Source organism: Chiroxiphia lanceolata, chromosome 4, assembly GCF_009829145.1.
Source record: "Chiroxiphia lanceolata isolate bChiLan1 chromosome 4, bChiLan1.pri, whole genome shotgun sequence".
Classification (NCBI taxonomy): Eukaryota; Metazoa; Chordata; class Aves; order Passeriformes; family Pipridae; genus Chiroxiphia; species Chiroxiphia lanceolata.
Window position 1 is genome coordinate 32,421,842 of NC_045640.1, and position 144,179 is coordinate 32,566,020.

Here is a 144,179-nt window from a genome sequence, read left to right on the forward strand (position 1 = left end):
CTTTGAGTCTGTCTAAAGAAAGAACAGACAACATGTTTTCATCCTAATCTGGTCTAATTAAAGATAACATGAAGCACTTTTTTCAGTAGTAACTTACTATTTCAGGAAATGAGGATGGGGTAGTTTGTTTACTATATTTTACTTTTCTGCTGAAATGAGCATGTAAAGAAAATGTTGTCTATTTGAAAACATTTCACATTTAAAGGAGATGAAATGAAAAATTCATTATATTGGCCAAATAAAATGGTAAAAGTGGCATACTACAACAGGAAAAGCCTGACAACTGACAGCCCTGAACTATTCTGTCTGTTCTGCATTGGTTTAAACATACAGCTTGTAGATGAAAGGAAGATAGGCCATGTAGGAGATATAAAGGGTAAAAATTCCTCATCACAAGAAAATCAAGAGAACTAAGGAAATATTTTAGTTCATATCTGCGAACAGTAGAAAGGGAGGTTTGGAACATTTAATCAGAAAGCTTGATGTAACTAAAGATGTAAGCTATTCTCTATGTTTTCAGAATTCCCACTGACTTTGATAGGAACATCACACGAGCAAGGAATGCAAGTTAAGGCATGAATTTACATGCTTAGGGTAAACACAAGACTGTGGGAAAGCTTCTGTTGTTCCTTGGGAGGCAAAGAAGCCAGTGAGTCAGTTCTCACATTTGCAGTGAGCCTCCTCCCTATGGTTAAGATAAGAATCAATTTACTCTGAAAGAAGGGTTTGGACATTGCTGCATTTCCCCTGTCTCAGACCACCAATTTGACCCAATGAGGAAGGACACCACATCTTTATCTATTCCAATTCATTTGTAATATGTGGTGAAATGAGTACAATATTCAATGAGTAATATAACTTCTCATGACTCCCTTTTCTTCTACATTATTTTGCAGAATCACTATGTGAATACAAACTTAAAGTTATGGACTCTAATAAGCAATTTTAATAAAATGATAATCACTATTATAAAATGTGTGGTTAGCAAAGCTTTATCTGCATATATTATATCAGTTCTGAAAACCGGTGTAAAACACATTATCTTTAATTCTTTCATCTGTAATAATCTTGGATGGGATAAAATGTCACATAAAGGAATAAACCATTCATTCCTTTTTCCATCTAGATTACCTCTCCAAAGGTTCTTGAGAGCTGCTATTTTTGATGTATTCTTCCAAAAATTAAATGGAAGATGTTCCAAACAGATCAAATGCAAATAATATATATATCTATATATATTATCTGATGTATAATTCTCTCCTTGAGGAAATTAAAATAGTTTTTCCCAGAGGGGAAAATTCCTATGCCTTCCATATTCATACTGTGCCATTTGTTATAAGTATTCTGGGATCCACAAACTATAGGAAATATAATTCCTTTGCACTCTCTAATATTATATTTAAAATACTACATTCACTAATGGGAAGATAAATATATCTGTGTCTTCATGTATTCATGTTTGGTTCCTTTTTTCCCCCCTTCTGATGGGGAGGCTTTGTTTTGTTTATGGCTCTGCTGTTTAGTTAAATTATTCTTGTAGCCAACTCCCTGGCTTTACCATGTTTTGACTCCAGTTGACTTAGTCTCAGCATTACTTTTTCACACAGCTCACCTATTAGATCAGTCCAGCTGAAAACATCTACCAGTTTGGGTTGTGGCCAACTTGCTGAGTTATCTACCAAACCTTTTCCAAAAGATCATACTAAATTTGGTTAGACAGAAAAAATTATTGTGAAAGTGTTGTGATATAATTTGTTATTTGGTTGTAATCTGCTAATTTATTAAATTTTCTTAAAGAAAAAAGATTTCCGTCCTTCAAAGAAAACTTTGTGCAGAGAAAGACTGAAGTTTTAAATGCAAAGAGGACATCAGAATAACAGAGGTACTGAGTGATATTATGTGTGTATCTAAGATAAAAACAAATTGCTTTTTTATGAACAAGGGCTAGTAAATAAAGGTGTAATCAAATACTTTTTTAAAGATTCTGATTGCAGACTAGTTGGCTGGAGCTTGGTTTGATGCTACCCTGGTGCAGAACAGTTTGAAGAGAAAATATTCTGCATGATTCACACAAGTAAGGTGAGATCCAGTCAAAGTTGCAAAACGCGGAGACCACAGCTGGGCCAGCAGCGTGTCACTTGTAAGAGCTAAAGCCTCCCTGGAGCTGGCTGCTTCAGCCAGGGACTTTGTGCTACTTGGCTAACACTGAATAAACCAATAAAGGCCAAAAATGGGCTGGTAGCTATGCTCATTAATGTTCCCTGACACTTTTCATTATAAAATGCTGATTTTAGTACTTTTCAATTTGCCAGTTGGTAGACATTTGGGCTCAAATGTTCCTTAGCTCTGCTCAGAGGTAGTTAAAATATATGTTAGAATGCTTTTTTTGCCAAAACAATCCAGTTATTTCTGAGAATGAGGGGAAAATATGTTGTTTCACTAATGACAATAAATAAAAAAGGAAGGGGGAGGGAGGAAGATGATAAGGGAAGAAGTTATTTAAATAATTAATATAATTTGAAGTTGCAGACTGATATTTGGCAGCTGGGGTTTACAACACTGGAAGAAAATTGAAATTTGGCTTGCATTGCAGCTTTAAATTATAAGGTTTGGAAAAAAATATTCAGGCTCAGCAGAAATTTCTTATGTCTTAAGCAAAGAATATTAGTTAGGGAAGGAGTGGAGGGGTCCCACTTACGGCTATGTAACATTTTTCTTATATATGCAGCTCTGTGATATTTTAAAACCAGAGGCACAAGAAGAGGAAGTAAAAAGGATCTACTGAGTTCAGTAGCATTAACACCTATTTCAGCCATGTAGGGGCAAAGGACGGAAATGCACAGAGTAGCTGAAGTGAGAAACAATATCAAAGGGATCAGGCACTGGAACACTGAAACTCTATCACATAAAAAGAAGGTAAAAAGTGAGATTTGTATTGGGGAATGCATCAGGAATTGAAGGAATAAGATGGTAATTGATGTGATGTAGAAAATGTGGCCTAGATGAGAACCCAAGTCTTTGGAAGATGATAAGATCAGCAGGTAAAGTCTTTCAAGAATTGGCAGGACAATCTGTGAAAATAAAAACATAGTGTCTCCTTGAACTTGGAAAGGATCCCAGCACTACTGAACTGCTCCATTACTATATTAGCTTCAGTTATTGGTAGTCTGTATAATGATTCAGTATTTCCATTTATGGATATCAGTATTCTTAATAAATGTGTGGATGACTCTTCTGGTGGCATATTGCAATTAGTCATGGTATAAATCCAAATTTGGTAATACTTGAGTAAAAGTTGCTTGAGCAATTTTAATTGCGCAATCGCTACGAGCATACACTAAGGAAAAAAAATTATTGCATAATAACATGCTGTTTTTCTTTCAGGAAGCATACCTCATTCAGTACCTGAGATGGGATGTTTCTGGGACCAAAACAAGGTTGTACAGTAGAAAGGCTTGCTGTGGCCTGGATCTCACATTTATAGCAGAAATTGAAATATGAACAGTGGTTGAAGGAAAGACTTTAGAGGTGGGAGTGGTGGAAAGAATGGTTTAATTAGTTCCATCAATGCCACCTTGGAGAACAGAGTAACACTCTGCTAACTGTTCCTAGATGGTCACAAGCTGTGTGTTCCCAGGTTTCTAATTGTCTGGCTTGAGACTGTGATCTGCTTTGCAGAAGTATTTTGAAACTCACTCAGTGGTAGCTGAAGGTAGTAGAAGATATTTGAATATAGCAGGAGCTGTGCAATGCCAATTTTTGTAAAAAATATACCTTGCTTATTTTAGAAAAGGACAACTGAAACCTCAGTCTTAAAGAAGACTCTCAGTCCACCAGTCCTTTTCCTATTTGTACTGTGCTCATAGAGGTTACAGGAGTAATTTAATTTTATAAGTGTGAGGAACTTAAAAGTCTGTAGAGTTTCTGTACTATCATTACCTAAAGAACATCAAATAAAGTGGGTAAAATACATCCAGTTTTCTTCTTTCACCTTCCTCCTAGAAGAAGAAATGTCTGAGGTGTTTTATTTAAATTTTAAACACGATTGAATGTTCTCGTATGTGTTTATTTGCTTCAGAGAAGACAATTTTGAATAGCAGAAAGGGGGGAGCTAGAAGTGATTTTGCATTCTTCAAGTTGTACGCAGTCTTACACTGAGCTTAGGACAAGTCTGCCCCGGTACAAAGAAGCTTCTGTTCTCTACAGAGAATGGACTCAATTTGAAGTAGTAATATTTCACATCCTGTCCATATCTTCACCTAGAACTTCATGGTCTATTTTATCGGAACACTGTGTATGGTGGTGTGCATCCTCTTTGTTCTCAATTAGAGTACCATAGGTCTTACATTGTCGCATTTCTTTCACGTGTAAATTTTAGCACTACAAAGGGAAGGATACTCAGCTTGATGCTGAAAGGAAATTAGTTTAGCAATCTACTCTACTGAAGAGATGCACTGCAAGGATCTAGACATTTGAAAATCCCAAATGCTACAGACTCTGAGGCCATATAAAGGCCATTACTACAGTTCAACTGGAACAGAAAGAAGACAAATATTCCAGGACAGGGAAAATACTCAACTAGGTGATCTTGAGTTATTTTCTTCAGGATTAAGAAAAAAAATAGAAGAAATTGAGACAAAGGAACAGAGATCAATGGATAACTCTGGAAGCTGGTGTTAGAAGGAAAGTTTAGACAAATTTGTCATTTGGAGAATATTCTATTGGTGGATTGGTTTCCCTGTTGGTATAAATTTTCTGTAGTTATAGTCAACGCAGGTGATAACAGGATCATGAGACAAAAAAGCATTGAGAATTTTGGAGTAATGAGTTACAGCATCCATCATTTGTAGAGTTTTAAATAAGGTACCTAAAAAATTGGATAAGGTTAATGAGAATGCAAAAAATGGATAAAGAAACACTGGAGAGCATAAAGAAAAAAGAAGAGAAAAAATGAGAAAAATGTTACTCACTCCTAAAAAAACCCTGACCAAACATTTTCCAACTAATTAATTGAGTCAATTAATTATGATGAATAGAAATGAAAGCTGTTGTCAAATAGTTAAAAGTTAATTTTTTTACAAATAAATTATTGGATATCTCTAGAAACAAGAGAAATATATAAATTCCAGGATAAGAAATGCAAACAATGTGAGGAAATGTACAATACTGATGTAGAGTATCAAGCTGGATAGCAAAGAATAAAGAGAATATAGAGAAAAAGAAAACACTAGAGGCACATGAGCTCTCTAGAGCAGGCAGCTTTGTCACACAGAAATAAGAGTAAGGCTGTGAGAGCAGTGTGTACCTTTAGAATGTGATAGCCTTAAAGATGTAAGCGGGAACAGCATAGATGAAGTGTCACATTGATCTTTTAAAAAGATGGAAACATATTACATGCATTGGAGGGGAAAGGGTAAAACAGTGAATGGGGTCCACTATAGAATAGCAAGCTCATATTTACATACAGAAAGACATCAGGAAATACTACCAGAAACTCTGTCACTAGGAGTGATTTGAACTTCCCAAATTTGTACTGCAGAACAAATGCTAAAAAGAAATTAGGGTTTGTATTGTCTTGGACTCAGTAACCAACAAATTTATATGCCAGATAGAAGTATACTTTGTTTTTGCAGACTTTGGTGACTAAAAAACACATTGCATAAAAAAAGTAGCTGTAGAAAATAATCATGGGAAGAACAATAATGACAGAATTCATTTTACATTAAATAGAAGAAAAACTGCAAACTAGTCTTTAAAGCTTCTATTTCAAACTGAAGACTTCAATAAAATAATTTTCTCTTAAGTCAAGCTAAGCAGAATGCAAAACTTAGTTTCTCATTCATGGTTCACTATAGAAAGAACCTAAACACTGAAAAACCACAAAGTTGCAGAAATAAATTAAAATAAATATGAGTGAATGTACAAATAAATAAATAAATAATGACTGGGAATAATCAAAGAAGAATGGAAAGCCTAAAGGAATTGAAAATGAAGCTGATTAGAAAATTATCATTTAAACTTAATACTTCTGGGATAAGGAAGAATTTTCTAAAGTAAAAGTGAGATAGATTTTTATTTTAATTGTACATATTTATACCTCTATAAATAAAAAAGAACTGGGGTGAAGTGAAAACATTGTATAAAGATTAAGAAAAGTCCATGCTGAAGTTCAATTTTCAGTGAGGTTACAGGGATGATATGGGACACAAATGACCATTTGAAATGGAAAAAGCTTTCAGTGCTTCATGTATAAAAACTGAGAGGAATCGTCACTGTCCCAGAATCATGAGTACTGGTACAGTAATGTAGCTCCTCTGGCAGAGGACTGAAATCCATCAAGCTTCAGTAAACACACAAAAGAGAAAAAAATATTGAATGTTACGCATATTTAAGACACTAAAATAGGGTGACCCTTACAACTGTGACTCTGTCTATGTTTTACAATAAGAAGGAATGAAGGCACGGAGGCACAGGGAAAATGTGATAAAACGCAGCTTGGGTTTGACAAAGACAAATTGTGCCAGACTAACCCGATATCCTTGGGGAGATAATTGCTTCTCTAGACAATGGAAATAGGTCTAATCTAGATTTAATCTACTTGCAAGCCAGGAAAACATTTGATGCTTAATAGGAAATTATTACTTAAACTAGAGAAGATTATGACTGGGATAAGAACTGAGAAGTGGATAAATAAGAAACTGACAACAGTGCAGCACAGAGGAGCCACAGTGAAACGCATGATCAGTCCTGATACCAGTATTTTCAGCTGTGATCTTGGCTTAAAAATAAAAAATACTGATGAAATCCCCTAACGGCATGAGTCTGAGAAGCTTCATGAGTCCCAAAGAACAAATGGTCTCAGGTACAAAAGGGTATTTCAAGAGGAATTTTAGAAAGAGATTCAGAGATCTAAACAATTATCTCTGCTGAAACCCACAACGATTTTACTGTTCTGCCTGTATGAATATGTACATTTTACATTGGTCATCCCCACTAACATTGATAAAATTACACCTATAGAAGCTAATTACAGAGTAGCAGAAGTGTAATTTTTATTGCAGACATTGCCATAAAATAGCTCAGTGTAGACATTAGCAATTGCACTTCAGTCCAATTCAGTTTAATTAGGTGCTCTCTGCGTTTTGAACTGTTGTTTTTGCAGTACGAAATTTTCTACTTTATTGGAGGGACTGTTTTACTGTAAGAAATAACTTCCCTTCCCCTTTTCTTGTTTTTAATCTATATTTGAATTGACACCATTTCTTCAACCAAGAGGGCAGGCCAATAGCTAATTCAAAAGGAGAAAAGAGTAAATGGCCTATAAGAAGCGTAACATGATGCTAATAAAAAAATGCAATAGCTAGGCATACTCTTTCAATTTGATTTTATCCCCATTCTTTTGGCAGTACACAAAGTGTCCCACTGGGAGGGAAGCAGGAGGCTGTGGTTTGCTTGAAACAGGAACATAATTCCACCGGAAGAAACTTCACAGTTCCAGGAGCCAGCTGACTAGTTTCAACTGGCCAGCTATTTAATTTTATCCCATATATAATTTTTAGATGGTTTCTATTTCATTTTTCTTTGCATATGAGATGAGTTTAAATAACTGACTTACTTGCATGTGGTCACTTCCTGGGTTTTCTTGTTGTTAGTAATAATATTTTTTATACAATTCTGTTGACTATATGAAGGTTTCATAGTAGCAATACTGTCATTATAAAATCATAATCCATAATCAGTCATCTTGGGAAATAATGTTATGATTCAAGACTAATTTAAATAAAATGAAGCTTACTATTGAAATTATCCTGTGCACATAAATATTTTATCTAACCAGGTGTTACATTTATTTTGATCTATCTCATAATTCAGAACCCCTATAAATGACAATATTGTCTTTCTGTTCCTAAATTGTTTTAAAATTTCTTATCCCTAGCTTCCAAAGATTTTTAATATTTCTAATCCCATAAAATACTTATAGTTAACAGTCATATTTTTAACTATAAACATATGAATGAAACTACTGCTAAGATTAAAATCAAAGGTACTCTAACAAGTGACATATGGAATTAATCAACATAGTTCACTAATTTGTTTTAATATTAAAAAATATGTATAAACAACTCTAGCTCATGTAACTCATCATATATATATATATGTATATATAGTTTTAATATACCACAACGTCTATAGGAAATGCTTGAGCATTTCCACGATTTGTCAGTCACAGTTCAAGGAACTTTTTGAAACTAAGGGCTACCAGCTGAAAACTTTCTCAAACAGTGTATAGATTAATGTAGATGTAGATGTAGGTGTAGGTGTAGATACAAATATAAATAAGGATATCAAAGACTCCTTGCTGAGATAGAAAAATGATAACATATCAGGTAATTTAAGGATTGAATTATTTTAACAACACGGTGATATAGTTCTCATTACAAATAAATTCTAAATATTTAAGAACATTTCTTAAAATAAGTAAATTAAAAAGTGTTAAGTGGACAAAAAAGTTTTTGTGTAAATCAGTTTTGCTCAATTCTATGATAAGTTCTTTGGTGTATCCATCTGTCTTTTTAAATTAGAGAATATTTTTCTGCAGAAAAATGGCCATTGTCAAGTAATACAGTCTAAAGAATTTGATATAGAAGATAGGACACATGGTCACAGATTCATGGATCTCTAATATATCTGAGTGTCATAAACAGGTCACTCATTTATATTAATTGTAGTAGTGACTTCCAAAGCACCCTAGTAAAGCTAGTTGCCCAGTTAATTTTAATGAGTATTAGGCTTCCAGCTCCCTTAGGCAGCTTTCAAAATGTCAGCCTATAATTACAAACAGCTTGGACCAAAGCCCGTTGAATCTAATGGAAAGTCTCCCATTGATTTCAATGAGCTTTTGGATCATTGGCTTTAGTCTTTGCACCAATATTTCTAAAGGATTTGGATAGTAAATACCACATACTTTAGCAACACTACATTGCAAAGAATATCTTCACTTTTCACTATGTTGAACTGCTTGCAAAGTATAAAATAGAACAACAACTATGAGAAGCCACTGTTATAAAATTTTGTGGGAAATTTAACATTAAAAATAAAGAGAAGCAATTACACTTCTGAGCTGTTTTACAGAATTGTTTAAGCTGACAAAACGAATGAAACTAGAGACTTTTGCAAGGAATGGCTGACTTTGGGGAATGTAACTTGTTAAGGAATGTTTTTTAAGGTTCTGAAACTGTAAGAATAGTTCCTTTCAACATTTTCTAAGTAGCAAATATTTGGTTTCTTCTACTTGGAACTATATTCTAATTATAGAAACACAGGTTATTAAAAAGAGATTTTTTTAAATTATTGAAAGTGCAAAAAAATATCTGGCCCAAAAGAAAGACATCTCTGGTTTCCTAGTTGACCACAAAGTGTAAAGCTTAACTTTGCATAATAGAAGAAGTTTCCCTACATAACACTCTTCAAAAGTTCACCTGTCTCTATCTATTACTAAACTGTATTTTAACAGCTTACACATCTATCTTTCCATCCCTAGATATTCAGGTGTCATTTTTCTACAGGTACACTAAAAGCCTTAGGCATGAATTGTTGGCAAAATCACAAACAATACAAACAAAGGTTATTATACTGTGGAGCTTCTCATGAGACAGCAATCCAAGCAGGTGGCTCAGCCCCAGGAACACAAAATGAGTGCATGACACCTGGTTTATCATCATGCTATAATAAAATGCAGGTAGCCAAATGCAGAGTCCCAAACAGGGCATTCACATGCAAGAGCAGAGAGGGGAAAAGAGAAAGGAGAAAAAAAAAAAAGCAGAACATGGAGTGAAAACACCACAAGTAATAGTTAAATACAATTAATATAGAAATAAACTGTAGAAGATGAGTAACAAATTTCATATAGTCACTGCGAAAAATCACTCAGAAACTAGCTTTTATCAGGAAACATAGTACATAGTAGTGGGAGAGAGGTAAGGAGAGAAAATCTTCTATCTCCCCTTGAAACTGGTAATTCTGAGAGCAGATAATCTTGTAAAAACAGTAACCGACAAATGTCAACATTGCTTCAAAAACTCAGCCTTCTAAGTAGCTCTGCCTTACAATTACCTGGTACAAACACGTACACACACATGCACACACACACATGCAGCACACACAGATGAAACTGCGTGAAAACAAAATTATTGCAATGAAGCAAGTTAAACAATCAAGCCTCAGGGATTTAACCAGTGACTGTCACTTAATATAGCTGTGAGAAACTATAGTTCTACCCTACACAAAATGAAATACAGATCTACTAAGATGCTGAAACCATGGGCTACAATCATATTTTGAAGAGAGGATAGAAGTAAGATATTAAAAAAAAAAAAAAAAAGGAAAGGTGTATTAAATAATAATTTGCTCTTAGGGTGTCTCTGAAACCAAACATGACCTTGACTGCTCAGAATGAATGGGACTAAGTGAAGCCTAAATATTGATGTATTTGTAACTCAGAGGACAAGTCTTGTCATAGCAGGTTTCTCTTACAAATTATGAAATTGTTTGAAAAAAATCAGATGAGATGTTTCCTTCAAGCTGTGCCTAACATAGTATCCCTTATTTGTTTGTTTTATAAATAAAACATCTTAACTGGAACACCCAACAAATGTCCGAAATTCTGTGAAATTTGAGTTCAAAGGCCGGTGAAGATAAACTTCAAGATTTTGACAGTCCTCTTCAGGTTTTAACTTGTTACCATTTTTGAGAAACAGAATCAAAAAAAGGAAAATATATTTTTTAGATTTTTTTATTGTTCAAACCGATTTAGTTTTGATTCACAAGATAAATAAATGTTCCTTTAAGAAAATGAAGAAATCACCTTTTTGAAAAAGTTATTGCTAACTAAAAAGGCATTTTTATGAAGTGATGGATGCATAAGAAACTCCCTTTCTCAAACCAAATGAAACCAAACTAAATGAAAAAAAAAACAAACATTTTTCCCATAAGGAAAGCATAAATAAAACTCAACAAGCAGAGCTGCAATCCACACTAGTGATAAATTTTAACAGTTCAGAGCAGTGAACTGCATCTTTTCTGCTAGCCAGTCAGAAAACTATAAGGATATTTTTTGTTTGTGACTTCTTGAAATTACCTCAGGACAAACAACGCATACTAACAATGAATTCAAAGCTAGTGGTGTGCTAAAGGATCATTAGATGGAGGATAGCAGTAAGAAGCTTTCATGGTCACTCAGTAAAATACAATCTCATTGCAATCTTGGTGCTCCCACAAGGAACAGTATTGGTATTTTGAAGTAAAGCTCCTCATTTCTCCCCACATATGGCACTTTGCTGTGCGTTGTGGAGCACTCTGGCAGTACAGGAGCAGATAAAGCTGAACCAAAGGTTGTGCACAAGGAGTTTGAACTGCAAGTGGCCGTTCAGTCCTTGTGAGCAGGAAGAGAGCCGTGCAAAACCCACCAAAACATAGGCAACAAGACACCTGGTTCTCCACCAGCTATTTCAGTCTCCAGATCAGCTCCTGTTATGTCACTCTAATGTGTTCATAATGGCTTTGCATCAAGAACAATAAAATGGCAAGAAATAGCCTACTCTTACGCTGTTGCATTTTACTGTTCACTTAAAATAAATGAATGAAAAATTAACTCTCAACATTTAGGCAGTTAAAATACAAATTAATTGAATTTTGAATATTCCTCTTATTTGATAATCTAAGTATTGATCCTGTTGTTTGTCTCTTCCAGCTCTAAAACAAAAATTACTTTGACCATACTGTGTATGTGTGTGTGTGTTTATGAGAGAGAAAGTGCAAGAGTAGTTTTCCAAGTGATTATTTTCCATTCTTTAGGCAAAGACAGGGGAAACACCTAAATTATTATCTCAGATCTATTTTGTGGTATGTTCACTTTTATTATTCAGTCAAGATTATTTTCCCTAAATACAGCAGATTTTTATATAATAAAAAATTGTTAAGGAAAACAAGTATAAAATCACCATGACAGATTTGAAAAGCTTCCTTCTAGATAAATGAAGATAGTTTATCAGAGACTATTTTTCTTTCAAGATAGAAAGTTGTATGTTCACATAATTACATCTTTGCAGTAAAGTGTCAATTTTGACATATTTTTGTTAATAAAATCTGAATAGTATAAAATCAGTTTCCAAACATCATAAAATGATGTTTTTCTATTTCAATTGAGAGACTCTTTCAAAATTTATTGCAGATATTAATAAAATAAGTAAAATACACAAATCAGTGATGAAATTTTATTTTATTTGACATAAAAATTTACATATTGATACTTAAAAGATATTTTTCTCCCAAATAATTCATTAGTAGAAATTTTTTATTTTTATGCCTGATCAGAATGAAACTATATATAACTGAATTTTCTACAGTGCAGAAATGCCAAATTCCTTCAGGCATATATTTTAATTGCTCTCCATTTAAGAATACATTGTTTTGAAATACTTATGTGAGAATTTTTTCTGTGCCTCATTATTTTTTAAGGTTTATGTATCAGCATATTAGTTCTAGATAAAAAATTGCAGCTGTTGATTGTGGCTTCTATTAAATTCATTTGTTCTAAATTATTTCCGTTCATTTTGGTCACAGACAGTTAGCTAGTGCATAGTGTCTTTTTGCACCAATTTTCATGTTACTAAATTCTTTTCCACCCACTGATGACCTACTCTGCCCAATTAATGATTAATATTTTCATGAAATAGAAATGATTACACTGGACAGACACAAGCTGTGGACTAACAGTCCATACGGATTACACAATGTAATCAAGTGAGTCAACATCTCATCTTTCCTGGCTCTTGATATAGATAGGTAAAATCAAGTGGAATCACAAAGTCATACATATTATGTTGAATCTACCAGTCTTACGAAATGTTAGTTTAATTGATATTGTCATTTAAATCAAGTTATTCAGTTTATGCAACTTTTTCTTTCCCCTCTCATTTATAGAAAGACATGTATTCATTTGGTCCTCATCCTGCTCCTTATTTTACATGTCGTTCTCAAATGTGATTTTGGTTTTGTTATTCTGTGTTGACTTTTGCTGATTTTTTAATGCCTGAGGCCTTATTTGCATAAGGACACAAGAAACTTTTCAAAGTTGCATCATGAATAATTTTAATTAGCCATATCTCTTCTCAGTTCTCCGCATGTAGAATTTGCTTCAGAAAGATAAAAATCCACTTTTTAAAGTCTAAAAAGATAAAATGACACCCTGAAGTTTAAAGGCAGAACACTAGCTAGAAAATGTGGAGGTAGGCATTATAATAATTAATCAATTAAAATATGTTACCTGCAAATATGATAAAAAATCAGATTTCTCTCTTATTTAAAATCTTCAGGCATTGGGTTTGCATTTTATGTTATACCAATTCTTTATTCATAAAATTCGTAACCTATCCCCCAGTTACCTAGACCATATGTTTCTTACTAATGTCAAACTAACTAGAGTTAACTATTTTTTATTTCTTATGAGCTCTCTCTGTTTCCTAGGTCTTTGTAGTTCATTGTCTTTACTTATCTGTCTATTAATAACTCATCAATGAAGATATAATTACGTGCAACTTAGAGAGGGGGAAAAGACCACAATGTATCTAATTGTTTACTCTTAGTGTTCAGGGTCACAAAGAAAAAAATTTTTTAATATATGTCAAGTAAATACCAGTAACAAGGGAAAGATAATTATTTCTTTCTCACTGCAACTTCACTGGTGGAAATTTTATGTTTACTCATTAAGTTACAGCAGAGAATTCAGGCAGAACAGTGGCATATAAAAGAAAACTAGTGGCATAGTACAACAACTGAATGTATCACCAAAACATCACCATTTCATGACTGAACTAGTTCCTGAACTATTCTTCAAATCCAACATTTGATTTAGAACTTATTTTTACTCTAGTTTTGTATATTAAATAAACCTTACATCATTTGTTTGATGACAACTGTATGCATACAGTGTTGTCATTATTTTTGAGAATACTGCCTTCTATAAATGTATTCAGCACCAAATACTGCTATTTTTCCACCAGATCTGGGGGAGGGGGGAAGGGGGGAAAGCACTTTGGTTTAGGAACTAAGTTCCCAGCCCAAAATAAATGAAAAATAATCACAATCAAGCTCCAAGGCATGACATCTGCTAACAACCTAGATTCTGCACCACCGAGCTACAAGGACAGATAAGGGGTAGAAGTCATACTGTATTATGACCATGATGGCAACAGATATAAACAACCATTCAATGCCCTGTACAAACTTAGTTTAATAGGCCTATTAAATCAGTGGTTTCCTATAGTGAGAATAATGAAATTTCACCATGTAGTTTGCAATTCTTCATATACCATGTTATCTAAATGCTAGTGAGGATTTAGAGATCCCATCCCACACGAGAAAATCTGGGAAAATTGATGATTTTGTCCAGCCCACATTCAGAAGGAAGTGAGAACCTGGGAATATTGATGTCACTGCACTCCCACCTTTTAGTCACACAGTGGTGGTGTGACATATTAAGGGGGTAACCTACACTAACCTCATAGGTCACAGATTTAGTTTAAGTAAATCCAAGTGATCCTGGACACATGCAAATCTGAAGCAGTGAGGAGAAGGGGAAGTTAGGTATGACATCGATTTTTCATCAGAAGTATTTAATATCTTACTTGTCAAAATAGAGTTCTGTCTTGAAGCTTGCATAAATGCATCTGCTGAGCATATACCACTTAATAAAGCCAACTAATCTGTCCATGGGGATTTAGTAAGTTCTACTTTTAGCAGTGAAGTTCGTCCTTCAGACAGAGCTTTGGAGACACTTTGTCTCATTTCAAAGGGGTAGGAAGGCAAGTTTGTAATTAAGATACAAGCTTTTGCATTGAAGTTGATTTGAGATTGTATTGAGATATGTGAGACACATATTCTAGTCTAGTAATTCTTTTGAGCCTTACTGGTGTTTAGTAGTGGCGAAACTTTACGTGGCACTTGTGGGTCAGCTGAACTTTCAGAGAGTCTATCTATCAAAACCTTTAGATTTAACAATGCAACAATTAAGTGTCCTGCACTTGACTGGAGCCAAAACAAGTCTCTATACACACTGCTTAGGAATGGAGGAGAGCTATATTCAGTTCAGCAATGAGAAGAGACTGTTTTCAGTCCATAGACTGCTGGAGAGCCCAGCACTTGTTAGAGCCAGATTCCTCAGCCTGCTTCAGGTAGACGTGGAGGACTAGACAATGAGATCTCCAAGACAACTGGCTAGGCAATGCAGCACCATCTGAGACCACTGTACACATGACTCGAAAAAGAAATGTAAATGCATTGGCAATTTTAAGAATGCTCCTGTAACTACTAGTACAGTGCTTTACATTCTGAAAATTCACATTGTGAGGGCAGAAACCTTTACAAAACTTGTCTGATAAGCCTCAGAAATTTGAACAATCCAAATATATATAACAGAAAGTTAATAAATAATGTAAGCTGCAATGTCTCCTCTTTTGATTGCAGCTATATGCCAGGCAGAGTGTTAAAGAGAGAAAAAACTCTCAGAAAAGCCTGTAACCCAGCTGATGATTGTTCCCAACAGGTTGGAAGTCCAGGGTCAGCCTACACTCCTGAGCGTTTGGATTTAAAAGAGCTATCTTATTTGGCACTCACTCAGAGATGATTTAAGAGAAAAGGCCAGCTCTGCTCTCAGTTATGAAACTGAAGAACAGCCCTGAGGTAGTCTAACATGAGCCAACTAATGCCAAATCCTTGGATTTATTTTTGGATTTATCTGAGGAGCTTTTTGAAGACTAGGAGAAATCAGTTTCATAATAATGTAGCAGATATCCTGTGAAATGTAGTTAATTTCCAGTTCCCTCATTAAAATATTAATGGTTAATTAATTAGTGGTTAGAAAAATGCCTGTTGATATATCAAGGTTCCAGTTCAGTGCAAAAACATGACTTCAGCTTTATTTTCAGTTTGACTCCGTTGGGAATAATGCAATGAACAAAATATGTGTTTAAGTATCTTCCTGGGCTTCAGTTTGGGCCAAAAGTCATTAAAAGGAATTGGAACTTTTTCACTGAGGTAAAAGAGATTTTGAACCAGAATCCATAAGCATTGTATCCATTAAGCAAAAGGTAAAGTTGGCATGTACTAAAGGCACTTAAAAGTCAAATCTTCAAGTCGCCTGTCCACCTGCACTTTGAACTGAATATTAAGAAAAGATTCATCACTAAGAGGGTGGTTAAGCACTGCTACAAGGTCCATAGAGAAGTAGTTGTGGCATTAAGCTTGTTAGCAGTCAAGAGCTCACTGCTCTTAGACATACGGTTTAACTTTTAGGTTGCTCTGTGTGAAGTCAGGAATTAGACTCAATGTTCATTCCAACTTAGATATTATATGATTTTATGAACTGATTTTCAAAATAGTTAAAGTAATAGTATATTTTGCAGAACTGAAATCAGCTTCTTTGCAGATATGTTTGTGGTTTTGGTTTTGTTTGTGGTTTTGGTTTTGTTTGTTTGTGGTGTTGTGTTTGTTCGTTTTAAAGAATATTTTTTTTATTTCTGTTATTTTTTGTTGGTTGACAAATCAGATAACCAAAATCTTTGTCAGGCTGATGATCAGCTTTTATAAAGGTTGATATTCCATAACAATGTGCCTAGTGTTTCAAAATAAAAGACAGCTAGAAAATTAGTAGTCTTGTAGCATGGAGTCAGCATTCTCTAAGACAAACTAATATTTCAGTTGCTAAGGTTAACGCAATCACTCTTTATACTTTGTTTTGGATACTGATAAAGTGCCTTAGGCCTGGAATATCTGACAGTAAAAGGAAAGAAGGTACAGAGTAACTATTTAACCAGATGGAATATCATTTAATCATTTCTTCCTCACAGGAACAGTCAGAGGCAAAAGAAAATCTTGTCACTAGACAAAGCGAACACTGTATTTTTGTTTTCAGAGCAATGTACTTACCACTATAAACAACAGGGCAGGGGTCACTTTTTTAAAAAATCTTCTGTTTCAGAGTTGGTTATAAACTGGACCTTTTTTAGAGCTAAATTTATTGAACAGAGGAAAAATTTCAGACATACCAGTCTTTGAAGTTCTTAGTCTGGTCTGTAGTTACAGTGTTCATTTTGTGAATGAATCATTTTGTTATCTAAGGCCCAATAGTCTGTTATATACTGGATCAAATATCACTGGTATTTATTGTAGAATACCTGCTCAGCCTGCTGAATATGACTTTATTCTTCTCACAAACATACTATTGTGTGACACCTGCTGAATTGTTGCAGAGACTAGAGGTACTGCCGTGTTTCCATCTGCTTTCCCACAAACACTGATATTTACAAAATAGACTGCAGACTGCAGATTATGTAGCCGACAGGGAATTTTCAGATATCTGTAAGTGCACTCTATTCCTTTTGTCAGAACCAGTAAATGAATTAAAGTGGCCTTGAAGTACAAATCATACAAGAACAGATGGGTACCATTTTTATTGTTTTCTTACACAGAAGAAAGCACTCAGATACCGATGAAAACTACTGTGTTAATAGGGATTTGATAAATGGTTATGATATAGATTTTCATATTTGCATGAGCTGAAATTCACACATTGACAATTTACGTTGAAAAGAGAAGCCTTTTCCAGGATGTATAGGGCTCATGGAGAATAAACACAAGCACACAGCAATCTGTAATGGATATGATTTACAGTGGCAGCTTCTCATAGAAAATATCATCTGTCTACTGGGACTTATGCCATTTTATTGCTCAGACTATTCTCATATCATATAACTTCTGCAAAAAGAAATAAGATTTTCTCCAGGGGAGAGATATGCTGAGACATTCACTTCTTTTATTTTATTGGCACTGTATCCATACATTTTGTCAATAGGAAACTGTAAGACATTATTTTTTAAAGATGGTGTTAAACTAGATAGCATGTGTCATCTGCTAACAACCTCTGCTCTTTCCCTCACGCTGATTATTTACAACTAAGCCATTTCTTACCTCAATGAACATCCTTCTAAGAATTTTCTATGTCTTGATTTTTTGTAAGCATAATTCTAGAATTTTTCAAACTGTGTAAACATAACAACAAAAATTGTGGATACTGCATTTATTATTTGAGAGAGTAGTGAATTTTTATATCCAGACTGCTTTTAATGGACAATTATGGAATTTAGAATATTTTCAGAATTTTTTTAATATGTGATTGGGTAAAGATGACTTGATATTACAGGCACTCATGATTTCAATTTCATAACCATAGAATACTAAAAGCTAGAATGTAATACAACTATATGGATACACTGCAATAATTACAAGGCATACATTTCTTATTTACATTATTTTGGTTGTTACATATATAATGGAATCATGTACCTAATAATAGTTCTAAGTCCATTTTATCCTTGGACAGTTATTGTCCTCACGCCTGTGAAGGACATTATTGACCTCAATTGTTCTACTTGCATGGGAACCTATCTACTGGGACATCATTATGAAACTTGTGCCATAAACTTCCTGAATAGATGCCACTAACTAATTATTAACTAGTCATTAACAAGCAAATGACATTATTAGATGTTATTAACTAGTTCCATTAACAGCCTGAATGATTCCATGAGACACAATTTACTACGACATTTTGGTAGAATAATGATGACCTATGGGCTCTATAAATTAGAATTATTTTATAGTTATCCATTAAGAAATTATGGTGTTAATCAAATCTATAGTCATTATCACACCCATAAAAAAATGACCCAAGACCATCACTGGTAAAGAAGTCTAGTGCTTGTCCAGAAATCTTGTATCTATACCTAACAAAATTCACTAGTGAATAGAAAGATATAAAACTATTAGTGCTGTCAAAAAGGAGAAGGTGTGTCAATAGCAAAGAACTGCAGTGCTTCAGAAACTGGGCAAACATTAGCTAATAAAGGCTTAGGGTAAAATTAATTTGCAAGTCTGGGCCAGCGTTTTGTGTTGGTTGCAATAAACTCCAGATTAAAACTAGAAAATGTTCTTAATATTTCTTTAAAGATTTGGTAACATTAAATAGAACTTTGTGACATGAATTCCTAAATGATTAGGGTTACCTGCGATTTCTGTTATTTTGTTACATCAGTGAAATGGCACCTTTTTATAGTTTTGGTTTTAAATATGATGACTGCTGAGTATAAGAGAGGCAAGAGACACTTGGTAATGAAATGAGAAGTGTTTAAAAGAGTAAATTCCTTGTAGACAGAAACTGCAGGACAGTTTGAACGACAAAAATGTAACCAGAAATCAAAACATTTCTTAATTGTTTATTTATGATTCAAATGTTAATTACTTTGTGCCTTACATGAACTGTACAATAGGACAGGTTAATTGGGCTGGTAAATAGCTATCTCTGAAGGTGCAAGCTCAGAATAACTAAAATTCCTGCATCATCTTAACAGAACTATCCTATCATTTGGGCTCAAAGGATACTGTTTTGCATTTTCTTTTCTTTTTCCTTCTGTAAAATAGTATGTGATTTCTACCATAAATGAAGAAATCCAAAGCTTTGGCTGACTACAGATATCATGTGAGACAGATTTTCATGTGGATTTGAATGCATTGTGGGGAATGAAAGGAAGGACTCCATCAGTCTGGATGACTTACAGTGATCCTTTCAAAACTTTATTTGCATCTGCCAGTACTAAACTAAACAGCAGGAGCCCTTAATACTGCCAGGAAATAAAGTGGCCTCTAATTGCTTATATGTTGATTGCAAGCTTTTCAGAAACAAATCCATCACATAAAATATCTCCTAGGTTGCTGAGCAGTACAATGGTCACATGCCTTCTTTTAAGAAGGTCAGTCAAAGAGAAAGATGAGGGTTTACAGGGGTAGCTAGGCAGTAAAAAAAATAATTTTAAAAGTGGAATCTTATTCTTACTGATCCTTATTCACACCAAGGTGGTTTTCAGCACACCAGCAGCATAAAAAAGTATGAAGTAGGTGTAAATTACAATTATAACTATAGTATGGCAATACAGTAGTGTCAAAGCAGCATAAAAGACCTTTATTGCAGGCAAGGATTTAATGCCTGCTGTTCTCATAGTTGCATCCGAGCACCGCTGAAATCATCTGCAGCAAAACAGAGCTCAAGGAGGCTAACACTGGCCGCTTACCAGGCAACACTTTACTAGTCCTTTGTAATAACTCACCTCCTACTTATCCTGGCAAGTTTGTTCAAAACCAATAGAAGCTGCATTGCATAAGCTCTAATCAATGTTTTTTTCCAAAAGTGGGGTTGCTCTCACTGTGTACTTAATTGACCAAGTCCAATAAGTGACAAAAAATTTTTGAGCTGAAGAGGCACGAGGAAGAAACTTGAACAGAACATTAGTTTGGGATCAAAAAATAAAGAGTTAAAAAAAGAAGTGAATCCCTAAAGAAGTGAAATAATGTTCTTGTGAGGAAGAACTATGGATGAGTTGACTGTTTCACATAGGACTCTATCCCTAATGGGATTCATTCACCTTGATTGACATGGGGGTGCCTCTAGTTCTCTGGACATTTCACTCTCTCAGAGTCTGAATGGAAACACCTTCAAGAAATAAGCTGGCATAAGGAATTAAGTAAGAAAATTTTAAACCTTTCCTGTATGATTTTTGCACAAGACAAAGCATTCTATTCTGGTTGAACGTAAACCAAAAAATAAATTCATTCTGGAAAGGACAGAGAGCAAAGGCAGATTTATATGTGGCTGAGAAAACTACATTTTCTATCATCATGTTAAGACTCATGGCTAGGCTTCGCGAACGAAGGTTTGGGTATGTTAAGACTAAGACAAACTTATTGTGTTCACAGGTTTTTGTTCTTCCTGATACTGAAGGACACAGTTACATATAATTTTATGCTTCATTTTGTTAATTAGCTGACTGTTTTCCAGATTTCTTCTCAAAACATGAAATATTGTGAGGAAACATTGCATCCAGTGTACACTTTTGTAAATAGTAATAACCCATACACAACACTCTGTGTTTCCTGATTTGATTTCTTGGTTGTATACAGAATAATAACTTTCTTGGATTTATGTTCACTTGTGTTACTGGGCTTAGAAATGGAGATCATGTTAAAGTATTTTCATTTGCAACTTTTGATTAAATTAGGTTTCTGGTAGGTGTAAGAGCTCTTCCTGGACCATGTTCTTAGTATAAATAATCTCATGATTGTTCAAAGCTTATAATTATGTTATGCAAATAGGTTCAAGAACAAAATGAAGAGAGTAAGCCCCAGACATCCCCTCAGCTCCTAACTCAGTAAAAATGAGAGAGAAGTTACATGTCTTCTTCATCAGTTTACAAAGGCCAAGATTTCTCTTTTGCATTCATGTACAGTTTTGCTGAATCACCTTCTTCAGGTGTGTTCATTACTGAGATGGTTTTGAACTTCCCCTACTATCATCATTCAGATTAGAGAAGATCTCTTTCTCTTTCGTTTGCTTAGTTCCGCAGAGAGTAATTCTCTTCACATGAAAATCAAAACATGGGAAAATTTGCTGTTTGACTGAATATTTGCAGCACAGCATTGTGATCAAACTAGTGTTTTTACTTTTGGAAACACTAATACTCTCTACAGGTGGATCCTAAAAGTAGAATCAGGTAGCACTGGCAAATTTAAGTAAGAAATATCAATATTGAAGTTCTGGGACTTGTAGGTGGCTCCTCTTCTACTCAATTTTCAATTTGGAATCAAAACTTTTTCTGCACATACCTGTGGTCACTGGGAGGTTTTAGTAGAAAGGTAGGTATTTTATGTACATTTTCAATGTACCATACAATTCCTTTCTGTTTATACTAGTCAGTTAGACAGACTCCATTTACTATTCAGCATTGCAGCAGCTACAAACTTCTGTCTTTGTAGCTGGGAGGTGTGAGCTACTCATTTCCTAGGAAGCCCCAGACAGTCTATTAAAGAAATAGCATAGATGGTGACTTCAAATCATATTGACATACAGATATTCCATAAAAGCATAGGTTTCTGTGGACAGTCTAATTCCTCTGGAATTAGGTCTAATTCCAGGGGAAAAGAATTGCTTCCTTATGAAAAGGATAGCTGAAAGACTCATCTAACCTTTTGAAGGGGATTCTATCCTGATAAAAAATTATCATGTCATTTTTTTACCTTACTACTGGTTTTGCATTTTTAGTTATTCTGCAATCAAGCAGAAAATCTCTTTGATTCTTGGGTACATTTTTTTCCACACACCTGGATATCTGTGTGGTACAACTTAGCTGTTCACCATTTAGCTACTTTTAACCCATACTTCCTAGCATAGAGTAACCTAGAGCAGGGAATGTCTCTCTTACCCACTCAAGGGTATAAGAAAGGGAAAAAAAGGTGATTATTTCAAGAAAAAATCCTTAAGAATAGAATTTAAATGCAGAATACTGCATTTTGTCACTTTCAAAATAATGCTGAGGGCTTTTCCTGTTTATTTCATATCAGTACCTATTTCTAAAATAAGGTGCAAAGTGATTTATTTACTATGTGTATAAAAGTAAAATTAGAAATCCTAAATTAGAACTGTAACAGAACATTTCAAATAGATATAAATCCTGACTTATAAAGTATTAATAGACCCCATTTTTTGCATACTGTCACAGAAACAAGATAATATTGCAGAATTTAGAGAACCGAATGGCAAGATCTTGATATGGAATTTCTTCCGTATCACCCCCTCAGCAGGTATACTCTCTTACTAGGAAAATCCACACTGTGCTCTGGATTTCTGAAGTAGTTGCTTAAAGGTACCTGTGTGAGATTTCACTGGATTTGCAACTTGTCTTGCTTCAATGCAGTCAGCTATGGAAATGAATTATACATTTGCTTCAAGAAACTTATTACTTAATATTTTGTTCCAGTGAATCTAAGTGAATAATCTGCATGGAAAGCCCCTGACTTCTGCTGTCACATCCCTGTTCCATGGTTTTTCATGTTGTGCAGCAGACAGAAAAAGAGCAGAAATAAATTCTGTGATTTCTCAGCACTGGTAACATTAATTAACACTTCACTGTGTGAACTATAGTGTGTCCCCACACATGTAGTCATGCCTCATTATTTCTATTATCTAGCATTAATTTCGGCTTCACAACATAGCGTACAAAGATTAGCGTGCTAATTTTAAAATGAAACCCAAAGGCAAGTTTAATTTTAAACAGCATTAATTTTCATGGTGAAAGACTTCGGTGGCTCATATTATGCAAGGATGTTGATATTAAATTTGCTGTTTAATAAAAACTGATGAACAAATGGAGAGAAGTTTGTCAATGAGGATTTGACAGTTTCACTTCCTTTCCTCACAAGTTAATGACATTTGCTTCATAGACCGTCCCCGATGATGCAAAGGCGATCTGGCATTGCCCAAGTAGCTGTTGCTGTCTTAGTTCAGCAGTATTAGGCATTCATACAAGTGTGGCACATTAGCAAGAGATAAGCAAGATTTACTGAACTAAAATACAAAGTCGGCAATCTGTTAAATAAAATTAAAATATGTCTATGTGCAATTTTTTTGTTCATTTGTTTGTTTGGTTTTGGGATTTTTTGTTTGTTTTTGCTGTGATGAGTCACACTTTAGGAAAGGTTGTGCATTTCAGAGACAGAATAAAAAACTCCAAAAGGAACAACGCTGAAACAAAGTGTTCCATATCAGCTGAACATGAGACATTACAAAGGGTGTTAAAGCCTCTCCTTTTCCAATTACAATAGCCCCAAAAATACATATTTTAGATTAAAATCACAGAGTCATGAAAAAAGCCTTTGGCTTATTTGTTTTAGGCCTTTGACAAGATCAATGATAAAAAGACTTTACTGAGTTAAGTTTGCTTTAGCTAGGCCAAAAAAACCCTCCAATCATATCTAGGTGCTATATCCAAAAGGAAAAGGAACGTGTTTGCTTATTTACTCTCACTCTGTATTCCTCCAAATCAACCATCAGCAGGGAAAAAAATGGATAATTGTTCTCATGTGAACTTATTCCTAGACAGTTGAGATCTATAGGAGTTTATTCATTGGGTATGTCCAGTTTTGGCCATAACTCCTTAAGGAATGATTCAGAATCTATTGTACTCTCAAATACAGACTAAAACTATATCTCTAATATCTCTTGGGACAGATTGAAATCTTACTTTGGAACTCAATTGATTGAATTTCAATAAATCTAATATTCTGCCTGTATGTACTATACATATTTTGATTTACATTACTTTCCTCTGGGTAGGTAAGATAAGAAGATATCACAGAAAACCTTTGAATTAAAAACATTTTGGAAGTAACTCGTATTAGCTCAGCTATTGTGTCAGGAGGGCCTACTAAACACCACATCTAGTAGTAGACCCATTGTTGTGGTTAAACTCCAGACAGCAACTAAGCACCACACAGCCACTCACTCACTCCCCTCCAGTGGGATGGGGAGACAACTGGAAGAGTAAAAGTGGGAAAACCTGTGGGTTGAGATAAAGCCAGTTTAATAGGGGAAGCAAAAGCTGTGCATACAAGCAAAGGAAAACAAAGAGTTTATTCACTGCTTCCCATTGGCAGGCAGGTGTTCAGCCATGCCCAGGAAAGCAGAGCCCCATCACTCATACCAATGACTTAGGAAGACAAATAGCATCACTCTGAATGTTCCTCCCTCCCCTTCTTCCTTCTTCCCCATCTTTATATGCTGAATATGACACCACATGATATGTAATATCCATTGGTCAGTGGTGGTCAGCTGTCCCAGCTGTGGACCCTCCCAGCTTCATGTGCACCCCCAGCCTCCTTACCAGCAAGATGGGATGAGTAGCAGAAAAGCCCTTGACACTGTGTAAGCGTTGCTCAACAATAATAAAAACATGCATGTGTTGTCAACACTGTTTTCAGCACAAATACAAAACACAGCCCCACACCAGCTACTGTGAAGAAAATTAACCCTACCCCAGCCAAATCTAGCACAGATGGCAAAGTATTCCAAGCACTTCAAGTGGCATTACAAGATCAGATTCAGCCCTTAAAAAGTAAGTTTCCCACAGACAGATGGCTGAAATTTCAACAATGAGAGTGGGAATTACTCACTGAAATTGTTGCCTGGAATGTGGTTGATTGCTAACATAATATTTGCTTTCCAGAAATGAAGGGGATATTACAATTTTTCCTATCAAGGTTTACTATACACTGGCTGCTTATTTTTGATAACTTAACTTGATTACTCTAATAATTTAGACTGCTCCCGTAATGCTTTTTTTTCTATAATTTCTTTAAAGAGACAGTCACTAGTTAAACTCAGACACCCTATAAATAAGTTGAAATATGACAGTTTCCTTCTGTTAGGGTGTTTATGATCACATCATAAAATCAGAATAAACTAAACCTCTCATCTGAAATGACACAAATGTTGATGCTTGTTTTCCAACCCTTAATTATATTACACATAGTAAACTCAATTCAGCTATTACGTGATATGCTAACTGTTTTCAGACACTTACAGAATGAAAACATTCAAGTAATTAAGGAGAAAATAGATTGATTTAACCTTGTTTAGACTGTTCTCATGCTACTGGAACCCCATACATTTTCTGAATGTGAGATAGGTAGGGCACATGAGCTTCAGATAGTGGCTGCGTGCTAGAAGTCTGGAAAGAGAACAACACTTTAGCTCTTGGGTGGCAGAGATAATACCCAGACAGGTCTCATACAATGTATATAAGATAAAATGTCACAGGACTGTTGCACAACTTCTGAATAATAGGACATTAAGGTATGCAGATACCTTGCATAAAGAAAGAAAGATAGATGAAAGGAAGTTTAAAAATAGGAAATCCGATTTTTTTTTTCTTCCTGTATGAAAGGAAAGCTCCCTGATGCTGAGGTTATTCATTACACCAGGACAGAGGCAATTTATTCAACTGTAGCTCAGGTAGTGTCAGCAGTTTCATTAAATCCACTTCTAAGAGGTCCAAAGCCTGACTGTAATAATTTTTTCAGGCTTGAAACATTTCCTTAAAGGTTTCTCCCTGTACACCAAAAGGAATCATAGACTTATGTGTATTTCTCTCATTTTCTATTTTAAAAAATTCAATTTTAATGATAGCACTTTGCAGCATCTAGAAAGTTTCTTTCACTCGTTCTTTTAAACTTGTTTCAGCTGACACAAGTTTTTCCTTACTGGGTTTCCCATTGGCTTTATATTTCAAGAAGTATGAAGGCTTGAAACTTGTAAGGGGCAGCTGAACTATTCTCTATCTTGCTTTTCTCTCTCCCTCCTTCTCCACACAAGTTTTCATTCTTGTAAGCAGGTAGCTTACAATGACTTTTTACCTCTGTGATATGTGTGGCCACTCAGCACCTGTTTCTAACAATTCATAAGAATCCGAGTTAATTTTTGGTAATAGCCTGTAGTTTTCTGAGGTTAATATTCAAAGTTTTGTTTGCAAAACTCTCAGTATATTTTGCCATGCCACAGTATCTAAGATAGTAGAGTCTGGCAGTATAGGCTGAAATGTTATTCTACATGTTAACATTTAGAGCTTTTAACAATTTTTTTCCTTGACTATCTTTGTGGATTTAATGTAGAATTCTGTACATCTAGAAAAGTTGACAGATATTATTTCTCAGCTTCTTATATGTTACCTTTCTTCATTCTACAGCTTTTTCTAAAGTCTTTCCCAGGCAATTTTGTAAATTAAGTTTGTCTCATGTTTAAAGAAACATCACACACAGTTTTAACATCCTCTCAGGTAACTGTGTGGTCCACGGATATCAGCAGGTAACATAATGATTTTCAAGTGAGGAAAATTTATGCATATATTCTATTTTTCTTTCCTTTGCTCAAAAGCAAGCATAATACAGTATGCAATTTCACAGAACAATAGCAAAAAGGATGCAACAGTATAGAGACTAGTCCATAAAAAGTTCTGTCAGCATAGCAGCTCAGTGGACTCATGCTTTATCCTGTTATAGTTGCTGTGACAACCGAGTCTGAATTATATTATTGCCAATTAATTCTCCTGCAATACATATTCCATTTCTAGTGAGTTCTTCCTCTTTTTCGGCTTTACATACTTCCTTTCTATTTTCATACTTATGTCAGCTAATGGAAATTGAGATTATGTGCATTAATGGGACACATAGTTTGGCAATGTTAAAAGTGTAGGTATTGCTTTCTGGAACTTTAAATTAAATTTTTTCTGCAGCAATTACTTTCAGCAGATTATTACTCTAACCTGTATAGCAGTTAAACAGATTTAAACATAATTAGTTCCCAAGCAGCTCAGAAATTAATGTGGGATTTTTCAGTCAATGAGGTAAAATGGCAAAGTAACATGATCTATTTAAGCAGAGACATTCTAGCTAAAGTTATTTAAGTTATGGAACCACTCAGTATCACTTGATGGTATACAACAGCAGAACACTTTGTGCACTTTTCCACAGAAATGTTAACATTAAAATGAATTTAATCTCTACAAATGGTCTATGGAGAAATAATTGGTCATTAGCATCTTTTCATAGCATTGGACAGTACAGAATGCTAGAGAAAAACTTCAGATTATTTACCACAGGACTTCTATTTGAAATTAGTATTGCATGATGCAATTTGTTCCTTCCTCTAACAGCCACAAAATAGCAGCAAGTTGAACTGTAACACCAGACATATTGAGAGAGAACGCACTGCAGTATCTTCTGAAAATGCTGACTCCAAAATACTTTTTCAATGAATTAGACCTCACTTTTCTTTGTTTCAAACTCCCTGAGGCCAACATACCTCTCAAAAATTAGTTTCCTTGCTTTGAAAACTGATTTTCTTCCAAAAGGTCATTAAAAAGCAATGTTTTTCCTCCTTCTGCAGTTCATAAAAATCTTATTCTGTGCCTCAGAAGCATAGCAAAACTTGTGAGTAATTAAATTCCCCCTCCCTGTTTTTAATTGATGGCATTTTAAAATGAAACTCCAGAGGCATGAACTGTGTCAGTTGCTGATGCATTGAAGGGTTTGGCTGGTGTGCAGATTACCTCCACTACATTAAACTCCCTTAGCACTGCCAAGTATAGCATTAGAAAATTCCAGTGTGGGATCAGATTGGGATTCCTGTCTTGTCCTGTCTGGGAGCTAAAGGCCAGGTGCCTTTTTTTGTTTGTTTGTTTGTTTGCTTATTTCCATAAATGACAGCTCTTATGGGTTGTTACAAAACCACAGCTGACATATTTCTGTGATTTTCTGGGTGCTTTTAAGCAGCTACCCAGCTAACAGTAGAAAAGTGGTGTAGTTACTCGGTAAAGTGAGTACAAATGTTTTTGTGCATTTCAGAGAGTTGAAATTCTGCAGATTTCACTGATTTTCACTTCCCTGCTGGACTGGGAACCTGTTCTGCAGTCTCCATCCATGGAGGGACTTCCCCTTGGAGTTAGCTGGTTTTAGTGGCACAAAACATACAGTTGAAGTGACTGCCTCTCATCTGCTTTGTATATCGAAAACTTGCAAAGCTGTGAATGTCAGGTGGTTTTGAAATACTATCTCAGGCTCAGATTCAGTGAATATGATCTGGGATTCAAGCTTACCAGAGAGCACAGAGGAGTCTGATTGCTTCAACTGTGCATACAACTGTGTGCAGACATTGGACTAGATTCACCGTATCAGTTATTTCTGCCAGCGAGTCCTAGTGGTAACCATGTACCTGGTTTCTTCAGGTTATGTCATATTTCCTCTCGGAAAATTTTTAACTCCTTTAACTCCTTGCTCAGAGGCAGTTCTACTTGCTTTAACACATTCTCATGGAGCCAATAGCAAATATCATTTAGCTTGGAGTGTTGACTTATTTTTTACAAGGCAGAAGAGAGACTAGTGATTGCTGATCATTACACTTGAAGGAAGAAAGGCTGTGAGTGTTGCCAAATTTTTATCACATTAGAACATTTTGTCACACTGGAACATTTTATCATCTTATCCATGGTGAACTTTCCATTGCCATACAAGTGCAATCCCAGTATGCTGAATACATGAGAGTGACAATGGTTTACTGAAATACCTTTCAGATTACTCCCTCTGTCTCTTTCTGTGAGAGTTATCTCATTGTCTGAGTTCATTATAGGAAAGGACATTTGTGTCTCTATGAGACAGTGGCATTCATCTTAATAGCTTAATTATTTATTTTAGTCTGATTTTTTTTATTTTAATAAAAATAAAACATATGCCTAAGATAGAGAAGAAAAAAAATCTGTGTCATCATCTGTTAACATAAGAAAAGGGACTTCTGCAATTTATAATCCAACATACTCTGACTAATAGTAACTCAGAGAATAGGAAGGATCAACTGAAAGTCACTATTTTCATTTCTACCTCTTGTAACTGTCTACAACTGTACATGAATCACAGATTTGGCATTCCTTCAGTTATTTCTCTTTCTCAGTTCCATTGTCTCTTTTTAGCCTGCCATTCTGTCAATAGCTTTTACTAAACAAACTCTAGAGAAAGAGCACATTAATTTAAAGTAGTCAAGAGCTGGGTAGCAATAGGTAACAATATTGCAGAGAAGAACTACAAAATGAAGATTATTACGCATCTTGAGATGGAGATGTATCAAAAATTGCCTTTACAAGTGAATACCATTATCTTATTCGTTTATATAAACTTACTTTTTAGAAAATATTCTGCTTTTTTGCAACATACGGAAGACTGATAGATGTCTGCATAGCCTTGGGTGATGCAAAGAGGCAAGAGGGGAGAAAATTCTTGAAAAACATGATGTACATGAACAATAATATTTTTACAAGGGTCTTATTTAGTCAAAGAAGACTAAGAAGGATGTAACAAAACTTGAAGACTTAAAGACTGCTGCTGATCAACCATCCGCTCTACCTGTCTATGATGGGGGACAACAATAGCTTCAAAACAATACTTGGAGATCTTTTCAACACAAAGTGAAGGAAGCTTAACTTCATTGTCTGGGAGAGCTGCAGAATCAGTATTACTGAGTATGAAAAAGCCTCAAGAAGGTTTTGGAAGTTAAGACAAGAGTCTGCCAGGAAATAGAGGAAAGCAATTGCTCTCCACAGACAGATCAACGAAACGATCTCTAGTCTTCCTTCCCCTCTGCCAACACTGTTATGCCTCTATTTTGCACTGGTCATTAAAAATGTGTGTTCAAAATCCTGCTTAATATGTAAGGTACTTTAGGGTCTTTGCTAACTTCTCAGCATGTGAGAACAAGTGTTTGCATTCTCCTGCCTCATGGCTGAGAAACTCTCAGCAAGCTCCTCAGAGACTTGGTCCTTCCTGCTTCTGGCAAAAGCTTCCCCTTCTTTCTCACCATGTCCTGTCTGGATCTCATCCTTCTTCTATGAATATGGGATTTTTTGTATGTCTCAGGAGAACCGTTCTTTCAGCTTTAAACTGGGGTTCCTGTTTCTTGGTACTGGTGATGTGCTAAAGCATGTTAAGAAGCATTTTCTCCCTTACAGTATAACACTTATTAGCTATATGGCAGTATTAGTGAAAGAATTGAAACTAGTTCACTCCCAATAATCAACGAAGCCTAAGTATAATCAATGCAATGTAAATGAAATTAAGTGACTGATAATTCAGAAGTACAGGTTGCCTGGATTGGATGACATTTTCCTCATATTAGTTTTAATGAACATGAGACACTACAGAGAGAGCAGTTGCCATTAATATGCACGGTGTCCTCTGTGTGCCTATATATTGCTAATTCTTCCCTATGTTGTTATTAAGCCAGCCTTGTTATTTTCTGTCCTGCAACAAATGATGACAGTTTTCCTACTGTGGTGGCATATCAGTATTGAGATTCACAAACCACTGAAAATAAGTAATTAGATTTTCATAAAACATTAGTTTGGTTTAAACTACACATAAATTATTTAAAAACACATAATTATCACTATTTACCTGTTGAGTTTGAGATTTGCTTTGCCATCATTCATGGGATCAGTTTTCAAACTTTTTTTTTTGTAAAAGAAAAATCTTTCTAATGAAGGCTGGGATTTATGTCTAATCCCAAATTTGTAGGAGCACAGACTTTAAAAGAAATATCCCAAAACAAGTAACTATCAAAAAGTTTGAAGATGTGTGACTTTTTTTCCATTAAAAATAGTACAATGTAGAGAATTCCCCTAAACAAGAATCTGTGTTGGCTGAAGTTGGCATTTTTTTCACATATTCAAGCCACATGAATCTGATTATCATCTGTACTTAAGACCCTTTTTAGATCTCTTGAGAAGCGTGTAGGAGGGCCGATATGTGAACAGAGATTTATTTTATGACCAGTTTAATATTTCTTTTCTCTGTCAGGATGAGATAAAGAGCTTAAAAGGGGAACTTCAATTCCCAAAGAAGGAAATAAACTATTCTTAGTACTAACATTAACCTTTAGCTGCTCCAGTGGCTTGGCGAAAATGTGGAAAGGAATCTGTGGGACTTCCCTGCTAGTTTTGCCTTCCAGAGATGGCTTGTCCTGAGTGGTTTTCTGAGATATTTTTTTCTTTTTTATTTGTTTGTTTGTGACCCAAAAGAAAAAAACAAATAAAGATTTAGCCAAATATAGCTGAGATGACTTTCCTTTTCCCTAGGATTCTCTGTATCTTCTTTGCATAGGGCTTTTGGGTTTTTTGTTTTGTGGGAGCTTTCAGTGTTGGGGTTTTTTTCCAAATATGGATTAATTCCTGCTCTTTCTCAAAATTTTCTTGTCTGTCATACTATTTTATAAATCATATGTTGTAAAACACATATATTGTTTGGACATCTGAAGCACCATATCTGCTTTCTTATTTTTCAGTTTTCCATAGGGACCGAAAAAAAATTGCATACCATATTAATAAGTAAAAGTGACAAACGTGACATTTAGAATGTTTTTTCTCATGGTACATGCTTTCATTTTATACCTTATTTTAATTCGATTCTACTTCTGCTTTTACAGCAGAATAAGTAAATTCTCTGGATTAAATGCTTAGTAACTGTTAGTTTAAACTTAGTGATGGTATCCAAAATATTTGCAGACATTAAGAAAGGATTTATAATTAGTACATATTTTCTTTTGCTTCAGTTTATATTGACAGAAGTTATTGTATCCAGTACTGGAAAATTATAATTAGTTACAGTTTTGTCTCTTGTAAAGTTAATACTTCTAGTTTCCCAGGTTTACCTAAGCACTTTAAATTGTATTCACCATTCCATTTATAAATGTGTAAGTGTTGCAAAACAATGAAACACATCCCTCTTCTGGCTTTTGCAAAGGAGTTTAGAGTCCATGACACTGTGATGACTGCAGAGCTGCTCTGTCAAAGAGAGATGACAAATTGTGTTAATTATAACAAACGTCAGTTGTTGAAATGATTTATTGCAAGAACAATGATTGGTTGGTTATGCGCTGTAGAGTGGAGGCCATGCAAGCCTGTTTCGTAAGTATGCAAGCACACTCTATTCACAATCCCAGAAAGAGCCAGCTATAATAGCTTTGTACATCAACTGGTATAGTAGTACAGGCAACTCATTAAGGTACTGCTATTGTGAGTATCATATTTAGGTAACGTAAGTGGGGATCAGAGTGACATGGTACTGTAACCATAAATTTTAGGGAAGATTTCAGCTTTTAAATACATATGATTACTGTGCTTCATTCAAGTGCAAGAAATTGACATTTAGTACATTGTGCATATTTTAAAAGGTACATATGTATACAAAGTATAAAACTGTACTTAAAAATCAATGACAACGTATTTGAGTCCTTTTTTTTTTCCTTAAGCTGAGGAGTTCTTTCAAATGGAAAACAACTTGTTAGACAGGCTTTTAAATGTTACTAATAAGCCATTATTTCCTTTTACTTGGAAAAAAGCTATTAAAAGTGTGTTTGAAGCTCTTGTCTTTACTTGTTTGAGATTAACCTTATTTTCTTGAAGACAGGACATGATAAAATTGCATAAAGAAAAGAAAAATAAAGATGCACCTGGGTTGTTTTAGGGATTTGGGTAGGAGTGTTTCTTTGGTGGGTTTTGTTGGGGTTTTTTTTTACTGACTTACCATACAGCCTTGCTACTGAAGAAAAAGAGAATTTAAACATTGTCAAAGCATAACAACTTCTCAAAGGCCTGTACCAACATTAGGTTTCCTAAGTTATTGTTTTTAGTTACCTTTTAACTCTGAATCTCTCAGAGATGCTGCAAAGGTGAGGTATTAGCTATGCAATAGTTATTTCTAACAGAAGGTAAGGAAGGTAAAGATTAGAGAAAAAAAGGAAAAGTGAGAAACAAAAAGTTACAGCCAGACGGATATTAGTGGCCCATGAGATGTAGGGCATGAAAACTAAAATGTTTCATCTTTTGAAACATTTGAAACAATTGTTTCACGTCTTTTGAACTTTCGGTATGAATATCATATTGTGAACATCAAGATGTGAGATCTCTTCTATTTTTTTATGGTCAAACAGTGTAATTTACAGCTACTAGTGCCCACCTTAACATCAGGTTCCAGGACGTACGTTATGCCATGGTAAAATATGTATTTATCCAGCTGATTCTCAAGAAAGACATTGATTTTCTGCAGGTCCTGTATCAAATCATGCAAGATGGAAACATCAGATACATTTCATCCCTGGAACAGGTAACAGATGATCAGTATTTCTGTGAACTATTTTAAGAGTACAAAAAGAGGCAAATATGATAAATAAGCTTGAAATTTATTCACAGACTTTAATAAACTGAAGCTGATTAATGTCTCAGTTCATACAAGTGTAAAGGTGCAGTTTGGATGGATCTGGATGACATTAAATATGACTTTTCGTCTTTTCTTAATCTTAGAGAAATCTCTTCAAACACCATTTTGGGAGAGGAAATTGACAGAAAAGAACAGAAAAAAGAGAAATCTATCTCATCGACAGCCTGAAAGGTAGAAAATGTGTTGTAGTCTCACCAGTTGTGCCCTCTTTTCTTTGTGGATATTGGAGTAGACAAAGAGGGGAGGACAGAAGCTTTTAGGGTTACTAGATAGATTACTTACAGTTAGTATTCATTCTCCGCTGAAAATAGTTTAACCAGAGGAAGCTTAGACCTTAAAATTTCTTTTAATAAGTATTTGCTGAATGTTGTTGGAAATTAAAATGATCCTCATTTTTGTAGGGTTCAAGATAACATAGGTATATGATCTGGTTTTTCTTCTTTTTTTTTTTTCCTACATTGTCAGGAATTGTTAGAATAAAGAAGCAGCAAAAATTGTCTCTCCAACATTCAAATTCCCAGTCACCTTTTGTTTTACAAAATGGTTTTAGATAGCCATTAGCATCATAAAACTCACCTTCTCCGCTGAGATAATTTATTTCTTGTTGGGATGGTAGCTCACATAATTAAGATAAGTTGTTTCTAATTAATTGGAACCTGGCATTTGTAGACTGAATTGTAAATGTCTGCAAAGAGCACAGGAATCAGAGTCAGATAAATGGTATTGATCTTGTAAATGTCTGATTTAAATTCCTGGATATGCATTACTCATATGCACGTCTATGTAAAATGGTCTCAGAAATCCAGCAGTAAGTGAAGAAGTCAATTACTAACTATTAGTGTGGTTGAAAACTAGGGTTAGTGGAACTAAACACACTAAAAATTACTATCAGTTATGTAAACATGCTTTATTAAAGCTCATTTTCAGTCAAAGTTGGCCATTTATTTGACTGTAAGAGGGTGGAGACAGCTACTGCCACATACAGAAAAAAGTCACAATAAATGGATGGAGCTCATGCTGAAATAACCTCTTCCTATCTTTCCTTTGACCATTTGAAGCCTAATGTGGTATTTCAAGCTGATGAACATGTTTTATGGTCTGTCAGAGAGGTCTATTTTAACTCCATTTGATCCAAGTAATATTAGCTCTCTGTCATGGAATTAAGATTCACAAATCCCAACCCCTAAAATCAACACTGTTCAGGTCAGGGCCTGGGGACTCATCTTCTTGTTCAGAAAATAATGGCTAATCATAATTTACCTTGCACATATCATTGTGACAACAAAAGGATGTACACTCTTTCACATTCTGCGGCTCATTTTTTTTCAAACCATGAGATGGCATAGTAGGGAAAGAGGATGTCTTAGGGCTACTATTTTTCTCACTAGGCAAAGTAGAGACAGGAATTAATCAGCAACATGCCTGTTAACTTATTCACTTTCAAAAGCAGGAAAATAAACAATAAATGCTTAGCAACCAAAGTCACGCACAGTGAGACACTGACTCATGAAAATATGTACCACAGCCATAGTCTTCACTGTTTTCCTCCCACTGTTAATTTTAGTAACCCATATCACGTTTTTTTTCAGGAATGCCTTCAGCACTACAACACTGCCATCATAGATGAGTCTAGAAATACTCTTTATATGATTATAGTAACCTAGATAACAAATGGTAGATTATTACCATTTGTTAAGATAAAACACCTTACAGTGGCACTCATCACCTCTTTATCTGTATTTCTTACTACCTGTACTCCTAGCTGACCTGGTGAGCTAAATCCATTAACCTGTGTCAGCTCTCCAATAATTCAGATTGATAGGGCTAAGCAAGCACAAGGGAAAAGTGAGCCTGGATTGGAAAAAGCAGCCTGAATTTTCTTTTCTGAAGTGAAGAGTTAAAGAAAAGCATTTGCCTGCCTGGGACACAGTTCCCTCTCTGGGTCCCTCCCCAGGCACACACGAACAGCTGAATCCATGATGATATTTAAGTTGTCTTTGAACTCAGCCTCAAGACTGTAAATGCCATTTCTCTGCTTCAGTGCCTACTTTTTTAACCTGTCAGCAGTCTCTACCATCCCTAGAGAGTACTGAGGTTGCCAAATTGACCCTTCATGCAATGAGCTCCCAAGCATGTTCTATGTTTGAGAATATCCCCTGACTTGCACTCCTCAAGCAAAGGCAGCTGTCTGGGGGCATTGTCCAGGGTGACAGGTCCTCCCTTGCCTTCTTCTCTGCTTCTCCCAGGTAGACAGGAGGCAGAGAACATGTAAAAACTTCAAAGAAGGGCCCTAGTTCCCACAGCACAAGGGAACATCATGTAGTACCGTGACTGCTTTGGGGGTGGCTTTTGAGTGGGTTTCAGGTTGCAGCTTAGGCAGGGGAAGGGTTACTCATGAGAACAGCAGTGATGTCAAGAAATGAAATAAAAAATTTAACTCCATCTATTTCCTAAGGAAATGGTGGGTTTGTTGATACAATTCATGAATTAGTAGGAACATGTTCTTTTTGAAAAGAAGGGGGGGATTGATTTTGTGGGTCTGAGTTTTTTTTTGTTATAGAGGTTTCGGGAAAGGATAAAACCATGATCTACTTCATCCACTTCAAATGAAGCTGAGCTCATGATAGCACTTAGTCTGCTGAGCTCAGTACACAGCACATGGGTTTCTTCTTTTTCTCTTCTCTAAAGTGTTTCTTTTTCCAGGAATATGCTGTAGAGTCACTTGTTTGGCCAAGGTCAATTCAGCTCTTTCACTTTTGTAGAAGGTTGATTTCTTAGAAAGCCACAAAGAACCAATTCTTTTATAAGTTAGATAAGCATGAAGAAGAGAAACTAACAAAATCCCTGACTGAATAGTGATGTACAGTGTTTTAAGCTGTTGCAACAGCTTAAAATATAGCTCAGTCATTCTGGTAGTTAACGTCCATTCAGATGACTTTCAAAAAGACCTACACTTGTTTATAGCAGTAGCCTTGTAATCCTTCTGTGAACAAAATATTAAAGAAAGATTGCCTAAATTGTGACTCCAGCATCTAATCTCTTATTTTAAATAGCAAAATCAAACACTACAAAGGCACACAATGCACAATGATTCTCTAAACATATGACAGATAAATAAATTATCCAAAGCAAATCTGAAGGCTTCTTATACTCATAGCTAGGGATTATAATTCAACCATTTGTACCATAAGATATTTATTACAACATGGAACAAATACATATTTATTTCAGACACCAATTTATACAAAGGAGATAAATATGGACAGAATAAGATTTTATTTTGCCAAGATACAATTCACCATGAACTGAGGTATTCCATAAAACAAATACAAAATCAGTGTCCCAAATCAAAGAAATAAAGGAATGTCACTAATATCTCATCCTGAATATGCTGTAAATATTTCATCTCATAGCACAGAAGTGTTCCTCTTTCTGTTACAGAGCACATTAAAAAAAAAAAAGAAAACAAACAGACAAAACCCACAAAATCAACTTCCACTCTTCTTTTTTCTGGACAAATTAACTATTTCTTCTGTGGTTTGTTTGGTTTTACTTTTTAACTCAAGAGTGGAAATTATGGACTCCCAGTGAAACGAAAGCCCATTAAAACAGACTAATCCACTTAAAGATCAATTCAGGTTTTCTGGAGTCTATTGCAAGAGCGGCAAACACTGCAGCCTGTTAAAAGAAATTTATGTGAGAAACAGTAGAAAATGTGAATCTGAAGTACATTTTTTGCATCAACTATGCATAGGATTCATTCAGTTAGTCAGTAATGAACTATCAGATGACCTCATGCAGGGGTATAAGAGATTGCATGCCTCCCATTACACCCTTGGGGTTCTTTTCTGTGGTGAGTAACTCCCATTTTTGAAGATGACAAAATAGTTGCTCTTCCTTTGGTGTTCAGGGTTCTATTAAAAAACCCTCAAAACTACAAAAATAACAAATCAAAAGAGCAATTTACAGAACTAAAACAAGGCATTTAAAATTTTTATGCATTCAAAGAAAGAGTATACCTTTACATTAATAGTTCAAGAAACTGGAGTGCCTGTAGTCAGGCCCAAGTACAACTGCAATTTCCCCACTTACAGGATGCAGCTGGAGAGATTCCTTGGGGTCATTTGCTATCGGTACCTCAGAAAGAGCAGTAACATCAAAGGAAATTTGTGGCCCTCCTGCAGCCTTTGTGTCCCAGTCAACTGAGTGTCTGCAGGTTGAAGAGATTGCTTTGCGGAGGTGGCATAAGAGCATCAGTCCTGAGAGAGCCTGAAGGTTCTTGTCACATGCATGGGAGGCCCAGTTTTGAGTTGTTGTCATGAGTTTGAATCAACATTGGTCAAATCCTGAGTCTTTAGAAATTTTCTGTAATTTTGTTGTAATCTTAAACTACTCACTGGAGCATTTAGTAAGTGAAATATAACAAAAATATTGTGCTGGTGCTTGAAATGCAGTAATGTAATTTTTTATTTTTTAAAAAAGGTAAAATAATCTTATTAATTTAAAACTATGTTTTTCCTTTAGTAGACTTTCAAACTCCATAATGTTAAATCCATGTTTTAAGCTATTGTGTAGCATGAATGAATATTTTGTTTAAAATAAGCATATATTTTTAAATGATATTTTAAATCTGCATAGCAAATATGAACTACAGAAAAGATCTAAGCTTCTACTATTTTCAGTTACTCCAAAGAATATTTTCCTGCAAGTGAACTACCAGTGAAATAAGTAGTTGCTTAAAATAGAACATGGAAGTACCATTTAGTCTGAGAAATTACTGCTGTGAAAAAAACCTCCCCTTCTTAGATACGATCTAAATTATTTCTTCCTACTATGTCTTAAATCAGTAAAAAGTAGAGGAAAAATTCTAACCCGAGCCTAAGGGGAACAAAACAATTATCGAAACATTAGGTTTCTTGTTTCCTGAGGTGTCATAATCTAATTTTAATTTTAAAAATTTCAGCATTTCTTCTAAATATCAATTTTATCTTCACCCTTTTTTGTTATTCAAATGTCATGCAAATCTGGGTTTTACACAACATTTTACTAGAGTAAAACACACATAATTGATAGCTCAATTCTAAAATGCTGAAGACGTAGATACCACAAGTCAGTAGAGTGTATGACTTAAAACTCTGTAAGAAACCATTTTTTAAATGCCTTTCTACCTCATAAGAGTACAAACAGTGTCTGAGAGCTTGGAATGTGTCAAACTACAACTCTTCCTCAGAGGATTACATTTCTGGCATTTCTATAATAATATATTAATAAAAATATGTACTATACATATATTAATCTTGATGCTATCTAATTATGAGGATTCTGAACACAATTTTGTGTCATTATTGGGGTTTGTTCCTTTTTGAATGAATCCAAGGAATATGAAAGTTGCAATGTTCACAGACCTGAAAATGACACAGGGTTTTCAAATTAGCTACGGTCACTTGGCACATCTTTAGAGGTGACTTGCTATTTTCAGTACTCAGGTGCCTGGCAGTAAACGATGAACAAAAGCAAGCAGTGCCTAGAAAACATTTATCATTATAACCCAGTACTGAGACATCATTTCTAAAGGTATACTTTTATTAATGGAGAGTCAAGGCAATGAAGAATAGTCAGAAATAAAATCAGCAGGTGCTAAAATAGAAGCCAAAATCTGTTCATTATTTATTAAAATTTAATTTTTAAGGTCACTTTGTGAAAAACAAAATAAAAGGCACCTCAAGAGAGTAGCCATTCAGTAATTCTTTTTTTTCTTACAATCAGAAGTGAAATAGTGTTCCACTTTCTCAAAAAATTACTGTTTTGCCTCTTTTTCATAAACAAAGCTGATGGCTTAGTTCCAAGGAAACCTTTTAGGCCTCAGTCTAGGAAGGATGATTGTCCTCCTAGACTTCAAAAGTTATGGGGATTTGGGGTATTCTTGTGAAGAGTTCTTGTGAATAGGCATGCCTTTTTTCTCACTAGAATTGCTATCTCCAGAAAACTCTACATTTCAGAGGGGCAAAAGGCATGTAACATTCATGTTGCCCATTCTCATCATAAAAGTAACAAGCATCAGCAGTATCAAGTATCAAGTATCAGCAGAATTAATTCAGATGCTTCACTTCCGTTCCTAGTGTAGGATTACTCGCAGTAAAACTGCCAGAAACACCTCTCACTATTTGTGGGATGGTGCCTTAGAGGATAACAAGGGATAGTTTTATTTTATATCTTTTTCTTTTACATCCAACAGAAACTGGACCTAGAAACAAAAAACACACAAAAGGTATGTACAGTATACATATCTATATATATGTATTTAACTTGTTTTAAATGTAGGTCTGGTATGGGAAACTATGGGAAACTTTGGCAGCTCTCGAGTGAAATATTCTAGTGCTATCACTAGGTCGTCAACTGTTTTAAAATGTCAGTAACCTATTCCTGTGCTCAATCCACCAAGAACATGTTGCTATTTTGATCCAACTAATATTTAATGTCCCAGCTGTACATCCCAGCTGTACATATGTGTGTATATTAAAATCATTGGTATACTTTAAAATATACATTAATCCTTGATTTTTCTGTAACTGGGCAAGTGCTGTATTTTTTCAAAGAATAAAGCAATTCTTTTGAATACATTTTAAATGACAATGTTAATATTTTTCCTCCAAGAAGACTGTTGTATATTTTTAAAATATTTTTTATTTATTATAAATCTGTTTTTCAACTGAGAGGAAAATAATCACTGACATGATTGCTGTTATATAATTGCTTTTCTGTATTTTTAATATAATATACATAGGGTGATAGCAGAAAGAAATTACTGTGACAGTCTATTAGTAATTCCTATTACTCTTTGGAGTAGATGAAGTAACACAGCTTTTTTGCCTAGTAAAAATAAGTCCAAAATTTGAAGTAATGCATCATAACAACCTCAATTTTTATCTCTTTTTACTCAGTTCATCAGATTTTTGCTGCACGAACAGCAAAACCAAGACATAATTGTCTTACATATTGTGCCCTAAAATTAAGAATTATTTTCTAGAACATTAAAAATAGCAGCTACCTCTGCAGATCTTTTTCTCAGTCATGTATGTTAAAACTTAAAAGATCTACACAGACAGACCTTTTAAGTGGAAAATATTGCAAATCAGATATGGTGATTAGATTTCCTTTCACCAAACTTAGTCTTTGGCAAGCAGAAAACTATAAAACGTTCTTAAATTAGAATTGCGCAAATTGTAATAAATAGCACATTTTGTAACTGAAGATATTTTCAAACATGTCCTATATATTATGGTAAGTATTTTGGACTTTTATTCTGTTTGTGAGTAAATAAAAGGAGCAAATTATTATAATTATATATATAATTATAATTTATATATATAATTCTATTGATTATAATTAATATATTGCATTTTTTCAGGATTATGCAGTACTATGAGAAATTTAAAAATGCAAGTCAAGCTGTTACATTTTGCAACCATATTCATCTGAAAGTGAGTTAAAGACAAAGTTACTGGTGTTTAACCAGCTGCCCTTGGTCTTTTCACCAGCGTCCCTTTCCAAAACACCTCTCTTTTCTAACTGGAAAAAATAAAGTATCCTGATGAATACTTCACAGTTTTAGAGTTTCAAATTGCTGAAATAATTGTATAATTTAGTAGAAATCCAGCATAACATTAATAATTGCGATGAATTCTACTGACAGATTATTTAAAATTGTAAAAACAAAGTCAATGAATAACCTGGGTTTTCTTATGGTGTCTGAGGTACTGTGCTATGCAGAAAAAAAGGGTGAACACTTAATTCCAGGAGAAACAGCTAAAAGGAATTAATAATCAGCAGGAGTACCAGGAGAATTGTTCAGATGTCACCTTTATCAAAAGAACCCAAATGGAGTTGTTACAAGCACCAATCTTCTGTCTTCTAGACTTGAGAAACGAGTGTTTGTAGACTTGTTATGATGTGTCCAGTGATGCTTTGTTAGTGTACACACTGATCTCTAAAGATGTGGGTAACTAATGCTGTAGTTATATATGCTGAAAAAGAAACACGGTTCATACAGAACAAAGATATTACAATACATAGTGGATTAAAATAACCATGATTTACAGAACAATTCTGAAAATATTTAATTTTTTAAGAGTTTAAAGTCTGTGGATCCGCTATACTGAAATACCTTTTGCTCAAAATGCAACTTAAATTGCTTAAATGTGAGGATCAGTTTGCTAGATGTTTGCTAGTTTGGAAGTTCCCATGAAAACCTTAGAAATTGTGTGACCAAGTTAACCAAATTCATGATTTTTATACCTGTGAGCATAGTCAGTGTGAAAGACGTAGTGTTAGGGACCACAGTCTAATTGGACACTCAGTACATTTTACAACACTCCGTTAACATTTCACTTGGAAACCTAATTACTTGTTGCCCATATGACAAATCCTTTTTCTAGTTTCTATTTTTTCATAAAACATCTGGCAAGCTGATGATTTGATGACACTTTAATAAATTCTTTTCCTCCAGTACGATTTTTTGAAGGAGATGATTGCAGGTGTTTGAAATTGCTGGCCTGAGTATAGCATGTTCCCAGAGCTTACTGTCCACGTGACTTAAAACTGAAGTAAATCTTGCAAACTGACTTAAATCATGTATCCATAAAGTGTTAATACTCTGTTCATTGTAAACAGGTTTAACTTTCTACTGAAATTATTTTAAATATAGATTTTTTGCAAATGGCCTGGAAACTACAGAAGACATAGTCACTTTCTTTCTGTGATTCTTCTGTGTCTGTTTTTGGGAGAAGAATCTTTTAAACTTTTTTACCTTAACATTTCACTGGTACTTACCTGGTCTGTGTAGCTCAGATTATGGAACCACCTTGAGTAGGAATGGTACCCATAGGCAGTGTCTGTGCATGCTCCTCATGACACATGAAACACTGTTCTAACACAAAATTCCTGTGAATACACACACAGTTCTTTTCTCGAAACTTACCACCAGCTGAAGATCCTTTTTTTGGTCTCAGTCAAAATTATAAATCCTCTCTCTTAGAATTAGAGGCCAAAAACTTTAATTTAAATTTTCATAATAATTTAGCACAATCTGAAATCAACTATTGAATTTATGTTTGAATATTTCTATTGTTAGGTGATTTTGTATTTCCATTTTTAAAAATGATAAAAAGATACTATATTATCCAATTATTTCACTTATTACATGGATACTCAGTTGCTATTGCCTTTCACCTTCACATCTCTCTCTTTTGTGTTGGTCTGTTTGTGTGTCTGTGTATGTGTGGTGTGTAAGCACTTCTCGCTCTCTCTAAGGGATTTGCATGCAAATACTATACACATTACCTTCATTTTACTGCCAAAGTTCGAATTTTATGGAATTCTCACAGGACTGCAGAGTTAACATATATCATCTTGTTAAACTTGTGGCAAGCATTAAAAATATTCCTGACCTAAGTCCCAGATTAGCATAGTGTTAATGTTTACAGAAAAATAACAGCCCAATTATCAAGTAATAAAAATAAGTTTGAAAGTGATATTCAAACAAAAAATGACACACAATCAAACCTGACAAAATGTGTTCATACAGTCAAAATTGGTTAAAGAAAAATGTATAAATTGTGCATGGATGTTAATAGCTAATCCCCACTCCCCTTCAATATTTATATGTCAAGTCACACTGATAATACTGTACTATCGCACACTCATGGAAATGATAATACAAATAAGAGTGTTTAATAAAGAAATTACTCTTATCTTTGACACCCACCTCTTCCAGTCAGGACATGTTGCATCTCTTATTGCTACTATTTGCATGGCGTGAGCTGTGCACTCAGCTCTAATTAGAACTGATGTAGATTACACATTGACTAATAATTAGAGCAATAAATGACACCATTCTATAAGAAGTCCAAAATAAATTCTGTTCATTTCTTTAATTGAACATTATTTTGCACAGAGTGAAAAACTTGATTTCTTTCCCAAAAAATAAATAACAATAGGATTTAATAGGGTCAAGATCAAGAGTTCATGCCAGTTTCACACAGAAATGTTGTACTTAAGTGGATAATGCTTCTTGGAACTAAGAAGTAAATTTGTTTTTAAAAATATTTTAAATCTTTATCAAAGTGACTGCAAGGATTGAAAATGTCTTTGCATGCATGTTACTTAGAATCACAGAAAAGTTAGGCCATTAGTCATAGATTAGATATAGAGATTATTAATATTCAGCTAGCATCTGCGGCTATTTCATTTTGATATTCTTAAACTGTAATCTGTTCTGCAACTGTCAGTGTACATTTATCTGGAAGAAAAACACGGTTTCCTTTCTAAACTATGGGTCACCATTTAGGGTAAGTGACCACTGCAGAAAAAGTTATAAAATTTTGTATTAAATCAGAATTAGAATTTATGCTGTAGGGATTCCTTTTTTCAGATTGTATTTATAAAAGTAAATTCCAGTGATCTTATTCACTCTAATACATTAGTAGTTGTAATGTACCTAACACAGCCTCCTGAAAGTTTAACGACTGGATACACTATTTCTTGAGATTGCATAGAAGCATCCACTTCAGTAATGTCTTAAAAAAAATCCTAAATAATGTTTTTTAGGGCTGATAATCTGTGAGGTTAACAAAATCAAACACAGAACTTTAAATAAATGAAAATACATGATGAGAAACAGAATCATTCAGGTTATAAAAGAGGTGCTGAAACTGTATAATCTTCACAAATTTCAGGATAGTTAAAAAAAAATCAATGTGTTAAAAAAAATGCTAATTCACCTAATTTCTATAGTCTGAGCATCCTGGTTCTGGCCAGGACAGGGTTAATTTTTGCAGTAGCCAGGAGGGGACATGGCTAGGACACAGAGGTTATTCTATACCACCTCATGTCATTGGCAGGACAGGGGTGAAGGAAAGGCACTGTTTTCTGGGATGAAGGGGTTCCTTCTGGTTGAGGAAATGTGGCACCAGTCCTGAACCAGAGGAAGCAGTAGTGTGGCTACAGTCGGGTCAAACTCTGTGGTGAGAATTTTTGCAGGTTTCAACAAGATATTTTATGCCCATAGTAAGTTAGTAATTAAGCTGAAGGAAATATGGATTCATTCAAACGGAAAGAAATGAAATGCCTAAAAACCTAACAGGATAATTCATTTGATAATTTTGGAGTGGTAATTATTCACTCATAGAAATGCCTCTAGAGAAGTTTGTCCAAACTTGTCTTAGGATTAGTTTTGCATAGTATCCATGATCTTGCAACAAACAAAAAAAATATTTGTAGACACATTTCATAATGATAAGTTGTTAAAAAATGTACAAAAACCCCACTAGATGATCTGAGAACTAGGATAAAAAAGCACAATCATTTGTCACTTAACAAGAAACATGGCTTTGAGAAAGTAGATTAAAAAGATCCTGTCACTGTAAGCAATGATAGTTCTCGGTTCCCATAAATAGTGCCTGTTACATCTACCCATGTGATACCAGTGAGTCTCATGTGTTGTTTACATACACATACATGTCACTTCCCTCTCTTCCTCCATCCCCCCAGTTTTAATTAGATACTCTGATTAAAAGTTTTTGAAAGGCATTTTTCTTTCAACCTGAACAGTTTTAAACATCTTTCAATTTAAAAGGGAAAAAAGCATCTGCTGAAGAGCATCCTATCTTTCGATCTTCAACTCATCCAATAGTAACATTGCCCTTTTCTCCTCATAGATCACTGCCAGCTTTTTTCCTCAGCCATACACGTTCTTTGACCTGTGATAAAATTTGGTTTGACATATTAGCCCAAGAGTGACAGTTCCTCAAACTACACTTTATATAGCTATGGGAAAGAAGAAAATGTACTGTCCAATTCTATATCCACGAACATTTTTGCTTCATTCATTATTTCTTTTATTTTTCTATCTACTGCTATAAAAAAGGAGTGCATTCTTCCATGTGAATTATTTTTCTGAGAAGAGTTTTCATTACTTTATTTGAAGCCTTTTCTTATTTGTCTGCTGGAATTACTTTCATTTTTCTTCAACAGTCTGTGCTTTCTTTTGCTTATTGTTAATATGATGCTATTTTTTTAACCTAAATCTGACTTATTTGACCCATCTCTAGGCATCTGGAATGTTTCACATTTTCATAATAGCACAGTGCTTTACAAAATAAATTATTGGGGGGGGTGGTGTTGTTTGGGGTTTTTGTTTTATTTTTTTGTTGTGTTTTTTGGGGTTTTTTGGTTTTTTTTTAAAAACAGTGGGAAGACATGTATTCTTTTTTCAGCTTCAGAATTAGTAGCACAAAGACTAGATGGAGGCCAGTAACTAACAGTGTATCCAGGGGTCATGGTAATCCAGAGTGCAATCCTGTTCAAAATCTTCATTAATGAGCTCGATGATGGGGTAGAACATACACTCAGCAAGTTCGCCGATGACACAAAACTACAAGGAGGGCTGATACACCAAAGGATCATGCTGCCATCCAGAAGAACCTCAACAAGATTAAGAAATGAGCTGACGGAAGCCTCATGAAATTCAACAAAGGAAAAATGTAAAGTCCTGCACCTGGTTAGCAACAACCCACTGTACCAGTGTGCACAGGGTCTGACCATCTGGAAAGTGGCTTGGTGAAAAAGGATCTGGGAGACCTGGCTCCCAGGGATCCAAGTCAAACATGAACCAGATAAGTGCCCTTGACATAAAGGTGCTTAGGAGTATTCTTGGGCTACATATTGGCTCCCCAGTACAAGAAATATGAGCATAACGGAGAGAGTCCAACAAAGGCCCGTGAAGGTGATTATGGGACTGGAGCATCTCTCCTATCAGGAAAAGCTGAGAGCAGGGATGCTGGGTGCACTGGGTGAAGAACTGGCTGAAGGGTAGAGTTCGAAGTGTTGTGGTGAATGGCATACATCTGACTGGTGTCCTCAGCATTCAGTTCTAGGACCAGTTCTGTTCAATACTTTTGTCAATGATCTGAATGTGAGAGTTGAATGCACCATTAGCAAGTTTGTCAATGATACCAAACTGGGAAGTGCTGTTGACTCTCTTGAGGGACCTTGCAGACTGGTGTAGGTAGACTGCAGCATTGGGCAATGAATGATTAATGGGATGAAAATTAACAAGTCAAAATGCTGGATTCTGCACCTGGGATGATGTATTGCCCAGCACAATCATAAACTGGGAGAGGAGTGGCTGGAGAGCAGTCCAGCAGAAAGGGATCTGGGGGTGCTGGTTGACAGCAGGGTCAGTATAAGACATCAGTGTACCTGGGAGTCAAGAGGGCAAACTGCAGCTTGGGGTGTAGGGAACACAGTATAACCAAATGGATAAAAGAGATGATTATTCTGCTATATTTGATGTTAATGTGGCCTAACCTTGAGTACCTTCTGGCCTCACAATTTAAGAAGGATGTGAAATCGTCCAGAGGAGGGCAACAAAGTTGATAAAAGGGCTGGAAAGACCTGTGCTGTTAGGATTCTATTCTATTCTATTCTATTCTATTGTATTCTATTCTATTCTATTCTATTCTATTCTATTTTGTACTACTTTGGTTTTGGAGTAATGATTGTGTTCATATGCTTCACAGGGTCTCCTGATTCCACAAAGAGCAGGCCTTGTCATATGCCCACTTTCACTGCAGTGACCTACAGCTACAAGATTGCTTTCAGTTACAGAATTTCCTTCTGACGTTTCCCTCCCTTAACAGCCTAGCTCTTTTCTTTTGTGCATATTTTGCACCCCACTCTACAAAGTCACAAAACCACCTACCAGCTGTGTGTTTGTAATATCCTAGTTGGTGTCATCCCAGGAGAAGGGAGCTCTGTGGTATGATTCCACTGACTATAAACCCTAATTTTATACCTTGATATCTCACATATCCAGGCAAAGGTAATTGGGGTGATGTAGATATTATCCAATGACTCCTCAGACTCTTATAAAACATCAGGACTTTTCCAAAGGTGCTTGCATGCTAATTCTAATTCCTTGGTTTACGTTTCAAAAACCGGTTTATTTCATAATTTGTCATTTGTTTTATCTTATTGTTAGTTTAATTCCTACCTGCCTCTCAGTGCTTGAAAGAGGAAAAGTTTTCATTCTGAGGGGTCACATCAACACTTCAGTAATATTAAATATGTCAAATTCATGCTCAGGTTAAATTGATGTAGCTTAGTAAAACAAAGCAAAATTCTGATTGCCTAGAAGCAGGAGAAAAATCAGAGAATATGGGTTTAACTGTCCTAACTCTACTAAACAGAAGTAATTTTAGAAGGCTAATGCAGCTGACAAAAGTGATTAAGAAAACTACCTGACCTTATAGAAAAGGGATCACAGAGCCGTTTAAGAGCCCTTTACTTTATATTTCAGTGTGTCAAACCCTAAAAAACTACAACATGTTTTATCATACATCGGGAGTAATTAGGAGGGGAAAGACTATACTCTTACCTATAGAAAGTCTTGAAAGACAACAGAGCTATGTTGGTTTCATGTAAGCTGCTAGGCTCATTAGACAGAGGAAGGAGTGCAAAGCATCTGCTGAAAATCATCTAAAAATAATTGGTTTAAAAAAATTAGCTGCTTGCTGAAGCTCCTGGGAAGAAATCACACGGCACTTCGTAAATACAGGATTTGAGCTTCTGACGAGGATGAGAAATAATATTTTTATATATATGTATATCCATCAAAGTAAATAGATTATTCTTTTCATTCCAGAAGGAAGAAAATCACTCTTCTAGGCAATTCAAATAGAAAAGACAAGAAAATGCATTTTGATAATTATGGTGATGCAATGTCAGCTGTGATTTTCTCCTTGATTTTTTCAAATCTATAAATAACTGCTATTATTTTGTAAACTTAAGTGTAATTTCTTTTATCATGAAGGTCTAGAAGGTCTGTTTGTATATTAATAATAATCACTTACAGTTTCACCTAAAATATTTTGATGATTTTACATTATTATTATTATAGTTAATACCTCACTTAGGAATGAGACTTTGTACCTATGGAGTGCAGTATTCGCTAGTTCTCAGGTTTTTAAACGATGACTGTGTACTTTAGGTAGGTGTAAAGAGGAGAGAAGTGGACATGATTGTAATATTTCTACCAGGATACATTTGTGACTGTAAAATTATGAGTCATTTAATGCCTCTAACTAATCATCTAATCTGGAGAAGCTATGAGTTATCCATTGTCTGTAGTCAGAGAGAATAAATGATATGCAGAGTTTTATGAACTGTCCTTTGAAAATTTTATTATTATAAAACCTTTTTTCTTCCATTTTTATTAGTTTAATTTATCAAGAGTATTTTCTTTCTGAGTTAAGTGCACTTTAGAACTTCTAGTAGAGAAACTATAATTTGCTATACAAAGTGAATAAGATCATGTGTGTTGTTTATATAGTTTAGTAAAGTAATACAATTGTAAGCCATCCTTTACTTTGGCTTCCCATGGTCTAATTATTCATTATGGTACAGTGCTTTTTATTTTTATTTTAGTGTTACAAATAGCTTTAAAAGAGAAATTTGGTTTTCATTCTCAACATCCAAATTGTAGGGTTTAGACCATTAACCATATCTGGACCTAACCTGCAATTAGGGACACTTTCAAATAAAAAACCAGTTATTGCAATGGTTTTGTTTCTTTCTGATTCCAGATTTTCTCCCTTATTTTAAGAACATTTGAGATTCAGATGTAAAATATAGGATGTCGGTGGAAGAACAGCACATTTATAACAATGACTTTAGTATGCATTAGGAAATAAGAATTCAATAATAAGACTTAAATATTGAATCTTTTTTTTTTGTTTATAAACATAATATAATAGTATGGCTCAACTTGGAGGAAATTTTTGAAAGAGAGAGACCCTATTTCTACATCTGTGATTTGGGATAACAAAAGTTCTACCTAAATGTAACACAGCCATCTGTTTCTGTGATATCTTTGGCCATTTTCAAACATTTAGAGATACATTGCAATTATGTGGTAATGGTAATCTTTCCAAATCAGTTTCTTCAGTTTTTGCCACTCTGAAGGACATTCTGTAAACAGAATATGCACAACTGAAGAGTGCAAATATATTTATTGGCCAACATAGATGTTAAACACAAGGACTAAAAAACTCCTAAACGAAGCATTAATACATTCACCATCCCTGAGGAGTGTCTGTAGGGCAGGTAGCCAGAGCCAGGAGAAATCATTGAGGGCTCTGACCTCCTGTCTCCTGATTCTTTGACTTTGTCCTTGGAATTTTTGTAAACTTTCATGTCAGTATTTCTTCTTGTGAATCACTGAGTTGCTAATACTGTCTCAGCAATTGTATTTCTGTCTATACTTTTACTTGTTTTATATACCTTCCTTTCAGAGACTTTCTCACAAGTTAACAACTATTAGTAAAACTGGGTCAAGGTCACAGAGCAATGTGCCATCAAACTAGGGCATAAATTACAGACACTCGAGCCCTAGGGAGGAGAGCTACAGAAAAATGGGACAACTCTGAACCAGTTTTCTGAAAAGAAGCCTACTGCCAACACTGGCATCACTGTGCAAATTGCGGATCATTACAAATAATATATTTTTCAATTTAAAAAAAATGGAGATGTAATGACATAATTCTGTACAAAATTTAAAAAATATTTTTATTATGTATTTAGTAGGTTACTATAGTTGAATTCAGAGAAAATGTTTCAATGTGTATTTAACATAGTTTCAGAAAATGGTAAACACAAGGTTTTAAAATTAAAATTCTAGAAAATTAAAATATTAGTTTAAATATTCACCTAACACAAAACAAATGCATAAACATCTTGACAAGGAAAAGATCAAAATTTATGGTGTTTTTGTGAGTTTCATTAAGATGTATCAACTCAGCCAATGATGCATGAAATCACAGAAACTGAGACAAACTGCCAAATGGAAGAAAAATGTGAAGCTGGATTATTGAAGGAATGACGAAAGATAACATTGGTCAGCAGTACTGGGACCTTCTGGCTGACAATAATGTTTTACTTATTGTCTCTAAATGAGTAATCTAAAAACCTATTGGGGAATTTTGTTTAAAGAAAAATGAGACTCTTCAATATCTGTCAGTTCTCTGACCAACTTAATTCCTTATTTAGGAATAGAAAAGTATATGTTCTTACCTGTACTTGAAGAATGCCCAAACAATTGTTAACTACTAGTCAGAACAGATTAATTTGTTTGCCTGTCACTTTAATTCCAAACAAGTTGTTTTCGGAATTAGCAAGTACAAAAAGAAGAATAATTTTGGCTGTTCCTCAAATGATGTACTGAAGAAGGGAAAAACATGGCAGTTCTGAGGGTTTTTTTATATAAACTCTCTTGAAAATTATTTTTTTTTCAACATTTATTTCTAGCCTCATAAAATTTACCCTTATAATTTTCATCTTGTGTTCTTTGGATCAGATCATATCTGTGTTCTTTATTCATTAGAGTTGCTATATTTATAGAAAGAAGTAATATATTTTTAGTCCAATAAGTATATAATGTAATAAATATTTCATATTTACAGCTTAGAAATGAGTAGAACTCTAGCACAGATCTTCACCTGGCTTCATTTCTGAATACCAAGTCATCTTCTGACATATTTCCAGCTCTTTTGCAGTATCTCTTTCCCCAAAACAGTGTTTAAATAGTTATGTTAGACTTGTACAATCCCATTATATTGAAACAGAGTATAAAAGAGAACAATGGAACTCATTTTTTACAGACATCCAAACATAGATTGAATGTTCAGATCTCTGCTCCTCTAGGATCCTGCTCCTTTCTGTCTTTCTCAATCCCACTAAAAATGTCTAGACTACCTAGCTAAATATTGTGGTTATACAGAAACCCACCTGAAAACTGAACTCCACAAGGTCACATTTTATGCAGTTAGTCTGAAATATCTTAACATTTATTTTAGGATGGGATGAGTCTCCTTTAAGGTTTACCTAACTGTTTCCATTGCTATGCAGAGATATTTACATGTATAAGATATAAATAAATATATATATAAAAAAACCTAAGTCAACCGATATTTATATGAACTAAGACAATAGATTTTTATATAAATCAATACAATGGTATTCCTTTCATATTCCTTTGATATGTCTCATTTTTCATCCTAAGTCCTTTTTTTTTAACCTTTATTACAGAAATATTAGTATGATATATACAAATACTTGCACAAGATATACAGTAAAGGATATGATTTCTTCCCTCTTCTTCCTGTTTTACAAAACAAATTTTTTTTTTAATTTATGTGCTCAGTAAATTCCCAGTTCGATAATGCTCTAAAAACTTTTTACTTAGCATGTGTTTAAGTGTAATTGAACTTAATGCAGTTAATAATAAACTTGAATAAAAAGATTTAATATATGACTATGTTTCCTGTTGACCCTTGATACTATAGCATCATAATTGTCTATTGAAAGAAAATCATTTAGGGATTTTAAGAACTTCTATTTCAGTAGTAAGTCTTCTGGTTTGATTTTAAACTGCTTAGCTCAGTTTGTCTAGGCTTGTATATAAAATATGAAATAACAACAAAGAAATTAATATGGCACAGAGGCATAAAATTCTGTGACTACACCAAAAAAGCTAAACATTTTTCATTATACATCTGATTTTCCCAGAGTATGCAGAATCAGGTCTTAAACTGATGCCAATACATTTCGGGAAATGAGCACATTATGGAGAAAAATTACATAATTAAAAACTGACAGAGTCTTGTAGAGAATTAAAATCCAACTGCTAGTTCAGATAGCACTAGAAGTTTAAAAATTAAATTTCATGTTCTCACAGTTCTGCAAAGTGTTCTTTTATTACAGCTCAAGAGGTTGAGACAATAACATCAGGGAAAATATGGTAACTACAGGATGGATTGAGTGAACTCTGCTTCCATTTTAAATTTACTCTTAGTTGTTTATGTTTACTGCTGCTTTCTTCCTGTGGACACATTGTATTTCTCTGGGTGTGTGCAGCTCCAAACTGTGTGGAATCAGATTAATATATTAAAAAATCCAAAGCCTTATAAGAAATTAATGTATGTGAGATGATGACAAGTGGGATTTCATGGACTAAACTTACTATTCTGAAAGGCAGTGCTATAATGGACAACTATCATAAGTGTCTGGGTCATGAAACTCTAAATTCCTTAAAAAAGACACTGTTCAAAAAAAAAAGAACAAAAAACTAAAGAAGCCTTTATGCTTGTCCTAAGTTACACTAGGGTTTTTTAGTTGAACTAGAGGATGTATTAACCAAAGGTTTGACTATTATAAAAAGTGTTGATCTATTACTACTTTCCTATCAATAAGTTCTTTTATACACCTTAGAATTTGCATGTTCACAAAATATCAGCATGTAGATTAACCACTGATGAGGTGGGAATTGATGGCTCTGCACCCTGGCAATTATCATGACAATGTTACTGAGTACCTTTCACAGTGGTAAAGCAGAAAGGTTATTTGATTTGATCTGAGGAGCTGGCAGCCTGCTTATTCTCATAATGTCACATAACAGTGAAGTGGAAACTAGAATATTGGCTGATCTCTGCTTTGATGCGCTTTCTCTCCTTTATCCTTTTCCTTTTGTCCTTGTTCTTCTTTTCTGTATTATTCCATTGTCAACACAGAGCCACAAAACAATTCTTCCCACCGGAGAGAGTGTAAATGCATGTTAGTAGCTCAGCTCTGCCTTTAAACTAGTAGATGAACTTACTGTTTCACAGAGATTTTCTCTTATCAAGAGGCATTTATCAAGTTGTCACCTTTTTTGGTTTTATTCTGGGGGAAATTTACAAGGTAATATAGTCTTGTAGGGAAGAAAAATACATTACATTCCATAGCCTTCTGTGCTGCCCCCACTGTTTCCAGATTCTGAGCTAGGTTTATGTATCTGTGAGTAAACCCTCATGAAGAGCAAAGACATTTGCCATTCACATGAGTGTACTAACAGTAGGCTACTCTGCAGTCTTTCTCTGTCTGCAGACACACCTTTTCCAAACAAAATATAATTTTCTCACAAAAATTAATTACTGAAAGATTACAACAACATTAAACTGTGATTTGGTTTTGCAAGGTCGTATGCTCTGCAGTCAACATCTGTAATGCTGTATGAGGATCAATTTTTGCCACACTACCACTAAGTTATTTATCAAATATATCCTGAGACGTGGCATGTATCTAAGCAGTTATTTTAAGAAACCAAATCATATATGTGTATGCACACATACACGTGCATACACACACAGCAAATACACTCTATTTCTCAAAAGTTATCTCAAAATTGTTGTCTTCTTCTTGCAGGTGAAAATCAGGAAAGTCATATATTATACGAAGGTGGTGTTTAAGGTTCATTTATGTGTTTTAAGTTTTAAAAGTAAGGTTCTGTACATGATCTTTGTCATCGAGTCAGTTAGGAAGCTTGTTCTCTAATGCTGAGTCTGAGAGTGTGCAAATTAAATAGTGCCTCTTCTTCTAAGCAATTAAATCTTGTAGCTAAACACAAATGCTTGAACAGCCTCCTGAGTGCAAGTGCTGTATCTGTCTTCTGATGAGTATACACACATGCTCCATCTGAGCACCTAGGCACTTAGCTTTTGACTAAGCTCCATCACAGTTCACAAATCAACTGGAAAAGGACTTAATGACACCTAAATTCATGGTAGCTACAATCCAATAGTCATGCTCAGACCATGAATAAGCTTTCAGCTTTCTTTGAATCACAGCAGCTGCATTGGTTTCATTCAGAAACTTCCTGGGGAAGATGGAATCTGAGACCTACATTAATTACTCTTCTTAGTACCAGAGGATTCAAAAGCATAAAAGAATTCAATATAAGCTACAAACCAACTTGGACATGCTTCACTCAGCTAGGAAATACTCAGCCAAAGTTATCTAAGTTGTATATAGTCACATAATCACAAACCATACAGCTTTTACCATAGAAAATTTCTTTCTCTTGGGTTATACTGTAAGGAAGAAAGGCTACAGCATAACTAGGAAAAATAGGCAAAAAGAGTCTTACACTTCAAAATCTTCTAAAGAGCAAAAGTGAATACATCTCTTACAGAGAGATAAGAATTTGTTGTTAGACCAATTAGTGTTTCAGCAGTTTAATATTCTAGATTATTTAATGCAGAAAATCCTAATTAACAACAAAAACTTTTATTCAAAAAAAGCCTCTTAGTCACTCTTAGTAGCTATCCCTATTCTCTGGTGTGGTGTTCACATCCAAGAAATGTCCCTCAGGATCTGAAAGTCAGCACAGTTCTTCCTTGAGAAGAAGATGGATGGTAAAGAATGTTATGATGAGCTGACAGTGCTCTGCCCTCTCTGCTGAGAGCAGTATTAAGTTAGTGGTGGTTTCTTCCTCCTCTAACTAGGAGAAACATGATGCTGATACCAACACTTTTTCTCTTTAATCTTGTGGTTATTTTTTCTGTTTTCACAAAACAGTTTGCTTTCTTCTCATTGGTTCCAGGTTGAAGCGTGAAAGTTGCCCCCAGCCCCAGTCCTGCTACCCCAAGGGGCTGTTGTTTGTTGCACACTGGTTCCCTGAGGCTGATATTTCCAGAGCTTAGCCTAAAACAGGTCAGGCAGCAGCCACGGAGCACTGTCCAACTGCTCAACCAAGACTCAACCAGCTCAGGCTGAGGGAACCATAGACAAGTCCTGAGTCCCTGCACTGCCAGTTCAGTATAAGCCTGGCTCTGTCTCCTAGTAAGGGCAAAAAAAGTGTATCAGGCTCAAGGATGAAAACATTTTCTGACATACACTTGAAGATAAGCATCCATTCCCATACATAAGCATCTAAATGCTTTACAGAAACAGACTGCTCTTACCATCTGTAGGATGGGTAGGAAACATTAAAATGCTCACTGTGTTACATCAGGTATTTTGAGATATTTGAAAATGAAAATCTATCTTCAACAAGAAAAGTTTATACTGGAGGGGATGCAAGCAAGTTGAGGATATGCTTAGCTCTTGATTAAGGATTTTGGTTAGTGCAGAATATACTCAGAACTCTAATTGCTGGGAAGATAATTCTGAAAATAGAGGTTGAAAATATGTGCTAAAATATGGAAAAAAAATATTTAACTCCCTGAAGATTTTTGTAAGTCTTGAATTCAAGGTGTTGAAGAAAAAAAATATTGCTGGTGGTAGTAACATGATATTTGTTGTATTTAGATAATCCGTAAATATAGTTCCATTATGTTGGTTTTTTGTGGTAATCTGGAATAACTCCTGGCATATTCGTATTTTCACTGAAACAGAAAAACATTCCTTTTTTAATTATATATTTTGTTTCAGTTTGGGACATGGTGCTACTTGTGATGTTCAGAAAGTAGCTCTTCCATTAAGAGAGTGAAAATTCTCTCTTACTATCTGGGTGCTACTATGAGGATTCCAGTTTAGTTTCATTCATTCGCTTTTAAGATATCAAATTAAAGCTTTATTTCTGATTCTAATTCTACCAAAGTAAAAGCAATAAAAGATAACTCCAGACCTCACTAAAATAAAAATACTTTTTGGTCCTTTTGGTAAACAGGATAATCCTCCCTGCCCCCCCAATTTTCTAGCTGCCACTTATTTAGATCTGGAGTCCTTCCAAAACAGAGAGTCATAGACGCATTATGCTAAATTCAGTCACAGAACACATTTCATCTTATGTTTCCCTATATCTTAAGCCCTCATTTGAGGAAGAACAAGAAGTTTAATTAAATATGTATTGCGATTTTCCTCCACAATGTCATCCCATGATGATGATAAATGTGAGTGGCTTGTCAGCAACACGGCTACTCCTTTTATCTCTCTCTATTTTTCGGCTGTCAAGAGAAAAGTCCCTCAATCTAAAGTTTATAGGCAGCAAACAAGTACAATTAAACCACCTTATGACTTTTTATGTATCCTTAAAATTACATATATATAATTATGCACATAATTATTAATTTATATATGTATGTGCATATTCAAATATATAAATATATATATAAATACATAAAAGTCTTAAGGAGATTTGTTCCCTTGAAAATAATAGAACCTCCTTGTAACAGTCATGAATATACTGAAATGTCTTTCCTGTGCCGGGGAAACAGACTGTAGTTTCAGTAGTGAAAAGTTCAATATATAGTTCAGTCACTGGGGAAAGAGGGTTTTTTAACGTATAAAAGAAATTAAGAATTTCAGAAGATACATTTTCTATATTGTGCTTTCACTTTTCTACCTCTATTCAGTTAACAGTTTGAATGTTTATTCGTTTGTTTTGAGAATCTTACTTAAAATTAATCCATTAAAAAGTTCAAATTCAACATTTTTGGCTTTCTTTATAATCACTGATACTCTGCCATTAGACCAACTGCTGTGTCAAATATGAATCTTAGGAAGACTTCAAGTTAGTGGATGGTCTTTTCCATGCCTCTGTCTCCCACTTTTCACTTACTTTTTCTTCTGCTATCAAAGAACTAATGAATCAGTCCTCAGAATGGATGAACTACTCATTTTCTACTCTTATGATTGAAAGGAACCTTAATAACCAGTATAAATTAAATGCTTATTTTTTTTAGATGATACGGTCAAGAACTAAATGAAGATCTGTTTAAAGTAAGTGGGTCGTTCCATCTAATCACTGTAGGCTAAACCTGGAATTTCTCATTAATCCCCATTTAGATATTAAACAGGGCACAGGAGTGCTTTCATACTAAAATGTTTATTCTTCTGTAAAGTTGTATTATTAATGCTACATGCATTATTTATTATCACTTTTACACATATTTTAATTTTAAAAATTAAATATGAATGTTTATTTCCTTCACTTGGTGAGTACATGCACGCTCAAAATACCAAAGAAACTAATTATTTAAATTATTTAAATGATCATATCGTGCATTCCTTTGTTTAAAAATCCTACATATTACATAGTTAATCCTTACAACAGTGTTATAAAAAAGTTTTACAATCAGTGTAATGGTATATTATAGGTGTACAGTGGCAGTTTTGTAATAATACACTGTTGATAGAAAACTATGGAAGTCTTAAAACTATATACCCATAAATTCTTCCTCAGCCCACTATAACCTCTTCACTCTAGTTTATGCACAAAGAATATATGTCTCAACATTTCTATTAATTTTCTCGTAACTGAAATTGGAATTCAGGCACATTCAGGAAAAGCATTAATTAAAAAAATACAAATACCTGAAAAAAAGGAAAGATATTAGTACAGTGTAAGCCTCTAATCAATAATATCATAAGTTATCTGTGAGATGTGGGGAAAATTTATGTCACTCTACTTTTCATCAGGGCTCAACCACTCTCAAGCTGCCAATATTTATAAGGAAGCCTGCTCTGAAATACAGTCAAGACTACTTCAAAAGTATTTATGACTCAATAGCACAAACTGCAGGAAGCTAGGACTCAAAGAAAGGATGCTTGCGTCAAAATGTGTGAAAAACAAGCTATTATTACTTAAACTTCACTAAAACTACACAAGACGATTTTTGAGTTAGTTAAGCTTCGTCAATCACTACACAACAACCCAGACTTGAGTCCTCAGAAAGCAGTAAACTTTTCTATACAGCAGGTCAGGTCAGGGGCCTCTGTCCCCTGCAGCAGGGAGTCATTCACTACTATCAGCTGTTGTTTTCTCCTGCTGCTCCTTTGTATTTCAGGGTTCAGATGCACTGTGTGAAAGCTCCTTCTCAGCTTTGAGGGCAGCAAACCTGTTCAGTAGCTGCAAATGTTCAGGTGTAGCAGGAGCCTTTTTCTTGGTGCAAGGAGGCACCTGCTTCCAGCCTTCACATGCCTCAGAGTCTCCTCTTGCCATTTTTCTAGGGACGGGTTCAGTAGCCGAGCTCACAGAAGTGACATGTGTGATATTAACTACACAAATCTTTACCGTAAATAGGTCTCCTCAGATATTTTGCATGCCAATGGCTGTTCCTTCTATGGCATTATACCAATGGCCTTCCCTTACAGTTTAATGAGAATCACTGTGCAAAGCTAACTTACATTAGGTAATAAGCCAATTGACCATATTGTTCTCATTATACTCTCAGTTCTGTAATTTAAATTTCATTGAGAGTAAAAAGCCAAATAGGCCTGTTTTTAAGTCCACATGTTTTATAGATTGCTCCATTTGCATGTAAAAAGAACTAAAAAAATACCTTAAGCTACAAATCATGAAATTTTAAAAGTACACAGCTAATGAAATTAAGAATTCTTGTAACATTTCCAAATCAGTAATGTCTCCACCATAAGACTACAGAAAAAGACTAGATGATAAGTATCTTAAGTAACATATTTATTTTTACACTTACTATTTAACAAATGTGCACTAAATTATTTATTGGCAAGTATTTTCTGTACTTATGTATTTGAACTGAACCAAGTACAAAATTGATGTCTACAGTGTATTCCACAACCTGAAATGAAGCGGTGTATTCTCGCTATATGAAATACTTTCCAAACAGTTCCTTACTTTCCCTAATTAAAAAATCACTGTATTTATACCAAGTGGAATATGAATGAAGAAGCAAAGCAATAATTCCAGCATCAATGTGTTTATTATTTCAGCTCCCTTGACATCTTTGCTGATCTTCCAGGCCACAGTGTCTTTTTCCATTCTAAATATGCAAACAAATCCTCATGGGCACACTTGTATTCAAGTTTCAGAAAGAATAAGGATCACACATATTGATGCTCTGTAGATGGAAATATTTCTTGTCACACAAAATGGATCTTTTCACTGTCTGACTGTCAACTCCTTCCTGATCAAACCAGACAACACCAGCTTCTGCTGCTTTTCCAGACTCTTGGCAGCATCTCCTGACATCTGCACATCTTGCATTTACAAGTACACAGATTCCAGAGCTGTCAGTGGATGGAAATAATTTTCAAATCCAGAGTGAATACAAATGGATTCTCTGTAAAAGGCTTTTATTTCTGTGTCAAGTCATAGAGTTGCTTGAACAGAAGCTTCCATTTTACACTTCTCCATTTCCAACAACATCACAGAAGACTGGAAATGTCCAACAGCAAATAGATATAAGATTTTTTTTAGGTGCTTTTTGTATCAAGTAAGCAAGTGAAAAAAAAATCAATATTTTTTTTCCTTAGGATATTTTACCACATACAAATAAATATAAGGATGGAGAATCTCCTATACTGCTTTTTTCTCCCCTTCTTTTTCAAAGAAAAATTTGAAACAAATAATAGTTTCTCGTTTATTTATAACACAGTGTCATATGGAAATTCAGTAGCTAAAGATTACAGTATACAGTATTTGCAATGCAATGTAATCCACCCGTTCCTTATTATATCTCATGTTTTGAAAAAAAATTTACAGCATTAAAGTTGAGTATTAGTTTGTTTTGGAACTCATTAACCTGAACTAGTTGTTTATTCTGGATGCTGCAAAACTGTGATCTCACATTTGTGATGTGAGATTGACATTTTGACAACTAAGCAGAACATCATAACTTTCCCACCAGAACTGAGGTTTTAAAATAAAATCAGATTCCCCTTAGAATAAATTTATTTGAGGAAAAATGTAACAGTTTCTAAATTTTTCCACAGAAGAATAAGCGAAATGACTAGCCTTTAACTACTACTTAAAAAACCAGTTACAAGAACAGCAACAGAAGCAGAAACAAAAGAAACCAAATGACCTAGGAAGAGACAAATGTTTTCTGGTTTTACAGAAAACACAATATTATTGCAGCCCTTCAGAACTTAAAGGGGCCATATAAGAAAGAGGGGAAAGACTTCTTAGCAGGGATTGTTTTAATAGGACAAGTGGTAATGGTTTTAAACTAAGAGAGGATTGATTTAGATTAGATATAAGGAAGAAAGCTTTCATGATAACGGTGGTGAAACACTGGAACAGATTGCCCAGAGAGGTGGTACATGACCCCATCCCTGGAAACATTCAAAGTCAGGTTGGACAGGCCTCTGAGAAACCTGCTTTAGCTGAAGGTATCCCTAGTGCAGGAGGGTCAGTAGATGACCTTTAAATGTTCCTTCCAGCCCACAATATTCTATGATCCTGGGACTCTGTTTTTTTTTTTTATTTTATTTGTTTGTTTGGTTGGTTTTTTCTCAGCAGTTGTCAGAGAGGAAAAAGCCACTACTCCTGGAAGCCAGTACTCCTGGATCCTTTGGAGTGCAGCCCTCCTAACAGCTGAATGCATGAGTAGCGTCTCCTAAAGCTGTGCCTGGCCAAAAGCAGCCATTCAGGGAGCCAGATGCAATGGAGCCCTTCAAATGATCAACAAGCAGACTGGTAGTACATTGACCCTGACCTCAGTGACAAAACTTGAACACTTTGTTTAGCTATGAGGCAGCCTGGAATGAAATGCCAAACTGTTATGTACCTCGAGTATGCAAATCCGTTGGAACAGTATCACAGACACAGATATGGCAGCAGAGAACATTTTGCTGCAGGATGAACAAGTGCATTCATTAATGAGAAGGCATTACAGAACTGTGAGAAAAACAATGTCAACAAAACTCAACTGGCTTTTGCTTAAAGCCTTGAGAGCGGTAAGTGTCAGCCAAACTCTCACCCCAGCCTGAACTACTGAATGTTGTCTGCATGAAAAAAAGGCTGTTTGACCTACTTTTATCTTCTGGATGAAAAATAGAGGTTTCTGTTTGCTGGCGGTTGTTGCACTTCCAAAATAGCAGTAATCAAGTGACTTTTTTTTCTTCTAAAAATAACTGTGCCAAATCTGTCCTGGATGATGAAGGTTGAATTACAACATATCCTGAGGAAATTATGAGTTTTCCACTGACTGTTGATCGGGAAAAGCCACAAGTCACTTAGTCACTATGTGGCATAAGGTGAGCATGAAAAGTAAGAACAAATATGTTCACTAGGACACCCATATCTATGGGAATAAGAACATATTTGTAAAATTTTATAAAAACCACATGTTGAGTATTTTATGAAATTTTCTCTTTTTAGTTAGAACACAGTATGGTGAGCAGCAATAAGTGCTGGGAGCACCCTGTGCATATGGCAGGTAGCCTCAAAAAGGAGTTCAGTTGTAACATACTTCATTTATGACTTAGCCACTGTAGCTATTATTAATCTTCTTAATTTCCCTTCATATTGCCTATATTTTTTTTTCTTCATGATGTTTTTTTCTTTGAAAAGCAAAAGGTCCTGGTGCAGTAGTGATGGCATAACACAACAGACAGTTTATATACTTAAGGATACAATATCATTCAGATGTCTCTTTCTGCATGATCCATTTAAGCATCAATAAAACAGTATGAAAGTTTCAAGACTATCCAAGAATCTCTGATAGGTCACAGTGCTCATTGATACTTTGGAACTACTCAAAGCTCAGTGTTTCACTGGGAAGCTGGATGGAGTGGGATAAGCTAACATATTGATAGACTGTAGATGAACTTCTATAAGCAATGAAAGAAAAACTTCAAAACCAGATTTAATTTCAACTTCCAGTCCAAAACAGAAAAAGTTCGTCTGGAAATCATATTGTCATTTACATTGTTTAGTATTGTTGAATGATTTCAGCAATACTATTCCTTGGAGAGTCCAGTAACGGGCTGGTAAAGTTTTACAGAAAAAGACAGGTTTTTTCCTCCAAATACCTTCCTGTCTTCAGAACACAATGAGTCATAATGTGAAACAAAATGAAAACACAGAAGAGAGGAGAAGCTGGAAAAAAAGAAAGAAGAACAGGATCAAAATAATAACAGTATTATTTTAATCAGGACATATTAGCTTGTCACATGCACAGCTTTGGACAAAAAATAATTTCCAATAGGTAAAAAAAAAAAACCAAATCCAAAACCAGCAATAGAAATAAAACTGTAGAATACTGTAGTTATGGCAATGAGTTTTGACCTACTTTTTATGACTCTGCATCCTTGTATCTGAAGTCTCCTGACACTGCAGGAGAGGTGCAGACTTATTATTAGATTCACCATTTATTGAAGGTAAACACCAAATCTTTAAGGTAGCTAAGGAAAAATAAAGACAATAAAGACAAGGTAAATAATTTCCTCCACTGGGCAGTTTATACTATACTTTATTACCTTTATTAACATGGCAAAATAAACATGTGATGAAAAAGTGATTTGAGGAAAAATGCAGTTTCACAACTGCAGATCTCTATCCACTGAAAGACATCCAAGAATAGTCTTATTGAATTTAATCAACATTAAAAGAAAGAAATAATGATATAAATAATTCAGTGCAGTCCCTAGATTTTAGTCTATTCCTGTATTTTGTTTGTTACCAGGTAATTCCTAAATATTGCAAGTAAAGCAGGTGAGGCAGAAGACCACCTTGGATGAACAGGAATCTTCTCTTGGAAATAAGGTGAAAAAGGAAGGTGTATGTCCAGTGGAAGAAAGGTCAGATGATATGGGAAGAATACAGAGATGCTGCTTGCCACTGTGAGGGAAAAATTCATGCAGCCAAAGCTCAAGAGGAGTTGAAGCTGGTCAGAAATGTGGGAGACTGTATTAGGGAGAAGTTCAAACATACTGAAGCTTGAAAACCATGACACCATTGCAAGCTCAACAAAACTGATATTTATTACCAAGAGGTGGCCAAAAAAATGAACAAACCCGAAAGGGAGGAAGGAGGAGAGAAATAAGCCCTCAGTACGACCTCCCCAGTTATCCAGCTGTTGCCCATAAAGTTATCTTACCAATCTAGCATACCTATAATTACCAATAGCAGAAGCTGTATCCTTAGAGAGTCAGTAAGTTCACAAATAGGCAGGCATCCCTGCCAAAGGCAACGTTGTCCTTGACGTAAAGCTAGCTCGCCTCCAAGAAAGCACTATCTGCTTTTACACAATTAACTGAGTGACCACAGCCTCCCAGGTGTGGCCAGCACCGCCCAGCCAGAGGCCCTCAGTCCCACCTCCCGGTTATGTAAGTGCATCTCTTCTGCGTACATGTGAGAACTTTGGAAATCCCCTCACGCACGCGCAGTATGCTTTGGGGGTCTTTCTTAATTGAGTCGGGGGGGGGCTACTTCATCCTCCTCCTCCTCAATCTCTCCTTCAAGAGACCTTCGAGGACAATTAGCCAGTCACAGAACACCAATTAAACAGTTTATACAAGAAGCTCTCTTCAAGGACAACTTTCCTGTTTATCAGTGCTTATTTTCCCATAACTTGGCAGGGAAAGAGCCAAACTTTCACAGGTGGCGGGGTCAAACACAGACCAAAAGTATCAGCATAATTAATCCCTGATACAGAGACAATGAAAATTTTTTCAAATACATTAATGGCAACTGGCTATATAGAAATACTGTGAGCCCATTACAGAATGGGGATTGTCACCTCAAAAACAGAGAGAGAGACAAGGCAGAGGTGTTTAACACTTTCTTTGCCTCTGTCTTCAACATGATGACAGACCAAGGGGGTCTCAGCGCCCTGAGCTGGAGGACCATGACTGTGAGAATGATCAACTCCCAGTAGACCCAGAAATTGTACGGGATCTGCTGCCCCAGCTGGATCTCTACAAATCTATAGGGCCTGATAAGACTCAACCCAGAATCCTCTAAGAGCTGGCTGATGTCATCACAAAACCTCTCTCAATGATTTTTGAGTGGTCTTGGAAATCCGGAGAGGCCCCAACCAACTGGAAGCCAGAGAACATTGTCCCCATTTTCAAGAAGGGCAAGAAGGAGGGCCCCGGGAACTACAGGCTTGTCAGTCTCAGTTCAGTGCTTGGTAAAATCATGGAAAAGATTATTCTGGGAGGTGCTGAAAAAGACTAACAGGACAGTGCTGTCATCAGTCACAGCCAGGACAGCTTCATGAGTGTAAAGTCCTTCTTGTTGAACCTAATTTCCTTCTCTGACAGGGTGACCCACCTAGCTGATCTAGGAGAGCCAGTAAACCGTGATCTTTTTGTACTTCAGAAAAGCTTTTGGTAAGGTCTTTCACAGTATCCTTCCAAACAAAATGTCCAGCATACAGCTGGACAACCATGTTACGTGGTGAATGAGCGACTGGCTCACAGGTTGGGTACAAAGAATTATAGTGAGTAATGGGTAATATCAGACAGGCCTAACAACTGTGCAGTCACACAGGGCTCCATCCTCAGCCCTGTTCTCCTCAACAACTTCATTAACAGTTTGGGAGCAGGACTTGAAGGAATACTAAATAAGTTTGCTGAGGACACTAAATTGGGAGGAGCTGTTGACTCCCTCGGGGGCAAAGAGGTCCTGCAGAGAGACGTTGACAAATTAGACTGATGGGCACTCACCAACCATATGAAGTTTAACAAGGGCAAGCACCAGATTCTACACCTGGCAAAGGACAACCCTACTTGTCTGTACAGACTAAGGAATAAGCAGCTGGGGAGAAGCGCTGCGGAAAGGGACCTGGGGGTCCTGGTCCACTGCAAGTTGAATATGTGTCAGCAGTGCCCTGGCAGCCAGGAGGGCCAACCGTGTCTTTGGGGGCACCAGGCAAAGCATCACCAGCCAGTCGAGGGAAGGGATTGTCCCTCTCTTCTCTTCACTGGTGCAGTCTCACCTTGAATATTGTGTGCAGTTTTGGGCACCACAATAAAAGAAAGGTATTAAGTTATTAGAGAATGTCCAAAGGAGGGCAACAAAGATGGTGAAGGGCCTTGAGGGGAAGCCGTATAAGTAGCGGCTGAGGGCACTTGATCTGTTCAGCCTGGAGGAGACTGAGGGGAGACCTCATTGTGGTCTTCATCATCATCAGGAGGGCAAGTGGAGGAGCAAGAACCGATCTCTTTACTCTCATGACCAGTGACAGGACTCAAGGAAGAGGCATGAAGTTGAGTCAGGGGAAGTTTGGGTTGGATGTCAGGAAAAGGTTTTTCACCTAGATGGTGACTGAGAACTAGAATAGGGAAGTGGTCACAATACCAAGTGTGTCTGAGTTCAAGAAGCATTTGGACAACACTCTCAGGCACATGGTTGGATTCTTGGTGTGTCCTGTGCAAGGACAGGAGCTGGACTCAATGATCCTGATGGGACCTTTCCAACTCAGAATTCTGTAATTCTGTGATTCAGAGAGAGAGACTACACTTATTCTTGAAATTCAAGGTTTTATCTAGCTCTTAGTCATAGACTTTATGTATGGTGTCTCTTCATTTTAAAAGTACAGCGTGGAAAATCAGAAAAGCATATCTGAGCTCTCTGTAACAATGACAAAAGATAGTGCAAGGGCTATCTGTCCGTTGCTACAGCTCTTTGTGTACGAAAATGTTTTCTGATTCACAACAAAGGCTCTTTTCCTTCCATGTACACTTCAGGGGATTGTTGTATATAAAAATAAAACTTCGATTGTAGACTGTCCCAATTCAGAAGACAAAAGAGAAGTTCAGATGGAAATGTTGTTCAATCTTATGTTGCTGAACCAAATAGGTCACCATTTTTTACCCTGGGGTATAGACTTTGTTTCCTCATAGACCTTGCTCCTCAAAAAAAGGCATTATAAAACTAAAATATCGTTCCTCCCTGCCAAGGGATTTGGTACATTATATCACAATTAAAAAAGTACAATAAACTCATGAGGCAATAAAAATTCTGTAGGATCTTCTATAAACTAAGCTAACAAGCAATAAAACAAATCGAGTTTAAGTGTAAGAAAGGGTTTTGCTGCGTATATATAGTCATCTTCACATTCATACTGTTGAAATAGTAAATGCTCTTTAAAGGTCAGTACTGCTGCAAAATTCGATGTTTGAGATCAGCATATATATTGGAAGGATTTTTGAACTGCAGGTAACCAATATAGCTTCCCTTAGGCAGAAAAAATATCCCCACATAAGTGTAACAATTTGGTTAGAAGCTGAACTGATTCTTTTCCTTAACACATCAGGGAAGCACTATTATAGAGAATGGAGATAAGGCTACATAAACAAATATTTAGAAGTCCCATTTCAAAAAGAAAGTGGGCATACAAAAAAAGGCACGCTTCAATCATCCTTTAAGCCTCAAAAAAAAATCCTCCTCTTTATAGTGTTGGTAGCAATGCTTTTTCACCTTTCTTTTTGACTTGTGAAACAGGGAGATACAGATAGGCTTCTTTTTGTGATGTTAGCATTACATTGTAGGAATAAACTGGAGCCAATGTCAGGATTTAGAAATGCTTGTCACCAGCTTGAGGGTGGCATTGGGTTGGCCAACCTGACGGAGTATCTGAACTCAAATCTGATCCCTGACACGCTTCCAGTTCTCCAACCACAAGCTGACTGCTGGCACCAACAACCTGAGAATAGGCTACTGGGTACAAAGAGATCAAGGAGAGGGATATAACATTTATTTTTTGCTATTTTTTTTTTGATACTGTGCTTTCAACCAAGATAAAGATTTGTATAATTCCATAGCTCATTGTTTTGGAATAGAGTAGAAATAGCCTCAGCTCTTTCTCTTAAACTTAATTCTATAGTAAGGGCTAATGGTTACTTAAAAATACACAAGCAATACCTAAGATTCAAATAAGATACACTATTAATACTCTATCAATTACTTTTTTTTAGGGGTAATATCTAAAAAATACTGCCATCAATGACACGAAACAAGATCTGAAAACATTTAACATTACATGAAAAGAAGGGAAACAAACACGTAAATTGGAGAATATCTGTACTTGCTTTAGACCATTGGATTTTATCATCCTAATATTATAGTTTTATAATTTATGCTCCTTTTGTGCCTTTTGAGCAGAAAGGACTCTGAAATGGCTGTGTTTAACCAGCTTAATTGGGTAGATGCCCAGTTCTTCAATGAGGGCAATGAGTACTGTTTCTGCTGTCAATTTTTTATGCCTGGAACACTCCTGTGCAGCTCATTTTGCCTTCAGAGGCACAAACCATCCTTGTAAGTCAGCAGCTGTCTACACTGGAGCATGAAATGCTGTTACTTTTAGGAGCTGAAAACTTCTGCAAGTAAATTACTAACTTCTACCTGATAAGAAACAGAATCAATTTTGCTTTTTCTTTCCCAATTCACTTGACTGTGAAAATACACTAAGAATACATGCTCTGCCAGAAATGCCCCAAATACCCTTACTGAAGCAAGGATCTGGGCAAGGGATATAGGTAACCTGCTCTCCTCTCTGTCAGTGAGCTCAAAATTGGGTGAAAACCAAGCTTTCAGTAAACTATCTTCAAATCAGCAGAGATAGCTCTGAGATGCTTTGAATTTTATTCCAGATTATGCAGAAGAGAAGGTCTCCTGTGTATCCATCACCATTCAGTTAAGCAAAACCAGCCTCAATCCAAACTATGTGGCACTGTGCTGTTATTAGTTTTGTGACTTTGCATGTCTGTTTGGCAATGTATTCACAGGCATAGCTATGTATGTATTACCTTACCACGAATTCATATTTCTAAGAAGAGTCATCTACAGCTACCATCTTGAGATGAGCTCATCTAACTACACTAGCAGATGCCAATATGTAAAGAATTACACAGTCATGATGGCTACCTGTATTTTCAATTATAATGCTACTTGTAACGTCCTGTGTTGTCTGTGACAGCTAATCTCCTCCTCAAGCAGACTTATAAAGGTGAGGAAAAGAGCAGGGTGTTGAATCTGAGGGGTCTTGATGAAAAGCACTAATTACTTTTCCCATTTTTTAAATTCTGTATTTCAGCAGTTTGGTATGTAGTCCTAAAGGGCAAAATTGGGAGGAGTATTGAAAGATAGCCTTGGTTCTGTGTCTTGAGGAACTTAAGGACATTTTTCTGAGATGATTAAGTAATAGGCAGACTAGCAAATTACCCTCGTGTACAGGAGTGAGAACATTAACTTGCACCAGCTACTGCAATTTCTGTGTATGTGCTCCTACCTGAGGGTAAATAAAAAATGCTGCATTCTAGGGACTTATCACTTATTTTAAATTCAAATGACATGCCAATTGGGTTTTGAGAAGATAATATCATAGTATTAATATATGGGCTAAAATTGTAAAAGCAATTTTAATTTAACATAACATACTTCTGTGTTCACATTGCCGAGTGTCAAAACTGGCTGAAAATAAGAGAATATGATCTTCTCAAAGCACTAAGAAAAGAAAACAAAAAAAAAAAAAAAAAACAAACAAAAAACAACAACTAAGACCTATTTGATTTTAGACTATTTTTCATTAATGTTGAACTCTTTCTGCAAAAGGACACAGCTTCTGTTTTACAGAGACTCATCCCATCTTGAGCTTTGAGATTTATTGAATATGGGACAGTGCCATGGGAACAAACACTATATAAACTGTCCTCTGTTCAGCACTAATTTAAGTGGATCCTTATCATCACCTAGTACAGCTATTCTTATATTCTTGAGAATGACAGACAGAGCAAGCAACAGGAGATGGACAAATAGAAAAGAAAAAGAAGTTCAGAAAAATAAAAGCTAGAGCAATTACCATGAACAGAATGAAGAGAAAAGAAAGTAATAAAGGAAATACATTAGTGAGTTGGATATTGAGGGAAAAATAATAAGCATGAATAGATGAATTCATTGTACTCTTGAAGGAAGAATAGGTAAAGATAAGGAGCACGATTTAGCAGTAAGAATATTGGGAAGAGGTGGCATGGAAAGATGAAGAGATTGCAGGAAATTGAGGAAAGGAAGAACAGGTCAGGGAAGCTTGGTCAGCACAAGAAAGACAGATCAGGAGAATGTGCAGAGTGTGAAACTGCTCACAATAAAGGACCTAAGATCTAAGAGCAGCTTTAGGAGACCAATAAAGAATTATGCTGGAATGACCAGTTTAATAACTAGGATTTTAATTGTATTCTTTCTCTATGATATTTTTAGTAATCTTTCATGCCAAAAAAAAAAATTCATAGACTTCCTTTTTTATTAGAGGCCATTGTGATTTGCTGAACCATACCAAGAATGAAATCATAATATATGATCAATAAAATCTGTTGCTTTTGAAACTTTTTTTTTAACCCTGTGGGGTTAATAAAATACATCTCTTTCTCTTCCAAAATATTATAGCTAAGGGAAGTGGAATAAATTTTCTTTTTCCCATTATCCCAATTTCTTTCAGGAACTATCAAAATTAGGAAATGAGATCCCAAAACACAGTGATTAAACAGCATCTCGTTTTTCTAAGCAGTCTCTGCACAGATGGATCATAGTAATATGTGGAAGACTATAGTACAGGAATTCAAATCTAGAAATAGAATGTTATTGTATATATTGCATCTGGTCATATTATCTAAAATACTTGAACACCCTCAACAGCATTTTCTAATACCTTAATGTTGTTGAAGCTGGTGCATAGGAATATTTGGTGTCTGATATCACCAAATATTTATTAATAATTCTCTTAAATTCTTCTTGGAGTTTGGATGTATTTGGGTTTTGTTTGCTTTGATTTTTGTGGGTTTTTTGGTTTTGTTTGGTTGGATGGTTTTATTCAGTTTGGGCTTTTGTTAGTTTTTTCTTTTTTACTTGTTTGTTTGTTTGACTTACCAAAGCTAATAGGAGTTCTGTTAAAGAGTGGTGGTATTATTCAATTGGCACTTTTTCCTAAGACTGAAAACTCTCTTAAGCTGCAGTGGGAGGCAAGTCTTCCTGGATTGTGCAGGTAGGTTTAACTGTGATAAAATCATCTTTGGCATTAATACAGGCTGTATATAGTAATATTTCCTGTCTTTAATTTATCATGAAAAATGAGTCCTTATCCAACTTTATTTTCATTTTTTTCCAAGGGCTCTGATGCTTCCAAATTTCTATTTATTGCATGATCTTCTTCTAGATTTCTGAAAAAAGTGTCTGCAAATAATATCAAATTCAGTTGTTTTTCCTTTGGCTATATGAAAGCTTTTATGTCCATAATGGGTCATTTCTATTTTCTTTTTTATTTAGTAGACTAGATTAGAAATAGATATTTAACTATTTTTCCACATAAAGGTGCTCTACTGGCTTGTTTCTAGTTAACTTTAAATCCACTCAAGCTGGTTTTGTGAATATGCTCCCAAGGGACTTTCAAATTCTCACTATTAGAATCTACAAAATCAGTACTAAAAGTCACTATAAGTATCTCATAATCCTTTAAAAGAACCTGTCAATTGTAGGTAGCTGACTAAAACACAGGTCAATCATCAGTCTTAGCTTCCTAACCAGATATGCAAAGCATGGAACCACTTATGTTTATCTTTTGGTTATGAGGGAGCTTACGATATCATTCCTGCTCTAAAGACTTGCTATATATTCCATTTTCTCTAATTGCTTGTGTTACTGTGTATGCTATAATTTACTGCAGAACAGAACCACAGAAGCTGCAATAGTTAGTCACCACACCTGCTGTTGCACCCTTCATATCTTCATTTTACCAAGGTACTTTGGTCTCCTGAATGATGCTTTAGCTTATCACAGAATTCCTTTAACTCCTGTCTGAACTTGCTTCTATACTTTGCGTTAACTACAGTGCAAGGCCTACTGGGCCTTTTGGGGCACTGCTATATAGAACACACACAATGTGTTTGAAAAACATGAATATCTGTGATCTGCCTGTGTAACACAAATGGTTTGGTTAATTCTTCCAATTCCCTTTTTATCATTATACGGTCTTGCACACTGGACCATTTGCTACAATTAAACATATTTACCAGATGTGTCATTTACTAGGAAAATCCAGGAAAAAACACAGGGTTTCTGTTTATATTCTAAAGCTTTGAGAGTAGAAAAATTGAGCAAAATCTCACAAGAAAGAAAAGAAATTGGGCCAATATCTTGATAGAACAGAAAACTGTATGGAGGTAAAATAAAAATATCGTGTCTCTTTCTTATCCCATTGGTTTAGAAAGAAAGGCACAGAACATTAGCTTTGGAGTGAACTCTTGACATTTGGGTGGTCGCTCACACCTTTTCTTTGCCTCAGTACAAGGCAGGCAACATTTTCAGTCATTAATCTCTAGAAGCTAAGCTACATTTGCATTGCTTTTCAGACTCAGTAATGCACTTGAAGTGAATGTACCAGTGTCGTGGTTTCACTCCAGCTGGCAACCAAGCACCACACAGCCGCTCGCTCACTCCTTTCAGCAGGACTGGGGAGAGAATTTAAATGATAATAGCTAGAAAACTCATGGGTTGAGGTGAAGACAGTTTAATAGGGAAAGCAAAACTGCACACACAAGCAAAACAAACAATTAATTCACTGCTTCCTATGGGTAGGTGGGTGTTCAGCCTTCCCCAGGAGAGCAGAGCCCCATCACATGTAACAGTTACTCAGGAAGAAAAACACTGTCACTTCAAATGTCCCCCCATCCTTCCCACATGTTATATACTGAGCATGATATCACATGGTATGGAATATCCCTTTGGTCAGTTTGGGTCAGCTGCAACAAATACAGCAACAACAAAAACATCTCTATATTATCAACACTCTGTTCAGCACAAATCCAAACCAAAGCCCCATACTAGCCGCTGTGAAGAAAATTTACTCCAATCAAAACCAGTACACCTAGTCACATCTATTTCTGTTCTTTGACTCATACTGTGATGCAGTCTTGAAACAGACAGACTGGATTTCTTACAGATTAAGTAAAACTAGAAGATGGAGCTCAGGAGTATACATTACGTGTTTTACCTGATCTTTTAGGTCACGGAACCAAACCAACACTAATCTGAAGTAAATTCCCCCTAAAACATGGGTAATATAGATATTCACACTGTAGCTTCACACTACTTCTTGAACCAGACACAATCTCAGTCTTGAGTATTCACATGGGAACAAAAAAAAGCTTTGTCCTTGCTCAGAACTAAATGACGAGACAAACATATCCTTGTTCCTTAGTTAGTTTCTTTCTGCACATATTGACTAAACAAAACTGTGATGTCTTAATCAAAAAGATGCATCGGGTTAAAAAAGAAAATTAAAGGGCTTAGCAGAAACATAAGAAATAACAACACTCTCTTGGAATCTATCATATTCTATGATATATACCAATAATTTCTGACAAATCTCGGATTTTCACCTACAGGCAGCAAACATTTAGAGCTGGAATATCACTTAAAAAGACCAGCTTAAAGTTCAGATACTAAATCAACCTGCTGTAAGAGTAGGACCATCATCACCATTCACACAGAACTTCTCTATAAACTTTGGTAAGTATATCTGATTCTTCTTACTTTATATGATTTTTTTCCTTGTTTAAGCTTACTTTAAAATTATCAGTTAAGATTTTAACCTCAATTATTTTGCAGTTTTGTCTCCCAATATGCCTGTGTTTTGACTGTTACCAGTTGTACGATCATATAAGCAGCGATTCAGATGCTCAAATGTCTTACTATATCTTTAAAAGAATTTTGAAACAGAGATCCTTCACTGTTTCTGAAAACGGCAGCCAGCCCAAATCCTCTCCTGATTTTTACAACAGCATCTTTAGTTTCTGAGGAATAATCAGTTCCCTTACGAATGGATTATATTAGTACCAGAAAGTTGGAAACCAAACAAAGAAAAATTATGCAAAAGTAAGGTGAAAAAAATTAAAATAAATAAGCAAGAACCTTGAAGCAGAACTACATTTTTCTCATGGAACTAAAATACTTCTTTCAGTATGTCTGCAATAAAGCTTTCAAAAAATTCTACAGTATCACCAGTTGCACAAATTAGTCCTTATGAAAGGATGAAACTTATCTTGAAGCTAAATAGACACTGCAAATACTAATTGCATGTGGAAGACTGACTAAAATCATCTAAGAAAAACATTATATGAATTCAGAACATTGCTGTAGTAATGCAGTATTTAATTTTCTATGAAAATTAGAAAAACTGCATTCATCACAGATAATTTGCAATACACCTTTTCTTATGAGAAGAGACAGAAAGATAGTCTGTTGAGTCACTAAGGTTGTAGCCTCACAGTTTTCTTGGAATAATTAATATTTAAAAGAAAAATATTTACTGAAATGAGTATGTTTAAGATCTGTTAGTTAATGTTTCTTGAAATGTAAACAAACTAAGAAGCTCCAAACATATACGCATGTTCAGAATGGGACTGAATGTCAAAGGTAAATGAATAGACAAGGTGTCACAGAAAAGGAGATTGTGGAGGCAAAAGGTGCTTTCAGAAACATATTTCACCATCAGCCTAAGATATATTCAGCTCATAATTTTAGGACAGTTATTTCATAGGTCCATATTTCAGGCCTTCATTTTCCAGTTTAAAGTCACCTTCTCTCCCTAAAGACCTTATAAAAATTTTGCAGAAGACCAGATTAAGGAAGCTGAATGTATGTAATTTAGGGAAGTCTGTTATTTTATCAGGTGTGTGTCCCCGTATTGCAAATATAGAATCACAGATTCATAGAATATTCTGAATTGGAAGGGACCCATCGGGATCACTGAGTCCAACTGTTGGCCCTGCACAGGACACCCTAAGAATCCAACCATGTACCTGAGACCATTGTCCAAACGTTTCTTGAACTCAGACATAATTGGTAATGTGACCACTTCTCTGAGGAGTCTGTTCCAGTGCTCAGTTACCCTCTGGCTGAAAAAGCTTTTCCTGATATCTAACTTTAACCTCCCCTGACTCAACTTCTGTGGTCACAAGAGTGAAGAGATTGAAACTTGCCCCTCTTCTTCTCCTCCTAAGGATGTGAAGACCACCAGGTGCCTTTCTGCAGTGCTACTCCAGAGCCTATTATTCTCTAGCCTGTACAGACAAGTAGGGTTGTCCTTTGCCAGGTACAGAATCTGGTGCTTGCCCTTGTTAAACTTCATATGGTTGGTGAGTGCCCATCAGTCTAATTTGTCAACGTCTCTCTGCAGGGCCTCTTTGCCCCCGAGGGAGTCAACAGCTCCTCCCAATTTAGTGTCCTCAGCAAACTTATTTAGTATTCCTTCAAGTCCTGCTCCCAAACTGTTAATGAAGATGTTGAGGAGAACAGGGCTGAGGATGGAGCCCTGTGTGACTGCACAGTTGTTAGGCCTGTCTGATATTACCCATTACTCACTATAATTCTTTGTACCCAACCTGTGAGCCAATCGCTCATTCACCACGTAACACGGTTGTCCAGCTGTATGCTGGACATTTTGTTTGGAAGGATACTGTGAAAGACCTTACCAAAAGCTTTTCTGAAGTACAAAAAGATCACGGTTTGTTGGCTTTCCTAGCTCAGCTAGGTGGGTCACCCTGTCAGAGAAAGAAATCAGGTTCAACAAGAAGGACTTTACACTCATGAAGCTGTCCTGGCTGTGACTGATGACAGCACTGTCCTGTTAGCCTTTTTCAGCACCTCCCAGAATAATCTTTTCCATGATTTTACCAAGCACTGAACTGAGACTGACAAGCCTGTAGTTCCCGGGGCCCTCCTTCTTGCCCTTCTTGAAAATGGGGACAATGTTCTCTGGCTTCCAGTTGGTTGGGGCCTCTCCGGATTTCCAAGACCACTCAAAAATCATTGAGAGAGGTTTTGTGATGACATCAGCCAGCTCTTAGAGGATTCCGGGTTGAATCTTATCAGGCCCTATAGATTTGTAGAGATCCAGCTGGGGCAGCAGATCCCGTACAATTTCTGGGTCTACTGGGAGTTGATCATTCTCACAGTCATGGTCCTCCAGCTCAGGGCACTGAGACCCCCTTGGTCTGTCATCATGTTGAAGACAGAGGCAAAGAAAGTGTTAAACACCTCTGCCTTGTCTCTCTCCCTCTTTGTGTAACTGAGTGATGTTACTTCTACAATGCCTTTTACCAACTCCACTTGAGCTTTGCCACATGAATTTTCCCCTTACAGCAGTAAGCAGCATCTCTAAAGTCTTCCCATGTCACCTGACCTTTCTTCCACTGGGCACACGCCTTCCTTTTTCGCCTTATTTCCAAGAGAAGATTCCTGTTTAGCCAAGTCAGCCTTCCACCTTGTCTGTTTGACTTCTGACTTCTGCAGGTTTCTGTGCCTTTAGGAGGTGATGTTTAAAAAATGACCAGCACTGATGGACCCCAGCACCTGCAAAAACATTTTCCTAAGGGACTTACTTACTAATTCCCTCAGCAGCCTGAAGTCTGCTCTCTTCATGTCCAGATATGCGGTTTTGCTGGCAGTTTTTCTCCTGTCAACAGAGATTTTAAACTCCATCACCTCATGGTTGCTGTGGCCAAGACAGCCTCCAATCTCCGCTTGGCTCATGAGATCCACTCTGTTGACAAACAGCAGATCAAGGAGGGCATCTTTCTGAGCTGGCTTCCTTTTTTCTGTAAAAGTGTCACCTAGATTTTCTAGGAATCTTCTGGCCCAAGTTGTACCAGCTGTGTGACACTCCCAGTTAATTTCTGGCAAGTTAAAATCCCTCACAAGGACCAGAGCAGTTGACTTTGAAGTGTTCCTTAGTTCCTCAAAGAATAATTGATTGGCATTATTGTCCTGGATGGAAGGTCTGTAGCATACTCCCACAATGAGATCCACATTTTTTGTTTGCCCCTTGATTCTAACCCAGAGGCTCTCAACTATGCCACTGCCAACTGTTAGCTCCATACATTCTATCCTTCCATTACATACAATGCTACCCCCCCCTTCCTCACTTCTTCCCTGCCTGTCTCTTCTAAAGAACCTGTAACCATCCAATAGGGCACTCCAATTACAGAACTTATCCCACCAGGTTTCACTTATGCCAATGATGTCAAATCTCTGGGATTGGGCTAAAGCTTCCACCTGCTCTTGTTTGATCTTCATGCTGCATGCATTAGTGTAGGAACACTTCAGGTGTTGTTTTTTGTAGCCAACACATGAAGCAGATTGAGGGATCCCATTAGTGCTAGTTACCTCAAGTTTTGGCACACCATACCATTGCTCATCTCTGGCAAGCCCGGTATGTTCCCAACAGAAATAGACTTTAAGCATCCATGCAGTTCATAATAGCACTCCTGAAAAATGTGAGCTTCCTCTTTCATATAAATGGGTTGTTCAACTCCAAGAACATGTTGCCAGCAGATTCTAAAAGGTGGAAGAAGTTAGTTAGATATTCCCAACTCACAGTGTCCATGTGACTTGTCCTCTGTGTGCCCAGGACATTTTCCAGATTCCTAAAACTTGAAGTAGAAACAGCAAACACTATTTGTAAACCCACTATTTATGTTTAGAAAGTTTTTATTTCCTAATTTGGAATTTATCCTTCAGTTATCAGCCAATTAGAAACCGTGCTAAAAAGTCTATCAGTAAGAAACATATTTAAGTAGGACTATGTTCTGTGTTATTCCACCATTGAATTTAAATCCTGATCATACACTTCTGGTAAGGATGAAACAGCTGAAGCTGAAAAGTGTAAGGTACCCTTTCTAGACAGTATTGTATGATAATGTTATTAAGACCTTCTCACCTTCACATATTCATAAAATATATTCATATAGTTCAAAGCAGATCATGTCTTATTAAATGATACCTGAAAGAAGTAGCATGCACAGAAATTAATTTTCAACACTAGGGTGACAGAAGTGTTCTTCCACATACGGTTTGATAAGATAACACTCACTCACCGCAGTATTGTCACTCTCTTAGGTCTAATGTATTAATCAAGTCTTAAGGCTAGATTAATTCAAATGGCTATAACATGGTCCCTCTGGCCTGTGCTGATACTCCCCCGTGAATGAGAGGGCTCTGTTTGTTTCACAGGAAGTTAATGTAAAGATAATTTTCATAATTATTACTTTGACCATATTATTATTGTATGAACATCTCTCTGCTGGCTCCCGCTCCTTTATCACATTGAGCATGAAAGCGCTCTATTTCGCTTTCAACGATTCTCATAGCTATCTTAACAATTCCCTCTCATTCAGCTTGGAAAGGCTGACTTGTTTCTGACTGACTCAAGATTTCAACCACTCTGAAACACTTCACAGATTTTCAAGGAAATTTTGTGATTTCTTATGTTGATTCCCAAATAGAAGTGCAGGGTATAAATGTGTGCAAACAAGTATCTCCTTCCCTTCTCTCAAATCCTTAATTAAAAGCATGACCTATTTAATAAATTCAACAACTGTGCATCTTCTGTTAATCATGTAATTAATATTCTTAAATAATTTCCCTTGTTCTTACCAGTCTATCCACATAAAATCTTGTGTTCAAACCACACACTCATTCAGGCAGGAACTGTCATATTTTCCTGTGTTGGTACATTCATGAACTCGTACAAGGATTAGTAAATGCCAAGGAATTGACTTATAGAGTTAGGCTGTAAGAGGGGATATTGTCTTTCTAAGAAAATTATAAATATCCTGGCATTTTAGAGGTCAACTCTATGAGTAGCACTGACATTAAAAAGTCCCTAACAATATATATATTATATATAAATATAAAAATCCCTTGTACCAGCTAAAATTCAAACTCAGTGCAAATAACAATTGCCAGTAACTTAATGTCAATGCCATCTGAGTCAGGTCTTACCTTCTAAAATACTTAGAAAGAATGAAGCATTTAAAGTAATCTAGCAATCATTCTGTAATGATGGAAGTTTGCTTGCAAAACCAGATCCTGACAGACTACAAGTACTTGAAAGGAAGAACAGGAGCAGAGATCATCATTTAAGAAGCATTGTGGATTGCTAAAATTATTTAAATTATATTTTTAATTGTATCTTAGGTGCATATACATACATGTATGTTACTTTGGATCATAGAATATTTCAAGGCTTTCTGGTGTTAATATATATTGTACAACTACAAGAGTTTGAATGAATCTAGATAACATCCTTTCAGTTAAGGATGCCAAATATATTTGTCTCATCTAGACCATTTTTCCTCTCCTATTCTTTCCACCTGGCTCTACATCCTTTCAGACTTTGCATGTTTGTTTGTCTGTATTGCATACCCTGCAAAGAATTGGTGTGTTTTATTTTATTACAATTTCATACTAAGGTTGCTCAGATGTTGAATAGTCAATCTCTGTGCTAGAGGTTAAGTTTCTATTATTTATTTTTGTCTGAGTATTTTTTTTAGTTTCTTCTCTGGTTGAAATGTAAAAACAAACAAACATGGAAACAATATCAGAAATTATTTTTACAGAATAATTTGTAGAAGTAATATTGCTTGTTTTTGCAAGACATTACCAAGGTAAGCAATGACAGTTGCTCAAAGATTCCTTTCAATATTAAATTTCTAGTTTGTTATTTTGACAAAGTACAGACAGATTCATTTGATTTGACAAAGCATGGAGTTTTTGATTCAGCAACTAATCAAATTCAGAAGCAAGTTAGAAAGGGAATGACTGAAGCCTCTAAAATCCTTACAGGACTAACTGTAAACCCCTCATGGTTAAGTACAACACATTTCAGTTTAAACCTCTGTTTAATGTCCTTACATTTAATTCTGTCTTTAGATGTTTGCCACTTAATAGTATGCTTCAGCACTCCTTAAATATTTTTCTGAAGCTGAGTCCAAATGAACCCTGTGCTGTGGAAAACCCCTTCAGTAGCAGAAAGTACAGACCTGCAAGCACACCCGAAACACTGGCTGAAAAACAGTACCTTGTTGCAGCAAACTTCTTTTTTGAGTTATTTTCATGGAGACAGAATTAAGATAGTTTCATGCGGAATTTCTTGAAGAATTTCAAGGCGAGCTAGCTGATAGTATACCATTCTCCACTTATGGACATTCCAATACCAAAAGTAGAAAAAAATAAAGTTGCTAGGTGACAGAAGCATAGTTATACTAGAACTGTGCAAAAGCTGGGAACATTGCACAAAATTTTCCCCTTCCTCTTTTGCTTGTAGCTGGTGTTTGCAGAAAGACATAGGCTGAAAATGTAGAAAGTTCTATGGGATGTACATTTTGTAATGAAGTTTTGTTTCGGGGAATAAAATCAAAAATTGTTTACATTTCTAGAAGAGGAGGCAGGGATACTGAAAAGCTGGCTAGGTGTGTCACCAGCAGTAACATGGAGTCAGTGAAAAGCAGCCTGGTGGGAGGGGCAAGTGATCAGCCTAGATGTTTTTTTTGCTTAAGAGCCCATTTGATGGAGAGAGAGTAAGATGAATTCTTTGGCATTTTCTAACTAAGAAACTTGTGATATGAGAGAATTGAATGGTTTCTCCTGAGATAAGTTGTCCTGGAACTTAAAAGGACTCCTTTGGAAAACTAATTATCATTGCCACATTGCCTGAAGAAAACAAGAATTTATACTGGTAGTTCAAATCACAAAGAACACTTTTAAACATATTTCTTGAAAAATAATGAGTATAGTTAGTTTGAGGTCAGTTTACCAGGGTTTTTTTTTGTTAAAAGACAGAAAGTTTATTACCAATGGATTTGGTTCATAACTTAGATGTTAATTTGTAAGATAGTTTAGGATATCGCCTAAAGAAAAGATCAGTAGCCTTAATATTAAGTGATTGTTGTGGTTAATTAAAGAAAAACACATTACTAATCAAAATCAGAGGAAGGTTCATTTAGCTTTTTCTTCAGTCTGAGAGGGAGTTTATTGTTTTCCGAAAAGAAAAAGGATAAAGTATGAAATGAAAGGAAAATGTCTGAAGCATACTTTGTGTGACACTAGTCCTTTGCCTCTGTGGAAATTTCTGTGACTCTATTTACCTGCAAATGTAACAATTATCAAACTCAAAAGAAGCAGAATGGAAGTAATTACATATTCCATTTAAGCAGGCATACAGAGGGCTACATAGGAGCAATTTACAGAAAAGAACACTGTTTGTCTTTTTTATTGCTTGCAAAATGCCAAGAGAGTTTCAAAGTAATAAAATTTATTAAAAAAGAGAAAACAAAAGAAAAAGAAAAAAGAGAGAACAGGAAATAAGAGTTTTGCCTCAGAAAAGACTCAGCTTAAAACATCTTCGCCTTTTCATCTTGATACATAGTCCTGTCTGCTTCAACACTGCAAAAATTGAATTTATTTATTTGTTTACAAGAACTGGGGAGTTTTTTCTGCCTTTGAAAGTTTTATCAGGAAGGTTTTTAGTTTCCTTTATTTAAAATTTCTTTGATTTTTCACATCCAAAGAAGACGTGCTTTGTCCTATGTGCAATTGAGGTTATTTTTCATGGAAATTTCTGAAATACTTAAATACTTTTTCCATGGTTCAGAGTTCTTTTTGTTACCTCTTTGACCAAAAGTTCATTTCTCTTTCAAATTATCACTGTTGTTATGAAGTGCTGTAAACTGGCTTTCTACATTTGGACAGACTGAAGAGGTAAAATAGAGCTAAATATTTCCAATCAAGCCATCTTTGTTTTCTAGAAATAAACTTCAATTCCACATTTTGAGAGTTCCGGTACATTCATTATTGTGTTTTGCAAGCTACATCTTTGGAGGAGCTGGAGTTTCAATAGATTTCAAAATCCATTTCTTATGATATTGAGAGCAAACATTGAACTTTCTTACCTGAAAAAGATAAACCTTTCTGAGATTTACCTTACTTCTACAAAAGTAGGTTATGTTTACTGAAAACAGAGGCTACATAAAGTAACGTGGTGTGTTCTGTCAAGGAAACAGCAGTGGTAATTCATGTTTCACTCAGGACAATAAAACAACATTCAAGTAGCAATCAGGTATTAGGCTCAGATTTCTAAAACTCTTTCGAGCATTTCCAATCTCTAATATCTAGATTGGCTGAATATCCAAATCCGGTGAGCTTCGTACCACCTTGTAGTGTCCTTCTCATGCCACCACGCAAGGAGAGATGCAGGGCTGCAGCTACTCAGCTCTTCATCTGAGACACTGTCCACCTCTCTAGTCTAGAACTCTTGTCCTTATGTTGCCTCCTTTCTATTCCCAGTCCTTTACCCCTGGTTGGTGTGTACAGATGCACAAGCACAGAGGCACTGCAGACTCCTATTTCCCCAAAACCAAGCTATGATTGCACAGATCATTTTACCTTGTGGCAACAAGCAGCTGCAGCAGACAAGGCTCAGAGCCAGGACCTCATACCCTTTGATCTCCCAGGCTTTCCACCGTCTCCTCTACTAGACACAGCTTGTTGGTGGGGCTTGCAGTCTGCCTGCCAGCTGCACCTGGCCCATCTTGGTGGTGCTGTAGATAGGGAAGGGGCCTCACTGCCAGCCAGGGCCTCCCAGCTGAGGAGTCTGGATGAGCTTGTTTCATGGGCTGCTGCTTTGAACTCCCATTGCTTTGCTGCCTCCCACATCTGGAGCCTGAGGTGAAGGAAGATGAAAGCATGCTGGGGAGTGCTGAGGCTTGTGAGGCATGCTGGGAATGCTCCCATCCTGTGAGCAGGGCTCCCAGCTTGGCCATGCCCCAACTTGGGCTGTTACAGCTCACAGTTAGAGGAGCTATCCCTGTACACTGCGCACTATCAGGGGTGCATTTGATGTATGCTAGAGTGTTTGTACTAAAACCAGGGGTTGTTAACAGGTGCTTGCACTTATAATTACAAACAGTGGCTCTGATAATATTCAAAGATCATGCCTGCATCAATCTGAATAATTTTCAGAGATATTGACAATGATGAAACATTCTAAGAGTTGGAAGTATTTAACATTTACAAAGCTCACTTGATAACTTACACACTGTATGCTCCAGTTGACTTCCACAAGCTTTGACTCGAGACTTTAAAACATCAAAAGGAAGGAAAAAGGAGAACAATCTCCAACAAATACTGCTTTTCAATTTTGCTAGGCTTTGTACTAAATCTATTAAAAGAAAGGGCAAGTCAATGTGAAATGCACCACCTGACCTGTTACACTGAAGATGAGTGCTGTCTCCAGCTCAGGCAAGCCTGTTAGCATGAACATTATCCTCGTTGCGTTCAGCAAAATTTAAGCATTTGCTGGACTAGCTTTTCAATATAAGGATGATTTTCTGAATGGAAAACCTCAGGTGCACACTGTATGTTAATAACAAAGCATAAATTATAGAGTATATTTTTTTCTGACCTGTAAATTTTATTGCCTTTATGGTTTGTGACATCATAACATTCCCTGAATGTTAGTATTAGAGGAGGAAGAGAAAACTGCCTTTGCAAATGTATAATCATGTAAATCTTAGTCTCTCTGGTCTTTTTAGAATAGCAAACAATGATACATAATTAATTGTAATTTTGCTAGAAGTGACGTTATCACTATACTCATAAATACCCACAAGGCAGAGACTGTCCCAGGGGAGATAACTTTCTTTCAATGATGTGATAAAATGTTCTCATCATGGACAGTATTTATTGCCTATGTCTCTTGAGAGATGATTAAAACAGGAGAAGAGCAAATAAGCAGACACAAAACATCCCCACTATGCTCATTTCACAGGTTTGCTTCCATTTGTTTAAAACAAAGTGTATTAATATGAGATCTGAAAATGATTATTTTTCCTACTTCTTCTTTCTTGCTGTGTTTTTATTGCTGTCTTGGAGAAAAATGACTACAGAAATAATCAGAACCTTAATATATTTTAAAAACTCCTAGGCTGAGCTACAATCCTGTGACAATAAACTGTGTACAGTCTCATCACTTATCACTTAGTTTCCTCTAGTTAGCTTTCATGCCCCTTTGTGAACACAAACAGAAAGGCATTTCATTGCATTCTCTTTTCTTATGAGCTAATCCAGCAGAAATTAAAATAAATTAATTACATTGCAATTATACATTATTTACTTTGCTTGTTAAATAAAGAATAAGAGCCATGATGAAGTCATGTTCATATTTTTAGATAACCAAAAGGACTTTTTTGATTGATTGTTAGTCTTTCAGAAGGGCAGATGACACTTCCTGCAACACTAGCTGCAGCTTGTAATCCTCTTTTGGCAAGCCAAGGGGAATTACAGTTTGAACAATTTTCACAGTTACACGGTCAGCTGGGATGAAATGTTGCAGATAGGTTTTCACTTCAGCCAAATTGGTGAAAAACTTTCATTGTCAATTTTTCCTTTGCTTTTTGAAGTTGGTCTCTCAGTGATTTGATTCATACCACCTAAAAATAAATCTGGTAACTGCAAAGCAGTTTATCTGTGTTGTCATGGTGTCAGTGTTTCTATCTTTATGTTCAGAGACAACTTAAGATCCTAGAATGTTTCAGTTCCTTGCTTCTTTATTAAAAGGTCTCGCTTTTTGCTTTCTTTTCTAATGTAGACATCTTTTTGTATTAATGATGTAGTAATTATTCAATATCTCTTTTTATAATATTGTTTAAAACTTCCATGAGTTGCATCAGCTGCCTTCTTCAGCAAATATGGTACCAGGTTGGGTCAAAACACCACTGACTATGAATATCTAACAGTGCCTTCAAGATTCATTAAGGTTCAGTTCCAGCATGTATTAAATGGACCCCCAAATCAAATAAATAATAAGCTGTACTATTCCTTACATTACTACAGTATTTTAGAAACTGTAGTATTTAGCCATATGATGCTGAAATTTTGAAATTTTGCCTTTGATTTACTGAAGTTGAAACTTCTTATTTTTCTGTAACATCTAGTATCTTTCATATTAAGTTTATGGCTAATGTCTTAGGTAATTTCTGTCTATCAGGGAATCACTAGGAAACCATTTTAATATTAGTAAACTCTATATACTGGAAAATGAAACATTAAAAGATAAAAAATCTCTTCCTGTAAATTTCTGTAATGGAGGAAAACACTTTTGAGAATCTAAAATATTCAGGTTTGTTTCCAATTAATTCCCCAAGTTTTGGGTGAATGTCTCATCAGGCCTAGATAACCATTTTGGGCTGCAAATGCAATCATATCAGAAGACTTTCTCCTTCACAAGTATCAACTTGATGATGAGATGAAAACACATTTAGATAAAGGAAGGCATCAAATGTGTATTTCAGAACTGCAAGGTACGTTTGCTTGTTTGACAATTTTGTTTACCTTGAAGGTCTTACATTTAATACATTTTTCAGCCTCATAAATAATTTTCTAACTGACATAATGTGGTAGTCATTTTGTATTCCTTGGTTCTTCTCCTTATTTGAAATGAGAATGAGTTCACTGCATTCTCCTTCTTGTCCTTTTTGAAGACCAAGGTCCTTTCTTCCAGTCCGCAGGCACCTCTCCCAGTTGTCACAGCCTTTCAAAGAGAATTGTGAACAGCTTTGCTATGGTGTCCACCAGCTCTCTCAGCACTTTTGAATTCATCCTCTCAGGGCCGCTTGGTTTTGTGGATGCCAAGTCTGCCTAGGAGTTCTCTAATCCAATCCTCCTTGACCAAGAGAAAGTCTTTCTTCCAACATTCCTTTAACTTGGACTCTTGGGTCAGAAGTTACTGAGGACTGGTCTTGTCACTGAAGACTAAAGGAGTAAGAAGCTCTGAACAAATCCTGAAGGAACCTTTTCAAACAAGGTTGCTTCTTTTCTGTCTTCCCTTCTTTCAAATTCCAATCCTCTCACTCAGATTCACGTTCCTAACACTGCTTTGCTCTAGAGTGAATGTTAGATACTGCCGTTTTGGAGTTACAGGACATAGACACAACACATTAAAACTTTTGCTCCTTCTTGTAGTATTACAAAATTACTGCACAAACAGAAAGTTTAGAGCTTTCATAGCTCCCCTCCTTTAAATACTGATTTTAATTTCATTTTCAAGTATTTTTAAGGTTTTGGGGTGTGTTTTTTTCCCTGTTAAGCTGGTCTTGAGTTAACTTTATAAAGAAGATGTCTCAGAATCATTTTAGTGTCTTGCAATTTCATTTTGAAGTATATTACCTACGTATTAAAAATACAATACTTGATTGTGAGAACTACTGTACCAAGTTCCAGTCTTGGAGTGAATTTTACAACTAATTTGTAAACCCCAGAGAAGAGAAGAGAAGTTTATGATGGAAATGCTTCTAACTCTGCCCACTGAACTGCTGTCTGAATGATTTTCTACACAGTGTAAAGGCTACTTTAAAGTTTTCTATTTTTCCACTGTAAAGACAAAAAAGATCCATTTCAGAAGGTAGAACTTTTGAATAAAGACAAAATTGTTCTTTTAGTATCCTATCATGAAACTATCTTTAGTTTATTCAAATATTAATTTCCTCCTAAGAATCATGTTGCCCTTCTGAGCATTACATTTTGCCTATTGAAACTGGCTTCAGGAAAAGCAAAGGCTTTACATAATGGGATGGAGCAACATAAATAATCAAGTGTATCAATTTAAACATACTGTGTGATCTCAAAGACACATCAGTGTTCCTTTTATAGCTAGTCTGATAAAACCATCTTGCAGAGTTTTTATTTTCTTTTTTTTTATTTGACTGAGCACAGAGACAAGGAGCTCTGTATCAGAATTCATTATGTATTTTGCTCTTTTTCTTTGGGAAAGAATCATGCATAGAGTTAGGGAACCTATGCTAGTAAAAGTAATGACACTTTAATGATAAGCTTAATTCATTTCAAAAACTTTCATCGAATTTCTGTTGCTTTAGGTTTTTAGGTTTTCTTCAATACATAAAATATTTTTTAAGGGCACACAGAGGTTTAATATGTAAGGTCTGTATGTTTATTCTAATCTAAAAATCTATTTAATACCTAAACTTCATAGCTAGCTCCTGACTACAGGTTTTATCAATTTTAATCTTCTGGAGAATTTATGTGCTACATAAACCAGCATTAGAGATAATAAATCAAAACAGAACACCTTGGAATGTAATTTTCCAAACTACTTATTAAAATCTGCTTTATGAAATATATAGGACATACAATTTCTGCAGAACCAGACTGAAATTGTAATAAGTAATTCCAGTCTTTCCTGTTTATCCACAGATTAATCTTTACATTTTTACATATGATAGCTACAAATATTTTAGGTTTTTTAGAGCAGATGCACATTAGACCAGTCCCTTTGATCAGTGTGAGAGTCTAGGAAAGATTTTCATCATCAGTCATACATCTACTAATATAATTATCTTGCATGCATATATCTTGCTTATAAATATTAACTAGCACAAACTATTAGAGTATCAATGTACTATTTGATAAAAAATGTTTTTAATTTAGATAACAAAAAGGTTTCTGTACACATCTTTAATCACCCAGCATATTTAGCAGTTTGCAAATCAGACTCGTGAAATTTGTTCATGCTGAATGTATATTGCACTCCATCATAAAATGTGTAAGCAGTGATGAAAATATGAGCCACTTTCAGAAGAGCTTATCATTAATGTACTGATACAGTTTAAAGCAATATATATTATATCAATGAGACTAGTAAATTTTTAACACTTATTTGATAGAAGCATAAATATATAGGCTGGTGCTAAAGACTTCCCTGCATTTCTTGGGTTACTAATAGGTGTGAAAGTCATTTCTCTATGCTACATGTGTAAACCCTATTATGTGAGGTTAATGTAAATAATAGCATGCAATAGAGAGATGCACTGTGCTAATGATCTAAAGTTTGGTAATTATATAGCCTGGTCTTTTATGCTGTTTCTCTGATGTAGAATTTAACTTATCTACCAATCGACATAGGTTAATTTCATTTCAACTTGATTTCAGAATTAGACCTGCAGTTTTTTGCACAGTCTGCATTTCTATTTCTTATTGAACGTATTGAAAACTAGAATATTCTAAAACATTACTGTACTGAGCATTTTTGAAGACAATGCTTTGACTAATCAGTATATGTTAAACATGGAAAAAGAAAAAGTTACCTGATTGTTCAACTATAAGCGCCTGTTGATATGGGTTTCCTTCCAGTTGTCTTTGTTACACATTTTAATTCTATCAAAGTCAGTTAGGGGTGGGATGGATCTTTTTTTTTTAGTTGAAGGCTTAAGAGTATTGTTCTAAATCCTTTTTTGAAACTAAAACTGGAAAACAACACAGTGTAAGTGGTCTTCTATTACAAATGTTTCCTCAGATTTCATGTTAGCCTAAAGCCAGTGCCTTTTTTCTGCAAAAACACTACCCTATGTAACTCAAAATGTCACATAAGCTTAGTAAGATCTTTGTTATGTTTAAATGTTTATGCAAACTTTCAGTTTCTTGCAGTTGAATTCCCATTTCTGGAAGCTGCCCTTTTTACATTTTCTGTTAATAGGACAAGGTTAAACTAGGAGCCAGTTGCTAGTAATCACACAGTCCTTTTTCTATAAGAACAGAGAAAATGGCAATTTGCCAGGAACTGGAGAGTTCTGTTAATATTTCAAGTATTTTTTCCATGACTGTGGGCAAATTTGTTTCCCAATTCCTTATGGAGTCATCCTTTGTAAACTGCAAACCAGCATAGTTATTTGTACTGCTTATCTTAGGTTGCATAGCCATTTACGTGTGGTCAGGTGCAGAGAGTCATATTGCCTTACTGTAAACTAGCCTCTTGTTTGAAGCTTTAAAAGCCTATAGCTGAACTGCTCTTGTGGGAGGACATACTTGAGCAAGACCAACCCTGTATGAATGGGATTTTGGAACCTGCCCTGATTCATGTTCTACAGAAGGAGAACTAGGGCACATGTGGTCTCATCTTGCATCAGAAATATTTTTCAGGTCACAGAAGATGGGCTGGTTCTGTCCCTTTGTCTTAAAGACAACATAAATGCATTTTCAATAGTCAAATTTACTAGGTTGCATGTTGATTACTTTGGCTGCCAATTTATTTTGAAGAAGAAAGTAACTTACAAGATTTAAGTTTACCCATCATGTAAGTTTGATCATCTTTTTTAAGAAAAAACCCTAATTTGCATAAATTTTTCACTATGTCAGTACTCATAGCTGAATTCAGAACTAAATGTGCTCACAAAATTGTGCAGCTTTCTTTTTATTTTGCTCTTGGTTTTAAAAAGTGGTGATTTTTTTTTTAGTTGAACTCCAAATTGAGAGAAAAGTAACAAGTAAATTAACTGGATTCAACTTGAATATGTGAGAAGCCTGTTTATGAGGGCCTGGTGCTCCTGTACCTCCTTACTATCCAGTGTACCAGTAACAAAAGACTATACTTGACCCTCGTTATTTTCAATTAACTTTATGTACTATTTTACAGAACAGTCATGTGATTAATAAAGTTTCATTTTGCTTTTCTTTATTTTTCATCTGACAAGAAATTTATCTTGATTGCTAACACCACTTCCAACGTCTCCATGAAGATCTCTCAGAACTCTAAAACAGACCTAGTGACGCATCATATCTTGTATGAAACTAAAGCTCAATTTTGTTTAATAATACCAGCTTATCTTTTAGACTTCCAACAGAGACCGAGGATGAGTACATTTTCTTGTCCTCTTTGCAGTCTTCATCTAACATGCAAGCCTTAATACTGATTTGACCAGTGTTCATTGTGCAGAAATCAACCATCTGTGAGCACTTTCATTGAACTCATCCCTACAATCAAGCCTGATTGGGCTTGGAAGAGAGAACAGAATTGCCTTAAAACCTTCATTTGCACTGTCATCATCACAGTTCTACACCATGAAAGTCTTCCATAATGCATAGCGTTCAAATAGCTTGAGGGCTCTTCTAAATTGCTCTGGCTTATGGTAAGATAAGGCAAAAGTTCTGGAAATCTAGTCTTTCTGCCATGAACTTCTTCAGCGTACTTCTTTTTTTAAAAACTACACCTGTTACTTGGGATATTTTAGCCTTCTGATTGAATTTTGTTACTCAGAGTTTCGATGGTCTGTCATCAAATATATAATATGAGTACCTGAAACTTGAATATTAGTTTTTCATGTATAAACACCAATGGCTTTTAGTTTACTTCTTTTATTTTAAATCTTCCCTTCAGTACAGCATTTGCCACTCTTAGCTAAACTTCCCATTCACTCAATTACTATAATAATATCAAAGTAAATCAAATATTAGTGTAGCTTTTATATTAATATGTTTCCAGGATGTGCAAGTGTAGCCTTTCAGGAAACACTGCTGAATGATATCGACCCTAAATTTCCTAGTCTATACCTTTCATTAGTACTACAGACTTATTGGGATTTTCCCTTTCCAAGGGTTTGGGAGTTGAATTTACTTGGTTCTGATTTTTCAGGCCCTATAAAATGGCTTCACAGTTTCTTGCATATAGCTTAAAGTTTCTCTGTTGGCAGAAATGTGCCATGCTTTTCCTAATGGGGATTTATCATATGTAAACTAGATATTCTGGTTGCATATCTAACACAGACTGTCAGTCTGACCATATGCATGCCTCTCTTTGTTACTCTTTTGTATAAACATCATTTATTCTTGCTGTTCATGAGAAACAAAAGAAAGCCTGCTCCTCAGAGGGATATCTCTGCATGCAGGCACATTGCACATGGACAATTTTTACCTTTGAAACAGTCTTATCCTTCTGTGTATTAAGTTACAGGTATTTGATAAATATAGATGTCTTACATCAGAAATAACGCAAAGCCTATAAGAATGTTGTCAAAATTAACAACTCCATATTGCCAGCATTGCTATCACACCTTCTAATGTGAATGTGGAACATGGAAGATTCTTAGGCAGGGAAGATTTGCTTTCACTTTTTATTTAGAATGCAAAATACTCCAGCCATGATTATAATCCAGATTCATCTCAGTATTCTGCAGAGGGAAAAAACCTTCAACAAACAAGAACAGAACAGAAGTAACTGCACAGCTGTAGGTCAGGTAGCAAAGATCACCTTTACAAAAGAGGAAAAAAAAGCATAACATTTATGACATAAATATTTCACATTTACAACTTCCATGAAGTCAAGCTAACAGCAAGAAACACTAGAAATTCTAAAATGTAATGGTAGAAAGCAACATTTTGGGATTCATAATGCACACCATTACTTTTATAAATTCCACCCAAGAAATAAGAGATTGGAATTTTGTTTGCTTCTTTACTTAAAATTACTAAGGTGAAGACCATGCTCCAAATTTCTCAAGTTTGTAGTCATCAAGAGAAAATATTGTGGTGGTTCAGCATAACAAGTAGCCAAACGAACAGACTTTCATTAAATATTCCTTAATTCATTGACAAAGGAGTATATTAGAAGTCATCATTCTTACTACGAAATTTTCCATAAAAAAAGGCTGAGCACCAAATTCCACTAAGAGAAACAGGGACAGAGTACTTGATTTGAAGCCTAACCTCTTATCCCACTTGACAAACATGGCTAGAAGACCAAAGAATGTGAGAAGTTTACATTTAAATATAGAACTTAATGCTGTGCTTCTATTTGATCCAGATATTAGAAAAAAGTATAGACTGTGATTATATAACCTGTTGACATGTATGTACTATGCACACTATATACTTTATTTGATTTATGATTCACAAGAACACAAAAGCTAGTATATAATTTTCTCAACCTTTAAAAAAATGCTGGAATAAAAGGAAATATTATCAGACTGTGACATAAATTTGCCTTTTCTAATTGCCTGCTGCTTGAATTTCAGCATTCTGAAACTAGCCACATGTGCAAAGCAAACCAGGGAAAGCTGTTAGAGTGTTTGAGTACTATGTGCAGCGCATTAGAGTGCCAGTAAAGTTTTCCACCAGCTCTGTTTGCTATCCATCATTATTTATTATGGGTATTTAAGTGAAAACTAGCCTCTCCCTTAAAAAAGCAAAAAGAAACAAAAAAAATACATGACACCCCCAAAACAAAGCAAAGAAACGAACAAACACAACCCAACAAAAATGCGAACCAACCAAACAAAAAAACCACAAAAAAGCCCCAAAACAAAAACCCAAGACAAATCAAAACAAAAAAACCCAACGTAACAAACACAAATAAATAAAAAACAAAAATGGAAAACACTGATAGATAGCTGTAGTTCTAGGGAACAAAATCACTGGTCAGTTTATAGTGGTAGGACAGATGGCAGCATTGAAAACAATGATAGCAAAAATTATAGCAAATCTTTTCGCATTTCAGTCTGCAAACTATAAAGGAAACATCAGTTTAGTGTAAAGACTATACTCAAGTAAAGCACATATCTTAAACAGAAGACTTTTTACTAATGAGTTAAACACTTTACAACCAATTTCCTTTTCACTTAAATTGCTGTACATATTTGTTGGCTTTGTTGATTAGAGTCAGAAAAGCATGCCTAAGATATTAAAGACTTTGGCTTCTGTGGTTGAAAAAAATTATTTTTTATATTAATTTCATATTCATTTTCATTTTCAAAGCAAAAATACTGTCTACTTACCAGTAAACTGCTGGGCATTCTAACCATATAAACAACATTCGGAATAGTTGAAGACTGACCCATCCTGTGAAATGAACATGCACATACATCATTAGCAAATGCTGAACTTAAATATTTCATTGGGATTGTAGATTAGGTTTCAGCAGTCCGATATGAACTACTACTACATTAAGAACTCAAAAGGATTTGGATATTTATGAAAATGTCAACACTCAGAAAGCTCACAGTTATATAAGTTTAGCTAAAATTCTCTATTTTGTTGTCAATATTCCAGTCATTTAGAAAGAGCAAACAACACTGCTACTGTGAAACACTGTTACATAGATGAGGTATTGAGGTAACAGATACAAGTAAATTACTTTTTTTTGTTAAAAGAGTTTACTCATATCCAGTAGAGGCTCATAAATAATGGATACGGTCAAACAAGATAAGCTAAGAAGCCCAAACAATTGATCAACACAAGTATTCTTCTTACAGAACTAATTGTATGTCTGTAAACAGGAACACATATAATTTTGGGGTTTTTTTCAAAGAACAAATAATTTTGGTTCTTTTATTTTTATTCAACTATTTGTGAGTAAAACTTGGCCATTCTATGATTCTGCAAGGGAAAATGGTCATTTTGCATTGTGTGGCAAACTTTAGCAAGCTAGCTTGACATGGATTAGGCTGATATTTGATTGAGTGACTGTTTGAACACAAGAAAATGTGGAAATTAGGAAAATAAAAAAGGAATCTAAAGAAAAGAAAGAGTTTCTGCATATCTTCGAAGATCGAAATAACCCAGTACTGCAGACAGATTTTATGAGGTTGATTATTTTCTGAGAGCAAATAGGAATTTTATAGAAATATACAAGAATATGAAGGTTGTTTATTATTTCTAGACACTAGACAAGGTATTTTTTATTTTTTTCTTTTTTTTAATAATTAAATATCATTAAGTTACTATTTTTAAAAGGTGAAAATTAATGACATTATTTTGCCTTTCATAGTTTTGTTTTCTTTATTATAGAAAACCAGAGAAATAAGTGTAAAATACTTACGACAGATTGAGCAGAGTATGACATTAATATTGTCTTCAACTTTCAATTATTTTTCTAAATATTTCTCAATACATAACAACAGTACAGTCACCCCAAGAAATACAAAGTACTTTTTGTGTTTACAGTAAGAACATTGCAAGCTGTTTGCCATGATCCCATAGTATGAACTAAGAGACGTGTTGGTTTGTTGAGTTACCATCTACACCTTCATTCTCTATTTCTTTTAATGTATAAAGCTTGAGGTCATAAGTGTTTTTCTAGATCTTACTCTTATGGACATACAGATAGTTGTAAGCATACCCTAGTTTATTAAAGATTATTAACTAATAAAGAATTAATAAAATGTCAATGTAATTTCTAAAGCCATAGATTTTTACATTACACAATAGTCTTCTTAATAAATAAAAACTTAAAACCTTCAGTATTTATATATTATAATTATGTTTCTTGATGTAGAATTTGATATCCACATTGCATCTCACATACCTGAACATTCGGCTGATGTCAGGTTATGTTAATATAATACGTATCTGCAATAAAACAGCATACTAGGTACAAAAAGAAAGGAAGACATTACCAACCAAATCCCTTATATAACACAAGGTGAGCAGCAAAGCATGAAAATGCAGAACAGAGAATCTTAATAATTAATAATGAGACCTAATATTTGAGCTTAGTATTTAAAAGCAGAAATAGAAAATACAATTTTGGAGTTTTGCTGTTTATTTTATACCTTTTGACATGCTTGCATTTTTCGAAGTATAAATCATTCAATAACTTTACAAAAACACATATTGAACTTTTTTAAAAACTCCCATCTTTCCTACAGCACCCAACAGCACCATGTACTAGCTATTTTAAAATCCATTTAACACAGTAATTGATCTTCCATTTTCAGAGGGGAAAAAAAAAGCAATTGGAAATCCTACTTTTCAGTTATTCCTGAGAGAGATGCAGTATAAGCAGGCAGATTTAGCCAGTGAGGCACTTGGAATGCATTTGAAGGTAAGACAACCATTAACTCAGCCTAAATGTCTGAGGGGCAAAGATTCATGGAAATGAGAAAATCTCTGTGAATATGGGAAAATAAAAAAATATCCACTCATATCTTGAGTGGAATTTTTCAGCCGCACGACTGCAGTAATGCCACATAACTCTGTTCTGCAGTGGTAAATGAAAATAACTTCTCAGACTGAAGCTCCAAGAAATTATTTTTTTTTATTATTATTTATTTATTTATTTGTTTGGAAAGCCATTAAGGGCTGAACTAGAACATTAGATAACCTGTTTCCTAGCAGTGAATTAAAAACCCGAGTTAAATACCTAGAATTGCAATGTGCTATATTTGACAGAGGCCACACAGCCAGATAGACTTCTTAGATGGACATTATCTTAATCATCCAGTAAGAAAATGCAAAAGATGGCAAAATCTCTTATCCTCCACCTCAAGACTGCAGACATATTTTCAGACATTTTCGAGAGTTACAGGTCATGATCTTATCATATAAGTAGATGTCTCCACCTACTTTAAGAAAAATTTTATTATATAGTCTTGACTTTTTTCCCTGCATAATTTTAAGAAAAAAATGCATTTTTAGAAAAATATTTTAATCTTTTCTTTCAGGGTGGCAGTGCCCTTACAATTATGCAACAAGTCATCTAGTGTAGGTCTCTACTTGGGATGTTAAAATGTACGTTTAATTCCCTCTTCTGCTTCAGGACAGCTAAGTCTATTTTTGTCTTTTGTTTGTGCACAGCTGTAATTGCTTTTAGCTATTTTGAGTCGTACTGTTCTCCTGACTCTTCCTTTTGAAGCTGTCCTCCAATTCAAAACCCAACTAAACAACCAAGCAAACAGAAAAGCAAGAACTTCCAAGAGGGAAAGAAGGGTGGAATCAAAGTGCAGTGATGAGGGTTCCCATCCAGACGGAGGTGATGAAGATCTATTTATGCATTTTCACTGTACAAGGGACTAGACTGAAACCTCCCCCTACTCCATTATTTCCAAGGCAAACCCTGGCTTTGGATTCCAGCTAGGTACCAGTCTGTTTTTCCTTGATGTCAAGTTTGAGACTTCCGTAGCCTGCTCAGAAGCAGGTTTAATATTTAACACTCAGGTACATATGGGGTTTAGGTATCTTATGAGCTAAGTGCCTAATGACATTTTAAAGTCTGAAATTTTAACCATATGGGTCTCAATCCTGCCTATATACTGTCAAAGAACCTACCTCATTTTAGAGGAGCTAGAACTTCTACTGCAATCCTGAATCTTCCACCCACCTCCAGTACAGCTCTGTGCTTGAAAGCCATGATAAAGATGATTACATCAAAATCTACATTCAGCAGAAGACTTAGAACACAGTTATTTTGTTCAGAACTCATCCATGGGGACTGTGTTTTTACCTCCTCTACATGTGTCTAATGCTATAGATGACACGTTTGAACAGTACCTGGGCTTCTTTGACTGAAAAATATCTTTTTGACCCATGAAGAATGTAGCAGTATTGGTACCTAAAGTCATTAAGTTTTACATATTGGAGAAAGCATCTGGTAGAGAGCAGGGGAGAGGCCTTAAAAACCCCCTGGTACTCATATTAATTCTTGGTTTTGTCTTAACTAAAAAGGTTAAAGTCAAGTGTCCTTACCTGAAGAACTTCTTGGTTTAGCATTTAATGACATAATTTAAAATGTGCATATACTGAACATTATTTGATAGCAAAAATGACATTCCCAGACCGTGCAGTGAAGTATAAAGGATAAGGCTCAGTAGGAGTTTGTGTATGTCCTGTGAGTAACTGATAAAATACCCATTTCTTGCAAGTGTTCTCATCCTTTCCACTCTCTAAGCCCTTCAGCTATAAAGCTGGTCTGATTTAATAGCTTTTCTTGCAACAGAAAGTGTTTTAAGTATTTAATATGTGTTCTAGAACTGCTATTTTGTTTCTTTCATTTTGTCAAGTTCTTCACATTCTGACAGCAAGACCAAACAGGCGCTCAACAACTTTTACTTTCATATGAATAAAAACAATACAATTGTATCCTTCACATACAAACAAAAGAAAAATTAAAAGAGGGGAACTCATTAGCCTGAATGAGTTGCTGACAAAGAAAGGGTGAATTTATAAACTCCTCCGGTGTAAAATAACTAAACAAAAATCTGGAAAGAACTAGGTAAGAATTTTTTTCCAAAACCATCTTTCAATTATTCTTTATTAATACCATTTCCGTGCACAGCATCCTACATAATGTGCAGAGTAAAATGTTCACCCTTTCTGCTGGAGAAGCAGGAGAACATTTCCTATTAAAATAAATGCCAATAGCTGAAAACATTGCCAGGGTCCGAGTATTCTGCAGAGTATCTCCTTGGTCCTCAGAAAATGTGTGGATCACACCTCACTCCTCACCTGAACTAACAGTCACACTTCTACAAATTTGATTTACAATATTTCTTTTTAATTGCATTAGGTTTATAAATAATTTCCACAAATTAGAGACTGCATATGAAACATTCATATCATGGAACATAAATAACTGCAATGCTTGAAACTAGTTCTTTTTTTGAAAGTCAATATTTAAATGAATCTTTCTATATTAGTCTTTCTTAATTTCTCTTTTGGATAAAATGTTTTGGAAATGAGAAGTTTTGGAACTGCTATTAAGGAACAGAGACCAAGGATCAAATTTTGTTTCCGTAGGATGCTTCACTCACAGTTCAGTGACAATCTAAAACCTAACTTCCTCAAATTAGTTGGTATAACAGCTAAAGTGTATGTACATAACTATGCGATACACATTAAAAAAAAAAATCCAATCCAAACCAAAACCACTTAAAAGTAGAACCAAATAAGTTACAGAAGTACATGCACATATATTTATAGCTAGTTAGTTTCCACAAGAGCATTCAGCTTTGTGGATGATTATAAGGAATCTATATTTTAATATTTTAAATATTTTAAAACATTATAAAAAGTCATAACAATAAATGAAGCAGTTGCAAACATTGAAAAGAGAAGAATACTGAGAAGGCTGCATCTTTTTCAAAGGATGATTTTTAGAATGAAATTGGAATTTGTAATTTTGTACTTTACTGCATTTAATCGCCTAATAAGATCTATTATAGATCTTCTGACACTAATACACAGAAAAGTCATGTGGACTCGTATACAGCTTGAACATGTATGTCAGAGGACCAGATTCAACCAGATCAAGAGCTAACCTGGTGAATTTTCTCAGAAACATAAATCAGATAATTGTATTTTCTTTGTTATATTGCTTTCTAATTTATCTTTTTAAATTTTTGTAGGAATTATCTGGGCATAGAATTCTTATGAGGTGACTGTGGAACTCAGTCTTTTCTGTAGTTAGTATTCTTTAATCACAGAATATTTTGCCTTTTGGTCCTTACATCAATAGAAAACCTAATGTCTGAAATCATACTAGTATATTAGAATTTTAATTTTTCTCCTCTGTGAGTGCAAAATTCTAAACTTCAATTCGTGAAGGAATTTTATTCTATGAGTTTTAAGGGAAGAAAAGCAGAAAGAAAATTAAAAGAATTGTACTATATTTCTTAAAATTTAGATTTATAGTTAAGTCTTAAGTTTGGGGGGGGTAATTTTATCTAATATTACACTGATTTAATTATTTTTTTTATTCAGCTGATTCATGTAAATTTCTTCAGTGCAACTGTGTGAGATTATTTTAACAATTCTAGATACAGGTAAATTTGTATAGTCAAGATTTATCTACCATTAAGTAAAACAGAATAAACAATGGGATAGAACACATTGATGTATAACAATAATGATAAGGAGTTATTTTACTCTAGGATCAAAAGACTCTGGAGTCTAACAGCATCTTGCTATAGATTATGAAGAAATAGTCCTCTAGTCAATTTTACTCCATTCTTTCTCCACTAATCCAAACAAAGTGTCTCAATGATATGACTTCTAAGCAATTAAAAAGTAGAAATGCTGATAGAAGGTGCTCACTGAAGCACTATGTGAATGTTCTTTATCAATAACTTAAGAGAATATCTGCTTCTATTTAAGGTGAAATATCTTAAATTTTTTAAATAAATTAAAGGTAGAAAATGGGGCCTAATAAAATGAAATATTACCGTGACAATCTCAAGGCTACCTACCTTTCTTTGGGTTTTTGTGGGGTTTTGTTTGGTTTTGCTTACTTTAGTTTTTTGGTTGTTATTGTTGTTTTGTTTTAGACAAGTAATTTCATCTTTTATACCTTTTCCTTCAACCCTGAGACACCAAACTCTTGAGCTGAAGTCATCTCTTATTAAGTTCTTGCTGATACTGACTTTTTCAATCAGGGGGTCTTTCAACTTTTAACAGGTGTTTAAGAATTCTGCTGCAATAATAATTAATAAAGTTTATCTCATGTAGATATAGCCAAGATTTAGGTGGTAGGTTACTCATCAAGACGAGGATACTATTTGTTTGTTAATTTCTTGGTTTATTTCATCCAAGGTTTATTTTTTTCCCATGAAAGAAATTGAAAAAATTATTTGAAAGAAATTGAATTTAAATTAGATTGTCAATTGGCTGTTATAGGTAAATCAGTCCTTATATTCATAAATTCATAGAAAAGACGAGACTTCTGTTATCATTCAGCTTGTACCCATAGATTACAAATATCAAGAGAATTCCCTGAAACAAATCTAGTCAGAACTAAAACAACTTTTGGAAAAAAAGATAAAGATTTGAAGAAACACTGGAAACCCTTTCTAATTTTTTTTTATTCTTTTATTTTGAGGAAGAAAAGAAAGAAGAAAGGCTTATTTTTGAAACAAATTTTTTGATCCTGTCAACCTTGTTAAAATTTGTTACACGGTCAAAGACCTGTTTCTGTTCTGTATGCCAGTATTCCCAATCTGTGATAAAGTTACCCAACCTCCATTTATTCCTCTGAGAGGCCTGCATTGTTCACTAAAGGCATATTTAATTAAGCATAATTTGCAATCCTTTGATCACTTTCATGGTTCTTCTTTGAATTATGAAATTATTTCAATACACTTCTTAGCTGCAGAAATCTGAACTGAACACCAAGATCCAACAATAAAAAGCAGCGCCAAATGCATACCATCTGCTATACGATATTATCACTTAAATTCATCTAGCAATTAATTTATCAGCATATCAAAGCAAAAAATCGTGAGGATAGTCATTAGGTTTTTTCCCAAATCAGTGTTAAAGCATATACAAGGCATCTGCCTTTAAGAAGATGCATGCTTCTTTTCTTGTATCCCAAAAAATTCTGATAATTCTTTATTAGAGGTTCTATGCTTCTTTATTTTCTACTTTCTCTTTTTGCCATCTGCAGATGCGTTCAATAATGACTTCTATTTTATTTTGGTTTTTTTTCTTCAGAGTGCTTTTTGATGGAAATGTTGAATAGCATACAATGAAGATCTGACCTCAGGGACACACTAGAAGCAGCAGATTTTATTTGATGAATATTTTTCTTTTATGTTTTTCCTGGTTTCAGTGGGTTTCAGAGCTAATTTTCTTATTAGTAGCTGGCTCAGTGATGTGTTTTAGATTTAGTACAAGATTAACGTTGATAACACACTAATGTTTTGTTTGTTGCTAAGTAGTGCTTGTCCTAAGTCAAGGACTTTTCAGTATCCCATGTTCTGCCAGTGAGAAGGTGTACAAGAAGGAGGGAGCATGTCAAGGACTACTGACCTGAACTGGCCAAAGGGATATTCCACACCATATTCCATATCACAGAACATCATACCCAGTATATAAAAGGAGGGTAGTTGGCTGGGAGCCGCTGATGGCTGCTCCAGGATGAGCTGGGCATCAGTCAGCAAGTGGTGAGAAATTGTATTGTGCATCTCTTGTTTCTCTTGGTTTTTATTCCCCTCTGCCTCTCATTTTCATTACTATTAGTAGTAGTATTAATATATTATTATATAATATTTTGTTTAAATTATTAAACTGTTCTTACCTCAACCCACAAGGTTTACTCTTTTTTTCTGATTCTCCTCCCCAGTGGGGTGGGGCAGGAAGTGAGCAAGCAACTGCATGTACTTAGTTGCCATTTGGGGTTAAACCATGACAATATTCTCAGGTCTAACTTATAATTTTAAAGCTTTTTAATATGCACTTAATTAAAATATCACATGATGTGAAGCTGCATGAAAATCCAAGTACATTAAAACACTAATATCTTTATCAACAAAACCTCTAATTTCAAGTTGATTTTAACAAGTTCCACTTTTCTCAAACTCATGCCAATTGGCTTTGATTCTGTGGCCTCAAGCCTATTCTCACCAACCTGCAAGTTATATAGCTTAGAATGGATATCACATGAGCAGATGCATAATCTATGATAACGCTCCCTTCCCAGAATTCCTCTAGAAACCAGAGCTTTCTCAGTAAGAGATGCCAGATCTGAGAGGTGGGAATTTTCTGTGTATTACCTTTTCCCACATTTACATATATAAAACAAATATAAAAAGAATAAGCTCAAAATTTTCTTCCAATGAGCCCAAGGCAGTAAGATATTCTAAATTTCATACTTTGCTCAATGGGGAGAAAACAGAGAAATGAACAGTACATGACAGTACTTAAGTACTTGCTTAATCATCAGTGCAGTGAATGCAGCTGAGAATCTACAGACTGTTAGAATCAGATATTTTCTAGTAATTAAACATTAACTTTACCCCATCTGTAGTCTTGCAAGATTAATAGAAAATCAACAACCCTTATCTATACAATTCCTTGCTTAGCTAAGATCAAGTTATCTGCTTGATTTTTCCAGTTAAAATATCCAAATTTTCTATAGTTTGTGGATTTAGTCTCTTTACAAAGTTAAGTTTTAAATCACTTAAGCTACACTTATTTCCCCCTCAGTTGACTTATGTTTTAGAATCTGAAATACCATTTTAGACAGAATGACTGTGTAATTTTTAAAAACATGTTAAGATATTCCTTAGATCTCCTCCCTGTATTCACACCTTCTTTTTCACACCTAATACAACTCCAAACTTTCCCTTTTAAAAAAAAGTATGCGTTTCTGATTGAGACATTTTTGAAACTACATCCTTGCTGAGTTTTTTTGTGTTCATTTAACCATTCTTGAAGTTACTATGATAGAGACAACGAACACACGGATCCAATGATGTTACATAATTTCTACCTTGATAAATTACTTCCCTGACACTTCAGTGTACAACTGCACATAGTAAAAATATAAACCATGCTACCAAATTTTAACTACAATTATTACTACTGAGTTTTGTGTATGAAACTACAGATGTTAAAAAGTAGATATGTTAGTTATCCAGAGAGCTGTTGCAAGTAAAATGCAACGCAACACAAAGCAGAAGTGCCACTCATAGAAGAGAGGTCATACAAAGAGAAGATTTTAGTGTTGCTGGATACCTTGAGATATGCTACACTGACCTTGAAAAAAACTAAGGCATTGCTTTTAACAGACGTATATCCTCATTTGGGGGAAAAATCAAGACAGTGACAATTGCAGAGGTGCCTGCTTGAACTAAAAAGATTATTTTTATCCAGTCATTTGATTTCAAATCTGTGCCTCTTACTTCTTCCTCTTCACCCAAGTTCCAGATTGATTAGGGTAAAGATAGATTTTGCTCTCAAAATCTGGAACATCAGACAGCTATTTTGAAGTATTTTTAACTATATCCCTTCTTTTTTCTGTGGAGAGAAGAGTAACAGTATAAAAGTTTCCTTCCTTCCCCCAGTTATGTTGCCAGACTAGTATTTACTGTAATCTGCAATTTCCATCACACAGCAATTTGGATGCCAAGTCACTGACTTTTAGGTTAATGTGGAGTGTCACTGCCTCCCAATTATTGCAAAGTTTTTGTATGACAGTGGTAAAGAGGGAGAGGAGCTAACAGTTTCACAGTATGATACGTATACTTAAGCTTTCTCACTCTACTGGTGGGGAGAACCACCTCTCTTAAGAATATAACTGTGTTACTGAATTTTTCATTTATTTCATCTTTAAGGTCTTTGCATGTAGAGCAGTATTACTGAGGAACTGCTTCTATTTGGGCCAAGAAATTAATGCCAGTAGCAATGGGAGAGTTAGTTTTCACTTCAATAACTCAGGAACCCAAGGGGCTGACATGCCCTTCTGTCTTTTGAGATTTATGATAGTTTTGTGACATGGCACTTTTATAAAAATCCTTTCATCTTTTTTCCTATTCAATTATATCATAACAAAAGATGCTCACACCTATAATTATGTAAAGCATATCCACTCCCTTTGGAGTCATTTGTTTCAGCGTACAAACCTAATGTGCACACAAATCACAGTAATGACTGACTGCTAATCCTGCACCTGCTGTGTTTAAAAGCAAGGGGGGAAAAAGGCAATACTCTGACCCTGATATCAATAATATTCTACAAGTATTAGAACCTCACCCATATATTTCTGCATCACCAGGGACCAAGGCAATGCCAAACTATCTGTCTACTATACAATTTATTAAGTAGCCAGAATGTGGATAGGACTGGCTATAAATACAGCATTAACTAAAACACAGCCGTGGAATATTTCTTCTGTGACTGTGAACGAAGATAAGCAAATCTGTGTGTCCCCATCTTGAACCTGATGTCTGTATGTTTCTTAAGGTTGTAGCAAGAAAATAATTACAGTACTTACCTCTAAGTTTACTCTCAATGAGGAGGAGCTATTCTCTCATGTCTCACACATGGTTTTGCTACTTCATTAATTAAAGCGCGGTTCAAACAAGAGCTGGTTTAACTTTCAGCTAATAAATAGGATGTATGAAAAATTAACTGGTCAGTTGTAAAGCTGTCAGTTCTTTGAACCAGGAAATGGAAATAGGAAACTTTTTCAGATTTCAAGAAATAGAACTCACTATCATGTTAGCTCAAGAGTGTATCTGGGTTTGGTGAAGCAGGAATGTTTATATTCAAATGAACATGCTAATGTGAGCAAGATCAATTAAAAGCTAATAGCATTTTAAAGAAAAGAGAATTGAAATAAAGGTCAATTTAGAGTATATCTATAGAGCCTATATCTATAGACCATTGCAAATCTACCCAGATTTTCATTAAGCATGTTAGCTTAGGTTCCAAAAACATCATGTGTGTGTCATCCTAAAACTTTGAAAGACTGATTTAGTTCCCTTTACAGCATTTTTGTAAGATGAAGTAGATCATACTGAGTTCCATATTGCTAGGTTTCTTCCACTGCTCACGCATACATATGTAGCAGTACATTATTCCAACACTGCAGATTGCAATGTAGTAATTTTACTAATCATTGAAAAAGTGGCCAAACTTATCCCTTCATACTCAAAAGGTAGGCAGCTTCCATAAATACAACCAGAAAATTACTTTCTACTTCTTCTACTATTGCAAAGGCAATGCTTGCACAAAGTAAGCCAGAATCTTTCATGGCTTACTCATCACAAAGTTCTGTTGCCAAAAACCATACAGCTGTTTTTTATTTCAGAAGACTAGTGATTTTCCCTAAAGTTTACCTTCCAGATTCTATCTCTAGTAGCTTACAGTTACAGGGAAAAAAAATTATAAAACTATATGTCTATCTATCTACCTATCTATATCTGTCTCTATATAGATATATATGTGAGTGTTAACACATAGGACTGGCTATAAATACAGCATTTTAAGTTAGCAAATTTCAATTTGCAAGTTAACAAATTTCAGCTAGTTTTACACATATTGCATGGTACTGTTTTGGGTTTCTCAACTTTCAGTAAGACTACTTAAATAATGCTTGTATAAAAATGTCTTTTATTTGTATTTTTTCATGAATAGTCAAATATTTGTACAGTTAATTGTTTCATCATTCAGTATTATTCAGCATAACCACTTGTAGGGTTTTGTTGTTGTTGTTGTTGTTTTGTGCTTGTTTTAGCTCCACTCTATGCACAGGTTTTGTTATTTTTATGTAATCTTTGAATGATTCGTTCAAAGGAAACCAGTCCAGAGTTCAATAGAGTCAAGGCACAAAATTATTTGCAGTGCTTCCACTATATACCTTCATTTTCCCTAGAGAAATGTGCATTAATAAAGTAGCAGTAGCCTTGAATCTATTTTGTCATATTATTCAAGTAATATTTGATATTACTTTCTCATATTGTTGTTGTTTATTCTTTTATTTTAGCCCTTAATGAAATAAACAAATCCCTTAAAGTCACATGAACTTCAGGCATGTGCCTAAGGCTTCTGAATACATGTTGTACAGAGGATAATTCTTCTGCTGTGCCTGCAGATAGATCCTCAGGGTTGTCAAGTTCCCAAATCAGGGGCTGCTAAGACTATAAACACACGAGTAGAATTCAGCTCACAGTAAAACTATTTAGGACCTTAGATACTTTTGCAGCCTATATTATGTTCAGCACTGACACGATTTTGCTGTTATAAGAGAACTACCCCGGGGAGTTTTAAATAGTTCAGATCAGTAGCTGCGGTGTAATTTCTTCTCCCAAGAAAAAAAGGATAGTGGTACTTTTCAAAATTGTTTCATTTTTTTATGTGGCTACATTATGAAACAGGTTCAGGTTAAGTACCTTTTATATTAAAGAGATCAAAAGGAACTTTTCATTATTTGCACAGACACAGAAATCAGAGAAAAAATAGATTTCTGTGAGGGGGAATTTTTTAGAAATTATAAAATAGATCATTAACACATAAAGTGAGACTGTGGGTCTCGTATAGAGCTGGAATGAAATTATGAGCATGATTTATAAACCACTGAAATAAGGGTTCATAATAGAAGTGCTGACGTAGCAGTAGCAAGAGTGAACCAAGTGTTATCATCATGAGGAAAAACTCCTGGGGGTGCCATGTGAAGTTAAAAAACAATATTAGCAACATAGTTCTTGATGTATCTAAACTCCTCCACATCTAAGCCCATCCCCTATATATGCCTTCTGTACATAGTAGAAAAATATTCATTGCCTGTGAAATTTTTGCATGTATTAGGAGCATATATTCAGCTGCTGAATTAATCCCACACTCATTAATAAAATCCATCAATGGAGTCTTTGTTTGTCTGCCATTATTTTGCCATTATTTTTTGAGAGTTCATGCTACGCTTCTCACTGTCATGATATTTTAGCAGTATGGTCTGAAAACAAAGAAATCGAAATTGTCTATCTGTCTATGTATCTATCCATTTATCTATCTAACTTAAAGGTCAGCACTTCACAACACTTCATGTATGAAACAGAATAATATACATAGCAAAAATGACAGATTTTTTTCAAAGCGTGTATCACATTGTAAACTTTCCTCACAATGAGATAATTTTTACCTTTTGATATCAATCTTTAGTATTTTATCCACTTTCTGTATCTTCCTTTACAATTATAAGGAAGATATGTATCCTTTGTTATATATTTGTACCTAACAACAGGCTTTTGAGAACCTTGGTATGGTACAACACAGGATATGGGAGATCAAATATCATTATGAAAATTATGGCAAGGATAATGAAGTGAGATGCATCTGACAGACCCACTGGAACCCATTAATGTGCTGTACAGCAACTCATGCTTACACCACTGATGTTCAAAACTTCAGACACTGAAGAAGACCTCTTCAAGGCTCTGAAGACCATGTTCTAGTTGTATATTGGGATATTTAATTCCACCTTATTTCCATGATAACATCTAAAATATAATTAGTTTGTCTAAATCAAGAGAGTTCAAACAGCAGAGATAAGAAAGTGCAACACCTAAGAAAGTACAACACCTAAGAAAGTGCAGCACCTAAAACAAGTAGTTCAACTGGCTGTTATTTCCATTGTCTCAAATAAAAAGCTACTCAAGACAACCTAGGTAAATGAACAGGATTTTATATGTTCTACCACTAAAAAAGGGAAACAAGAATCCAGTTTTATTTGTATAGTTGAACTCTCTCTTTGAAATGAGTGAAAATCCAACCTTCATTTTGTGGGCCAAGGTATATGTGTGAGCATTCATTAATGGAACAAAAGGATTTTTATACACTATACCTAAAATTTCATGAGTACTGAAGAAAAAATATACTTACTCCATGTGCGTGATTTCAGAAAAGTGGTTTGGGAATATGAATGGTTTGCATATGGTCATCAAAAAAGCCAAAGTAGGATGAGCCATTCCAATGCAGAGCTCAAATCTTGCTTCATTTTCCTCACTCACTGGTATGGTAGTCCAAAAGCAAGAAAGAAGTAAAAATCTACTGCTTGGAGACAGTGAAACACGGAAAAAACAAGAATGTGCTGGATAGAGACTTATAATGAACAATTCATAGTTTTGTAATCCATAATAACAATCCCAGACTTCGTTTATAATGTTTTACATTTCAATATCTATCAGTAAAAAAGGAAATTAACACTGAAAATGTCATTATAACTTAATGTTATATGTCACATTACTATGAAACTACTTGAATGACAGAGCTAGAGTAAAACTTCCCTTTGAAATTACTGGCCTAAAACTGTTTTGCAAAAATCAGGGGTTGTTGAAAATTAGGAGTTTCAGTTTGGCATCTTCAGAAATTATAATTTCAGAAATTAATGTTGATGCATTTTACAGTGTTTAAAATTCACTGTTAGAGGGCATGAAGATGGTGAAGGGCCTTGAGGGGAAGCTGTATGAGGCGCAGCTGAGGTCACTTGATCTGTTCAGCCTGGAGAAGAGAAGACTGAGGGGAGACCTCACCACAGTCTACAACTTCCTCCTGAGGGGAAGAAGAGGCACTGATCTCTTCTCTGTGGTGACCAGTGTCAGGACCGGAGGGAATGGCCTGAAGTTGTGTCAGGGGAGGTTTAGGTTGGATATTAGAAAAAGGTTCTTCCCCCAGAGGCTGGCTGGGCACTGGAACAGGCTCCCCAGGGTAGTGGTCACAGCACCAAGCCTGACAGAGTTCAAGAAACCTTTGGACAATACTTTTGGGCACTCTTGGGGAGGGTCCAGTGCAGGACCAAGAGTTGGACTTGATGTTCCTTGTGGGTCCCTTCCAACTCAGCACATTCTGTGACTGTGACTATATTCTGTTACATTTTTTTTTCTAACTTTCTACTCTGACCCCACTCTAATCTGCTTGATGCATATCATTTTACTTTAAAAAGAGCAACAATATGATATCTGTCCACATTGAACCCTTGAAATAAGTATAATTATATTTTATGTTTCCCTCATGAATGAAAGCGAGAATTTGCGTTAAATAACCTCATTCCTGCTGATTTAAATTTAAAAACTATTTTATGAAGTTTCTTAGGTCAGACTTTTAGAGTATCTCTTTAATTTATAAATATTATCTATTTGTATAAATAAAGACAGCCCTTGTTTATGGATATGAATATGAAAATATAGAAATGTGTGCAGAACTTCTAAACTGGCCTTTATAGATTTGGATTTTAGCCCAAAGGAATGAATATGCTCAGAAAGATTTCAAAATACAGAGAAACGTATGCTGTGAAAAAATGGTTTGAAGACAGCACTTTCTGAATGCTGTATATGCACAGTATGAAAAGTAAAAAGTAGAAAAAAATAAGAGATTTCAAATATTTGCATTTCTAATGTGATATTAAAAAGAGAGAAAATAATTATAGAAACATGGGATCATTTCAATTGGGAAATACTTTTAAGATAATAGAGTCCAGTCATTGATCCAGAACCGCCAAGTCCACCACTAAACCATGTCCCCAGGTGCCACATCTACACATCTTTTAAATCCCTCCAGGGTTCATGACTCAATCACTTCCCTAGGCAGCCTGCTCCAATGCTTGACAACCTCACCTGGCACAACTTGAGGCTATTTCCTCTTGTCACTAGTTGCCTGGGAGAAGAGGCTAACCCCCACCTCACTATAACCTCCTTTTAGGTAGTTGCAGAGTGATAAAGTCCCACTGAGCCTCCTTTTCTCCATGCTAAACACCCTCAGTTCCCTCAGCCACTCGTCATAGGGCTTACCCTCTAGACCCTTCACCAGATTGGTTGTCTTTCTCTGGACACACACCAGAGCCTTTCTTTTAGTGACAGGCCCAGAACTGGATTTGTATGGATTTACACAATATACACAATTTTTACAAAATATTCAATGTAGTAGTTTAATTAAAAAAGAAAAAGGGAAGAAACATCCAGATATTAATAATCCAAATGCCTCCCAGCAGACTAAATGTATTTACCACCTAAAATGCCTCTTAAATAAATATTGTATGATTTCATATTCATTAACTCCTTTTAACAATAATGCTTCTCTGACCCTCTTAGTGTATTGCTATTAAATTCTAAATGTCTAATAAAATGCTCTTTATGGTCTTCTATATACCTTAGATTGTTTATCCTGCTGTTTACTCAACTTCTGTGCCAGATGATTAATGAGCATTCTTCATAACTACAGACAATTAAAGAACTGCTAAGACAAAATGGTTGACCTAAATTCCTAGAAATTTTAGCCTCAAATAGTAAATTCTTTACAGACATGTGAAAGACTCATTTTCAAAATTATTTAATCTCTTACCTGTGCCAGGAATTGTTGTAAAGAGTACAGGAGGTTAACAACCAAACTGACTTTTAAATGGATTGATTTATATGGATCTATTGATTTAAATTAATATCCTAATTTTAAAACAAATACATCCTGTGGGTTATGGAATATATCCTCTTCTATCTACTACAAGCCCTGTGTAAAGGGAGCTGATAGTATTGGTTGAGTCCTTGATAAGAAATGGCTACATAACCACTGCTGAAATTACAGCTGATAATAATTTTGGCAGTCTCAGTAGGGAAGCCAAAGACAGATTTATCATGACAAGATGAACCATTTTTTGCAGTGTTTGATTCTCTTAGAAGAAGACCACACAAGACAGCTTGAAGGCTTTTGCAATGATGCACTTGTATGAGCTAAACTGCAAATTTGTGATCCGCGTGTTGTGAGGAGTGACACATAGCTGTGCCACCTGAGGAGCAGAAAATGACTCAGAGCATCACTGTTCTCTCCTCCCTCATGGGAGGTATAAGTTACTTTGAACTCTGTCTTGTGTAGCAGCTAACTTGTCTTGCATGACTGTCCAGATGCTCTGGGAACCCTCAGAGGAGAAAAAGTCTGCCTGCTTCCAACTTAGTTCGTAACTGCTTACTTTGAGGTGTCAGTACAGGCCTTTGTGAATGAAGTCAGGCAGCCCATGAAGACAGGGTTATTAATGTCACTCCTTTCACAAACACTAAAGGACAGAGTCTGAAATGTTTCCTCCTGTTCAGTAGCATTTAATTTCAGAAATAATTCTGGACTCATTCGAAACATGGAAATTTGTGTGTGCTGATGTTGACATTTTTCCCCCTGATCTGTGTGTTTTCTGCATTTTGTCTGATTATAATTGGTCTTGCAAACAGTTGAAATTCTCTTGTATATATTACTTTCCTTATATATGGCTAGATTTAATTCATGACCAATTGAACTTTGAGGATCAATAAATATGTAAGTATCCTTTCAGATTCTGTCCTTCTTAGTAAAGGGATTTTGTATTAGTTTTGTAAATGTCTACAACTAATGAATAACAAAAGCTTCCTTAAATTTGACAGTGTTCTGTGTTGAAATGATCAGCTATGTTAAATTGTTGTTTCCAGACACAAACACACACACACAGAAAAAACCAGTTGATTCTGGACAAAAATATAACTGAGCTAAGGAGAATATTTATGAATAGGTATCACAGAGTCAGAGAATATGCTAAGTTGGAAAGGATTCACAAGGAACGTCACTGGACCCTCCCCAAGAGTCACATTATGTTCCCAAAAGTATTGTCCAAAGGTTTCTTGAACTCTGTCAGGCTTGGTGCTGTGACCACTACCCTGGGGAGCCTGTTCCAGTACTCAACCACTCTCTGGGTGATTTTTTAATATCCAACCTAAATCTCCCCTGACACAACTTCAGGCCATTCCCTCCGGTCCAGTCACTGGTCACCACAGAGAAGTGATCACTGCCTGTCCGTCTTCTTCCCCTCAGGAGGAAGTTGTAGACTGTGGTGAGGTCTCCCCTCAGTCTTCTCCAGAACAAGTGACCTCAGTTGCTCCTCATACAGTTTCCTCTCATCTTCATTGCTCTCCTTTGGATGTTCTCTAATAGCTTAATATCCTTCTTATACTGTGGTGCCCAAAACTACACACAATATTCAAGGTGAGGCGGCCCCAACGCAGAGCAGAGTGGGACAATCCCCTCCCTCGACCAGCTGGCAATGCTTTGCCTGATGTCTCCCAGGACAAGGTTGGCCCTCCTGGCTGCCGGGGCACTGCTGACTCATATTCAACTTGTCATTGACTAGGACCCCCAGGTCCTTTTCTGTGCCACTGCTTTCCAGTACCTTATTCCCCAGTCTGTATGTATATGCAGAGTTCCCCCATCCCAGGTGCCGGATCTGGCACTTGCCCTTGTTGAACTTTATATGGTTGGTGAGTGCCCAGCCCTCTAATTTGTCAAGGTCTCATGAGGAATTTTAGTAAAAATCTCTAGAAACAATTATACTTGGAAATTAATGTAATCAAGGATTGGTTCTCATGTTTTTTGGTAATAAATACAAAAAAAAAAAGAGATTCCATTTCCAAATTGATAGTATCGGATTTTCTGAACAAAAAGAAAGGAAATTAACTGAATGATGAAGAAAACTGTGTGTGTGTTGCAGCCCAATTGTTAATGCAACTTCTAAAAAGACAGAGGCACCGGAGACATCAGTAGGTTTAATATCTGATGTGTCACCTGTTCTCACACTGAAATCACAGAATAAGCCACAAGCTTTACCTGTCCCATTTATGCTACATGATGTACAGGAAAAGTATCCTAACCTTTCTTGCTGCTTCTTTTTGCTAATGACATCATGCAGGTTGTTGCATAAGGATACTGATAATGACTTTGGGTGGATGAAGGAGACCTAATTTTAAAGCAACTTAACACAAAACCTAGGTTAAATATTCAGGTCATATGCTTCAGAGATACATTTTCATGTCTATTTTTTACTATAATATCTGACTTGTTGAAGTTTGAGGTCCTTAAAGGGGAAAAAAAAGGCCTTTATGAAACCGAAAATTCTGAACATCCAAATGAGCAATGGTGAAACTAAAAAGGAGAGTCCTCTGTCCTGATTTACCAACGTACTCTCTTAGTGATCTCCACTAGAGAAATTTTATGAATACAAATGACTCAGAAGGCATCCCAAGAAGTGCTCACAAATGTGTGACTGTAATGTAAAAAATATTAATAAATCTTAATATTTTTAAATAAATGTCTTTCAAGGTAGACTCAAATGGACACGAGCATATTAGCCAAAGTTTTGAGAATATTAAACATTATTTAAAATTAAATTATCTGAAATGAAATTAAAAAAATATCCTTCCATAACTTTTCATTTTAAGGCAAAAAGAGTTTCTCTGTTTCTAAAATTCATCTGTTCTGGGCTTTTTTCCCCTCTTTCCTTCTTTTCTTTCTTTCAGAAATTATTTCCTTTTCTCTTTTTTATTCAGCTGGTGTGATCATTCTCCACAGTCTTAAGCATACCCATTTCCTTTTTGTGATCATGTCCGTGATTAGATCTATATTAAAGTGCATCCATAATTATGTATTTTCCAAATATGAGGTGGTGTAAGAAAACATCATTGTAAGAAAATGTCACTGTAAGAAAATGTCAGTCTTAAAGACAGGTTACATAGTTTGCAAGCTGAAAACAATACCTGTAAGAGATGACCAATCTCAGTCAAGTAGTGAAGTTGGCCCAAGAAATGAATCATGGTGTACAAAAATACCTAACAGAAGGGAGGTGTTAATAACATATATCGTGTACACTGTAAAGCCCAGGAATTACCACTGATGTAGTAGTTACTGACATGTGAATCAGACATGTATTTTGTAAGATCAGTCCTTCTCTTCTGTTCTTATTTTCTCTCTTCTTTTATTTTGCCTTTCTAAATATGTTCCTGATTATTGCCACCACCTATATTTTTTTCATTTCCTATTTTAACACATGTCCTAGAGCTTCATGATTTCCCTCAGCAAAAAGCATTTTGATAGACTGTTTTATACCTTGCCTCCTTCATGATGGTACTGCAGACCAGTGGACAAGAGGTAATAGTGGAGTTCATCAAGGACATACCAAACTGCACCTTCACTGACAGAACTAAAGAAACATAGTATTTGCAGTAAGTGCATTTTCCAATATGCTCTTAGGTATGTGCCCTGAGCTCTCCCTTCACACCCAAACCCCAGAGTCTGGAATCATCTCTTTTTAAAATAAGTGTCAGTTTACATTCTGTAATTGGTTCCCAGTGTTTAATCATTCAAAGCATAACTTCTTTTCACAAGTTACCATAATACATTCAAGATATGATTTTGAAAGCCCAGCTTCTTAGGGAGAAAGTAGTTTTCAATTTTTTCATGATAAAGAAAACCAAATGCCCTTTGCAAATGCACAAAACATCTTGAATTCCCACCATTATTCATGTACTGTTTCCTTTTATAATTGTAGACTTCAACCAATTTTTAAGAGAGCTGCATATGTACATATTTTCCAGCAGCACACAGAAGCCTCAGGACAGACAGGAAATTGTCTATGTAACTCTTTAGATGTGTTTCAGATAAACATGACTTTTCATTTTATTGTCTACAGTCACAGAACTTATGTGACTCACAACATCTAGACTTTTATGAAAGAATACAAACAAAAAGCCTAATAAATGAGAAAAAGAACATAAACAAATTGTGTTTTGCTGCTAAATAGCAGCCTAGCTCCACCAATATTGTGCACAATTTACTGGAGTTCAGAGTAAAACAACTTTTGTCTAAATCCTTGTTTTATTTTCCTAGCAACTCTTCTACAATTCCTTTTAAATCAAAATTTTATAAGATTGTATAGGGATTCTGAAGATTTCAGGGGATATATTTTTTCTTCCATAATTCTGATTCCGTGTTCCTCTTTAAACCCATTGTTCTCCAATATGATTCATAATTCAGTCAATTGTTTTGTATGCAAATACAGGAACCATTGAACTGAATAGGAAAAGGAAATCAGCTAATTTAATAGCACTTGTACTATAGGAGAACTCCCTTTCATAAGGCTATTTCTAGGATGTTAATAAACAAAAAACTCCTACAATTTAGTATTTTACCTCAAGCTTATTTTCCCTTATTCTCAAGTTCTTCAAATATGTATGTGTTATTAGTGTCTAATATTACAGTTCTAATTGCCATTGAATATAGAAAAAAATTTTTATATAAATTAAATTGTTAATGTTATTTCTTGATTGTTATTTCTATTACATTGGACATCTTCACGCTGAATAAAAGAATCAACAAAAAAGATGGGAATTTTCAGCTCCAAGCCCAGCATAAACTTGAACTAATGGCCAGATTTCATAAACAAGCCATAAAATTAATTATTGGCAATGTTGGATAACAACAGTTCAGAGCAATGTGCGTGCTGAAATAGGTAATGGAGTGCCATACAAAAGAGTCAGAGTTAGAGACCAATCTGCTGCCTTCTATGACTTTATTTGCATGCTTGTCTTTCTCTAAGATATGTAAAAGCATAGATCCTAATAAAGGACAAGGCTAAAACTCACAGTATATGCACATGGAGCATGTCTGGGGTTGTAATCTGCCTTGTGAGCACACATCTACATCAAGCAAAGGAAAATACTCCTCCCAGCTGACTGAGAACTGCTCACAGAGAATTTACTGACCACACCACTAAACAAAATTTGTTTGAAGTTGATAGAGCTTCATTACCTTACCTTACTTCAAAACAGTAATGGTCTAAACTCAAGCTAAAGTGCAGTTCAATTTAATAAGGTAGTAGCATATCTATTCCAAGAGCTACCTGAACACTGAGTTTATAATTTGAAAAATAACAATTGAATTTTCCAAGTTTTCTTTTGGTCTGTACTAAAACAAAGATTGTTTGTATTTCCCCCACCTCTTCCAAGAATAATAAGGATTGAATTAATTTTCTGTGTTAAACTGGACAATGTTTAGTGACCTATATCCAGCGAAGCAGTGTCACATGAAGAGGATGAAAGGTCCTTATCCAGAATGTCCTAGTATAGGGGCTAAGGTAACATCTTACTGGGTGAAGTGAGGACATTTCAATTCCTTCAAGTAGGGTTTGGTTTGGAAATGAACATAAACATGAACATGTTTTGTGACAGGAAGGAAGACTACAGATCTTGCCTTGTTTTTTTTTTGCAAATGCCCCAAAATATTAGACAGAAAAGTTTCATTCAGCATATATTTTGTTTCTTTTACAGTTAGAAGATTGGGTTTATTTTGTTGTTGGGGTTTTGGTTTTTAAATTATATATCTGTGGAAATCTTACACATTTGATAAGACAGAAGGAAAGGAAGCTAGACTTTTTGGTTGTTGTCATGGAGCTGAAAAACAATTCTTTGTAACCTCTGGTTTCTATTACAAGAGTAACCACAAACTCATTTATTAAGCCTACACAAGTCGTTTGACTCCCTAGATTCCATTTTTGCTACTGTAAAATAGGAATTAAATACTGTTCTGACAACCAAAGGAGTTATGACGAGCTTTGGGAATTTCTTGTGAAGGGGGCTATGTAAAAGCTGACTCTTTTTCTATGATTATTCTTAAGGAAGAAAATCTATTACTGGAATGTTTGCAGAAAGCTATCATAAAAAGGACAGAGACATGCAGAACATTTTATTTCAAAACTCAGCTAATACTTGCAGATACACAATTTCTTATTCAGTACATAAAATATCTGGTTTTACAATGTATTCTATACAAATTTACTAATATCTGTGGAATGTGTTTATGCCAGACTGGTCCTTGTGTAAAAATCCATTTTCCCTGGATTACAACATTTTTCCACAGTAGTCAGCACTTGATTAACTGGAAATACTTTTTTTTGCTCATGTGAAAGGGTTCTTTTACTATTCTTTATGTTTAGTTTAATTCTAGTTTCTCATACTAAGTTTATTATCTTAACTTACAGGAAGTACTATGTTTTCACATATGTATTTTATATGCATTAAATCTGTCTCTGGCCATTAAAAACTGCCCTTATAAAACACTGACAATGTCTTCATGGCATGTGATTATATTCTCTTCCTCATCTTCCATAACAAAATTCTTACTGGTTTTCTCTTAAAAAAAAAAAAAATAAAAAAATCAACTACACTAATAGAGTTGCATCAATCGATTCAGCACATATCTAGGACTGAATTAAGTATTGACTCTCTGCAATCCTGCTGAAGATTTGCATAGTAATTTGAAGAGAACAAAAATATACCATTGAGGTGAAATATACAATATTTATAAAATAAACTTATAAATTTATTATATTTATAAAAATATATTTAATGCAGAAAAATAGGTAGTGCTTAAAGGGCTTTTCCTATAATATTTTAAGCAACTAAGCATATACATTTATAAAAGCAGACAATGTCCCTTTAAATCATATGCTAGTCACCTGACCCCACTCTATTTTGGAAGCTTTTCTATTGAGGAAAGTATGTTCTAAATAAGAAATTAGTATTTTGCCTTTAAATGAACACTTCATTTCCTGTTAATTAATGTGCAGGTTTTGATAATGAAATATTTTTATTTATTTATTTATTCAAAATGAAAGTGAATTTAACACTTATTTTTGTATTCTGATATCTGAGATTATTACTAAAATTTGGTATGCTTGGAAAATTTTACCTTTTCAGATGCAAAAAACCTGAAATTGATTTATATCTTGGATGAGAACACTACTAAATGGAATGCAGTTTGTTTCCACAAAACATAATGTAACTTCTTATATGATAAATAGACTTTTAGTATTCAAACTGATTACTCAATTTAGCAGAAAACTATAAGTGTAATGAGACATTGAACAACAATGCTTAGGAAAAAATTCCAATTTTCTTCTACTATATGACTAATGTTCTCCAAACACAAGCAGGAATTTCTTCAGATCTGCAGTGCTGATGTGCTGATCAATTTTTCTGTACTATGACCACATCTAGGAATTTTGTATTTGCTGCATATATTAACTATGTCACCAGTGGGGAAATAGCAAGAATGAGAAGTGTGCCTTTTTTTTTTTTTTCCACCAAGTGCAGACCAAAAAAAGGACAATGAGAACTGTCAGTTCTCCTAACTGGGTATAGAGCAGCTGATGATAAACACAACTCTGTTTCTGGAGATGATGTTGCTTAATTCCTTGATCCTTGTCATTCTGCAGTTTTTATAGGTTGAGTCTTGTGACTGCTGGAAAAAAAAATTTCCTACTTATGTTACACAGAAATTTTCTTAAGCAGAATTCTGACCTCTTTATATGTGCTACCTGGTAAACAGTCAAAGTAACAAACAAAAATAAACAAAAGAGAACAGAGAGAAAAGGTCAAATTAATACCAAACTTTTTTTGCAATTACTAATTTGACCCTTTTCTACTTTTCTTCACCTGTTATGCTCCTGCAACCATTTGTGGCTCTGGAGCTACCAGTGTGACTAAACCTAGGCAGAACTGCTTCTTGAGGGGAGTTGTGACCTCCTCTCCTTGTACTTCATAGCCTGCCAGAAGTGGTGGTGCTTAACAGAAATCTAGGATTAATTGCCTACCTCACACACTGGGAATGTCTGTCACCTTTTCCTCCTCAAGAATAAATACATCTCCCTTTGTTTTATTTTGTGGTTTCAATGTGGTTTTTTTCTTTTCTGGCTGTAGCCTTGTCAGAGCTACTGTTTAAGTTGCTCCTCATTCTTACCGGAACACATTTTCTGCAAAAACGCTATTTTAACATCTCACTTGCAGCACTGTTTATTCTCCTGTTGTTTTACAACTCCTTCTGAGATATAGCTCTCCCCAGCTTTCATCTACTTAGCACAAGCCGTGTGTCAGCTTTGCCATCCTCATCAGAAATACCTGATTTTCCTCTCAGTGAGCTCAAGGTTAAGTATCTTGACCTCAGAGTTTGGAGTTCTGGAGTTGCACCATATCTCATTCACCTCTAAGTCAAAGATAAGAGTTTGAACCTCCCTTGTGGAAGATGAAGATGGAAGATTGTTGTTTAAACTCAGAAATATATGCATTTTTCTTATCTTGTTTGGATCAATTTGATCTCTAGCTGCTGCAATTTCTCTCGGCTTTTGTAACAGTTTGTCTCTCTGTTTATCTCTTACCCAGCAACATTTCTGACTCAAGTGCTGTGAAAAGCAAATAGGTTTCATCACACAGACCAGAAGAAAACAATGATAACAAGCAGGAGATGTAAAATATATGATGAATCTGCCTTTCAATTTAAAAGAATTTTTATGAGTGCCATATTATAGGATTGAACCAGCTCTAAACTAATTCCTTTATAAAAAACATTGAAAAAAACAACCAAAAATATGACAATATCTTCAATACAGCAGGTAGTAGAAAGGGGAATTTAAATACCCTATTTATGGGAAATACATCTTTAATTTTGCCTATGGCTCTTTATTATAAACACTTTTGGTACAATTATCCATGCAAAACTTCAGCCATATTAGAGGGAGATTTTGTAAAGGCATATGAATTAGTGTGATTTCACAGTTCGTATGTATAAACAAGTTTCATCTTGAAAGCCAGATATTAGTGCCTGAGGAATTCTGTTTGGGTAAGTAACAGCTGCAACGCGAAGTATCAGGACGAAAGTGTAATTTGTCCATGTCCTTGTCCTAAGTGTCATCATCTATGTAAGTACAAAAGCAAAACTATTTTCCTTTAAAATTCCTTTTTTTTTTAGGCCTGACATCTTATAAATATTGAATTTTCTCTTATTCTTTTCTCCAACATACTTTCAAAAGATCCTGCATAAATTTAAAAATTTCAAATTTCAGAATTGAATATAATATTCTTTTTATATTCTCTTTCTTCATGTAGGATTTATGTGCTGTATTTCTCTTGGTCCTTGCCCATGGCAGGAGGTGTTGGAACTAGACAATGTTTAAGATCCTTTCCAAAGCAAATCATTCTATGAGTATATGAACATCATAAAAATTTTTCCATTGCTATGTCTTGTGCATGATTTTTCATTTGTTATATTTTTCCATATAAATTTAATTCTGAGGAACATTTAGATGATAAAAATTCTAAAAGTAGTTCTCACTAAAAATTTACTGCAATATGACCTGCTTGGACACTATATGAGACACATTCAAAATAACATTTCTGATTACTTGCAACATGAACTTTTAAAAGTGCATTTAGTCAAAAGGGAACTGAAACCCAAAAATGGTGCGGTTTTCCTCAGTTTCATCATTTTTCTTTAATATCTTCATTTTCTTAAAATATAAACATTATTAAAACTTTTATCTTATTTATTCTTAAAAATATTAAACACAGACATTTGAAAATATAAAGATTTGTGCTTTGAGCTTCATCCTTCAGTCTTTAGTCCAGCTCATTTTCCATACTTTTGTTTTAATTTGGGAAAATTTCAGTGGAGGATGTTTTATTTTAATAGTGGAATGCACGTTGCTACATTGTGGTGGAGGGTACCTTGAACGGTGTGAAGTCTTTGAGTCAAGCACTATGGCAATACTTGCAGTGTTGCACTAAAGGAGGCAGCAACACTCAAGAAAGAACTGACAGTCTTGGGACTTGATCAGGTAAAATCAAACTCCCGTTCATAATGGATGTCTTTTAAGTTTCTCTTCCTAAATATTCTTACTAATCCTTAATATTAAGTGGTTTATATTATGTACTGTATGTGAAATTCTTCCAAAAAGAGATTTTACAGAACAAAAATAAGCACCAATAAACTGCTATATTAAGCTGTGTAGAAAAACATACTTTCCTTTAAGAGATCAGAATTGTTTTTCAAAGGAAGGTCTACATTTGTTTTGCATCATACTTCAGCTCATACAGGAAAGATCACAACGTAGCCAAGTCTTTGGCTTCTTCTCAGTTGTTTCCAAAGAGAGCAAATAGCTGATGTCAAAATGCTCATTTGGCCACCACATGATGTCTATGTTCTTGAGAACCTTCCAAACAGACTCTCTGAGCAATTTCAGAGCAGCAATTATCACCTGTCCTGGTGATTTTGTGAAAGTACAAATGTCAAAATTTCAGCTGGAAGAAAACATTCACACAATAAAAGTAGCATAACATGCTATACCCTTTAAGAATAGAAAACTGCAGATGTTTCACACAGATTTTCTTTGCATCAAGAAAGGTACAAATATATATGTATAAATGTCATAGATATTACACTGATAGATTAGTCAAGTAGATTCTTGTGATAGAATATGGATTGCATGTGTGCCTATATTACTATATTAATCAGAGAATCTGCTGCTTATTCTGCATTTGTGCTATTAAATTATACTTATTCATTTTTCTGAATACATATGTATCTATATGTATTAGCAATTTCGAGGTATACATATAATTTATTTTAAAAAATAACAAAAACAGATCGACAATGCCTCTTTTCTTCTTATGAGATATTGCAACTCTCTTCTGAAAGTTCAGATCTCAAGACCACTTTCCCAGACTAATTTTTGGTATTCTAAGGGTTATTTTTTCAGACAGTAATAGGAAAATCTGAATTTTAGAGAAGACTAGTTCCATCCGACTATCAGTCCTGATACAACAATCAGTACAGAAAGAGACAAAATATTTGAGTTATACGATAATCTTCATTGGTCTAAAATCTTATTTTTGTGTATTTTTCTCTTTTAATTTTTCTACATCTCGATTACGTTTTCTTTGTGTTCAAAATTTATAAATAAAACCTGTAGAAAATATTCCTATATCTGTGGTAACCCAAATATAGGCAAGGAATAAAAATACTGCAGACAGTTAAACAAGGAAACATTATGTAGTTTACTTCAGCTTTTCACCAATGTCACAAAAATAACTATGAACTTATTTTAGGCATCAAAATTTTTGACAGCTGGAAATTTAAATTTTCCATTGAAATTGCTGTTGCTATTTTGTGACTTTTTTTCTTGTTATGTATTTAATTTTTCCTGCTGTTTTTCAGAATAAGGAAATTAGCTGAATAGTGCCGGTACTGTGGAGTTTTGGACAGCATCTATATTTTCAGTAATGAAACTTGCAAGTTCATTGCTCCAGGCCCAAGGCAAAGGACTCTGTTCAATGGTCTTTTTCTTCATGTAGAGTTTATCAGGTCTGAAGAACTATTTCTCCAGCGAATATAAGCTTTGTTTAACTTTCTTGGGCATATGTGAAACTATCAACGTGGAATGTTTATAAGCCCCAGGCCTATAAGAATTAGACAAATAAGATTTTTTTTTGCTTTCTCATCTGCTTCAAAAGCAGTTAAGGGTTACACATTCCAGTTTCACAAAGCACCTCATTCAGATCTAGTTTTAGGTGCTTAAGTCCAAGAGAGAGGGAAAATTTCCTGAGTATCTCTCTTCAAAGTTTTCTGTTGCCTGTTTAGCCTTTAAAACTCATACCTAGATTTATTGACAGGGTGTACTTGTCTCCTAGAGACATCTTGCTTATCAAGTACAGCTCTGAAAATAGGTACTATGTTGTAATTGTCAAATTTCTGTCTCGAGCATTTCACCCATGATCCCCATCAAAACTAAATGCAATATTGCTATTACAGTAGAAGCAGGTATCAGAAGTAAAACAAAATTACAGTTTTGCTTAACTTAGATCTCTCTGTGTCATTATATATGCACTTTTTTCCAGAACTCAGATTACTCAGAATCCAGTTTTGAAGCAGAACCTCATCTGGAAGCAATTGGCATTGCTGTTGATGTTAATGTTAAATAAATTTAGGGAAAGTAATTCAATTCTTATGCCACTTGACCTAAATCCCAATAGAATCTATAAAACATGAAAAATATTCAAAATGCCTTAAATAACCAGCAAAAAAAGTTACAATTTATTTAAACCTTTATATTTCACCAGTTGTTTAGCATTTTCAATGATCTTAATAAAACATTTTTATTAGTAAATGGAAAAACAGTGTGCAAAAGCCATGCTTATATGACTTCTAGAAGAGAGTAAAATGAAGCTATAATTCATACTCTGTAGATATAGCAGCTACTAGTCAATCACTGTGAGATGACCTCTTGGTTGTGCCTTTTTGAAAACATTTGTTAACTCTGATACAGATAGTTTTAAGTGTTTCAGTTCAAAATCATCACCATAAAGATAAGCATAAGTCAAAAGCATAGACTTCTGAAAAACACATTCTCAGGGAAAATATTTCTATGGTTCCATCAATTCTCCTAAAACTTAAATGTAATGCCCAGGATAGTCACATTGCATTTTTTATTCAGGACTGCACAAATTGTATTTTTTAATTTTTAATTAATTTTAATTATTTGCCATTTTCCAGAAAGTTACCTGGCATTTCATTAAAAAATTGTTTCTGTTTAAGAAAAAAGCTTTTTAATTATTTAAAGTATTCCCATCCAATAGCAAGAAATTAGTTGTGGAACACATCATGTGTTCTACTAAAACTAGGAGTCACTTAGAAATTCATCTGGGTTTTTAATAATACGTTATTTGGTAGAACTGCAGTACCTTCTCACATCCAAATTTCACAGTTTTCCAGCTCAGATGAAAAGCTTCTATTAAATTTACCCTGCAGTCATTTTGACTTCAACTTAACTTTTGTTTTTTGCAAAGTTCACATTCTTACTGAGGAGGAAAACAAGGTGGAGGAAAACAAAACTGCCATCAAACTTTTATACAGAATTTATTTTTTCAGACTGATTGCTGATTGCTTCTGGTCTCTTGTATGCAAATCAGGCAATTACAAAATTATAATGTAAATGTAAATAAGAACAATAGGAGAACCTCTTTTACAATGATCAAAAGACTCTTCTTCAATGTTAGAGATCAGAAGAAAATGAACTAACAAAGCTATCTTTCAATCTTTCACCTTTACAAATTAACTCAGGGAGTTTCCTCTGCAAAAAGATGCATGTGTAAAACAAAAATCCATGGAAATGGTTGAAAGCTCTTTCCTGAGGATTTTGAATGAAGTACATAGATTCACAGAAGGCTTTTCAAAACACTGCACGCTCTCATGAAGAGTCTCTGTGAGTAACATATTTCTTGGCCAACTCTGTGCTCTTTTCTTTCCTGACACATTCTCTTGAGATGAGAATATTACATGAAAAAAACCCCTGAATTCCAAGACACAGAGGAAATTATTGTGATTTAAACAATTGGAGTAGCAAGGGAAGGTTGGTTGTGAGACTCAAGCCTGAACAAAGAGAAAAAGAAGGAGCCTGGCAATTTTGCTTACTATTATCAGAAATAACAGCTGATCTTCATCAAACAGAACTGCCTTGGAAGAAAAAAGCCTTTCGTTATAAAATTGTGAGATTGATATCCCATACATTTTCCAAATTTCTAGACAGACTTCACAAGAACTCCATCTCCCTTTCCATATATGTCCTATTACCTTTTCCAGTAAGTGAAGAGGAAACTTGCAGATATTGCATTTGCATCCATTGCTGCATCCAGTCTTACCAGATTTGTGTATGTGTAATACGCATAGATTACACTTGATCAAAGGGACTTCTGCTATATATTAGCTGTTTCTTATGAAACCCACCTCAGCAGCCCCTACAGTTTTTTAAATTAATCCCATGAAAGACTTAAGCTTTAAAATATATATGGTTAGTTACTGACTTTAGTTTTTGCAGTTGCTCCCATCTGACATATCCTGTGCCACTAGAAGTAACTGAAAGTAGTGTAATCATAACTTACAATGATAGCTTTTGAATTGCCATATAGCATTCAAGTATAATCCAAAATCATTGAGTTAATAGAGCAACAATATGATATTTATACCATCCTGACATTTCTTTAGTGGCACCACTCTTGATCATTGATTAAATTTTTATTTCACCAGGCAACAAAATAATAATGCAGAGATTTAACTTAGATAAAAAAAAGTTACAAGATTTTCTGTAGTTTGAGACTGAAGGTTCTCTATTGCCCAAGCACTTTTCATGCTGCCGTTTTTTCAATGGACTGCTCTGACAGAAAAGATCACAAAGTTTTATACTGCAAAATAAAGAATAAAATAGAAATGAAAAAATGCAATTGTTTTTGTTGAAAGGTTCAGAAAGGTCTAGACACGTTGGACAGCTGGACACTGATTTTATTTTACTACAGGGTCACACATTGCAATGACAGCAAAGTCGATTCAGTACTGCAGCTGATTCAATTTCCTGTGCCTTGCATGGGAAGCAAACTATCTTTCCAAAAAGACAGTATATTTTCAATAATCTTTCAAATCATTTGTCTGTAACAACTGCTTAGAAGGCTGACATTGAAATCTATTTGCTTATCGAAATGTTTTCTTCTCCACAGTGTGCAAAGCTTCATGCTGGTTATTGTAAACTTGCCATTGATTTTCCAAACAGTTACAGAGAGCTGGGGTAAAAAGAAGGTCACATTCTGAAGAAAAATGGATAGCTGAAAGGTCTAATAAGTAAAATAGATGACAGATAGTATTTTTGTAGATTGCAAGTTTTTCATTTTCAAGGCATGTTGAACAGTGTTCATTTCACTTCATCATAGTCCACAACGATACCAAAAAATGTCTTTAATTCAAAGTAAAGGAAAAATACAAGAGTTTTCAGTCTTGAAAATCTGACCATTCATTTCAGCAATTGCAGCACAAGACTCCTTTTCCCCAGAACAGAAGTACTTTCAGCGCTATTTTTGAAAACATAAAAATAAAAAAATAATACGATGCTTATTTCAGACTACTAAGGAAAATATTTTTTTCTGTATATAATTTTTTTTCATTCCAAATAAATGAAAGAAATATCTTACTATGGAAATTCAGCATGAGTTGACCTTGGAGGTGAGAACTAGGTAACTGTGTTCTCCAAATGCTTTCAACACATAAAAAAGTTAGTAAATAACCATACAATAAAAGTTTCCAGAGCTGAATCAAAGAGGTAAAGCTTAAATTCTAGAATAAATGATTTGTTCTAGAGAAACGAAGTTACCTGTAACTTCAGGTGAAATTATCAGTTGTGTTAATACATTTTATCTGTGAGCAGTGCACCATTCCTCACTGAAGTTTTGTGTCTTTGTTGTCTGAATTGCATTCTATTATGCTTTTCTTTCTTTGAATAATTTACATAGAAGAATGATTGCTGGTCCTGTAGAAAAATAGGCATTTTTGAACTGCTAATACATGCAGTTAAAATGACAGTTAATTCATCAAAGAATTTTCACACCTATTTCCATGGGATTCACTTATGCATGACACTATTGTAAAAACCATTTTCATAACATAAAAGGACAACATTATCTATTGTTAGACCAATTAAAACATTTTTTTTTCTTTTATTGATAGGAAGAAAGAAACAAAGTGGTCATACAGGCTTAGAGCAACCTTCTGTTTTTCATTAAGACTGTGTCCTGGAAGAAAAGCAAGAAGAAAAGAGTGAAAGAAAAGAAGAAAAAAAATGAAAGGAAATAATTTCCTTACAATTAAAAAAAAAAAAAAAAAGAATGAAAAGATTCTTTCAAAACACATCAGGAAGAATTCTTTTTTCTTTTTTCCCTAATTCAGGAATTGTAGTTCTAAATAAATTGAGGAATACCTAATATTTGCTTTATGTAATACAAAATTTTCTCATCATTACAATATTTTGACTGAGTTTCAGTTGTTGCATGAGAAATGACACACCTAAATTGTATCTTAGGACATAGTTTTAAAACATGGTAAATAAACAGGAGTGGATACATAGGCAACAAATGCACATTGCTAATAATCCAAATTCACCAAAGAAACTAGGAAAATTCATGTCCTTAATAAAGTTTATGCTACTTCATACTCATTTTAAAGTCTGACAAAGAAGAAAAAAAAAAATTTATCAGTACCTGTGTAGAAAGTAACATATATTAGAACATTTTCTTTTCTCATAAATACAACCAAGACCACTTAATGAACACATAGATTTGTTTTGATGAGGAAATGGCACCAGAAATATTTATATAAGTTTACGGTTTTATCTTCAAAAATAAAAAATGCAATATTAACAAAGAAAATTACTTGTTATGGATATCAGATAAAACATCACTGAAAGGACTAAAAATATATTTTCCCAAAGAGCTTACTAGACTTCATATATAGGTATGCCAAAACTGAAGAGACAGTTTGTGAGACAATTCAATAATACACTTGAGAAAGAATGGAAAAATCAGACCTTTCATACTTTAAATAAAATACTTGAAAAATTACCTCAGGTTGTTTTGTCAACAAGATATAGATGTGACTGAATATTTCATTAGGCAACACATTTTGTGCTAGACTTGGAAAACCAGAGTGCAAATCCTGGTGTTCTTGTTTTGGCATGGCAGCACAGCCTTCCTCTCTGCACATCTCACCAGGCTCCACCATTTTTTGCATTGATGCCCCTTTCAAGTATTGAAAAAAACATATCCCTCACTACCAAATGTTTCTGCTGAGTGTCTGATACAACGAGGACTAGTCAGCCTCAAAACACTTTTCTCTTTACTGTAACACCTTTCCCAGTACTTGTGTGGTTTACTGCCTGTGCTGACTTTCTTAGCAGAAGGGGTCCAAGAGAAGAAACAAATACCAAATGGAAGTAGGTTCCAATAGCAGACCCATGGTTTTCCTCCTGACAGAAAGCAGTTTGCTTGTCCTCATCACCCTAAGACTAATATCTGGAGAAGCTATTCTGCCACTTAAGTAAACCACCACAAGCTGAGCAGAATGCCACGAAACCTGGAGGATTCTACTTTTCCCTGCAGATTCAGCCATGATGTGCACACTCTCATGAACATGACACCCTTGTTGCCGTGGGATTTATGGTGCTAAAAAAAAAATCTCCCTGAGCAGTTAGTTAGGGGTGAGATAAGAAAGGGTTTATTTTGCCAAGGCTAAGATGTTACAAGACGCGTGCAGCCGTGCCTGAGATGTTACATTTTATAATACCATCCATCCAATCCCAGATGTGTCCACCCTGTGACCTTTGCTCTGGACTGCCCTAGGGTCCACCCCCTGAAAATGGGTCTGGGGTGCATTTCGGGACCACCTACTTCATCACCTTCACCATCATCATAGCACAAAGGGTGCATAGTTACCCAGTTTTTGACCTCATTTTGTTGTTCAGGCCCTGATATGCTATTCTGCCAACAATCTAGGCCTTGCCTTGACAAAAGACTAAACATTTTTGCTAGATTCAGGAGTAGGGGTTATATAGGGAGCATAGAATGGGGTAAGAGGGTTAAGGAATGCATAAACAAGGGTGCTAGAGGGAAAGGGATAAGGGACAAAGAAGGGAGGGTTGCTGCTTTTAGAATCTACTTATAAAACTTATAAGGCTTACCAATATTAGAAAAATAAAAAACCATTAGGGGCTTAAGGCATCACCCTAAAGAACTACTTTGCTTATGTCTGAAGTTAGCTCTGTTATTTGAACACAAATGTGTAAGGAATACCTAACATTGACAATGCAGGAATAACCACACTGTTCTTTACCTTTAAACTACAGAGAATGTAACAGCTGTTTAAAGTGGTACACTTCTATTAAAAATACAATAAATATACAGGAGTGTGGAGAAAGATTGATAACATAGGGGCTTAGTGAGCTGGATTAACCTGGAGAGCTCAAATCCAAGTGCCAATCAGTTTGATTAACAGTGCAGCAAAGGCTACTCATTGAAATTACTCAATGGCAGCCCATTTTCTGATGCTTTTGCTGTAAAATAAGAAGTTAATTTCCAGTCTGGAAATTGTAAACTGGCTGGTTATAACATTGAGAGTTGACTAGGCTATAAAATGGAAGTCATTCTTAACAGGTGATTTGAATCACTAAGAAAGATTGGAAGAATCACTTCCAATCAACTAGTACATTCTTTTCTTCAACCCACATTCTTTTCTTCTTTTCAAAGATTTCTGTTTCTCACATTCCTTGAGAGAATTTATGCTCCTTAGTGTTTCTGCTTTGGTACCTTTACTCAGGATCTTATAATTCTACCAGTTGTGCAATTCCCGAAAATGATAGAAGTGTCTTGATGATACCACACAGCTGCAAAGTGCTGTGAATATTTGTCACAATGACATTTTCTTCATAGTTGCACTGAGCAAATTAATTGAATAAAAGTGAATAAAAATAGCTAAAGAATGGATTGACATTTTTTTACTAAAAATACTGGTTTGTTCATGAAACAAAGTACCAGATAAATCTGAAAATTCAATTAATTACACTAGGAATATAGTTTCTCCATACTCGGTAGCAGCTAGCTGGACTTACTCTGGCACCTTGCTGTCTTTCTTCTGGTGAGGTGCCCAAAAATATTTGAGGTGCAGCTTCATCAGTGTTTAACACAGTGTGCCCAGGTGGCCAAGAAGGCCAATGACACTCTGGCTTATATCAGGAATAGTATCAGGAATAGTGTGGCCAGAAGGACTATGGAAGTGATTGTCCCCCTGTATTCAGCACTGGTGAGGCCCCACCTTGCATACTGTGTCCAGTTCTGGGCCCCTCACTTCAAGAAAGACATTGAGATGCTGGAGCATGTCCAGAGAAGGACAACAAAGTTGGTGAAGGGTAAGCCTTATGAGGAACAGCTGAGGGAACTGGGGTTGTTTAGCCTGGAGAAGAGGATGCTCAGGGGTGACCTTATTGCTCTCTGTAGATACCTGAAAGGAGGTCCTGGAGAAGAGGATGCTCAGGGGTGACCTTATTGCTCTCTGCAGATACCTGAAAGGAGGTTGTAGCAAGCTGAGGATTGGCTTCTTTTTCCAGGCAGCTAGTGACAGGACAACAGGACATGGCCTCAAGCTGTATCTGGGGACATTCAGACCGGACATTAGGAGGAATTTCTTCACAGAAAGGGATGTCAAGCATTGGAATGGGCTGCCCAGGGAGGTGATGGAGTCATGACCCCTGGAGGTGTTTAAGAAAAACTGTTCGTGGCACTTAGTGCCATGGTCTAGTTGACATGGTGGTTGGTCAAAGGTTGGACTCAATGATCTCAGAGGTCTTTTCCAACCTAATTGATTCCATGATTCTGTTATATACTACCCATATTTATACTTGTGTGTGTGTTTGCCTAGCAATTTTAATTGTATATGAAATTAAAACAGACTATTAACAATTACATTTTCACTTCAATGGCAAACACTGGGAAAAAAATACCAGAGCCATTCTACACTGGGATCTAACATATGCAGTATCTACTTCATTAATAGCTAATCTCTCTCAGTTTTCATCTATTGCATTTGGATCTTTTTACACTCCTTATATGCTTTCTACTTGAACACTTCACGATCAGTACCATGAATTATTTTATTTCTAATTTTCTAATTCAGCCCACAATGAAAGAATATAATTCATACACATTTATATATGAAAGTCCAGAAAATATGCATAAAATTTTAATGTAAGATAAACTAAGCAAATATAAGATATGTTCACCGAATCCTTTTATTTTTCAAACTGGCATGCATATGGAACACAGACCTGAAAAGCCAACTAAAGTTAATGAAAATTCATATGTTGACTCAAAGACTTTGGCTCAGACTGAACATGACTGAGTCTGTTGCTTTCCAGCTGACTATAGTGGCCAACAGCTAACTTTAGGTAGATACTTTGGATACATTTATGCTATTATTTTTCCATGTAAGCGATCTTACCTTTTGCTACAGGGATTCCAGGCAGTCATAAAATAGGGCACAGATTGTCAGTACAATGAAAAAATAGGAGAATTAATGGTCTGTGCGAAGAAGGAAGTGGTTTATCAAACAGCTTTGTCATCTGAATGAAAAAATTATGATAAAATCTATTTGGTACACTGAAATATGTCATAAAGTAAACTAACAAGCTGTTTACAATGCAATTATATAGAATCATTTTTGTAGTTTGCTGCTTTGAAAACTCAGACTAATTTTGCTTGGTGAAACTTGATAGCCATTCTGTAGAGTGTTTATAAGGTTTCTAATTTTTGCTGGGCTCTGAAGCACAAATACATGGTAATTCATTAGGTAATCTAGCGTATCTATCCATGTATATACTCTGAGCCTGAGCAAAATGGAACCTAACTTTACATAGTTAAGCCTTTCTCATGATATTACCTCACATTTACTGTCTGACAATTCACTTGTGCTTCCTATACAATACATATGTGTGCCTGGAGTAACTCTCCTAAGTGCCTGTATCTTTGAGAGCAACAATTATTGCTAAAACTTTCTTTTTCTTACATTTGCTTTTCTAAAGCGTCTTGATGTATCTAATGTTTGCAGTGGCTGAGGTGCTCATCTCCATTTCTTCAAGTAAGGGCATATCTGTATAGTGAAGTCAAAGAATAACTACTGCAGGATAATTAGGGTGGAGATTTTAAAAAGAGAAATTTTTTGATGTTGAAAAACAGTGTTACAGTATTGTTGGTGCTGTCATCACTGAGGAAGTTGAAGGAGGCCAAATTCCCAAGAAAGAGAGTATTTGTTTTTGTTAAAAAAATGACTACCTTTAGAACATCCTAAAAGGGTCTTGTGTGAGAGGGTGAGGGCCAAATATGTTTTCTCCTGTATTTTTGTTTTTTCCCCATAATTGCATCACTTATTCCAATCAATTATTCCAGGCAACTATTACGTTTCCCTCCAATCTTTGCACTTACAAATTTATGTTGATCACACACACGGACATCCTTATTACCCACTGGCAATGTCTTTGTTGTTTGTAATCAAACTGGATTAACCTAATGGTACAAAAGCACTGGATACTGATGGCATGGGAGATGCAATGGGAGAAATCATCGTAGAAAATAAACTGTTATAGACCAGGTGTTCAACAATACCTATACTGCTAATATTTTTGCTAAGAAACTCATAACATCTACCTATTCTGGTCATGGGGAGTGATTGCAATGAATTCAACCAATGGATTCAAAATTCAGAAGGACTCATTTATTTTCTTGGTTTGAAAGCCACCTATGTATTTTGCTATGTTACATGGATGGTCACAAAATACAGTCTTAATTTCAACAGAGAAGGCTGGAATAAGGAATTTTTAGGTAGAAACTTGTAAACTGATGTTAATATAGAGAGATTTTACTCTACATAATGTCGTGATTTCCATGTTACAAACAGAACTGCTTGGATTTATATACTGAAACAAGAAAACTTACCTTAAATACCAAAATAAACCTTTTCTCCCATACTGTTCATTTCACATTTCTCTCAAAACTTTCTGTTCTGACTAGCTTTCAACTACAAAATTAGAGAAATTAAAGCATGCTCATCCTCACAGCTAGGGAAATTTACTTTGCTAAAACAAACAAACAAAACCCCTCCCCCCCCCCCCAAAACCCCAAAAACAAAGAAAAAAACCTTATTTGTTAGCTATTCAATCATCACAAGACCTTAAGCATGGTCTCAAGACAGTGCAGCTTCTGTCTCAGCTTTCCTCTAGAGAAAATAGCTTTATCTTCTAAGGTAAACTGAAGTCTATCACTTCTGGAACTGTATTATAGACAGGAAAGGTAGGTATATATTCTCCTTTAAAATCGAATCAATGGGATCTGGACCACAGGCTATTCCTTGCTTTTCTTCTAACTAGAAGAGTATTGTTATTGCATGTCACTGAGGTGTAATGCTGCAATTCTTTGGGTACTTCAATTTTAAATTTCCACAATTTAAGATATATTAAATCATTTAAGTGTAATACCAGCTCCGAGTGTCATCAAATTGTACATAAATGAACATAATAACTGCCACTACCAGTATTTCTACCTTAAAATATTGTAATTCTTTTGTTATAGATTTTTGTGTGAAAAAATGTACTCCTTTACTGCTTACATGGCAGTGAATTGTTGACTTTTGTTGTTCAAAGGTAAATCACAATGACTTTGTTACACAGAACTTTTGTATCAGACCAGACTCAGTAGATGATCCATTCAACAGGGCTGGTTTATTAGTTCCACTGTATAAATAAGGTCAAACACATGGACAATGGCCTTTGTCAAAGCATTTTCATGCATATTTGTTCCTTGACACTTATGTCACTTGATACAAGTGTGGGTCAGATGAGGAAAATTATCTTGGTTGGTTTGGGATTCTTTCCCCCCTTTCCAAAGACTGGAATAGCTATTAATATTATTCAGTAAAGAATTTCCATTAAAAGAAAACATCTTCTATTCCAAATGACACATGTGACTACATGGTAATTTTACATCCATATGGAGTTTGAACTTCATACCTTGGCAGTTGCCTGCATGGAATTTCTACTGATGATTTTCTTCTGCTGGAAATGCTTCTTTCTCTAAGAATTTGTTTTTCTCCTTTTGGAAAAAATTAAATTATTGGGGGAAAATGATATTATTTGGAAGTAATGAAACAATAAAAAAAAAAAAACAAACAAAAGAAAGAAAAATATACGAATTATACAAATGTTGAGAATAAGAAACATTTAAAAGGAAAATTACAGGATAATTGTAACAGTACAATTAAAAACAGTGAAGAACTTATTTTGATTACAAATTTCAAAAAGAAAGAATATTTCCTCAGTTCAACTTTTTGGTATTTATGCTCTAAAAGGTCTTCTAGGAATATAATCTTATTAAACTTTTGATTTATATTTGCAAGGGGCTAAATATAATTTTTTTCATATGTGTATTTTAAATATTTTAAGAAATACTGAAATAAAACTGTAATTTATTAATATTCATGTAATCTACTATTTTGCATTGAAAAGGACTGGCAAATTCTGGAGCTATAGTTAAACACCTTCCATAAGAAAGAACCTCAAACTGGAAGACAGTTAGTCTTATGTTTAGTTTTTGCCTCTGAAACAGACAGTGCAGTACTGAATTAGTTATTTTTCACCATTCCATTTCTTCAAAGTGGGAAATCAAGCTATTTTCCACTTCCTTTTGGTTTTGAGGTTTTTTGGTTGTTTGGTTGGTTTCGGGTGTTTTTTTTGTTTGCTTTGGTTTGGTTTGGTTTAATTAAATCATATGATGTTATGAAGAAACTGGAGAACATTTAATTTATTATAGGTTGGACAGAACAGATTGAGAGGTAAATCCAGATAAAAATTATAGAGTATGCCAGTCACCATATTTTGTGAGACTAGATCATAGCTGGGAGAGATCTTTGTTAGATGATGAATGTCAGAATATCTATAAATTCATTGTAGCTGAAATCAGCATGCAGGTACACTATTGTCTCAAGTAATTCTTACCCAAAATGCCATCAAAACTAAATTTTCATTGTTCTAACTCACAGTCGAGCGATTCAGCCATGACAGTTATAAAAGACATGGTTGCCACAGCCACAGATACAGCTAGTGAGAACTGTATACCTAAGTTAGTTACAAACTCCTGACAGAAACAAGAAATTGCTGCAGTAGGCTGTATGGCTACAATATGTTAGGACAATACTTTATAATTCTGGTGTTAATGTTCATTTATATACATTTTGTATTTGTATTTATGTACAATACTTAGATTCACCTCTGCTTACTCTGATACTCTTCTCCTCAAATACAGAAGCCTCATGACAACCTATATATTAAAACAAAAAATAAAGGGATCGAACGTGGCTGGTTTTTGCATACAGTGCAAAAGGATGGATAGTAATTGGTATTTATTTTTCCTAATATTGCACTAAAGAAAACAAATAAACAACAACAAAAAAAAAATAATTGAAGGAATTTTCTTGTGTACTTGCAAGTGTGAAGCATTGTTCACATGTGTAAAATTGAATGGTAGAAAGTAAAACAGACCATTTGACCTTTACCTCCCACTTTACTGTGATCTACATTTCATTTTTATTAGGAGGGAAGATAAACTTTGCAGGGAAATAATTCTTTGTATCTCACTGTTAAAAAAATTGCAAAACTCTATTGGCAATGTATGAACTTAGAGAAAAATGAAATCTTTAACTTTTGTTTCATGTTAAGAGCTCTCTCTAAGCTGTAGCTGAATTCAGATTGCTTATTATCTTGCCACATTAAAAAGTTAAGTAATAATATGTTCTTTTGTGTAGCCATCTGATGAGCTTACTTGCATGACTTTTTCCAATAAACTAGCATAATCTCCATGAAGAAAGAAAAAGTCACATGTAAATCTCATTATATTATTACAAAAGGCATACACATCCCTACCTCCACCCACTGTTCATTTATGAGATTCAACTCTCAATGAATTGCAGGATTATCTTTCTGTTGAATTCTGTTGACTTCCTCATGTGCATGAGGCTCATAAAATCTCTGGCCTAGCTTATATTTGCGTTTTAACTGTTATTCTGATTTTCAATATTCCTTTGAAATACTTTTGTCTTGGTAGAGATTTTTCTAACTTCCTGTCTGCTACTCAAACTTGGTTTTGGAATTATATTAAAGTATAACCTTTGAAAAATGAATTGAGATTAACAAGTGCTGCAAGTATTTAATAAATGTTCTCTCAGTGCCATAAAACAGTGGGTTTTTTTCAAGCTGTCAACCAGAGAGACAGTTATTACTATTATTAATAGAGTTTTGAGATAATTTATAGTTAAAAAAAAAAAGTCCTGTATCTGTAACACTGATTTTGCAAAGAACGTCAGAAACAAACTAACTTGGTAGCTTTCTGGACCTGAAAATATTCTTCTGTTGGAAGAATATTTTTTAAATTTTTTACTTGACACGCTCTGTATTTTTTCCCCGGCAAAATGCCAAAAAGAAACCCAGTATTTTTATCCTCGTCTACGTTCTCAAAACACTAACATTTCCTCAGTATTAGAGACTACTATGTCCACTTAAATGTCTGGAGCAATCAACATAAATATGTTATTCATGCTACAAAGTAAGATTAAATATGATTACATACACTCAAACAGGTAAATAAAATGTCAAGTTTTAGTTAAAGAACATTATATCTGACACAAAGACAGACCACAATAGGTAATAGGGTGAAGATAGAAGTTTTTTAGTTATGCTCACACTTCATGCATTAGCTCCCTGCTTAAAAAGTGACCACTACCTCAACATCTTTTGGCTTCAGTGAGGCCATTACAATTTATCTCATCTAAGGTCAATTTCTTTGGTTACATGGTTCTTTTGGTCATGGAAGTTAGTATTAATCCCTTTAGAGATTAGAGTAGATTATAGAGAATCTTAAGGAACTTTCCTTAAGTAAAGGAAGAAAATTTCCTTAAGTAAATTCTTTAAGGAATGTTCTTCTTAAGAAAAATCTTGTCAGACAAAGGGAATAATGAAAAACCATTGATGAGCCTTTTGTTGAAATTGGATGCAAAATCTCCATATGCAGTCTGCACGAGTAATATGAAATCATGTGAAAACATTATATCACTTATGACAAGCTGCAATTTGTTACAAACACATTTAATGAATGACTGAAGAGATATAATGCAAAATAATAAGAGACTTCAAAACTACAAAGAAAAGAAAACAAAACAAATTTCCTTTGTAGGTCCCAATATCCAGTCATAGCAAACAAAGGTAATGGTTGAAGAAATGGAAAATAACCTGGAAAGAAACAAACAGAGGATAACATCGAGAAGACATGAGACCAGAAAATAGTGGAGGAAAATTGCTGTGGTTTAAGCCCAGCTGGAAATTAAGCACTATGTAGTCACTCGTTCAACCTCCCTCTCCCCCCTGTAACTCCGTGGAATAGGGAAGAAAATCAAAGTAAAACTTGTAGGTTGAGATAAGAAAGTTTATTAATAGAAAATAAAGTAAAACTGCAGTAATAATGGTAAACGATAATAATAATAATAAGGGAAAAACCAAGAGATACTCAATATAATTGCTCACCACCCACTGACTGGTGCCAGACCCCATTCCTGAATGCAGATTGGTTCTGCTTCCAGATAACTCCTCCCAGTTTATATATTGGGCGTGATATTCTACGGTCTGGAATATCCCTTTTGTTAGTTCAGGTCACCTGTCCTGGCAATGATCCCTGGCAAGTTTCTTTTGAGCACCCCCGCACTGCAATCTTCTTCATAACGGATCCCCTCCAGAACTCAAGGATTAATAAATAATAAAAGGCATTTGATTGCAGTGATTTTAGATGGAATGTTTTTTGTTTTTTTCAGTGAGTGCAATGGGCATTTTATACTCAAAGAAGCAAGGGATCTTTCTTGTGGTCTACAGCTTCCTCAGAAAGAAACAGAAGGGCAGGAACTGATCTCTTCTCTCCGGTGACCAGAGATAAGACCTGAGGGAATAGGATGAAGCTGTGTTAGGGGAAGCTTAGGTTGGATGTAGGAAAAGGTTATTCACCCAGAGGGAGTTTGGGGACTAGCACTGGTTCCCCAGGGAAATGGTCATGGCAGTAAACCTGACAGAGCTCAAGAATTGTTTGGGCAAGGCTCTCAGGCACATGGTGTGATTCTTGGGGCTATTCTGTGAAGGACCAGGATTTGGACTTTGATGATCCTGATGGGTCCCTTTCACCTCAGGATATTTTATGATTCTATGGCTCTGTCAAGAATCCGAAGTGAGATTTAAAAAGAAAATTATTTGCATTAATTATTTTTCTATTTAGTTCCTTTGTTTGATTTTTGTTTTTTTCCACTAACTAGTGTTTCTTTGAGTATTTCTAGTAGCAACTGCTTTGGTTTTCAGTTGCACATTCTTTTCTTCTTTTTATAAAATTAATACAGTTAGTAAACTTTAGAATTGTTTCAATTCTAAATTGATTTTTTTCAAGCCTGTTTGCACTCCATTGTGAAAGACCAAACTTGTATTTTCATTGAAGCATAAGTGACATTAACAAACAAATAAAGGGAAACCTGTAGTACAAAGCCTGTAAGATGTCTTAATTTAAATATAATTCCCCATCTTCTTCATTCTGTCGCAGAGTCTTACCTCCCCTTATAAATAGAACAGTACTTTTGCAAAGTCCTTGTGTGGGGCTGTTAACCACAGTGCTTGGAAGATGTCAATTTAAAAAAATATTGTTAAAAAAAGGCTTGAAAGAAAATTACATGAGATCTGTAACAAAGTTTTATTACTATCAATAAACTCCCCTGTCTCCAGCACTCACAGTTGTAAAAACTACATGAAACAAATTACCATCAGGTAATTGAGTTAGAAAAACAGTAGCGAGGAGGCATGAAACAAAAAAAGCTAAGAAATTCAAATTCACATTCTCACAGAAAACATAATATCTGCTAACTTTAATGGAGGTTAGAAATGATAGTACCCACAGTTAATCTAAATTCTTCAACAGAGCTGTAGTAGTCTGTATTTTTGTTTGGCATAACTGCATGCTACAGAAAGGGGTTTTTTAAGAACCTTTTTTACCAGAGAAATAGAGATTTCAGTTTTGAAACCACTCATGGCTCCTGCATAATCACACAAGGAAAACTGAAAATAACACTAGGGATGAAATCAAGTCAAAGTTGGCAACAGAAGAAATCTTACAAATACTGTAAGATCACTTAGATATATCTATATTCAAACGTAAAAGGGATTTTTTTAGAAAAATATATCTATAAAATAAAGATACTGATTACATGAGTGAAAATCCCATACAAAACCAGATGTTCAAAATGATTCCTAAATAAAGTATCTTCTTTTGAAAGAATATTGGTAGATTAAGTTTGATGTAAGCAGGAGGAATTATCAGCTTTTGGATTACACTCCTAACATATTTCCTCCTTTGAATCTGCAGAGAGTTGAGGGGAAAAAAGTAAAAGGGAGACTTGGATTGACAGTCATATCTCTATTCCAGAAGTGTAAAGGATTAGGATTCCAAGGTGTAGCATGTGGTTCCATCAGTGGAAATAGCACGTATCTCACTGAAATGTCAGCATGGTGTCTGGAACCATGTCTTGGATGCACTTTATATCTCTTTCTTGAGATTTAACAAAAGCAAATTGCCTCCTCTGGGGCATACCTGAGCTAGTTAGGTAGTTCCCTCCCTGTCCACTGAACCCTGTGATGGCAGTACGATATTTAAGCTTGTACATAACAGCCTCAACCAAGTGCAAGAGAGATCAGAAAAATAAGCACATAAGTCCCCTGTGAGGTGAGGCATGCTCCAAAGATATTTAAGACACACTGACAAGTTCAAAAATGTAGAAAAATTACTTCAAAGTTACTTTCTGGATACAGAACCCAGAATGCCTCCCTCCCTTGAGACCATCCACCTGGATGGACACCGACAACTGCTTTTTCAAAAAATGTATTTTAGCCAAGTAACTATTTGTTTAACCACATTCGTGCAATACTGTTTATACACTAAAAAAAATGAGAAACACCTTCTTCATTTCTGTATAGTAGTTTACTTTTCAAAACAGTGATTCTCAGATTTTTTAACTGATGATTTAGATTTTTGGGGGGGAAGGTACCACCAATATGATCCACAGCAGTTTTCTTTTTGCAACCTAAGTAGGACAAAATTTTAAGAGGTCTTTACTATTTGTGTCAGTTTTGTCAGCTTGCTTGCTTTCAAATGTGTGCATATTTAATCATCTTTTTAAAACTTTATTTATACCATGACAATGTTTTGCATTCCAGTCTCTGATACATTATACACATTAGCACACTAATACCTTTTTATGAGAAGTTACAAAAAAAGTGTGGGTTAGAATACTTCGTTGTCTTCTTTTTTAACAGATTCGAGCGGATCTCCTAAAGTAAAGAACACAGTTAACAGCTCAGAGTCATATGGGATGGACAACTACAAAGACTGCTTACGTATTTTATACTGAAGAATAATTTGTTAAAAGAATTCTAAGGACATGATTCAAGACTGTTCATACCCTATTAAGCAGCTTAAGCTTATCTGTTCCGTACAGTCTTGTCAGATGGTTGTGAACCTATGCTTCTCTGCATAGCATTCTAGCATACTGCTGATCTCAATGTAACAAAAGTTTGTCAAAGAGTCAGCTTTTGTTACTTTCAGAGTACAGTTCTAGTCACAGTCCCAAGAAGATTTACGGACATACTTATTTTCAGCCCTGTGTCACATTAACTGGGTTTTGTAGTGAAACATCGGCATTCACTATGTCTGGTATCTTCCCTGCACATATTTCTTTTTCTTTTACTTATCTGGCTAGGACACTTTTCTTTTTATATTTATGGATGGCATGGTATACAATCCTACATCTCAATTCCTATTTGAAGTGTAATATTCATTTCTATCACTCTTTTCAGATTCAGTTCATGAACTAAACAGCAAACAGCACAATTACAGAAACCCATTGTAAAAAAAATCTAAAAGTGTCAATTTCAACATAACTGGTAGAGTGATTATTCTCTAATGAATTTGAACACTGTCTTACTAGTGATAGGCTCTCTGGCTACTAGTAAGAGATTAATTGAGTAAATTAATTGATTAAGATTTTTCAACCACATCATTAAATTGCTTGTAAAATGCCAAAGATTATACCTCAAATAATGAACTGACATCAAATCACATACTCAGATGAGCTGTTAAATGAAATTATTAAAATTCTGTAGGAAAGAGTGCTTCTTGTTCGAATTATATTTTCCATCTTGAAGGGAGACGGAAAAGGAGACTTAAATTAAAACAAATTCATATTATTTTCAGCAGATTGAATCTTATGGGAAAAATATCTATCCTCACTGGTCCTCAGTGTTTATCCAACAGGTTATCATGGATTGTCATAAGCAAGTGAATGAAATTTCAGACTACACTAAAAATAAATGTATCATTTTTTGTTACTTATCTGAGAAACACATCTATATCTGAGGGCAAGAAGACATCAGAAACTGCGTTACCTGTAGTGTACCATAGTGTACAAAACTTGAGAACAGGTCAGGCCCCCATATTTATTACCCTCCTAAAGACACTGTAAGAATTTCTGAAGTGCTGAAGGAGCCAGCTGTAAATATCAGGGGAGCTTAACACTGCCAGGACTATCATAGAAGACCAGCCAGCCCAACTCTGATCTCAGTTTCTTTGGAAAAAATACAGTAGAAGACAATGCAGTTATGTTGGACATGTAGTGGTATAACTGAGATCTAAACCTCTCCTACCAAATTTAAGGGTGTCTGTTTAAATGAGGTTTCAGACCTTTCTCTGTGACCGGTTATACAACTGCAAATGCAAAATAGTTTGACTGCAACAGGTGTTAATATTTATTTCAGAATCTGATAGATATTTGAAACTTTGGCACACAAGTGCATTTATTCAATAACAGCCTGTATTTTCCAGGGTGCCTTAATTAGTTATAGACATGTATAATCTGAACTTGACCACCCGATAAAATGACACTATTGAAAATACATCATTGGAACATTCTTTAATGTTAGTCTGCCAGAACAAATTTCTGTCCTGGAAATTTTTCTATAAATAAATTAAAGGTTCAAATGAATTAAAAGTCACATTTTGTAAAATATAAATAACTAAATGTGCATGAAAATGGAAAATTGGAAGGTGAAATACAGACTAATTTTTCAACCATGCTTATTTTTTCTTTGATAATATCCAATAGGACTAATTCTATTTATGTACTTTCTGTTCTACAAAACCTCTACTCTTTTTAAACAAAGCCATGCATGAGTTGAATGCAGATCTATTTGTCACATGTATAAAACAGAAAATGTCTGCACTATTTGCTGAAAAGTGTCATTGTACAGTTACTGAATGTGCTGGTTTAAAAGTAAACTGGCAGGAGAAACAAACCCAACTCAAGAGAGATTACAAGCCAGAGTTACAATTTACTGAAAAGACTACAATAAATACAACGATACAGAGAAAACTGCTTTTAATCCATAAAGACAGACGCATAATCCCACACCCTGGGACAACAACAGAATGATGTTCGTCAGCCCCTGTGCTGAGCTCCATATGGTTCCCCTGGGAGCAAAGCAAATTTCCTGTTGGAAAACCTGTTGATCTGGATGATGGTCTCAGTCCTGTTGAAGTTCTGGTCCTGCTCTGGATCTGATGAGTGGTGGTAGGAGTCCTGGGTGGAAGAAGCCCTGTAGAGTGAGGGACAGAGCCCCTTGATCTCCTGAGTGAAGTCTGAGCAAGGTCTTTTAGTGGGCTCGGGGTAGGTGGGAATGCCTCTAGTACCTCCCCTGGGGCAGGGAGTTCTTCCCTGGATAATTAATACTGGATCATCAGACATTTCAAGAGTCTTTGACACCTTCTAAGCACAGGTGGATCCATTGTGACCATCAACAGAGTTAAATATCTTCAGGTCATGTATGTGAATTGTCCTGATGTCTCCCCGAGGGGAGTTATCACAGATGAGTCATTTGTGTAAGGACAAAGAAAGGTGGCAGGCTTGCATGCCCTCTGAGTCATCAGCCTTCCAGTCTTTCCACATTGGTGGATACATTCTTCCTCTGGGATAACAGAGTACCACCCTTATCTTAAGCCCCTTCCCACAGTCTAAATTAGTAGGCATGTTTGGAGAAAAGAGAAAGAGAAAGTGGATACCAAAGATTTTGTGTAACCCAGGACACTGAAACATAACATTGAACAGCTTGAGGTTCATCTACTTCTGTTTTAAAAGCAAGTTGAAAATTAAGTCAGTATGACTTGACAATGATGTTGTCGATGCATTTGAAATTAATTAGGTAACAGGGAACAAATTCTAGTGGTTTAAATCAGCTAAGTACACAAATGTCTAAAATAAGCTTATTAACTCAATGTATTATGGCAAACCTGTAATTTCATTCTTACTGTAGATGAAACTCAAAGTTGCAATTAGCAGTCATCACAGGAGTTTTTGTACTTCAGGACCACAAAATCTTCAGCAATTTGAGACCAAAATAACACTTGGGCACTGCAACAGTTACAACTAGGATCAACATATAGTAGTTCAACATGTAAGAAGGGAGTAAAATTATCTTTGGAAAACATTTGGCATAATTTGGCTGGTACTTCTAGGCACTAACAAAAGCTACAATAAAACTTAATTGAAACTGAATTGAAAGACAAAACATGAAAAGATAGTAATGTAGAATGTACTTGGATTTATGCCTGAGGGTTCTTTCAAAACTATGCCGACTTTCATGGATACTCAAGTTTAAGAAAAGCCTATTGCATATGTGCTCTAAAATAGAAGCTCTAGAGTTTCAAGAATCAATAATGTGGCCCATTCAGTGATGTGAACGTCTAATGTTTCTGTTTCAAATTTGTTTTTATTTTTATTCGCAAGAAAATTTGTTTGAGGGTCTTCTTTGTACAAATGTTTGTATGGGTTTCCCTCTCTATGCAGCAGTTGTAGCATGTGACTCTGAATTGTATTTCTGAATTGCCTTTCAACTTTATGTGTTCTTAAATACAAAGATCCCTTTCCATGTCTATTGTTCTGTGAAGTGAGAAAGAAAACTTTAACCTCTATTCTGAAGGCAGAATATGAGAGAATCATTTAGGTTGTTTCCTTCCTTTTCTCCCTCATTATTTTAGCTTTATCTTTTTTAGTTTTTAGCTTTATATTTTGTTCTATGTGAAATTAATACAAATCCAAAATTTCAAACAAGTTCACTTTCAAAACTTAGCTGTGGTTCTATATATCATATTTTAAGATGTAGCCAGTATAGTTCTGGCAGCTAGAAGTAAATCATTCCCATTTTAACTTTCCAGTTAAAGCACCAGTGTGATTTAGAGAACTAAAGCTACCGAGTTTCTGCTGAGTGATAACAAGGGAAAGTTTGGCCTGTCCATTACAGACTCTTTCTCCCTCCTGTAAGAAATTGTCAGACAGTTAAGAAACTTGGGCAGCAAGAGTACATTTGAAACAGAGTATTTTTAATTGTGAGGGGAAAGGGTAGGAAAGACTATTTTCCTCCAAAATCTGAACAAGGCTCCAAACCTTATTGATTTTTCTTACCTGGAGACTAGAATCACAAAGGAAATAAGTAGGAATGCAGTTAAACTATCCATAAGCTCTGCAGCAAACTATCTGCAAAATAAACCTTCCTGTCAATTACATATATATCTAAGAAAAACCTTAAAAGGTTCGCTACCTAAGTGCATGTACGTTGAACAAACAGATGGAGAATACTGCTAGGACATAAAATACATCATACTCTGTAAAAATACTATCCCCTGAGAACCTGCCAACTGCACTAATTTCATATATATGCTTCCCTGTTCCTTACTTCCAGTCCAACAGTTCAGGAGACTTTTCTGCATTTGTAGCCTTCAGGTTGGCAAAGCAACTATAAACCCTGTCAAAATCTTGGCCTTGTTAAGCACTAAGAAACCAGCATATTAGCCTTACACTAGCTTAGTTAAAATGTGCAGTAGTTCAGTAAATATGTTGTCATGGTTTGAGATAGCCCCAAAATCCAATTCCCTAGCTCCATCCCCCTCCCACATCTCAACCCAATGTGAGATGGGTTTTTCCAGACAAAACACAACCAGACTCAGAATGGGGGAAAGGGAATATATTACAATGACTGTACAAATAAATACTACAATACATTATACACACGACTACAACTATCTCTACCATGACATATAGTATTTACAATGGATCAGATCTCTTCTCCCCTCCAAATAAAAGTCCAGGAGGAAAAGAAGGACAGATCCCCTCCAGTCTCTCAGGGCAGCAGCTTCTTCTAAGGCAGCAGGTTCTCTTCATCTCATGCATGCAGCTGTTGCTGGATCTCTGCCAGCACTCACGAGGGAGGTATCCAAACTCCCTCGGCCCCGTTCCCAACCAACCGAGGGGTCTTCCGTGGGCTTCATAACCCCAGACAAGGTCGTTTCACCACGTCATATCACGAAGCACAGGGGGCCTTCGTGACAGTCTGGTATCTCCAGGAGATTCAAGCTCCTTGCAGGGCCTCTGTGCCCTGTCTCAGGCTGCGAGCTTCTTTGTAGCTTGCAGCAAGGGAGGGCCCCCAAGGCCAACCTCCCACACTCCGTCCTGGCTGAGCTCTCAGGACGACCGAGCTTCTTAGCTCCTTTACCCATTTAGGACTTCTAAATCAGTAAGAGTCCACCCCCTCCATCTCGGAGGGATCTCAAAGAAAGTTTAGGGGAGTTTTGCAGTTCTTACCCCCAAACCTTCTCTCTGTAGACCTTAGTTCTGTTCTCTGCTGCTGTTCTTTCTCTCTCAGCTTGCAGATGTTCTGTCTGCTTTGCTACATGTTTGTTTGCTGCTCTCTTATCTTTTGGCTCCATGCCGCCGCTCTTTCTCCGGTCAGTGCTGGTCTGCTGCTGCTGTCTCTGCTCACATTGAAGAACCATTCCCCAGTTCATAGCTACGGATACATAGTCCAGCTTAACACTGTTCCACATCCCTGTAGCCCCCCACTGGGGACTGGGAGGGCCCAGCCCCCAGTGGGGCTGCTGCAGTTTCTCCTCGTGGCTCCTACAACATGGCCACTTCTCCTACTCCCAAAACTACAACTCTTCTCTTCTGGTCTGGTTGTGATATGTTTACATTTTTGCAGGAGTGCCTATTGGGTAGAATTTCAAAACTTCCAGGGGTTTCCACCCCTTGGGGGCTACCACTTTCTTAGCCTCTGGGGGAAAACAAAATCCAAACCACTACATATGTCCATTTTTTATCACTCTGTATCTAGTACTACTGAAATTATTCAGAATTAATAACTGTGGAGGTTTCTATAGCCGTTTCCTTTACCTCACCGTTACCTTTTTTCCTTTCATGTAACACAGTTAGGAAACAAGAAACCTAAACAAACAGTTGTTTAATCTGGAAAATTTATGAAGTCTTACTTCCCTAGTCTCTCTAGTACTAAATGAAGATATTTAAGTCTGGCCTTCTCAGTGAGATACTTGCCTCTACATTTCACTGGGATCTTCTGTTTTCCACATGTATTGCCTTACTTGATCCCAACTCCTCAAATTCTACCAGTCTTAGATGCCTTTTGGTAAACAGAAACAGTGTTTTTATTTAGTCTGTATTCAATTTTTACTTAAAGTCATAAAGTGTTTAAATACAATATTTCCATATTAGTCATGTAACTAACTGAATGTCATTGAGGAAAAAATATTATTCAAACATTTAAGAAGCAATTAGCCTATTATTCTTATTGCTATATTTATAAATTTATTTTTTTTTAATAATTCTCTCCAGAATATTCTATGTCGACCGCAATTCCTGTTTCAGAAAGTTGTAATAATAATATAATTTTGCTGGGGTTTATTGATCCAGGTCTGAGCTGTTTGAGCACAGCTGACTTTTCTGTTTGTCTTTAATTGATTAACAGAAAAATGACATTCCATCTGAGCCTTTGGTGGTCAATAAGATCCTGCATTTTGTTCTCTTAATATTTGAACTATCTGAAATATTAACTTCATGTTCACCAAAGTCAGACAATGAGTCAGTCATGGATTCTGAGTTAATACGAAGAATATTTCTGATGACTAAGTACCCCACAGGTTTCTATCACTTCCTATGTTGAAAAAAAAATAAAAATCTTGGAATATATGTGAAAGAAAAGTGAACTATGAAATGTTATTACCAATCTGGGATTGCTGCAAAGTAAATTCCATTA